This window comes from Scyliorhinus canicula, chromosome 5 (genome assembly GCF_902713615.1).
Source record: "Scyliorhinus canicula chromosome 5, sScyCan1.1, whole genome shotgun sequence".
NCBI lineage: Eukaryota > Metazoa > Chordata > Chondrichthyes > Carcharhiniformes > Scyliorhinidae > Scyliorhinus > Scyliorhinus canicula.
In genome coordinates, this window is record NC_052150.1 from 48,329,765 (window position 1) to 48,473,943 (window position 144,179).

At 48.4% G+C, this 144,179-nt stretch overlaps 1 protein-coding gene across 1 annotated transcript; it reads right to left on the bottom strand.

Annotated features, from left to right (window-relative positions):
- Positions 1-23,204: 23,204 nt before the first annotated feature.
- On the bottom strand, positions 23,205-118,968 carry scgn (secretagogin, EF-hand calcium binding protein). The gene is made up of 11 exons (XM_038797015.1): positions 118,678-118,968; positions 116,827-116,897; positions 89,993-90,085; positions 73,050-73,139; positions 52,834-52,890; positions 49,920-49,997; positions 47,186-47,241; positions 40,120-40,165; positions 30,733-30,792; positions 26,689-26,757; positions 23,205-24,203 (listed from the first exon to the last, which is right to left on the bottom strand). Exons 1-11 carry the CDS (start codon positions 118,748-118,750, stop codon positions 24,075-24,077), a joined length of 822 nt encoding a protein of 273 aa, XP_038652943.1. The 5' UTR covers positions 118,751-118,968; the 3' UTR covers positions 23,205-24,074.
- Between the last annotated feature and the right edge of the window lie 25,211 nt (positions 118,969-144,179).

The following is a 144,179-nucleotide window of genomic DNA, read 5'->3' on the forward strand; positions in this document are numbered from 1 at the left end:
CTCACTCCCAGTCAACATACAAGCATGGCAGCGCGCAGACCTGCTCTGCGCTATGGCGATGTCGACCTGGCTAGGCTTCCCGATGCCGGTGATGAGAGACGGGGCATCCTGTTTCCCCAGGTGGGTAGGAGGGTCACCAGCAGAGCCACTAATACTGCCTGGGAGGCATCGGCAGCGGCTGTCAGTGCGGGCAAGATGACAAGGAGGGCCAGCATCCAATATCGGAAGAGGACCAATGCCCTCCACGGAGCTGCAAGAGTAAGTTACCATCTGTCTCCTGGCATCAGTTCCGTCTGTCACTGGGCGGCAGCTCCAGGGCCTGTGAGCTACATGCTACGTGCAGCCAGTGTACCGGCTTCACATTTTTGAAAAGGAGAGCTAAACCACGCAGTGTGATTTCTTGCTGGGGAGCCAGTTAATTCCTGGGAGGCCATTACATTCAAAGTGAATCTCGCTAATGAGATTGAAATTATGCAAATTGGACTTACTTTAATTGTTGCCATATTTGGGCGAGATCTGGAACTCGCCATCAGGAGCATGCTGGTTAGATGGCAAACCGAATCACGTGCAAATCTCCATTTTGGCATTTCCCGCTATTTAACTGGCGTGCCCAGATCCGCACCGGGCATAACGCAGTGATTAAATTGCGCCCACGGGCTTTGGAAGTTTAATGACCAGCAACATCACTTCCAACGTGTCTCCAGTTAGAGTATTTGTCAATGAATGCTCATTTCCCATTACTAGGGTTAGGGATTAATTTTCAAACAGAACAGTAGACTGCTTTAGAGGTTTCCGAAAAAGTAAATCAATTTCTAATTTCCGTCATGCCATTTCTCTTCACCCTCAGAAAATGGGACTTATGAAGACTTCTAACCTGCCTTCAGCCTGAAACTCTTTTCTCGAATTTTCTATATTATCCATTTTTATTTAATAGGAAATATTCAATCATACCCAGTGGAACAGATTTTGTCTGTAAGGCACTGTCTTCAGGGTAGGTTGCTTCCCTCACTTCAACAGAAGAATGATCTTGTTGTCCATTCCCATTTCAGATTCCACTTCTCGTTCAACTTGTTCATGCAATTTGGTTTCTCTGGAAATCTGCACGTCTAAGTCATCAGATAACTCACTCAAACTTTTGGTGGATGAGGGTGAATGTGCACTTTGTGCACTGTTCAATATTTCCAACTTTTTAAAGTAAAATGACAAACAATTCCTTTGCATAGCTTCATATTCTTGCCTCGCCTTCAATTTTTCTGTGTTTTTGACTGCCAGATTGTCAGTGTCGCTTCATCTTAACAATCTTTCCTGATTTAATGAATATGAATTTTCTGAAAGTAGGCTTTTTTTGCCCTCCTAAGCCCTGGGGTCCAGTTGCTCTACTGCTCCCCATGACGACCAGCGATTCACACCTCACCTCGCTTAACAACCTCGCCTCGCTGCTGGCAATGGCCTTTCCTCCTCAGCCCTAGATCCAGGTTGAGATACCTACTGATTTGCTGCAAAAACACAGGAGATCTTCACCTGGACTGCTGCCTCTCTCTCCCTCCTAGTCACCTCAACAGCTTTCGATCAGTTTTGTCCTACTCTAAAGGGACTCGCCCAATCAGAGTCTGCTGTCGCTCTGGATTTCTTGCTGATAGGCTCAACAATGAACGTATCAGCAAATGCAGAGCTATCAGGCTCTGATTGGTGCACAAGAGTTTCCCACAGACACTGGGCAGCATCACCCTGCACCCCCCCAACACCCCACCTCCATTGGTTGTGCCCCTGTATCGAGGCACGGTGTGTTTCACAGCTAAATAATGACTTCCCGTCCACAAGCGTGAGGAATTCATCGACTTCTTTGCCACTAAGATTGAGATAAACCGATCAGCTGCTGAATCACTCTCTTCCACTAGCCCACAGGGCCAAACCTCCTTTACTGCTCCTCCATGCCCCAGCTCAGAACTCAAATCTTTCTCCAGCTTCTCTCCGGTCTCCCTTGAAGTCTTCTGTGGGCTCCGCTGCTCCATGAGAACCCCCTTCCGGTCCCCCAATCCTATTCCCAATCAACTGCTGATTACCCAACTTTCCTTCCTGGCCCCCATGTTAACAGATATTGGAAATAGCTTTCTCTCCCAGCTGTCGCCCCTCTCTCCTTTTAGTCTGCCTTCATCACTCTACGCTTCGAAAAAGCAAACCTTGACCCCCTCCGTCTTAACAAAATTAATGTCCCACTTCCAACTTCCCTTTCCTCTCCAAAGTTTTCGAAGATGTTGTCGCCTCCCAAATCTCTTCCGATCTTTCCCGGAACTCCGTGTTTGAATTCCCCCATTCAGGTTTCCAGTCCTACCACAGGATCAAACCGCAGCTCTTGTCAAAGTCCCAAATGACGTCCTATAATCATAGAATTTACAGTGTACAAGGAGGCCATTCGGCCCATTGAGTCTGCACTGGCCCTTACAAAGAGCACCCTACTCAAGCCCACGTCTCCACCCTCTCCCTGTAACCTAGTAACCCCCACTTAACCTTTTTTTTGGACACTAAGGGCAATTTAGAATGGCCAATCCACCTAACCCGCACATCTTTGGACTTTGGGAGGAAACCCATGCAGACACGGGGAGAACGTGCAGACTCTACACAGACAGTGACCCAAGCCGGGAATCGAACCTGGAACCCTGGAGCAGTGAGGCAACTGTGCTAACTACTATGTAACCATGCTGTCCTTCAGGATCCGTCTGCAGCCTTTGACACAAGTGACCTGCACCTCTCCATTGTTCTCCAGCTGGATGTGACTACTCTCATGTGGTTACATTCTTGTCTGTCCAAGCATAGCCAAACAATCACTTGCAATAGCGTCTCTTCCTGTATGCATCGTTACCTCTGGTGCACCCCAAGAGTTTATTCATGCCCCCCTCTTACTTCCCATCAACCCGATCCCTGATATTATCGCCCATAAGCAGAATGCTAATGGCATCCGACTTTACTGCCCCACCACCTCGCTCAACTTCTTACTGGTGCTTAATTTTCAGACTGTTAACCCGATATCCAGCACCATATGAACAGAAATTTTCTCCAATCAAATATTGGGAAAACTGAAGATATTGGCTAGGATTTTGTTAGGCCAACGGCGGTCTTGGCCAGTGGTCAGAGAAGCAGCGGGGAATCCCGGTCCATTTTGCAGGGGAGACTAGGTGGAATCAAGTGCCCTTCGAACATTCTGTCTCCCCTTCCCCGTGATTGAAGTCCCGAGCAGCAGAGGTCCCACCTGCCAAGAGCTGCTGGCCAATCAGGAACCGTGGCGACTAGCGGCACTGTACCCACCCAAGGCCCAGGATTGTGAAGCGACGCCTAGGCCATAGGCGAGTGAAAGCAGGAGGGGGATTGCTGGGTGGGGATTGTGGGAAGGGGAGGGAGTCTGGAGACAAGCACGTGGGTGCATTTTAGTGGCCTGATGCTGGATCCTGCAATTGGGCACAGAGTAGCCGATTGGGAGAGACCCTCCCTAACAGGCCACTGGCAAACCTGACAAATTTTACTGGACAGACTTCTGAAGGTGCGGGGGCAGCCATGTTGCCTCAATTTAATCCCTCAGTCACCAATAAATTGTAATGGGCTCAGGATTATTGGATGTCAATTGGCTGATTAATGAACCTAATTAACATCCTGCCACCAACCTCTGGGAATCCCGTGTCACTGTTACCCAAATGAATCAGGAATTAACTCCTTGCCCTGGAAGTGTGATGTGTCCTTATCCATAATTAAGTAAAATGGCCACCATGGTTCCCACCGTGATTATCTGCATAAAATCTAGTCCATTGTCTTCAGTCCCTGCTCCTAAACCCATTCCCTAACTATAGAATCCTTTCCCCTCCCTAAAAACAGCACGAGATTAAGCCAGTCTATTTGCAATTTTATGATGACGTTTTGTGGCAGTGATGTGGTTTTGGGCACCAGCTGGAGAGGAAGCAATATCCTTGCATTGTCTCTTTTCGAGAATTTAACAGGCCAGTGGTGGGTCTTTCCCTGGGATCAAAGATCCTGTGGGACGGTAATGCTGCACGCCAAGAGTTGCTGACTAAACAGAGGGAGGGGATTCCACCCCAGTTTTCACATTTAATCTCGAGATAAGCTTCTGACTTTACATTTGTGCTATCCCTAAGACCACCTATTTCCACCTCTGTAACACCGCTTGGCTTTGTCCCAGTCTCAGCTCTGCTGCTACTGACACCCTCCCCATCCTTATTTTCCATATCTCTCGATGCGGCTATTCCAATCGTCTCCTGGCTGGTCTCCCACATTCTGCCCTCTATAAACTTGGAGCTCATCCAAAACCCTGCTGCGTGTGTCTTAACTTGCAATAAGTCCCATTCCCCTATCAACCCTGTTCTCCTGAAGCTACCATGTCTCTCGGTCAAGCGTCACCTTAATTTTATAATTTGATACCATGTTATCAAATCTCTCCATGGCCTTGCCCCTCTCTATCTCTGTAATCGCCTCTAACCCCACAAAATATTTGTGCTCTTCTAATTCTGATCTCTTGTGCATTCCCATTTATAATTGCTCCATTGTTGGTGGCTGTGCCTTCGGATGCCTAGGCCCCAAGCTCTGGAATAATCACTACCCTTCTCTTTTTTTAAAAATAATTTTTATTGAAAAATTTTGTATTTATACAACAACATCGAACCATAATAAAATACCAACAATAGTCACTCCCCTTCTCAACCACACTTTACTCCTTCTTAAAATCTACCTCTTTGACCAAACTTTGGACATCTGATCCAATGTCTCCTTATGAGGCTCAGTGATAGACCTTGTTGTAAAGTACTCATGTGAAGCTCCTCGGGAGTTTCAATTTCAATAAAGCTCATTATATGCTGTCCTTGAGCTTGGAGATCATCCTTTCTGGTGTAGAACTGGTGGCCTGCTCCAGGGCAGCAATTGAGGAACCCACCTAGATGCAGTGTCTGATAGCATCAGCTCCCATCGAAGCACAAGTGGAAGTCACCGAGGTTTCAGTGCTGCAGTGGAAGCTCAGACCGAGGTCCAGACCCATGTTTCTTGCCATGCCAGCTCAGACCTCCACCATCATTTAAAAAAATAAATAAATTTAGAGTACCCAATTAATTTTTTCCAATTAGGGGCAATTTAGCATGGCCAATCCACCTACCCTGCACATCTTTAGGTTGTGGGGGTAAAACCCATGCAGACACGGGGAGAATGTGCAAACTCCACACGGACAGTGATCCAGAGCCAGGATCGAACCTGGGACCTCGGCGCCGTGAGGCAGCAGGGCTAACCCACTGCGCCACCGTGCTGCCCCAACCTCCACCATCATGGCAGAGATCTGCACGGTCAAGGGCAGCATGGTAGCACAAGTGGATAGCACTGTGGCCTCACAGCGCCAGGGTCCCAGGTTCGATTCCTCGCTGTGTCACTGTCTGTACGGAGTCTGCACATTCTCCCCGTGTCTGCGTGGGTTTCCTCCGGGTGCTCCGGTTTCCACCCACAGTCCAAAGACATGCAGGTTAGGTGGATTGGCCATGATAAATTGCCCTTAGTGACCAAAAAAGGGTAGGAGGGGTTATTGGGTTACGGGGATAGGGTGGAAGTGGGTGCTTAGGTGGGTCGGTGCAGACTCGATGGGCCGAATCGCCTCCTTCTGCACTGTATGTTCTATGTTCTAAGTTTCCAAAGGCTCTCCTGGTAGTCCAGCAATTTCTCCTCCGACTGATTACCACGAATGTTGAAGCACCAGCCTGAGGAGGTGCCAGTGGATCCAGAGTGAATTAGCCTGTTGTATTCTCTCAGAATGACAGTATTCACACTCCCAGCACAGCAACTGTGCCAGTCCCCTCGGTGCAACTCAGCCAGCCAGACCTCTGCCAACCATTGCAAAATTGATGCCATCTGAAGCTTCCATGCGACGTCAGCTACAGATATCCCATTGAGCAGCCTTCCGCCAGCCTTGCTGCAGTCACTATGGTAACACTGAATAGGAGCAACTGGACAGGTAAAACTCCCATAAGACAGGCACTAAGGGGCACAAGAATGAATCATTCAGGTTTGCGTGGAATGTTGGACAAATTTGATGTAAAATGTCTATTTTTGTTGGTGGCTTTCATTTTCGGAAATTGTGATGGTTCGTCGCAGATGGTGAAAGGTGGGAAGTTGTGGGGCAATTGTGATGTGGGAACTGTGATCTTCGGGGAACAAGAGACTTATTAGCTGCTCATGGGCTGTGAAAAGGTCCCCGATGCTTCCTCCCAACCTCTTCTTGCTCCTCCCCTTTATCCTCCGCCCCACTTCCCCGAGGAGGCCTATGTGATGCCTGGTGGTAAGGGCTGCCCCCTCACAACAGCGAGCTGATCAAGGATGCAGTGGACCAGCATGGACCTGGACCACCTGTTCTGATGAGAACTTTTCCCCCGGAGGGTCCAGGCAGCAGAACCGTTGCTTCAGGATGTAAATGGCTTTCTCCACAAGGTTCACTATGGCAGACTGACTCTCCTTGTGTGGTCAGGTAGCAGGTGAGACAAGGTGTACAGATGGAATCTCTTGTTGTCAAGCTGCCAGCTTCTAGTTTCTGCTGGTGGGCCAAAGTTGGTGGGAATGGCTGACTGCCTAATGGTGAGGGCCTAGTGACTACTGCCAGGAGGGCATTTACTGACATTAGATTCTGCACATGGTCACTCACCAACTGCATATTGATGGAGTGGTAGCTCTTGTGGTTCTAGTACACCTCCCATTTACAGATGGGCCTTACAGGGCAATTCACATGATATCAATGTCTCCCATAACCATTGGAAATCTTTGCTATGACCTCTTACCTGGAAGGATCCACTTGTGTCAAAGTTAAGAGTGATGATTACTTTGGCGACCACTGGCAGCACCGTTCTTATCCAGCTGCGTGGCTGTAGGTCCTGTTGAAGGAGGCGATACAATTCCATGACCACCAACTTGGTGAATTGGTGTCTCACACAATGTTCCTGGCTGGTGTGGAGGCAGAAGAAGCTGGGACCTTCTATTAGGAGCATCCTCCACCTCCCCTTTGCACTGCCTTCATTCTGTGGCCTACGCTCCATTGTTCTGACATGTTTTGAACCAGGAGAACCTGCAAACATAGCCCCTATAACTCGAGAGAGTTTGTGTTGACAGTGTAGAACATTCCTCTGACCTCCGTCAGGATGCAGCAATACTGCCTTGAAGATCCAACAAGTTACCAAAGCTCCTCCAAGAACACGCCACAGCACTTCTCTAAACTTTGCAAGAGCAAAAATTAAGTCTAAATCACCTCACAAACAGGGCAGCAAGGTGGTGCAGTGGTTAGCACTGCTGCCTCACGGTGCCGAGGTCCCAGGTTTGATCCCGGCTCTGGGTCACTGTCCGTGTGGAGTTTGCGCATTCTCCCCGTATTTACGTGGGTTTCACCCCCACAACCCAAAGATGTGCAGGATAGGTGGATTGGTCACGCTTAATTGCCCCTTAATCGGACAAAATGAATTGAAAAATTGACTTCACGAGCAAATTGGATGGCTGGCCCTTTTAAAATGTAGCTGGTGATGGGGTGGGGGGGAGGGTGCCTCGTCCAACTGACTGCAAGGTCATCTCTGCGTGAACAGGAAACGGTGACAATTGGACCTGCAGAGTCCAAAATGGCAGATTGTGTATCCAATGAATCATGAAGATGGGTCGGTGGCTGATCCACCCATTCCGCATCCTACTGCTGCACACACAGCATATCCACAATAGAGCCTTGTCAGTTCAAGCACACCAAGCACAAGCTGTGTCACAGGTAGCTGGAAGTGTGCCAACCATCAACATTTCCCCATGGGGAAAAATTCCAATAAAAATTATATTTAAACAAAAAACATTTCCCCATGGGGATTCTGTCAAACCAACACCAGCAATTCTCGTGTCCAATTTCACAGCGAAAAGTTCTTGTCACAATGTGCATTGATTATGTTTATGAAAAATGCATCAACGTTAGTATTTATAGCAGCCAAGGCCATTTTTGCCTCATTCCCTATAATGCATGCAAAAATTAGCGCAGCATTGTTATTAAGGTTATTTAAATCTGGCCTTTAATCATTAGTTAAAGATATTTTTAACTTGATAAACTGAAAGAGGTAATTTTACACCATGAAGTGAGGATATTGGTGAAGAGCCTCACTGAACGGGAATGTTCGTGAGAGACTCACCAATAACACCATAAGGTCAATTCTTTACCGTGAGCTCCCCCCTAGTGAGGCTTCAGATTAGGGGTCGTTCCTTGGAGAATTATCCATTAACTGTTTACCTCTACAGGAAACGGTGGTAAAATGGCAGCGGAATACCCATATCACCTGAAGTGCACTTCTCCTCTCGATACTAATTAGAGGTGCAAATTATTATTGCTGTGAATAGAGAGCTTCAATAATTTATGTAGGATCATCTATGTCCTCAGGACAGCTCTACGTGCTACATCATCAATTAAACAATTTTGAAGTACAGGAGGTTCGGTAGCACGGGGGTAGCACTGTTGCTTCACAGCACCAGGGTCCCAGGTTTGATTCCCGGCTTGGGTCACTGCCTGGGCAGAGTCTGCATGTTCCCCCCCCCCGTGTCTGGGTGGGTTTCCTCCGGGTGCTCCGTTTTCCTCCCACAAGTCCCGGACGATGTGCTGTTAGGTGAATTGGACATTCTGAATTCTCCCTGTGTGTGCCTGAAAAGGTGCCGGAGTGTGGTGACTAGGGGATTTTCACAGTAACTTCATTGCAGTGTTAATGTAAGCCTGCCTGTAACAATAATACAGATTATTATTGTATAGTTACAGTTATTTGCAGGTAGGAATGGCAGCCAACCTATGTGCACCAAGGGGAGTTATCGTGGGACGCCCCCAATGGTGTGTTTGGTGGTGGGGCAGCATTTAGTCGGGCTCGAGGGTGGTAGCTGGGGACCAGGGGACTATGCCACTTGCCCTCCTCCACCCCAATTAAGTTTGTAGTGGGAAGGCCCCTAGATGGTCTTCCTCCTCCATTGCCAATTAATATCCATAAGTGGAAAATTAATTCCCACTTAAGGTCCTCATCCTGCTCCCACTAGAGGCCCACCATACAGGGAACACATCAAGCAAATCCTGGCGTGTTTTCCTGCTGTCTCCCGGGGGTCCCTCGTTCAAAGGCTAATCCCAAAGGAGGGTCTGCTGAAAACCCAATCCCCTGCCAATCCCCCTCATCGCCATTCTCTCACAGGATCACCCCACCCTTGGGGAAGTTATGGTGGAGTAATATTGTTGCTGGACTAGAAATCCAGAAGCTCAATGTAATGTTCTGGGGGCCCGTGTTAGAATCCCACCACCGAGGAGGGTAGAATTTGTAAAAACTACACATTCTCCCTGTGTTTGCGTGGGTTTCTCCGCCACAACCCAAAAGATGTGCAAGCTGGGTGGATTGGCCACGCTAAATTGCCCCTGAATTGGAAAAAAATGAATTGGGTACTCTAAATTTAAAAAGAAACAATTTGTAAAAACAAATCTGCATTTAACAGTCGAATGACTGTTGTAAAATCCCATCTGATTCATAAATGTCTTTTTAAGGAAGGATATCTGCCATCCTTACTTGGTCTAGGTGGGATTCCAGACCAACAGCACTGTGGTTGACACTTAAATGCTCTCTGAAATGACCTAGCAAGCCACTCAGTTGTATCAAACCACCACAAGGAATGAATCCAGAAACACAGCATTGACTTCGGCATTGACTTAGCAATAAACTCAACTCTGTCGGCCCTGCAAAGTCCTCCTTACTAACAGTGGCTTGTGTCAAAATTGGGAGAGCTGTCTCACAGACTAGTCAAGCAACAGCCTGACGTAGTCATGCACACAGAATCATACCTTACAGACAATTTCCCAGACACCACTATCACCATCCAAGGGTATGTTCTGCCCCACCGGCAAAGCAGACCCAGCAGAAGTGGTGCCACAGTTGTACACAATCGGGAGTTGCCCTGGAAGTCCTCAACATCGATTTTGGACCTGTTAAATTCTCACATCATCAGATCAAACATGGGCAAGTAAACATCATGCTGATTACCATGTACTGTCCCCAGCCTCTCGGGCTAAAGAATCAGTATCGCTCAATTCTCAACGCCACTTGGAGGAAGCACTGAGGGTGCAAGGATGTCGAATGCACTCTGGGTGGGGGTCCGCAATGTTGATCACCAAGAGTGGCTCAGGAGCACCGCTACTAAACTAGTTGGCCGGGTCCTAAAGGGCATAACTTCTAGACTGAGTCAGTGGCAGGTGATGAGGGAGCCATCAAGAGGGGAATAAAATACTGGACCTCATCCTCACCAACCTGCCTGCTGCAGGTGCATCTAGTCCATGACAGTACCAATAGAAGTGACCACGGCACAATCCTTGCGGATGCCTCCATTGTGTTGTGTGGTGCTACTATTATGCAAAATTGGATAGACTTCAAACAGATCGAGCAACTCAAGAGTGGGCATCCATGAGGCACTGTGGGTCATCAGCAGCAGCAGAATTGTATTCAACCACAATCTGTAAGCACACACCCTGGCATATCCCCCACGCTAATGTTGCCTCCAAGCCAGGGGGTCAAACTTGGTTCAATTAAGAGTGCAGGAGTAGCACCTAAAAATGAGATGGCAACCTAGTAAAGTTACAACACTTGGGTCTCAAACAGCATAAGCAGCAAGTAATAGAAAAAGCTGAGTGTTTCCACAACCAATGGATCAGATCGAAATTCTGCAATCCTGCCACATTCAGCCATGAATGAAGGTGGACAATTAAACTCACTGGAGGAGGACGCGACACAAATATCCCCATCCTCAATAATGAGGGAACCCAGAACATCAAGTGAAAAAGATAAAGCTGAAGCATTTGCTAAACTCTTTAATTACGTGTCAAGCGGATGATCCATCTCGGCCTCCATCTGAGATTCCCAGCATCACAGATGCCAGTTTTCAGTGAATGCGACTCACTCCATGTGATACGAAGAAATGGTTGAAGGCACTGGACACTGACAATATTTCGGCAATAGTACTTAAGACTTGTTCTCCAGACCGTGTCATGGTACTAACCAAGCTGTTTACGTACAGTTACGACACTGGCATTGACCCAGCAATGTGGAAAATTGTCCAGGTATGTCCTGTACACAGAAAGCAGGGCAGATCCAACCTGACCAATCACCACTTCATCAGTCTACTCGCGATCAGCAACAAGGTGATGGAAGGTGTCATTAACAATGCTATCAAGTGGCAATTATTTAGCAATAACCTGCTCACTGATATTTGGTATCAGTTCTGCCATGGCCACTCAGCTCCTGATCTCATTACAGCCTTGGGTCAATCATGAACAAAAATGTTGGACTCCAGAGGTGAGGCGAGAGTGACTGCCCTTGACATCAAAGCTTCATTCGACCAACTGGAGTCAATGGGAATCAGGATGGAAACTCTGCTGATTGCTGTCATACGTAGCACAAAGTAAGATGGTTGTGATTGTTGGAGGTCAGTCATCTCAACCTCAGGACATCACTGTAGGAGTTGCTGAGGGTAGTGTCCTAGGTCCAACCATCTTCAGCTGCTTCATCAATGACCTTCTTTCCATCATAAGGTCAGAAATGCAGATGTTCCCTGATGATTGCACAATGTTCAGCACCATTCGCAACTCCTCAGACATTGAAGCAGTCTATGTGCAAATGCAGCGAGACCTGGACAATATCTTTTAAAAAAATTAATTTACGGGATATGGGCGTCGCTGCTTAGGCCAGCATTTATTGCCCATCCCTAGTTGCCCTTCAGAGGTGGTGGAGAATGGACTCCCGATGGCGGCCCTGGAGAAGTAGGTCGCACATTTGATAGCTCCCGCCTGTGACGGACTTTTGGACCTTTTTCCCCTGTTTTTTTCCAGATTTTATGGGATAAATCGGTGAAGAGTGAGACAGTGAGGAGAAATCCCCCTCTGGTGTATGGAGAATTGGACCAGAAGTGGCCGTGTGAGAAGACAAAGTCCTGCAAGGAAGATGCGAGTGGAGCCGGCAACGCGGGAAAGCATGGCGGAGAGCAAGGGCCGTGGGGAGCTGGCACAGTGGTCGACGGAGCAGCTGGTGAAGTTTTTTGAAGATTGCTTCGCCAAGCTGAAGAAGGGAATGCTGGACCCCATTAAGGCTTCGATTGATCAAGTTGTGCAGAATCAAGAAACCCACGAAAGAGCAATCCAGGAGGTGGAGAAAAAAGTGTCCGAGCACGAGGAATACATAACCGTGCTGGAGACCAAGGTGGAGATGATGAACGACCGCCAGAAAAGAATGCAGGAGAAGCTGGAGGACCTGGAGAACAGGTCCAGCAGGCAGAATCTTAGAATTGTCGGCCTCCCTGAAGGCAGTGAGGGATCGGATGTGAGGGCTTATGTGACGGACATGCTGGATAGGTTGATGGGGGCTGAGGCGTTCCCTCGGCCCCCGGAAGTGGATAGAGCGTGCAGAGCCCTTGCAAAGAAGCCCCGATTGAACGAGCCGCCGAGGGCCATGGTGGTACCCTCTCACCGATTCCTGGACAAGGAACACATTCTGCGGTGGGCCAAGAAGGAACGGAGCAGCAAATGGGAGCATTGTGAGCTGCGCATTTATCAGGACCTGGGCACGGATTTGGCCAAGAGGCAAGCTCGGTTTAATCGGGCAAAAGCAGCCCTCTTTGAGAAGGGGGTGAAGTTTGGGATGCTGTACCCAGCCCGTCTGTGGGTCACAGATGAGGAACAGGTCTTCTACTTCGAAACACCAGACGAAGTATGGACTTTTATTAAAGAGGCTGGAGGCGAACTAAAAGACACTGTAGCCTTGGAGAGTACTGTGGTGGCAATTTGTTGTGCTGAGCTGTATAAGTATAAGTAGTGTTATGTGCAATAAGGGGCTGTTTGGACGGCTTAAGGTAACTTTGGCTTGCAGGGAGCTGGTTAGAGGGGGGTGGTCTTTGGGGCTGGTTATGTTTTTGGGTGTTTTTTTTGCTAAAGTGGCTGTTTCTTCACTGTTTTTTCTGATGTTTGTTACTGGGGAATGTGATGTTCTTAATATGTTTGTTCAAGTGGGGGGGCGTGAGCGGAGGGAGGGAACAATGGGGAGACAGACAGCTTGGTGCCAGGGGCGGGCACTATCAAGTCAGCATGGGTCAGCTGACTCACGGAAGCACAGTGGGGGGGGGGGGGGGGAGCAAGTGTTAACCTGGAGCTTGACTTGGGGATTTGGGTTTCTAGTGTTGTTGCTAAGAGGGGGGGGACGGGGGGGAGCTGCTTTGCTGACAGGGGAGGAACTGTTACTAGGGGACAAATGGGAGGTCGGGAATGGCGAATGCCCGAGGGGGGGGGGGGGGGGGGGGGGGGGGGGGGGGGGGGGGGGGGCTCGAGGAGGCAGAGGGTGCGAGCCAGAGGCTGGCCTAAAAAGTGGGATGGCTAGTCGGCGGGGGGGGGGGGGGGGGGGGGGGGGGGGGGGGTGTTAGAAGCCCCCTGACCAGGCTGATTACATGAAACGTTAGAAGGTTGAATGGGCCGGTCAAGTGGACTCACGTGTTTGCGCATTTGAGGGGGCTGAAGGCAGATGTGGCAATGCTACAAGAGACAGACCTAAAGCTTACAAACCAGAGAAGATTGAGAAATGGGTGGGTTAGCCAAGTATTCCACTCAGGGCTGGATTCAAAGACCAGGGGGGTAGTGATCTTAAAAAATTTTTTTTAGGGTACCCAATTATTTTTTCCAATTAAGGGGCAATTTAGCATGGCCAATCCACCTATCCTGCACATCTTTGGGTTGTGGGGGTGAAACTCACGCAGACACGGGGAGAATGTGCAAACTCCTCACGGACAGTGACCCAGAGCCGGGATTCGAACCCGGGTCCTCAGTGCCGTAGGCAGCAATGCTAACCACGGGGGGTAGTGATCTTGATCAACAAACGAGTGGCGTTCGAGGCAGGAAGAATTGTGTCAGACAAGGAGGGGGGGGGGGGGGGGTACAAAGAACAAAGAAAATTACAGCACAGGAACAGGCCCTTTGGCCCTCCCAGCCTGTGCCGATCCAGATCCTTTATCTAAACCTGTCGATTATTTTCCAAGGATCGACTTCCCTCTGTTCCGCCCGTTCATATATCTGTCCAGATGCATCTTAAATGATGCTATCGTGCCTGCCTCTACCACCTCCGCTGGCAAAGCGTTCCAGGCACCCACCACCCTCTGCATAAAAAACTTTCCTCGCACATCTCCCTTAAACTTTCCCCCGCTCACCTTGAAATCGTGACCTCTTGAAATTGACACCCCCACTCTTGGAAAAAGCTTGTTGCTATCCACCCTGTCCATACCTCTCATAATTTTGAAGACCTCAATCAGGTCCCCCCTCAACCTCCATCTTTCCAACGAAAACAATCCTAATCTACTCAACCTTTCTTCATAGCTAGCACCCTCCATACCAGGCAACATCCCGGTGAACCTCCTCTGCACCCTCTCTAAAGCATCCACATCCTTCTGGTAATGTGGCGACTAGAACTGCACGCAGTATTCCAAATGTGGCCTAACCAAAGTCCGATACATCTGTAACATGACCTGCCGACTCTTGTACTCAATACCCTGTCCGATGAAGGCAAGCATGCTGTATGCCTACTTGACCACTCTATCGACCTGCATTGCCACCTTCAGGGTATAATGGACCTGAACTCCCAGATCTCTCTGGACATCAATTTTCCCAGGACCCTTCCATTGACCGTATAGTCCGCTCTTGAATTGGATCTTCCAAAATGCATCACCTTGCATTTGCCTGGATTGAACTCCATCTGCCAATCTATCTATATTTTGCTGTATTCTCTGACAGTCCCCCTTGCTACCTGCAACTCCACCAATCTTAGTATCATCTGCAAACTTGCTAATCAGACCACCTATACCTTGGTCCAGATCTTTTATGTATATCACAAACAACAGTGGTCCGAACACGGATCCCTGTGGAACACCACTAGTCACCCTTCTCCATTTTGAGACACTCCCTTCCACCACTACTCTTTGTCTCCTGTTGCCCAGCCAGTTCTTTATCCATCTAGCTAGTACACCCTGAACCCCATACGACTTCACTTCTTCCATCAACCTGCCATGGGAAACTTTATCAAACGCCTTATATAAACGTCCATTTATATGACATCTACAGCCCTTCCCTCATCAATTAACTTTGTCACTTTCTCAAAGAATTCTATTAGGTTTCTATCATGACCTTCCCTGCACAAAACCATGCTGCATATCACTGATAAGTCTATTTTCTTCCTAATGTGAATAGATCCTATCCCTCAGTACCTTCTCCAACAGTTTGACTACCACTGCCGTCAATCTCACAGGTTTATAATTCCCTGGATTATCTCTGCTACCCTTCTTAAACAAAGGGACAACATTAGCAATTCTCCAGTCCTCCGGGACCTCACCCGTGCTCAAGGATGCTGCAAAGATATCTGTTAAGGCCCCAGCTATTTCGTCCCTCACTTCCCTCAGTAACCTGGGATAGATCCCATCTGGACCTGGAGACTTGTCCAACTTAATGCCTTGTAGAATACCCAAACTTTCCCCCTTCCTTACGCCAACTTGACCTAGAGTATTTAAACATCCATCCCTAGCCTTAACATCCGTCATGTCCCTCTCCTCGGTGAATACCGATGCAAAGTACTCATTAAGAATCTCACCCATTTCCTCTGACTCCACGCATAAATTCCCTCTTTTGTCTTTAAGTGGGCCAATCCTTTCTCTAGTTACCCTCTTGCTCCTTATATACGAATAAAAGGCTTTGGGATTTTCCTGAACCCTGTCAGGCAAAGATATTTCATGACCCCTTTTAGCCCTCTTTATTGCGCGTTTGAGATTTGTCCTACTTTCTCGATATTCCTCCAAAGCTTCATCAGTTTTAAGTCGCCTAGATCTTATGTATGCTTCCTTTTTCATCTTAGCTAGTCTCACAATTCCACCTGTCATCCATGGTTCCCTAATCTTGCCATTTCTATCCCTCATTTTCACAGGGACATGTCTGTCCTGCGCTCTAATCAACCTTTCCTTAAAAGACTCCCACATTTCAAATGTGGATTTACCCTTAAACAGCTGCTCCCAATCCACATTCCCTAGCTCCTGCCGAATTTTGTTATACTTCGCCTTTTTCCAATTTAGGACTCTTCCTTCAGGACCACTCTCGTCTTTGTCCATGAGTATTCTAAAACTTACGGAATTGTGATCGCTATTCCCAAAGTAATCACCGACTGAAACTTCAACCAGCTGGATAGGTACATAATGGTAAGTGGGAAGCTGGAGGAGGAGTGGGTGGTACTCGTGAACATATATGCTCCGAATTGGGACGATGTGGAATTTATGAGGTGGCTGTTAGGTAAAATCCCAGACTTAGCGTCATATAACCTGATTATGGGAGATTTTAACACAGTCATTGATCCGGAATTGGACAGGTCAAAATCCAGGACAGGGAGGAAGCCAGCCATGGCAAAGGAATTGAAGGGATTTATGGAACAGATGGGGGGAGTAGACCCATGGAGGTTTGCACAGCCAAGGGCGAAGGAGTTTCCTTTTTTCTCACATGTCCACAAGCTATACTCTCGCATCGACTTTTATGTTCTGAGCAGGGCGCTAATACCGGGGGTGATGGTTACTGAGTACTCGGCAATCACAGTGTCAGATCATGCCCCACATTGGGTGGATCTACGGGTTAGTGTGGAGAGAGGGCAATGCCCGCTGTGGAGACTGAATGTGGGGTTGCTAGCAGACAAAGCGATCTGTGGGCGGGTTAACAAGCCCATCCAGAACTACCTGGAAACAAATGATACGGGGGAGATCTCTGCAGCGACGGTTTGGGAAGCTTTGAAGGCAGTGCCCAGAGGGGAATTGATCTCGATACGGGCCCACAGAAAAAAGGCTGAATGGGCTGAGAGGGATAGGTTAGTTGAGGAGATACTCCAGGTGAACAGGAGATACTCGGAGGCCCCGACGCAGAGCTACTGAGGGAGCAGCAGAGGTTAGAGGTGGAGTTTGGACTGTTGACCACAGGGAAAGCGGTGGAACGGTTGAAGAAGGCAAGGGGAGGCGATTTATGAGTACAGGGAAAAGGCAAGCAGAATGTTAGCGCACCAGCTCAGGAAAAGAGAGGCGGCCAGGCAGATAGGGAAAGTAAGAGTAGAGGCGGGAATACTGTCCTGGACCCAGTGGGGGTGAATGAGGTGTTTAAGTACTTTTATAATAAACTATATGAGTCGGAAGCCCCAGCTGGGCTGGAGGGGATGAGGCAGTTTTTGGATCAGTTGAGGTTTCCGAGGGTAGATGAGGATCTGGTGGAAGGGCTGGGAGCCACAATTGAGATTGAGGAAATAATCCAGGGACTGGAGGGCATGCAGTCGGGCAAGGCCCCGGGGCCTGACAGCTATCCGGTGGAATTCTATAAGATGTTTTCAGAGATATTGAGCCCACTGCTGGTGAGGACATTTAATGAAGCAGGAGAGAAGGGAGTCCTCCCCCCAACAATGTCACAGGCCTTGATTTCATTGATCTGGAAACGGGAGAAGGATCCAGAGCAATTTCTCTACTGAATGTGGATGCCAAACCGCTGGGGATGATGGGGAAGACCAGGCGGGAGATGTAAAGGGCAGGCAACTCAAGGCCAATATTTGAAAGCTTTTGAATGTTATTGTGATGCCCTCAGAAGGAGAGGAGGTGGAGGTGGTGGTAGCGATGGATGCGGAGAAGACTTTTGATCGGCTGGAGTGGAATTACCTGTGGGAGGCGCAGGGAAGGTTTGGTGAGGGCTTTATTGTGTGCGGTTACCCTATCAGGCACCAGTAGCGAGTGTGCATACGAACAGGCTGAGATCGGCATATTTTAAACTACACAGAGGGATGAGGCAAGGGTGCCCCCTCTCCCCATTACTGTTTGATCTGGCCATAGAGCCATTGGCCATGGCGTTAAGAGCCTCTAGGAACTGGAAAGGGCTGGTTTTGGTGGAGCACCAGGCCTCGCTTTACGCAGGTGACCTGCTCTTGTAAATTTCAGACCAGTTGGAGGGGATGGGGGAAGGAATGCGAATCTTGGGGGAATTTGGCAATTTTTCAGGGTAAAAGTTGAACATGGGGAAAAGTGAGATGTTCACGATCCAGGTAAGAGGACAGGAGAAGAGACTGGGAGAACTTCCGCTTAGAATGGCAGGAAAGAGCTTTCGGTATCTGGGAATCCAGGTGGCCCGGGGATGGGAGGCACTGCACAAGTTAAACCTATCCTGGTTGGTAGAGCAAATGGAAGGGGACTCAAGAGATGGGACATGCTCCCGCTATCACTGGCGGGGAGGGTACAGACCGTGAAAATGACGGTCCTCCCCAGATTTCTATTTGTCTTTCAGTGCCTCCCCATCTTCATCCCGAGGGCCTTTTTCAAGCGGGTGAATAAGGTTATTTTGGGCTTTTTGTGGGCGGGTAAAACTCCGCGAGTGAAGAAAGTGTTGCTGGAGCGCAGTCAGGGGGAGGGTGGGTTGGCGCTGCCGAACTTCTGCAATTACTACTGGGCGGCTAATATATCCATGATTAGGAAGTGGGTAATGGGGGAGGGGTCGGCATAGGAGCGGATGGAGGCGGCGTCATGTAAAGACACCAGTTTGGGAGCACTGATAACGGCACCTCTTCCATTCTCGCCGGCCCGATACTCCACAAGTCCGATGGTGGTGGCGGCTCTGAGAATCTGGGGTAATGGAGGAGATATAAGAGATTGGAGGGAGCATCGGTTTGGACCCCGATTTGTAATAATAATAGGTTTGTACCGGGTAGGCTGGGTGGTGGGTTCCGGAGCTGGCAAAGGGAAGGAATTAGAAGGATGGGGGGATCTATTTATCGATGGGAGTTTTCCCAGCTTGAAAGCCTTTGAAAATAAATTTGAATTGCCAGCAAGGAATGGTTTTAGGTATTTGCAGGTGCGAGACTTCCTGAGAAAACAGGTGCCGGCCTTTCCGCTGCGGCCGCCTCGGGGGATACAGGATAGAGTCGTCTCCGGTACCTGGGTGGGAGAGGGGAAGGTATCGGATATTTACCAGGAGCTTTCGGAGGAGGAGGAAACTCCGGTGGAGGAGCTTAAGGGCAAGTGGGAGGACGAGCTAGGAGGAGAGATAGAGGCGGGTCTATGGGCGAATGCCCTAAGTAGGATTAATACCTCCTCATCATGTGCCAGGCTTAGCCTTATACAATTTAAGGTAGTCCACCGGGCACACAGGACAGCTGCTAGGATGAGCAGTTTTTTCGGGGTAGAGGACAGGTGCGCGAGGTGCGCGGGAAGCCCAGCAAATCATGTCCACATGTTTTGGGCATGCCCGAAGCTTGGAGGATTTTGGCAGGGTTTTGCTAAGGCAATGTCCACGGTGCTAAAAACACAGGTGGTGCTAAGTACGGAGGTAGCGATCTTTGGGGTGTCGGAAGTGCCGGGAGTTCAGAGGGCGAAAGAGGCCGACGTCTTGGCCTTTGCTTCACTGGTAGCCCAGAGACGGATGTTGTCAATGTGGAGGGACACGAAGCCCCCGAGTGTAGAGACCTGGGTTAGTGACATGGCTGGGTTTCTCAGTCTAGAGAAAATAAAGTTCACCTTAAGAGGATTAATAGTCGGTTTCACCCGAAGGTGGCAAGCGTTCGTCGACTTTCTTAGGGAAAATTAAAATGTCAGCAGAAGCAGTATTCCAAGGGGGTGGGGGAGGGCCGGATTGTTGTTTCATGGTTGGGGTGTGTGAAGATTGGGTTGGGGGTGGTAATGTTTATTATATCATGTTTATGTCCTTGTTATTATTATAAAAAATTTCAAATATCTGAATAAAAATATTTTTAAAAAGGTGGTGGAGAGTTGCCTTCTTGATCCTCTGCAGTCCTTGAGATGAAGGTACACCAACTGTGCTTTTAGGGAGGGAGTTCCAACGTTTTGCGACAGTGAAGAAGCGGCGATATATTTCCAAGTCAGGGTGGTGAGTGACTTGCAGGGGAACCTCCAGGTGGTAGAGTTCCCAGGTATCTGCTGCTCAGGCTTTCTCTAGATGGTAGTGATTGTGGGTTTGAAAGTATTGTCTAAGGAAGCTTGGTGAGTTACTGCAGTGCCTCTGGTAGATAGTATACAGGACTGCCATTGTTCGTCGGTTGTGGAGGGTTTGAATGTTTGTGGAAGGGGGAGCAGTCAAGCAGGGATCTACGTCCTGGGTGGTGTCGAGTTTCTTGAGTGTTGTTGGAGCTGCACTCATCCAGGCAAGTGGAGAGTATTCCATTACACTCCTGACTTGGGTCTTGTAGATGGTGGACATGCTTTGGGGGTCAAGTAGTGAGTTACTCGCCATAGGATTCCTCGCATTTGACCTGCCTTGGTAGCCACAGTATTAATATGGCTAGTCCAGTTCAGTTTATGATCAATGGTAACCCCCTGGATGTTAATGTCATTAAGTGATGGTATAGAACATAGAACAGTACAGCACAGAACAGGCCCTTCAGCCCTCGATGTTGTGCCGAGCAATGATCACCCTACTCAAACCCACGTATCCACCCTATACCCGTAACCCAACAACCCCCCCCCCCCCCCCCCCTTAACCTTACTTTTTAGGACACTATGGGCAATTTAGCATGGCCAATCCACCTAACCCGCACATCTTTGGACTGTGGGAGGAAACCGGAGCACCCGGAGGAAACCCACGCACGCACGGGGAGGACGTGCAGACTCCGCACAGACAGTGACCCAGCCGGGAACCGAACCTGGGACCCTGGAGCTGTGAAGCATTTATGCTAACCACCATGCTACCGTGCTGCCCTTATTGTCATTGAATGTCAAGGGACGGTGGTTAGATTGCCTCTTGGCGGAGATGGTCATTGCCTGGCACTTGTGTGGTGCAAATGTAACTTGCCACTTGTCAGCCCAAGCCTGGATATTGCCCAAATGCATTTTTGGGCATGGACTGACATTATCTGAGTCGCGAATGATGCTGAACATTGTGCAGTCATTCGCAAACATCCCTACTTCTGACCTTATGATGGAAGGGAGGTCATTGATGAAGCAGCTGAAGATGGTTGGGCCTAGGACACGGCCCTGAGGAACTCCTGCTGTGATATCCTGCAGCTGAGATGATTGCCCTCCAACCACCACAATCATCTTCCTTTGTGCTAGGTATGACTAACCAGCAGAGAATTTTCTGCCTGATTCCCATCGACTCGTTTAGCTAGGGCTCCTTGATGCCATACTCCGTCAAATGTTGCCTTGAAGTCATGGGCAGTCACTCCCATCTACAAGGCACAAGTTAGGATTGTGATGGAATGCTCTCTCCTTGTCTGGATAAGTGCAGGAAGCTTGACACCATCCAGGACAAACTAGCCCCCTTGATTTGCACCTCATTCAGCTACATTCACTCCCTTTGTCACTGGTGCACAGTAGCAGCAGTATGTACCGTCGCACTGCAGGAACTTACGAAGAATCCTTAGGCAGAACCGTCTAATCCCACATCCACTCCAGAAGGGCATCAGAAGCACGGGGATATCACCAAGCCACTCACTATCCTGACTTGGCAATATATCGCTGTTCCTTCACAGCCACTGGGTCAAATTCCTGGAACACACTCCCTAACAACAGTGAGGGTGATGGACATGATGGGCTCTCTGCTGTCCTCTGAAGTAACCTGACAAGTCTTTCAGTTGTATCTGTCATGTGAGTGTCCCTTTAAGAAAAGTGTGTTTTATCAAATGGCTGCAGTGATGTCATTGTGTGGGTGGAGCTGGAATGTCATTTTGCTTTTTACTTTTGTTTTGAGCTGGAAGCTCTTTTTGGCTGTGTTTCAGTTTCACTTTCAGTTGGAGAGCTGCATTCAAACCAAGCAAACGTACACTGGTGTCTCTGTATGTTAAACAAGGTGTTTAGATCACTTGATAATTTAAAAGTGATAACTGTTCTCTGTAGAGTATTCAAACTTACTTCCTTTGTTAAAAAGTATTTGGGCTTATGGATGTTGTGAGGAAAGTTACTAAGAGTTAGTTATAGAGCACTGTATCTTTTTGGGGGGTTATCAGTGTTGGTCGTTGGTAAGATGTTTACTGTAGGTTTATAAAATGTTAACTGGATTCATAGAATAAACATTGTTTTGTTTAAAAAAATACTTTAGATCTCTGTTGCATCACACCTGTACAGTGGGCCCTTATGCTCACGAAAACCCAAAATCTATTAAAGTTGTAGGTCAGGTGAACTCCATGATATACTTTGGTGTTCTCTAAACTCTGGCCCATGACATATCAGACCCAGGGCAGCTGTTCAAGAACCACCACTTTCTCAGGGAACGAGAGATAGTCAGTAAATATGGGCTTTGCCAGTAACATTTGCATGTTGAGAATTCATTAGAAGATTGAAAACATTTATCAGACTGTGATATGTGTGGCTTAGACTGGAATTAATCAGCTTTCATTAATGATTGCATTAAAGGAGATACTAATGGCTGCCTTCAAAAATAATTTCTGCCTCACTTCCTTTTTGAACAAACAAGTGCTAAGGTAGTAGAAAGCTCTGATGGTTAAATTTGAAAGGAAAGTCTGGAGTATTGGCCGAAGTTGAAACTTTTCCTATTTTAATGCATCATGTGTTCCTGATCTCGCTGCTGTTTTCACCTGACTCACCTGATGAAGGAGTTGCGTTCCGAAAGCTAGTGATTCCAAATAAACCTCTTGGACTTTAACCTGGTGTTGCAAGACTTCTTACTGTGCCCATCCCAGTCCAACACCAGCATCTCCACAACATCACTGTTGTTTGTGTGACCTTGGGCAGAATCTTACGGAAGCAAGGGGATTCCCGGTAACCGGAAAGTCGACGCAATTCCCACTTTGTCTCTTTTCCAAAAGACCCTCCCAATTAAGTGTCACTCAGATACTTAACAGGCCTGCGGCAGGCCTTACCCCAGGATCAAGGACCCCAGGCACAGAAGCCTGCCAAGAGCCGCCAGCCGATCAGAGGTCAGCAGCGCCACAGGGAGGATGTGGCTGCTGCCAGTACAACACCCATTCAAGGTCTCGGATTGAAGAGGGACCCGGGTACGAGTGAGTTTTAAAAATTCTTTGTTTAGAGCTTTAAGGGTATTTGTGGAGGCCAAAAAAGGGCATTAATAAGCCCGATTTCTCACCTCTAGAATCAGCCTTTTTCTACAAATAAAGGCAAAAAAAATGTTTTATGTTCCCAAGCACCAATTCGATTTGACTAGCAATACCATGCTTTATTATTCTCCAGAAAAACAGTTATAGATTTCACAACAAACATCTGTGCTCAACATGATGGGGTAGTTTAAACATAGCAATATAGCACGCAAAATTGCAATCACCAATTACTTGGCAAAAACAAAACATTATTTTCTAATTTTTCTATACACTGCAACAGATTTATTGCAGAGCAAATGAGCAGAAATTAAACAGATACAACCGCTATGCCACTCGTCAAATATACAGACTTCTCTGGTAGCTTATCCAATGCGTCTTAATTAATTTACCACTCGATGCTACGCTAGCAGCAGGGTAACTAATGTTCAGATTGGCACTGATGGATATTGCTACCTGATCACATTTTCTTAAAATGCGCTTAATATTTCACAAAGAATTCTTATTTTTGGGAGTGTACACTTATTTCTATTCTTAGTCTCACAAGTATTAATACAGCTGAATTCACATAACCATTCTGTCAAATGCATAGACGGTGTTTTATATCTATGGTGTGAAAATGCTTGGGTGGAATTAGATCCCTGCATATCAATATTTCTATTAAAGTCTGCTGCATCATTCTACTTACATCAGTATTGAAATGAAAACCCAATGGTGAACCTCTGCATGCAAATTATAAAGCTTTTGACCCATTAGCGTATTTTCAATGCAAGTTTTGAATTGATAGATTGGATAATTAGATTTCCCCCACCCACTTCCTTCCTCCAGCTTTTAAACAAGTCGCAGTGCGGTGCTTCAAAGACCCTGGGTAATGCTACCAGTGTAACTGTATTATTAAAGTTTTGACAGTAAAGATTGCACCCTGTTATGTGGTGACAGTGTAGAATGGTCCATTTCGTGGTTGGCTCAATGGTGTATTTTCAGTCCAAGACACAGGGCCAGCTCAGACTTCTGGATTTTCCCATCTTTGTTCACATCACAGTGGCGCAAGAGAACTTCACGGAACTTGTCCAGGTCAACTCCAGTAATACTCGACTGAACAAAACAAGCAAAACAAAGTTACTGAGACAGTAATGGTGCAACGTTGTATTGTAAATTTCACTTACACTACAAAGGAGCCAACTATCTTGTCTTTAATGACCCATGCATACTGGTTGCTGCATATCTCTAACCCTTTTACACATGACACAGACTTCCCTACACACTTGCTTAGGAAGCTCCCATCCAAAATAGGGAGCTTCATAAAATTATCATAGTGATACAGGAAATGCATATTTCGCATATTTTATGTTCGTTGATACATGTTAGTGATAGGTGCAAATTTCACCCATATAGAATGGCTGTCCAACAGTAAGTGATAATGACATAATGATGGTTTCCATCCAAGGGTATTAAAGGAAGGGAGCACATTGTAGGTGCCCCAACTGTAATCATTCCGAGTTCCCTAGATTCAGGTGTAGACCCTCTGGATTGGAAAATGAACATATCACTCCACTTTTTAAGAAGAGTGAAAGGGGGAAACCAGGGAATTACAGACTAGTTAGTCTAACATCTGTGGTGGGGAAATTTATGGAGTCTATAGTCAGGGAAAGGGTAAATGAACACCTCAAAAAATTTAGGTTGATCAGGGAGAGCCAGCATGGGTTTGTGAAGGTAAGGTCAGGTCTGACAAATCTACTGAATTTTTTGAAGAGGAAACTAAGGTAGCGGGCAGGGAATGTCTATGAATGTTAGTGATATGGACTTCCAGAAGGCATTTGATAAAGTCCCACATAAGCGACTGTTAACTATGTTGGAGTGGAGGGCAAATTATTGACATGTTTAGGAAATTGGTAGCCGACAGAGAGATCCACAGGAATCTGTGTCGGGGCCTCAATTATTCACACTATTCATTAATGACTTTGATGATGGCACAGAAAATTATATATCCAAGTTTGTGGATGATACAAAGTTCGGTGGCATTGTGGACAGCCTGGATAATAGCACAGAATTAATTGCAAGGAGATATTAACAGACTAGGTGAATGGGTAACATTATGGCAGATGGAATTCAATGTAAGCAAGCGTGAGGTTATCCATTTTGGACCTAAAAGGATAGAGCAGGGTACTTTTCCAAATGGTAAGCGGTTAGGTACAGTGGATATCCGAAGAGACCTGGGGGTTCAGGTGCATAGATCCTTAAAATGCCATGAACAATTGCAGAAAATAATCAGAAAGGTTAATGGAATGCTTGCCTTTATATCTAGAGGATTGGAATACAAAGACATTGGAGTTATGCTGCAGCTATACAAAACCCTGGTTAGGCCCCACTTGGAGTACTACACCTCAGGAAGGATATATTGGCCTTGGAGGAAGTTCTGGGCACCACACCTTAGGAAGGATACTTTGGCCTTGGAGGGAGTGCAACATAGGTTTACAAAAATGATACCTGGACTACAGGGGTTAAATTATGAGGTGGGATTACACAAATAAGACCTGTTTTCACTGCCTTTTCCTGAATTTAGAAGGTTATGGGGTGATCTGATCAAAGTCCTCAAGATATTAACAGGGAAAGGCTGGATAGATAAAAATAATCTATTTCCACTGGTTGGTGATTCTAAAACTGGGGGGCATAGTCAATTGGGGACAGACCATTCAGGAGAGATGTTGGGAAGAACGTCTTCACTCAAAGGGTGGCAGAGGTTTGGAACTCTCCCACAAACAGCAGTTGAAGTTGGATCAGTTGTTAATTTTAAATCTGAGGTAGATCGATTTCTGTTCAGCAAAGATATTAAGGCACTTGGGCCAAAGGCAGGATGTGGAGTTAGGCCACAGATCAACCATGATCTCAGTGAATGGCGGAACAGGCTCAAGGGGCTGAATGGCCTACACCTGTTCCTATGTAACAAAGGACAGCTCTGTCTGAAAGCAAACACATGAAAACAAGATACAGACTCACACTTGGCCAACAAAAATATAAGTCAAAATGAGGACAGAGTTCATAGTCTGAAGTTGTTGAGCTCAATGTTGAGTCCAGGGGGCTGTAAAGTGTCAATGCTGGGCCAATGGTTTGTTTCTTTATTACCATCATTACCACTCCTTTTGTTCCATGGCAGCTCTGTCATTTAATCTTGCTCACCCTCTAACCTAAACCTGACCTCCCCTTTTGTTCTATGTGACCCCCTCAACGAATGGTTCAAGAGGGCCCTCCACCAACTTAGCGAAGTATGGGTATTAAATGTTGGCCGTGCCAATTTCTCAAGAACAAATCAAAAAGCTCTTACTTAAATATCAGTTTTTAATGCCTCTTTTGAATAATCTTAGCCAAATAATCTTCAAGAATATGCCTTTCTTGCTTTATCTGAATCATCTAGGCAGCAAATCCTGCTTTCTATTTATATTGGTGCCATTATTGTTAATACTTATGGAATACTTGTAGAGGAAACATAAATTCAATTGAAATTCGGTTGCTGTGAACTGGTGTATGATTTAAACATCATTTTTATTAATTGAAATGTTAATTCACTTTTGTTTAATCTCACCTTCACCAACTCCATCATATCCTTGACAAATCCATCCACTTCAGGACCTTCCAGAGCTCCTGTTTCACTCTGCAATGTAACAAACAGTTGGGGTTCAACAAAAGATTTGGTGATAATTTATTCTTCCTGCATCACAAGTTCAAATGAGGGCGGCCTAGCAATTTGTTTGATCACTTGCTTCCAGAACACCAACTCTATTGTCTACCATCTTTACAGAATGCAGCTGTTTGTAAATAAACTCCAACGCACTCTGCCCCAGCTGTATTATCATGTTACAGTTGAAAAACAGGAGCCTTGCTTATTCATTGCTCTGGCTGTCAATCCCATTGTACAAATTGCAATCAGAAACCAGATGTGTGTGTGTGTGGGGGGGGGGGGGGGGGGGGGGGGATTCATCCAAAATCCAGCACCTACTCTCAACAATGGTGTCAGTTTTAATGAACAATTGCAATTAGTGGGCGGCATGGTAGCACAGTGGTTAGCATTGTTGCTTCACAGCGGCAGGGTCCCAGGTTCGATTCCCGGCTTGGGTTACAGTCTGTGCGGAATCTGCACGTTCTCTCTGTGTCTGCGTGGGTTTCCTCCGGGTGCTCTGGTTTCCTCCCGCAAGTCCCAAAAGACGTGCTGTTAGGTGAATTGGACATTCTAAATTCTCCCTCTATGTACCCGAACAGGCGCCGGAATGTGGCGACTAGGGGATTTTCACAGTAACTTCACTGCAGTGTTAATGTAAGCTTACTTGTGACAATAAAGATTATTCTATTCAGTGCTGTGGTATTTCAGTTTGATGACAAGAGCTCAACCATAGACATAGAACAGTACAGCACAGAACAGGCCCTCCGGCCCTCGATGTTGTGCCGAGCAATGATCACCCTACCTAAACCCACGTAACCCGTATACCCGTAACCCAACAATCCCCCCATTAACCTTACACTACGGGCAATTTAGCATGGCCAATCCACCTAACCCGCACATCTTTGGACTGTGGGAGGAAACCGGAGCACCCGGAGGAAACCCACGCACACACGGGGAGGACGTGCAGACTCCACACAGACAGTGACCCAGCCGGGAATCGAACCTGGGACCCTGGAGCTGTGAAGCATTGATGCTAACCACCATGCTACCGTGAGGCCCATGCTACCGTGAGGCCCACATCTGTCTACCTTAGCGTTATTTAATTACCAGACAGTTTAGTCCTGTTTCCCTTTTTTGCTGATCCATTGGGCAGAATTTTAACATATGCACACGCAGCGAGGGTGGGGTAGGGTATGATGGTGGAGGGTGGAGGCCAGGAAGCAGATCATTAGAGAGATGGGTTTTGTTGTGCCTGGTTAACTGGGCATTAGCACCCCACTTCCAGGTTTCCCAGTCAGTCGTTGAGTGCAGGGATGGTGCCGTGCCCGTCACTGGAAAGACTTCTAAAGGGACCCTGGCAGGAGTCAGACTGGCTACATTCGAGTCATTCCTGAGGTTTAGCAAACACAAAAGTGGTAGCACGATGTGGGAAGGCTATGTCCCTCTCCACCCCCTGCTCTCTGACTCTTCCATGGAGATCCTACTGTGGGATGTGGAGGCCAGCCACGGTGTATTTTTCCTACAGATTGGAGGAAGAGGCCAGTTTCTCAAACCAACCAGGCATGGCTGGGATTGGTGGCGCAGTCAGCAATAGGTGTGCGGCTCCTCGAATATTGACTCGGTGTCAAAAGAAGTTCAATGAAATCAAGCGGGCAGGAAAGGTGAGTGGCATCTCACTTTCAGATGTCAACCTCCAAATTCTGACTGTCCCATCATTGTCCTGTACAACACCCCTCAAGCCAATCATTCCTCTCTTTCTCTCTCTCTCTCTCTCTCTCAGGTTTCCAGAAGCACTTGAGAGTGGAGGGGTCCATCTCATATGAGTGCTGTGAAATCACAGGTATTTGCACTGACAATCACCCCCATTGTGAATCAGACACGGCAGGCAACCAAATGCATGTTTGACCTGACCCATGGCCTATACACTCTGTCAGTTTAAATAGGAGGGAGGCAAGCCTCGCCTTGGCTGTTCAACACCTCAATGAAGTGCTCTTGGCTACCTGGCATGTGATGGATCATGAGAGGTTTGCGGCTGTAATACTTCAGTGAAGTGACCAAATACCATTGTAAGAGTGAATTAAAAGGTTTAGTAAAAGGGGAAATAGATCTAAACACCCGTGCATTAGAGTAAAATCATATGCTAGTCAAATGCTTATACCTCAAGGTTCTCATATCAGCAGAACCTGCCAGCAAGGTTGTTTACTTGTTTCGAAGAACAAGCAGTTTCTAGATTACAAATAAGCTTTCTGGTGAAGGTTTAATAATAAACCTTCATAGGCAAGATCAGAATTTTAAAACAATGTTGTGTACTGGCTAACTGTAAACAGTCTGTATCTGTGACTTGAAGCAGGAAGGCCCACCCCAAACTGAGCCTGCAGCCAGGCAGCCAATGTTAACCTGGTGGCCTTAATTGCCACCAACTGGCCACTGAAGGAGCTTAATTGGCCCAAAAACCGACCCACCACTGGTATAGTCCAAGTGGAGGCAAGCAGGCAGGAGACAGCCATGGTTCCCGCCCCCCTGTCAGCCACCCAATTTTAGGTGCCCCTCCCTCCCTGCCTGACCACTCCCCGGGAAGAGATGGGGGCATAACATTCTGGCCAAGCAGAGAGAGATAGAAACATTAGATTGATTAAGAGACAGGAAAAGAAGCACAAAGGAAAAGTAACAAAACAAAATTAATTTTAAAAATCAGCAGCAACAATTTACTGCATTGACATAAGACTTAGTGAGAGCACAAAGGTGGCATGGGTGTTTTACAATTTTAAATTTCACATTACATTGGTTTCACATTATTCATGTGTGTATCAGTTATTTGTTGAGACTTCCTTAGCTGAGAGGTACATTAACAGGTTTTTAAAAAACATGAACCAGGCAAAGGGAACCTGCTGGAGGTTCATAGGTACGTTCAGCCACTGGGGAGAGGGGAAACATGCCTGGGCAATACCCTGGCAGGTTTGCAGGACCAGTGGCAGTGCCCGTTCATGCCGGCCCTGTAAAATCCCTCCTGTTGGTAGTATTATTGTGTATTGATGCATAAACATGTGTAGGTGCTTGTTGATACATACAAATGGCCCATCTCCATAATCCAGCCCAAATGTGCGAAAGTGTGAACTTGTCCAATTTGGCAGGAGGAATGGACAGCACGGTGGCACAGTCATTAGCACTGCTGCCTCATAGCTCCAGGGACCAGGGTTCAATTCCAGACTCGGGTGACTGTGTGGAGTTTGCACTTCCTCCCCCTGTCTGTGTGGTTTCTTCCCACAGTCCAAAGATGTGCAGGTTAGGTGGATTGGCCATGCTAAATTGCCCCTTAGTGTCCAAAAGGTTAGGTGGGGTTACTGGGTTACACTTATAGGGTGGAGGCGTGGGCTTATGTAGGGTGCTCTTTCCAAGAATTGGTGCAGACTCAATGGGCCGAATGGCCTCTTTCCGCACTGTAAATTCTATGATAAAAGCAGAATCCTCTTTAACTGGAGAGAAAGTGCAGTAATCTGTGATGCAGAGGAATCTGGGAGTCCTGGTAAATGAATCACCAGACATTAGTGTGAAGGTACAGTAAATGATGAGACGGGTAAATGGAGTGTTGGCCATTACTGCAAGGAGGATGGAGTATAATAGTACGGGGAGTCCAGGGTTATGGGAAGACAGTTAGGGAAGTGGAACTAAGGCCGCAGTCAGATCGGCCATGATCTCATTGAATGGTGGAATAGGCGAATGGTCGATTCCTGCTCCTATTTCTTGTGATCTTACGATCTAAGTGGGGCAACCAATTGACACAGCAAATTCAGAGCAGCAACATGATCACAATGAGACTGTCTGCTTTAGGTACTGGTTACATTTAGTTCATTTGTGCGATTCTGTATCAAATTACACCGGACTTCCCATTTTGTTGGAAATCTGAATGCACACGTACACAAAATACAAACACTTTGGAGTAAAATATTCGAGTAAAAAGATAAAACCCACCACATCATAATGTGAGAAAATCTTCTCAAAGTCTTTCTGTCTGTCCTTCAGGCTACAGGCCTATATACAAAAAAGAAAAAAAATAATGTCAAACATCAGTGGTTTTCTTTGAAAAGTTGCTTGATATGTCAAAACTCTGATGCACAGGGCAGCACGGTGGCGCAGTGGTAGCACTGCAGTCTCACGGCACCGAGGTCCCAGGTTCGATCCCGGCTCTGGGTCACTGTCGGTGTGGAGTTTGCACATTCTCCCCGTGTTTGCATGGGTTTCGCCCCCACAACCCAAAGATGTGCAAGCTAGGTGGATTCAACACGCTAAATTGCCTCTTAATTGGAAAAAATTAATTGGGTACTCTAATTTTATTTTTTTTTTAAATTCTGGTGCACCAAAATAAAGTTGATGATCTTGAAAATTAAATACATAATAGTTGTACAATTGCACTAACTGGGTTTCATTTAGAACAATTCTAAATGTGTTTTTTTTTTAAATGGGTAAAAACATTTTCCCAAAAGCAAGAAGAATATGAAAGCAGGCCAACTCAAACATGTAATCCCATTTGTATCCCGCTGTGTGATCCATTTCAATGTATTTTTGATGCAGAGAGCATTATTGCAGCCTTTCCCAAGCAATCCCGGCTGCAGAAAGTCCCAGCCTTTGTAGCCAATTCAAGAGTGACGTTGGGAATTGCTTGGGATGCTGTCAGAATGCTGTCTGCATCAGGTAATTGTACGGGCCGTGAAGGAGAAAAATACATTGAAATGGGTCACACAGCGGGATACAAATGGGATTACATGTTTGCAACACATTAAAAGCAAAATACTACAGATGCTGACTCTGAAGTGAAAACAGGAAGTGCTGGAAATATTCAGCAGGACCGGCAGCATGTGAGGAGAGGGAAACACAATTAACATTTCAAGTCAAATATGAGTCTTCTTCAGGATTGAAGGAGGGTAGAAATGTGATGGGTTTTATGCCATCAAAAGGGCAAGGGGGAAGACAGGGAATGTCTGGGATAGTGCAGGGGATGTCTGGGATGGTGCAGGGGATGTCTGGGATGGTGCAGGGGGTAGGAGAGATTGAATGTCAATGACGGTAAGGGAGAAAAAGGAATCCCCATCTCAACTGATTCATACGCCCTCCTGGAGATTACTGAGCTGAATCTTCTGTGTGAGAGGAAATGTGCAGCCGAGAGTCCCTGACATTGTAAAGGGTGTAACCTTTTAAAGAGGCTGTACAGAATTCGTAAGACGGAAACTAGAAAATGCTCATAATCTGACAATTCAACCAATGGTCTGAAAGAATTTCATTACTGAATCTGATGACTGCATGGGTTTATTAAATGGCATTTCCAGAGTCTCACTAGTTTATCTTTGGATCACAGTCTACAATTTGAGGAAAGCTATCATTCTTGCCTGTGATGTGAAAATAGATAGTTCTGCTGAGAGTGCAGTGGGATGGGGGCTTGTACCAATCAACATGCAGGAAATGAAAACTTAAAAGAATAACAAATTTAGTGTATGAATACATAGCCATAGCAGCAACAATGCGTTGATGAGAAGCAAGCAAAAGTCTCCACAATTTTTGTTATGTGATGCTCCAACTGCTGTAGCTTGTACTCAATAAACATTCAAGGCAACTACACCAAAGGCTTCATGCAATCTGGTACAATAGCCTTAAAAATGTCAAACTAGGAATAGGCAAGCCGAGATCATTGATTAGCAAAATATCTGGTGAAATACTTTCCAAAGGGTCAAAATCAGGACTTTCTGGCCCAGACACCGGCTCTCCAAGTTTTCCTGTCCCGCCTGCAACAATGCTCACTGTTGTTGGGACTGGAAAATCCCACCCAATGGGTGGAATCTTCTGCTCGTCCCCCAACGGAATTCTCCCATCCCACCCACGGCGGGTTTTGTGACAGGCAGGAGGAGCAGAGAATCTAGCAGCTGGCAAAAAACCAGAGTCCGCCAGCTTACAATTCTCCTGATGGCGGGTAGGTTATTCTGCTGCCAGGTGTCGTGAATGCCATTTGCATTCATTAACATCTCATGAATACTCATTAAAACGGCTGCTCGCCGGAATCTCGTCACGCCTTCCTATCTTTCGATCACGTCAGCGGGAAATGATGTCGGTCGCAAACCTGCTCCAAAATGAGTGCTGTGCACATGCCGGACCTCAGTTCACACATGACTTTGAGGTGAGTGCAACATACATAACCCTAACCTTTCACAGCACTGCGCTGGCCCTGTTGTGATGAATGACACAGTGCTGGGACTGTAGGTCTGGTCTGCTCCTGCTCTTTCCAGAAGGACAGCACTGTGCTGGGTGCTCATGCAGGCCTCCAACCCCAGACACTGACCACTACTGTCACCAGAATTGGTGAGTGCTTCTGCTCCTGGCAGCTGACACCACTGTCTATAAGGACACCACTGTGCTGCAGTGCTCAGGCAGAACTCCACTTTCAGAATGAGCATTTTGACCGGGGTCGGGGTGAGAGGGGAGAGTGGGGGTGATGAACATAATGGGGGCAAAGGAGAAGGAAGGCTGTGAAAGAGCAGTGAGTGGGGGAAAGCAGCATGAGGGGTGGGAAGCTGGAGCCTGACAATGGTACCTAAAACACTGACAAACAAGGGGATGCTTGCAGACTCTGAATTTTGGGGTGGCTCTTAGTGGAGCACATGAGGGATGGATCGCACACAGACTCAGAAGGTAGGAACGGGGTTTGAGAGAGTCCAGCTCCTTGGTCTGAGGCTTGCAGTCAGGGGTCACAGAGTAATGTAAGGGCCTTTCCTGATGATTTCCTTATTTCCCCTTTCTTTCTTTTGACATTATCATTTTAATCCATGGATGCTTAATGGACATATACTTTTAAGTCAAGCAAGGGAAGAAAGGAATTCAAAAATTACAAAAAAGAACGTTCTGCCAGTTTTCAAGCAGCGAAACTCAGATTCTGTGGCACCCGAGAGCTGGGGTGAGACTTGGTTCAATTGGTTGGGCCTCTTGGCCCAGCGATTCCGTGGCCGACAGGGGGGGCCAGCACGGTGCCGGAGTGCTCCGTGCTGCTCCAGCTGCTTTACGCCGCCCTGCACTGCTGGCTGCGGGTCCGCGCATGTGCGTTTCCGCGCCGGCCCCACGCAACATGGCGGAGCCACACAGCGGGCCGGCTTGGAAGAAGGTAGCCCCCCCCCACCCCCAATCGCGCACGCCCGCCAATCGGTGGCTCCCGATTGCGGGCCTGCTGTCGTGGAGGCCTCCCCCAGAGACTGATTGCCCCCCCCCCCCAACCAGGACGGACGGCCACCGCAGTTGCGGCACCGAGCTCCCGCCGGGTGGAACCACACTTGAACCATGCCGGTGGGAACTCGGCCGGTTGACCACAGAGAATCACTGCGGGGGCCTCTTTCAACGACCCCTGACCAGCGCGCGAGCGGCTGGCCCTGAGTCTCCGGTCGTCGGAGAATCGCATCCCAGTGTCGGACCCAATCAGGGGTCTGAGGTCCCATTCTCTGCAACCGCGCCGACCGCCATTTCGGCACGGAGAATCCCGGCCCATAATCTGCCCGTTAACAGGTGGTGATTGGATCTTGCCTGAGTGGGGTGATTTCCAGAGACATAAGGAAAGGAGAGTTGGGTCTCTGGACACTCTGGGGATAGGACCTGCTCTCTCTCTCGCTCTTGTTTTCTCCACAAAAGCTGCTGTATTTTTGAAACTGCAGAGACTTGAAAACCATTGCAGACTAGAAAGCCTGGTTTGAAAGAAAGTGTGCTTGAAACAACCATCTGAAACAAAGAGTCTTATCTTTTACTTTTACTTATTATTTGTACTCCTCTCTTGTCTATCATGTGAGTGAATATAGAGGATGAAGGGCAAATTATAGTGGGGGTTAAGGAATTAAAGAACAGTTAACTAATTCTATTTGTTGCTGATTTCATTCGAGCTCTTGTTATAAATAAAAACTAATTGTGTTTAAATTTACAAACCTGGTGACTGTAATTATTGGGCAGCCAAGGGCCACAGACTTTGGATATTGTTTAAGATTTATTGGTTAATCCAATGGCGACTTTGTGCCGTGGGGTGGGGGGGGGGGGGGGGGGGGGGATGTGTGTGCTGGAACTGACTGCGCCATAGCCCAGGATGTCGTAACAGTACAGACACTCCTATGGCGATGTGGAAACAACACTCAGATCACAGGCAGCCCAGGGGCTATGTGGAGCTCATAGTCGGAAGTCAGAGATAGGAGAGAGAGGGATTACAGCAGGAGGAATCATTTGGCGACATGGTGTATACCAGTTGCAGGGAGGGGTAGGGTCTGTGTCCTCCCACAGGAAGAAAAGCACAGGTTGACAGGCATTCGCCGGCCGACACGGGGGCTAGTAGGGGCGTGGTGGGAAGCGCGGGGGCACGGCCTCGGAGATCCGGCGCCACGTAAACGACGCAGCGCAGCGGTGTCCGTGCATGCGCAGTTCGGCCGGCGCCAACTAGTGCATGCGCACTGGCCGTCATCCCCGCGCCTGCCCAGAGGCCAAACGGCGCAGGGATCCAGGAGCCCGCGTGGAAGAAAAGAGGTCCGCAGCCAGAGAGGCCGGCTCGCCAATCGGATGGCCCCGATCGCGGGCCAGGACACCACAGAGGGCATCCCCGGGGTTGGACCCCTCCTCCCTCCCACCCCCACCCCACAGGCCGCCCCTGGACCCTTCAACCCTGAGGGGGGGGGGGGGGGGGCGGGAACAGACAATGGGACACTCCATCGCGGGCAGCAGAGGGGGCCCGTGACTGGTGGTGTGTGTGTGCAGGGCACCTTGCCATGCCGGGCAGTATGGGCATTGGCATGTGGTGCAGGGTGGGGTGCATACGGACAGATGGCATTCAATTGCCCCCGAAGAGGGAGGGGTGGTGGGCTACGAGTGTGTGGGATGGGGGTTGGTGCCATGGGCATGTTGGAGGAGATGGCTCACCCTGGCTGGCCTGGGGGGTTACTCACCCTCACCCAGTGTTGCCTGCCAGTCGGCCTGGCGAGGGCCTCATGGGATGGGTGGGCGTTATGGGTTTGGGAGGTGTGGGATGTTGCAGAGTTGGCGGCTCACGCTGGCCAACCTGAGGAGGTTGTGCAGCTTCTTCTGACACTGCTTTCTGGTCCTGGTGGTGGGGCCCACAGGGCTCACGACCTTTGCCACCTCTGCCCAAGCTACCTCCGTGGGTGGAAGCCTCCATCCCACCGGGGAACAGGGTGTCCCGCCTCTCCTCCACACCATCCGGCAATGTCTCCAGCTCCACATCTGCGAATCCGGGGGCTGCTCTTCGGGATGGCTGGAATGTGTGTGTGCGGGGAGTGGGGGGCTTAAATGCAACTGCAGCCTGTCAGGCTCTCCAGTGTCAATCACGACCCCGGCAAATCAGACGCCGGCGTTGGCTGGAATTGCACTACTTCCATGTGGCACCGGTGTCCTAATCGCTCCGGGACCGACACCGATTTTGCCAATGTAGAACTCTCGCGATTCAATCTCAGTGTCTCCATCGGAGAATCCTGCTCACAGCGTTTTGGTCTCAACTGCTTTCTGTGGTAGAAAAATCCACAGGTTCACCACTCCCTGGGTGAAGAAATCTCTCCTCATCCCAGTCCTAAATGATAAATTTTGTTCCCTTAGACTGTGACCCCTCATTCTGGACTCCCCCACCATCGGGAACATTCTTACTGCATCCACTCGGTCTAGTCCTGTTAGAATTTTATAGGTTTCTGTGAGATTTCCCCTCATTATTTTAAACTCGTGAGTTTATTCCTTATTGAATCACTCTTTCTGCATACGTCAGTGTGATCAATGTAGAAATTTCATATATGCATCATATTATATATACCTGGTCGGGTAATGGTTAAAAGCCTGGGTTAGTTTGTGAATGTATCTGCTGCAGTAAGACTTTAAAATTTTTTTAAAAGACAGGCAGACACTGTGGCTACAGAAGGGGTAAATAAATGTTGTAAATAAATTAGATCATCCTTGTTTAAAATCATGCTTATGTTTAAAAGGTCAAACCTAATGGGCTTTTGTTATGTTTTCTGGGGAATAGATAATTAGAGACATTGAGCAACATTCTCCATTTGGGAGACTAAGTGTTGAGGCCGCGATGGGGCTATGTGCGGTTTGCATTCCGGTTGGGGGCACTATTTGTGGAGCAATTCAGGACATGTTATTGGGCCAGCACTCTGCTCGTGTGAATTCTGAGCAATTCCGGACCCAGCTGGGGCTGCCAAAGAGCCTGGCAGCCGAAGCGGTTTTTAAGCGCTTTCCTTACCACATACTCACTGTAGCCACCAAGGTGTCTCACAGGAGACCTTCCCTCTGAGGTCAGGAGTCCGAGGTGGACCCACAGTTTTATGCCAGTGAGTAGCGGAGAGACACCTTCTTCCCCCTCTTCGAGCCTACCCTCTTGAATGCTGTTTGGGTAGTGGTGGCAGAGGCAGTCAGCACTGCCAGTCGTACCAGGAGAAGACTGCTGGTGATCCGGAGGGGTGGGGGTCAATGATGAGGTCTCTGCCCTGAGAGGGGCAGAGAACCAGAGAGGGTTCCAAAGGCCATGGTGCAGGTGCCCTCTGGTTGGGGTGAGCTCTGCTGATCCCCTGTTTCCTTCTGAGCAGTGCCAACATCTGGTGGGATCCCGATTGAGCTTGGCCCTTGATGTACAGCTGGGGTATGAGGGTGTCAAAGAACAATACAGCACAGGAACAGGCCCTTCGGCCCTCTATGCCTGTACCGATCATGATGCCAACCTTGCCCAAAACCCTCAGCACTTCCTTGTTGCATATCCCTCCATACCCATCCTATCCATGTATTTGTCACGATGCCTTTTCAATGCCGTTAATGTATCTGCTTCCACAACCTCCTCTGACAACGCATTCCAGGCACTCACCACCCTCTGCGTAAAAACCTGCCTTGCACATCCTGCTCTACCCCCATAGCCATGGTGCCCAGTCCACATTTATGAATACTTGTAGTAATACACACCTGCGAGATATACGCCCGAGAGGAGGAGCATCGCGGAAGGGTGGAGCATAGGGTGTTCAAGCCACTCATCACAATTAAATACATTCAAATGCCGGTTTTGCATGCTGCCACCAGACACTAACCTCGGTATCACCACCAGGGAGGGACTGGACCATGACGCCCGAATTGGCGCTGGGCATGTACCTCAATTTCAGCCATACGCCCGATTCTCCGCCCGATTGCTGTTTGCGGTGTCACGAAGCGTAGAATTTCACGCATTGTATTTAAATTTAAGTAATTAGATCATGGGATTTGAGTGGGATAAGGCTAATGTAACTAATGGGAGGAGCTAGGTCTGTACCAGGTTTCTCGCATTGAGTCAGTGAGTTTCGATTTGGCTGCGAACAGAACAGCAGCTTCTGGAAAGAGTTGTCAAGTTAAACAGTAATAGGGCACAGACAAGAACCTAAAGGCTGTTTCCGGAAGGATCTCTCTCTCCCACATATCCCTATACAGCAAGTATTCCTGTTTTTACAAATTGTATTTGAAAGTGGGTTTTGACCTGAGGTGGGTTTTGCATGATTGGAGATAAAGAAGATAGCAGTAAAGTGTGAAAGCGTTCCATGTTATTGTTAAGCATTGTTTAACTGGTACTTGTAAGCTATCTATTTTACGATGTTAATGTTAGTTTAATGCTATTTGAATAATGAAGTTGCTTTTAATATACCATATCCCTATTTGTGCGTGGAGTCACCCCTGGTGTGAAGTATAATTTTCTCACAGCTTTACAAATTAAAAATATATTGGGATTTCTGTCCGGAATCTGAGCAAACGTTGGTGTCTAGTCCGGGATCACAATATCATCCCACCGTCCCAGGAATTAGTCTGGTAAACCATCAGTGCACTCCCTCTATAGTAAGGACATCCTTCTGCAGATAAGGCCAAAACTGCATATAATATTCCAGCTGTGGCCTTACGAAGGCCATGTATAACTGCAGGAAGGCACTCTGCTCCTGTACTCGAATCCTGTTGCAATGAAGGCCAACATGCCATTTGTCTTCTTTACCACCTGCTGCACCTGCATGCTTCCTTCAGCGACTTTTGTGCCAGGACACCCAGGTCTTGTTTCACATTTCCCTCTCTCAATCTATAAGCATTTAGATAATAATCTGCCTTCCAGCTTTTGCTATGAAAAAGTGGGTAACCTTACATTTATCCAGATTATACTGCATCTGCCATGCATTTTCCCATTCACTCAATTTGTTCAAATCACACTGAAGCATGTCTGCATCCTTCTCATAGCTCACCCTCTCACCCAGCTTTGTGTCATCTGCAAATTTGAAGATATTACATTTAGTTCTCTTATCTAAATCATTAATATATTTTGTGAATAGCTGGGGTCTTAGCTCTGATCCCCATGATTTCCCACTAGACACTGCCTGCCATTCGGAAACAGACCCGTTTATTCCTACTCTTTGTTTCCTGTCTGCCAACTAGTTTTCTATCCATCCCATGCACTTTAATTTTGCACGCTAATCTCTTGTGGGACTTTGGTAAAAGCCTTCTGAAAGTCCAAATACACCATATCCTCTGGCTCCCCCTCGTCAACTCTACTAGTTAAACCTTTGAAGAACTCCAGTAGATTTGTCAAGCATGAGTTCCCTTTTGCAAATCCATGATGATTGTCCGATCCTGCCACTATTTTCCAAGTGCTCTGCTATTAAATCTTTTATAACTTTTAAAAAAAAATTTAGATTAGCCAATTATTTTTTCCAATTAAGGGGCAATTTAGCGTGGCCAATCCACCTACTCTGCACATTTTTGGGTTGTGGGGGCGAAACCCACGCAGACACGGGGAGAATGTGCGAACTCCACACGGACAGTGACCCAGAGCCGGGATCGAACCTGGGACCTCAGCGCCGTGAGGTGGTTGTGCTAACCACTAGGCCACCGTGCTGCCCTTATTAAATCTTTTATAATGGACTCCAGCATTTTCCCCACGATCAACGTCAGGCTGACTGGTCTATAATCCCCTGGTTCCTCTCTACCTCCCTTTTTAAATAGTGGGGTTACATTAGCTACCCTCCAATCTGTAGGAGCTGTTCCAGAGTCTACTAGAATCTTGAAAGATGACCACCAATACATTCACCATTTCTAAGGCCACTTCCTTAAGTACCCTGGGATGTAGATTATCAGGCCCTGGGGCTTTATCGGCCTTCTATCCCATCAATATCCTCAACACCATTTCCCTACTCATTCTAATTTCCTTCAGTACCTCCTTCTCACTAAACCCTGTGTTACCCAACATTTCTGGTATGTTATTTGTGTACTCCTTTGAGAGGACCGAACCAAATATGTATTTAGTTGGTCAGCCATTGTGCTGGTCATCAAGCATATTTTAGTTGAACTTACGTCCATTTTGAACTGTAAAAGGAAATTTTCTTCCAGCGACAGAATCCTTCAAAAGAGAGAAAATACATCAATGGTTAATCCAAATCGTAAAATAATTATGAAGAACATTTAGCAACAAATCTCTTGGTTGAAGACCACTGTATTCCAACACTTAGACTGGGGCGGGCATCTGAGTATGGGACTGCTGTGAAAGAGTTAGAACAGAGCTGTGCATGCTGTCTAATATTCATTGAATTATGACCACTGGATTTTATAAGATGGTCATATTTTAAACTGTCTCCTTTCATTCAATGTAAAACAGAGCAGTTTGAGGGGGGATTGGGACCTCCAATGGGATTTGTCCGGAGACAAGCCTGTGTGACTTCATATTAAATCAACTCAGAGATTAACCAATGTGATGTGCTTGTTATGGACATTGAAGAAGTTTCAAGTTGAATTTCTGAGTCAGGTCCAAATGTTAACACCTTGACACAGAGTGGGAGATAGCTGGTCATGTTGCTGCCCAGATTCAGCGATTCAGAGGGATTTTGTCGGGGAAATGATAACGAGGAAAGTAATGGGACTTCAGGAAGACAACTCTCCTGGACGTAAAGGTTTTCACTGTATGATGTTGAAAGGACATGAGAGGTGATTGCAGAATCAGGGTGAGAGCCACTGAATCACAGAGTTGTTACAGTGCAGCAGGAAGTCACTTGGACCACTGGCCGGGATTCTCCGACACGGCGCCGGGTCGGAGAATCCCCGGGTCGGATGAGACAATCCGCCGCGTCAGTCAGGGGCTGTTGACAGCGGCCTCCCTGGCAATTCTCCGGGCCCCGACGGGCCAAGAAGGTGAGTCTGCGGGGGCCGTCCTGGAAGGAGCGGGGGTTGGTGGATCTGACCCCCGGGGGGGGGGGGGGGGGGGGGGGGGGGCACTGCGGCCTACCAATCGGCTGGCGGGCTGGTTCTGTGGGGGCCTATTTTACTCCGCGCCCCACGGGCCCCTGCAGGGCACCGCCACGTTGCCAGGGGGACGGCGCAGAGAAGGGAACCCCCGCACATGCGCGGAAATACACTGGCCGTAGCGCGCATGTGCGGAATCACGCCGGCCGTTCCGCACTGGCTGGAGCTGCGGGGACCACTCCGCCGCCAATCTAGCGCCCTAGGAAGGGGAGAATTCCCCATCATCGGGGATCGTTCATGCCGGAGTGGTTGGCGCCGCTTTTCACATGCATGGCGTGGGGCCATAGCCCCATTATTGGAGAATCCCGCCCACTGTGTCTGCCCGCTCTCCCAATGAGCAGCTCACCTAGTGCCATTCTCCTGTCTTCTCCACTAATCCCACATATTCTTACTCTTCAGGTAATTATCAATTTTTCTACCGAATGCTTAAGTGAAAGCTCTTTCCGGCACACTCTCAAGCAGTGCATTCTTAACCACTGTCACTTTTGCTTATTGCTTTAAATCTGTGCCCTCTCCTCCTGAATCCTTTCACGAGTGGGAACAGTTTCTCCCTATCAACTCTGTCTTGACCTCCCGTCGTTTTGAACACTCTGCCAAATCTCTCTCAGCCCTGTCTGCTCTGATCTATCTTCATAACTGAAGTTTGTCTTCCGCGGAACCATTCTCATGAATCATTCCTGCACTCTCTCCAAAGCCTTCGCATCTTTCCTAAAGTGCAATGCCCAGAACCAGACGTAATAAGGCCAAACAAGTGTCTTACACAAGTTCAATATAAACTCCATGCTCCTGTACTCTATGCCCATATTAATAAAGCCCAGCGTACCGTATGCTATATCAACTATTCTCTAGAGCTGTCCTGCTACCTTCACTGACTAATGCACAAATATGCCCATGACCCTCTGCTCCCTATACCCCTACCTCAATTAAGCACCCCAATCCCAACAGTATTCCCACCTTCATCCGATTCCCACTCCATTTCAATCTGATCCCGGACCCGACTGGACACAACCCCTACCATCTCCCCGACCCCCCCCCCTCCCTTCAACCACCGATGCCCCCACCCTGAACTGACTCCCAACCCCCTCACTGAACTCTTCCCTGACCTGTCCCGACCCCCATCCCAACACCAACTCGACCCTGCCTCATGTTTGCCCCTCAAGCTCCCCATGTTGACCCAAATGCTCCACCCCCCCCCCCCCCGTATCTGATCGCCACGCTGCCCCCGCCCCCCCATGTCCGAACCCCACACTCCCCCATGTCTGATTTCTCACATGCCCCCTGATGTGTTATGTACCCTGGGATAACACAGGCTGCAAATGGATGCAGCTTTAACCAAAACGTACTCCAGACTTTGAAGCTAGTTCAATCTGATTTATTGAACCAGTAGCACAGTTAGCACAGTTCTCTATGAGTTCGACTCTCTGCTAACCCAAGTGTGGTCACTCTGTCTGGTGAGTTCCTCCCACTTCGGGATGGGGTAGTGTTCACGCATTATATTCTTATTGAGATCCTTGGGATCAATGCAGATGCGCAGGTCTCCCGAAGGCTTTCTAATACATACCGTTGAGCTGACCAGTCAGCTGACCTTGGAAATGATGCCCTGTTGCTGAAGATCCTTGACCTGTGCCTTCAGGCGCTCCCTAAGCGGAGCTGGGACCCGGTGTGGTGCGTGGACCATTGGCTTGGCATCAGTCGTAGCAGAATCTTGTATCAATATGGCAGTGTGCTCAGCCCGTCGAACACAATTTGATACTGAGCGAGGATGAAAATTCACATTGGAGGATGTCGTTGTGTAAACCCACTGCACGAGGTTCAGCTGCTTGCAGGCATGCGCGCCAAGTAGGGATGCCCTGTCTGGCTTGACAATTTCAAAACGTAACCGTGCATGGGTGCTCCGGTTGGAGACGAGTAGATGGCAGGATCCCAGTGTCGTGATGGCATTTCCATTGTAGTCCAGGAGCCTGCAGGCTGCTGGAAGGACGTTGGGGGGCTTTGTGAAGCGTTTGAAATCTGCCTGTGAGAGGAGGTTGGCAGAAGCACCTGTGTCCAGCTTAAACTGGATGAAGCAGTGGTTGACCTGCATCGCCGCACGCCATTCGTCCGCAGAATCCACAGCGAGGATGGATTGAATTTGTGATGAGTTGGATGTGGCATATTCTCATTTGGTAATGATGCCCACACAGTAGGCGGAGTCTCTGGATCCATTGTGCTGCCAGGAACAGAATCCTGTAATCGTTGTTGCAGACTCTGAATGTGCTGTCGTCGGAATTGGGAGCGCTGGCCCTTGACTGATGGTGCAGACCTGCACAAAGTTGCATAGTGTCCAGGCTTCCCGCAGTGTAAACATGGCCTGCTTCTTGCAGGGCAGTGTTTCTTTAAGTGGGCGTTGTCGCAGTTCAAGCACGTCATGACGTCGGCGTCCTGACGCTCCGCGCGTCATCGCACATGCGCAGTGCGGGTGTCGGCCGCTTCGTTATCCCGTTCGCATTGCATGAAATGGCCGCTTTCATCAATGCGGAGGTGCTGCATCCGGGCGATGGCCTGCACTCTCTGCCTCGTGGGAGGCATGTTTCTCACTTTCAGCCGCTTTGTACTGGGTATAGCGATTTTTGGCTTGCTCATGCATTGTGCATGTTTCAATCGCGACTGGCAGGGTCATATGCTTGATTTTCAGTAGCTGCTCTCAGAGGATCAGAGTGACCTCCAAAAACGATTTGGTCTCTGATCATGGAGTCAGCAATATCACCAAAGTTGCAGGACAGCACGAGCAGGCGGAGGTTAGTTAAGAAGGAGTTGAAAGATTCAGCTTTACCTTGTAGACGTTGTTTGAATATGTAGCGCTCGAAGATTTCATTGGTGTCCACTTCACAGTGACTGTCAAACGTCTCCAGGATGATCTGAAATTTTGTCTTGCCCTGGCCTTCAGTGAAGTAAAAAGAGTTGAAGAGTTCGATGGCTTGATCACCCGCTGTTGAGAGGAGAAGCGTGATCTACCTTGCATCAGACGCACCCACGAGGTCTGGAGCTTCGATGTATAGCAGAAACTTTTGCTTAAATGTCCGCCAGTTGGCACTGAGATTGCCGGAGGTCCTGAACTGGTGAGGAGCCTGAATATTCTCCATGGTGCCGGGATACATTCGCTGGTCGTCACGGAATGGATTGAGGTAAACCACCTAGATTAAGCAGTCTTCTGGTAGCATGATGTGTTATGTGCCCTGGGATAACACGGGCTGCAACTGGATGCAGCTTTAACCAAAAGATACTCCAGACCTTGAAGTTAGTTCAATCTGATTTATTGAACAAGTAGCACAGTTCTCTATGAGTTCGACTCTCTGCTAACCCAAGCGTGGTTACTCTGTCTGACTGAACCAGACTATCTCTTAGCCACGTGCCGGAGGTGTGATACTGTACATACACCCTGACCTACTCTGTAGATTTTCATCAGTGGAAAGAGGCAGAGTGTGAGGGCCTCGTGACTTTTATAATGAGATACCACCCGAGTGCCCTGCCTGCTCATTGGTCATGTCCTGTTCTGTGTTTATTAGCTGCCCGTCTGTATATCATTATCTGCATGTCTGCATATCATGACACCCCGATGTCTGACCACCATGATCCTCCTGTGCCTGACCTCCACACTCCCCCGTGACTGAACCCCACCCTTCCCTGTCCCGTGTCCGACTTCCACGCTCCCTCCATGACCGAAGCCCCCTCATGTCCGAAGCCCTAATGACTGAAACCCTCAAGACTGAACCCTCACAGAACGGCCCCAGCAGGGTCGGAGAATCGCCTGGGGCCGCCTAAAATCCCGCCCCCGCCGTGGCAGAGATTATCCGCCACCCGGGAAGTGGCTGGGGCAGGAATCTCGCCACCCCGATCGGAGAGGCCCCTGCGGTGATTCTCCGGCCCGCATGGGCCGAAGTCCCGCCGCTGGGAGGCCTCTCCCGCCGCCGAGGTTTGAACCGCCTCTGGAACGGCGGAATCAGCGGCGCGAGCAGGGCCCCGGGGGGGACGGGGGGCGATCGAACGCACCCCCCGGCGGCCTGGCCCGCGATCATGGCCCCCCGCTCAGACTCCGGGCCAGTGCCCTGGCTGCACTATTTTCTTCCGCGTCCGCTACGGCCTCCGCCATGGCGGAAGCGGAAGAGAATCCCACATCACGCTGCCGCTGACGTCACTGCCGACGCAAGCGCGGACCGGCGAAAGCCTTTCGGCCAGCCCCGCTGCCGGGGGCGCCGGTTTTTTGCGCCGGTCTTCTGGTGGCAACCACTCCGGCGTGGGGCTGGCCCCCAAAGGTGGGGAGAATTCCCCACCTTTGGGGAGGCGTGACCCCCGGGTGGTTGGCGCCACTCCCCTACTCCGGGACCCTCCGTCACTCCGAGTAGGAGGGAAAATGCCGCCCCTGTTGTGTAGCTCTGTATCAAATGCCTTTTGCAAGTCCATGTACACCACATCAACAGCATCCCCTCATTAACCCTCTCTATTACCTCTGCAAAAAAACTCCATCAAGTTGTCCTTTTAGAAATTCATACTGGGTTTCTTTAATCAATCCATATTTGTCATGTGACTATTAATTTTGTCCCAAATTATTGTTTCTAGATATTTACCCACTGCCGGAGTTAAGCTGACTGGCCTGTGGTTATAGGATGTAACGTTTGCTAATCTCCAATCCTCTGCAAACACTCCCGAGTTCAGGATGGCAAAATGATGGCCTTGCATTAATTATTATTTTCAAAGCGAAGGAAGGAAGGAAAGGAAAGGAATGGAATGGAAGAAAGGCAAGAAGGAAAGGAAGGAAAGGGAAGAAGGGAAGGAAGGAAGGAAAGGAAGGAAAGGAAGAGGAAACTACAAACATATCAGTTTCATAGAATTTACTGGAATCTATTACCAGTAACAGAGTGACTGACTACTTGAACAGCTGTGTGCAGATAGGGTGGCACAATGGTTAGCACTGCTGCTCACTGCACCAATGTCCCAGGTTCGATCCGGCCCCGGATCACTGCCTGCGTGGAATTTGCACATTCTCCCCATGTCTGTGTGTGTCTCAGCCCCACACCTCAAAAGATGTGCAGGGTAGGTGGATTGGCCACGCTAAATTGCCCCTTAACTGGAGAAAAATAATTAGATACTCTAAATTTTTTAAAACCGTCAGCTGATTAAAAAGTCAACATAGATTTAGGAATGAATATGCTCATTGAATTTTCTGAAAGGTCCTAAATATGGTATAAAGGGGAGTGTCTTTGGATTTTGTCAGAATACTTTTAAAAGGTTCCTTTATCACAACATAAATGTTCACAGAAGTGGAGGTAATCCTGTGACATGAGTTGATAGTTTATTGGGAGACAGGAGGGATAGATCGGGGATAAAGAGGAAGGAATCTGTTTCTCTTACTGGCTTGGAGTAGTTACCATAAATTGTCAAAGACTGCTGCCTGCAAAGCACGCTGGATTGGATTTTCCATCCCTTTCCGCCAGCGGGAACTTCTGGTCCGGTCAAAGGTGCCCCTGTGGTGGTGGCTTCCACAGCGGCCCAGCGGCGAGTAATCCAAATGGCCATTACCTGTCGGAGGACTGGGAGTTCCTGCTGTTGGTGAATGATGAGCCCACTCCTTCACCGGATATCCCATATTAATTAACATTTTTATGATTCAGATTGCCAGAATTTTATTTGGTCAGGATATTGGGGATGTGGATTAATGATGGGTAAATGAATTGAGGCACTGATAAGGCACGATCACATTCAAGGGGCTGAATGGTCTGCTCATGTTTCTAAGGCCACGATATTACTGACATTCCATGAGGGCTCGGCAGGTTTACCAAGGCTAAAACATTTTTTTAAAAAGTGTCTAAGACCATAATCTGCTGCACAAGAACCTTTTGAGAATGGTTCAAAGTCATAAAAACATGAATCGATTTAGTTTGCACTGCAATAGAGCTTTTTTTTTTTTACCCCTTTGGACTTGTATATTAGAACCAGATTAAGACCATCCAGGTTTACTTTACATTGAACACAAAAGCAGCATAAAGAGGAAACTTTACTCAACCCATTTATAAGGCTTTCAATCATTAACTCAATGAAAAACAATCTCCTGGAAATGATTTTGGTCCGAGTATGGTAAGTATCTAACCTTGCCAAGTCATTGAGGTCCAGGCGGCCATCTTTGTTTTTATCAAAGAATTTCATCTGAAATAAACAATGGTAGGTTTTAGCAAGTGATCAGTCGATAGGATGTTGTTCCAGATGTAAGCAGTGCATACTGTTACATTATTTTAATATCTCACCAAAACAAGATAAAATGGTCAAAAAGGAGCATTATAGTAAGAATTTAAATGTTATATCCTGGAGTCCTGAAAGCATGAAATAACATAAGCTGTACAATTGCCTAGCTCTAACCTGAAACAGCCCGCCCAGTCTATTTTCATTTCAGGGAGGCAGGAATAGGTTGGAGAGTGGCCTGCTTCTCAGTGGCAGGTCCAGGCGGCAATGGAGGCAGGACGATAGCAAGTAGGTCAGTCTCCATTTATTGGGACATAGGCCCACCCAATTGTAATCATTTCTTCTAAGCCCTCCAGCCGACCCTCCCACCCAGCCACTGCCCCTCCTTGTCCCCTCATATCTCCCATGCATCCTCGTAGTCCAATACCACTTTGTAGTCCCATCCCTCATATTTTCCATTCCACTTCTATGCCCTTATGTTCTCCATGCTCACTCCATACTGACTCACTCAGAATACACTAGATAACATACTAACGAGTCATTTGATCACAGTGCAAGTCTTTGATATGCTCATGAGAGAAGCAAAAAGCTAATCAACATTCCCTGTGAAAAACATTGACAACTTTGAGACAATAACATGAACAATCAAACACAGGCAGTAGAAGTCCCATTGAGGAGACATTAAATCCACATCACACCTCTTAATATTATCCAAATAAACACATGGCCATTGAAAAATCTCTTCAAAGAGAGATCAGTTTATTACAAGGTAATAAAGATGTCAGTCATATAAAGCTAGCACTCCCCTTTGCAAATGAGCAACCAGGCCCAATTAGACATTCTTGGAACTCAGCTGAGCATTCATAATGAGGCCATCTGGCAATTGCATCAATAAAAGCTGGTTGAGCAGATGGTCTGACATCTGTTTTTCCAGATGGCCTTAACATGAATGTATGGCTGAACTCTTGGAATGGCTAAATCATTCAGTTCAATAGGGGTCTGTTTACTCTGTCACACAGGGGAGTTCTAGTTTTGAGTGACTGACCAATTTATTTACTTGTAATAACCTGAGCTTTCTTTAAAGAGGGTTCTCAATGCCTGTGTGTTTAGAAAGATATGTGATGAGATGCAAAGTAGATTGATCAACAGCCTTATAAGGTAAGAGGGTCATTGTTTTTCAAAAAGAACGGCGAGTGCATAATTGATTTTCTTTGGTTTTGACTCAAGAATGGGAATCCCCTATAGCTCATGACTCCTCTCAGGCACGGTGAAATAAAACAGTCCTGACTTGTTCAAATTTGTTGGTGGGGTGGGGGTTTTGAAATGCCCACCCCCACAATGGAGCCTGCAAGGGTGGAAGAGTTGTGTGCAGGCTTGCTACCCAAACTCCCATCCCGTACTGACACAACATTGCTGGAAATGGTAACAGGGGCAACAATCCCGGACACAGGACCATGCAGGTTTCCACAAGGTGTAAAAGTGCTGTTAGGTAATTTGAATTCTGTCTCTGTGTACCCAAACAGGCGCCGGAGTGTGGTGACTCGGGGATTTTCACAGTAACTTCATTGCAGTGTTAATGTAAGCCTACTTGTGACAATAAAGATTATTACTATTATTAAATTATGCTCAGATTAAACTTTCTAAAACTAATCCTGTTACAGACCTTTAACCCTTTCATAAACGTTTTGCAAATGCTTTGATAGCAATGTCAATTATAACCATGATTAAAGGTATTAATAAAGCGATATTGTAAATGGCAAAATGTGACTGAATTATCTGCTGTAGATGTTATTGTGCAATGCATGATTATCGCTTGGCTAGCAATCGCTGCTAAAACGACCCATCTAACTGTAGAAAGGGTCACTTAGACTTGAAATGTTAATTATGTTACACACAGATGCTGCCAGGCCTGCTGAGTTTATCCAGCAGTTTTTGTTTTTATTTCAGACTCTCAATATTCTGCTCCAAAATGGAATTTCTAGAGGAAGCGACCTGTCTTCCCTCTCTCTTGGAGCATCGAGCACCATAAAAGGGATTAAGTTTGGTGAGAATTAGGGAATAATTATTAAATTGGATGAAATGGAAACTGGCAATAACCAGTTCCCTTATAAATGATGTCTGTTTATGGCTCCAATAACAAGGAAAACCGGGCAGACTGTATAACAGGCAGTGATCAGTTATTATACTGCCATTGTACACCCACACCAAACTTGGAAATATTATCACAAAGTATTTAAAGCTGGTGCAAAAATTGAAGAATTGTATTTGATTTTAGTTGGCAGCATCCCCCAACGTGCCACTGCAGGTGGACATCTTTTCCACTCTAAAAACCTGCACTGACATTCATTACCAGTTGAGTGCGAATCTATAGGTGATCTTCAAATCCATCCCAGCATACCCACTATATCAAATGAAAATAATCAATAATGTCCAACCTGGTTAGAATTACACCAAATTGAACAGTCAAGACACATCCAGGAAATTGGCTGCAGATAAAACGTTTGGGTCGAGGCGTAGGCAGTAACTATGGAGTAAGTGGGTTGTGAATTGTGCTGCTCACATTTAAGTGAAGACACGTTTTAAAAAATAACAAATGGCCTTATGTAGAATAAGTGGAGTTTGTAAGAGGTCACAAAGATGCTCACCATAGTGTCAGTATACTCATCCAGCTTGTCGTCTGAAATAACTCTTTTATGTTGAAGGAACAGGTCTCTCAAGAAGTTCTGTTTATTACAAAAGGGATCAAACAAAAGTTAATTTTCTAACTCCCAGTTAACATGATTCTTTATGCCCTGAAATATTGTCTTTCAATAACCAATGGAGCAAAGAAAAGCAATTTCCACTCTGGTAGATGCAAAATGTTGTTTAAATTCCCAATTCCTGCAGTTGGTCGCCAGGTAGTATCACTTACAAGCCAGTGCATCCTTTGTCTTGTCAATGCGTCTGTTAAATTGTCAATGCAGTTTATGGTTGAATTAACAAATGATCGCAGGTTTAATTTAATCTTGTTGATAACAAAAGCCTAAAAGATATAATTCAGTTGTTTAATAATCAGCAAATTAAAAATGTATAGTGAATTCTGTTGTAGGTTGGGCTAAAATATCACTCCTGTTAGATTAAATTACCATGTGCTGCAAGTTCTGGACATGAGCCCAACTGAGGAAGTCTGTTAAATAGGAAGTCAAAGATAAGATTAATTGGTTCATTACTTAATAAAAAAGAATATTTTCAAAACCCATTAAAAAAACAGAGACTATTCTGCTCATGTTACTCTTTGGGTTTTGTATAATGTAGCTGTGTTGCTTTATAAATAAACCACATGCACTGACTAACACATCTGCCCTGATCTTAAACCTTGCACACTGACTTGTAGCAATTCTGCACTGACTGCATACCCCATGGACTGGCTATGAACCCCAAGTCATAGTCTTGGGATTGATAGGAAATATTATGCATTGATCATGAACCTTACAAATTGAATATGGATGGGATTTTCTGACCCCCCCCCCCCCCCCCCCCCCCCCCCATGGCGTGTTTCCTGGCAGGGGAGGCGGCACACCATTGGACGCTACCGGGATCTTCCGGTGCCGTCGTTGTCCACAGCTTTTTTTGCGGCTCACCCGTCCCGCCATTGGGGGAGGGGTGGGTGGGTTACCTTTGGCAGGACCAGAAGATCCCACTGCAGTGAAGGGTTGGAAAATTCTGCCCTATAAACCCTACTCGTTGAATATAAATCCTACACATTGACTATAAAGATGATGGCTCGTTGGTGTAGGGGGTACAATTCTCGCTTTGGGTATTTGAGTCCAGGAGCTTGCGAGATGCCCCAGGTTCAAATCCCTGGATGAGCCCTTGACTGTTGTTTCTTATTGCTTCACAGCTCCAGGTTTCCAGGTTCCATTTCCAGCTTGGGTCACTGTCTGTGCAGAGTCTGCACGTTCTCCCCATGTCTGCGTGGGTTTCCTCCGGGTGCTCCGGTTTCCTCCCACAGTCCAAAGATGTGCAGGTTAGGTGGATTGGCCATGTTAAATTGCCTTTAGTGTTCAAAAAGGTTAAGTGGGGTTACTGGGTTACGGGGATAGGGTGGAGGTGCGGGCTTGAGTATGGTGCTCTTTCCAAGGGCCGGTGCAGACCCAAGGAGCGGAATGACCTCCTTCTGCACTCTAAACTCTATGATAAATTCTGTGATTCTATGATAAATGTAACGCGTTGACTGATTTCAGAGTCCTAGTGGATGCGTATGCACAAACAGAAGGGTTGAACTCTATTAGGTTCTAACTTTTCAACATTTTGTAAAAGAATCGCAGGAATTTGGGAAGTGTAATTAGCACTCAAATAATTTTAAATCAAATATTTGGAAGTGCGTTGGTGCTGAAACTAATTAATTTTAAACTCTAACTCAAACAACTGAGTTACTTTTCTACTTTTTGAAATAGGAATCAAATATTGATTATTGCTGAGAAAAGACATGTGCTGTTGAAGCTTTTCTTCTTGCAATCATCATGACAGACTCAACAATGCCAAATTTCAATGGGACAACAATCTATACTGCTCAAGAAATGGGGTTAGCAAGTTGGTTCTGATTGGTTGAGATATTACCATGGCAAATGCACCAGGAAACTATTGTCCCCGATGCATTTGGTTATGTAAAAAAGATGCAAAGTCTGGACATATCCCTTTTGTGTGTCAAGGATAGGTCCCTGCATATGACTAGCAAAGGTAAGCAAGCTACACTGCGAGTTAGGTGGTTAAGGTAATTCGGGGTTGTTCAGCAAATGCTGCCCAATTACAGAATCTCATCTAAATGGGCAGCACGGTAGCATTGTGGATAGCGCAATCGCTTCACAGCTCCAGGGTGCCAGGTTCGATTCCCGGCTTAGGTCACTGTCTGTGCGGAGTCTGCACATCCTCCCCGTGTGTGCGTGGGTTTCCTCCGGGTGCTCCGGTTTCCTCCCACAGTCCAAAGATGTGCAGGTTAGGTGGATTGGCCATGCTAAATTGCCCTTAGTGTCCAAAATTGCCCTTAGTGTTGGGTTGGGTTATGGGGATAGGGTGGAGGTGTTAACCTTGGGTAGGGTGCTCTTTCCAGGAGCCGGTGCAGACTCGATGGGCCAAATGGCCTCCTTCTGCACTGTAAATTCTATGTAATCTATGTAAATGGATGGCCTGCAGACCTTCGAACACGTCAGAAACTAGGGGAGTTGTCTGGAAGGTGCCTCCCGGCCGCAGACAGAGCACTCTTGGCAGGTTCTGAGGTCTTCTCTATTTTCTGCCCAGCCACCGTCTCTCCCCACAATGGTAACCCAGCTGCCGAGGTCATCTTTCCATTTTTAATTTGAAATTTTTCGAATGTGCAGAGAGGGTATCTCACTCTCTCTTACTTTAAGTGCAGATGTCCACTCCTTGGAAAGCTTCCTATTAGTCCTCCAGTTTCAAACGCCCTCCCTCCTGCCTCTAATTAGTCAATTCAGGGAAAATGACTGCCAGAGGGAAGAACTTCCCAGATATTATGACTATTATTTGAATAAGCCTCGTGTTTTCTCTTGACATGTGACTTACTCGGAGTTCAGTGGCTGAAATGTATCCACTGCTATCTGCATCATATTTACGCCAGATCTGAAAAAGAAGGAGAGAGGAATTAAGCATGTGGAAATTCCAGCACTATCCAGATTTATAAGACTACTGGACACATTATCATCCATAAAACACTGGCTTCCACTGTGATTGTATCTTAAGTGATTCCCCATCTGCCAGCGCAACTATCCATGGTTTCAAGACTCATCATAAATATGACTGAAATCATATGGCCAACTCCTGACAACATGAAATAATTCAGTGCTAAAATTTAATAACTTGAGCCAAGAAAAATAATGAGAACAACAAAGTGATTCTTCACTGTCAAAACAAATTGAATGAACAGAGAAATTTAAACTGAGTAACTTTGAATAAGGTTCGGCAGAGCACTCTTGAAAATAATTTCAGTTGGTTTGGATTTTTTTCAATTAGGCAGAAATCAGAATTTGTGTTCAGTGACTTTGCTTTGCCCTCCTATATTTCTCCGGTACAATTTCAGGTACCATAGTGAAAAAAAGAAAATCGCTTATTGTCACGAGTAGGCTTCAATGAAGTTACTGTGAAAAGCTCCTAGTCGCCACATTCCGGCGCCTGTCCGGGGAGGCTGGTACGGGAATTGAACCATGCTGCTGGCCTGCCTTGGTCTGCTTTAAAAGCCAGCGATTTAGTCCAGTGAGCTAACCCAGCCCCAGGCTAGTGCAGTTTGTGCTATTCCTGGTAGGATAGTGAAAGAAAACATTTGCCTTTATATATCGCCTTTTGTGACCTCAGGACATCACAAATCTAATAAAGTATTGCTTACTGTTGTAATGTAACAAAACGGCAGCCAGGTTGTGCACAGCAATTTTCCATCAAGAGTAATGTCATAATAATCACGTGATGGTGCTTGAGGATTAATATTGGAGGCCCCCTCCTCTTCTTTGAAGACTGCCATGAGACTTGATTTAAAAAAATAATTCATGGGATCCAGGCATCCGTGGCAAAGCCAGCATTTAACGGGCACCCTTAACAATCCTGAAGATGGCGGTGAACTGCCTTCACCGGGGGGGGGGGGGGGCATCCTCCGATGGGGTCTGGCCCACGATTGGGGCCCACTGATCGGCAGGCCGACCTCTCTCTCCCCTCTCCCCTCCCCCCCCCCCCGGGCCTACCTCCTTCCGCGGCTGGCCCCAGAACATCGGCGCCATGATGGTGAGGGGCCGGCGCGCGCAAGAAGTTTCCCGCGCATGCGCAGGATGGCTAGGCCCAACTGCGCATGCGTAGGAATGAGCTGCTCCAACTGCGCATGCGCGGGTTGGTGCGGCGCCCATTTGGCGCGGTGGAGGGACACTGGAGTGGCATGAACCACTCCAGCGCCGTGCTGACCCCTGTGGAGGCCAGAATAGGTTGTGCCCGGTACCTGTTCGCACCATCGTGAAACGCGACGGCATTCATGATGGCGCGGGCACTTAGTCCCGGGAGCGGAGAATACCGCCCCTTTTCCTGGTCCAGCAAATATAGTTACGCTGCCTTTATGAAGCTTTATGCACGGTTTTAAGATTTAGATGAATGCCTTGCTTCTTGACTGTGAGTTGTGGATAGTTTCTCAGGATGTTAGGTGCAAACTGGCCTCCCTGCTTCTGAGGGTGCTGGCAATTATACCATTTCCCCCCCCTTTGAGTCTTCATTCTGGGCATTTGGCTGTCTGCCTCTCTCAAATTACATGACTCTAGAAACTAGCATGTGTATATCTCCACTGATCTCTCAGTCATCTAAGTTAGCTGTTTCCACTAATCGGAAGATTAACCTGATTCTGTCTAGATGCCTGTAAATTTCATTACTAAGAAAGTTGCACCTTATCATGCCTTTTGAATGCTACCTACTGCTGTCGTCAGGCAGATTTCTACCATTTGCTGGGCAGATCACATCATATCATGCCTTGTTAAATTTGTTTTACTGTTATTACTAGGCAAATCCATGACACATACCTCCCCTTTTAAGAAATGAAATGTCTTAATTTGAAAGACGTTTAATTTCTCATTTCTTATTAATTCTATCTTATAAAACATTACAAACAGCATGCATTAAGATAGAAGATACTCCAGAGAACTTACACCCACTGTTCCTAAAAGTTTATTTTATTTGGCTGGATAAAACGTCGGCAATTATGTTTTCTCGCTTGGCCACATGAAAGTTTTTTCAGTTAAATGGTTGCAATAGTACCAATCTCTCCTGAAATTTCAAAATGTTGTGGTCCAAACATATATGATTGTCTCTGCTGGGTTGCTGGCAACATGACTGTTAAAATGTTGTACCAGGCTAAAGTCTTTTTCTCAATGGTCGAATACTTCTGCTGGTAACAATTTAATTTCCTTGAGAAATATACAAACGGCTTCGCAAGGCCAAGTTCTTCTTCTTGCAGTAGCATGGCTCCTCCACCAATGTCACTAGTGTCCGCCGCCATTTTGTCGCCGCTTGTCATTATTGGGTGCTGCTAACATCGAGTTCGTCATCAACATGGTTTTTCAATGGTTGAATGCTGTTTGGCAGTTCTACATCAAGTGCTTCTTCTTCTTTAAAAGCTCCGAGAGTGGTGTTACCACACTACTAAAGTCTGGCACAAACCTACGGTAGAATCTGCACATGCCCAGAAATCTTGGGTCCTGGGAAGTCTCAAATGGCCTGTGTTTTAGCATCTCATGGGCCATTTAACCATATCTCACTGTGTGTCCCACGTATGAACTTTGGCCCTTAGCAAATTCATTTTTCGCGAGATACATTCACAATTGGCTTCTTCTAAGCGGTCAAACAGTTCCTTTAGCTGGTGTAGATGCTTTTCCCAACTCTGGCTCAACACCACTAAGTCATCAATGTATATAGCACGGTGACTCAGTCCTCGAATCATTCTGTTTGAGAGCCTCTGAGAAATTGTGGGGTGTTCTTCACCCTGAACAGCATAACTTTGAATTAATAAAGTCCTTGTGGTGTCTGAAAAGCGGAGATCTCCTTTGCCCCGTCAGTCAAAGGTATTTGCCAATAAAGGTAAAGGCAAAGTCGCCAAAGTCCCAGGTGACGATAGGAGAGCCCAGCTGACTGGCGGTGATTTAACCTGAGGATCACCACACCTCAGGAGAGGGGTAAGGTTGAAAAGGCGTCTATTTCGGTGGTGCATTTTGACTGTTCAATGCAGTCTTCCAAATGTGGAGTTGAAAATAAATCCCTCTTAGCTACGACATTTACCCGCCTGTAGTCCATGCACAAACTCTGGATTCCATTCAGTTTTGGCGCCATGATGATAAAGAAGCTCCAATCACTAGAACTCAATTCAATAATGTCATTCTGTGGCACGTAATCAACTCCCTTCTGTACTTGTGACAACTCAGCTGGACTTAACCTATATGGATGTTGTTTAATTGGAACGGTGACGCCATATCGATGTCATGCGTTATGAACCTGGTTCTCCCTAGTTTATTCCCACAAATACATTTAAAGTACTGCAGTAACTCTGGCAGTTCATTCCGGCTCTTACCTGGGAGATGACTTAACCACCGGTTTAAAATTTCCAGTACTTCCTCATTGTACAAATGAATTATAGGGTGACTATAACTCGCTATAAGGATTTTACCCCTTATCTTGCCCTGCATCTTTACTCAGTGTTGAATGATTCTATGACTGACCATCTATTGTGAGACTATAAACTTTGGCCAGAAATTGCTACTGACGATATTTATTGATAATAATAATAATAATAATAATAAAGACGTGCTGTTAGGTGAATTGGACATTCCGAATTCTCCTTCCGCGTACCCGAACAGGCGCTGGAATGTGGTGACTAGGGGCTTTTCACAGTAACTTCATTGCAGTGTTAATGTAAGCCTACTTGCGACAATAAAGATTATTAAAGAAAACAAGGCCTCATGCTTTTTAAAATGTTCACATGGCACACTGTGCGATTTGTGTCTATCTTGGATGCGTACCAGGTAGTTTACCTCGTTCAGTTTCCTTTCAATGTGATAAGGCCCACTGAATCTAGCTTTCAAGGGATCGTCTGACACAGGCAATGACATGAGCACTCTCTCTTCTATTGTAAAACTACAAGTCTGGGCCTTCCTATCAGCCTTTGCTTTTATTCCCTGTTGTGCTATCTTTAAATGTTTTCTCGCCACCTCACAGGCCGATTCAGTCGTTTCCTGAAATTTGAGATGTAGCCTGTGGTAAACACCACTAGTGATATATTGTATGTATTACGGTACTGCCCGTATATTACAGGTACGACGGTAAATCCCTGCCTGCTGGCTCCGCCCTGCAGGCGGCGTATAAAAGTGTATGCTTTCCTGCGCTGCTTCCATTCTGGTTCCAGCTGCAGGAAGCACAACGTCTTGCGTAATAAAGCCTAGATTGTTTCACCATTCTCATCTCGTGGTAATTGACGGTACATCAATTTATTGCACAAGATTTTAAAAGATGGACTTCCTAATCAAGCTTGATCGCCTGGAGCTGAACCCTCACGCAACCAACGCCACGACGACCTTCGACCACTGGCTAGCCTGCTTCGAAGGCTACCTCAGAGCAGCCACTGAAGAACACTCGGGCCCACAGAAGCTCCAAGTCCTCTACTCACGGGTGAGCCCTGAAATTTTTCCCCTCATCTGGGATGCGCCCACCTACACAGAAGCGATGACGCTCCTAAAGGGACATTACGTTAAACCGGTGAATCAAGTGTACACCAGGCACCTCTTGGCCACGAGACGGCAACTCCCGGGGGAGACTCTGGATGATTTCATGCGGGCCCTACAGATCCTCGGTAGGAACTGTGACTGCCGGGCAGTTTCGGCAGTCCAACACATCGAACTATTAATCAGAGACGCTTATGTCACGGGCATGAGGTCTACGCACGTCCGCCAGTAACTATTGGAAGGGGGTACGCACGATCCTGCGGAGACTAGGCAGCTTACTAATTCACTAGAAGTGGCCTCCCGTAATTTGGAGTCCTACATCCCAAACCGCCTGGGGAAGCTCAATGAGCCCCTGATGCCCTATCCCGCGGTACATGTGCCAGCGCACAAGTGCACCCACTCCGGGCTCTCCACTCTGACCTTTGCCACCCGGGGGTCACCCGGTTCTTACATTTTGTCAAGGCCCTACTCCATTGAGGAGGTAGGGCCGTCACCAGAGACTGCAAAGTCTGCGCAGAGTGCAAGCCGCACTTCTACCAACCAGATAGAGTGCACCTGGTGAAGCCTCAGCATGGACTTCAAAGGGCCCCTCCCCTCCACCGACCGCAATGTGTACTTCCTCAACGTAATTGATGAGTACTCCCGGTTCCGTTTCGCCATCCCGTTCCCCGACATGACTTCTGTCATGGTAAACAAAGCCCTGCACAGCATCTTCACTTTGTTTGGTTTCACCACCTACATCCACAGCGATCGGGGATCCTCTTTCATGAGCGATAAACTGCGTCAGTTCCTGCTCAGCAAGGGCATCGCCTCGAGCAGGACGACCAGCTACCGGGGAAACAGGCAGGTGGAGAGGGAGAACGGGACGGTCTGGAAGGCCGTCCTGTTGGCCCTGCAGTCTAAAAACCTCCCGGTCTCCCGCTGGCAGGAGGTCCTCCCCGATGCACTCCACTCCATCCGGTCGCTCCTCTGCACTGCCACTAATGAGCCTCCTCACGGACGTGTGTTTGCCTTCCCCAGGAAGTCCACCGCTGGGGTCTCGCTCCCAACATGGCTGATAGTTCCTGGACCCGTCCTCCTCCGGAAGACTGTGCTGAGCCATAAATTGGATCCCTTAGTCGTGAAAGTCCACCTCCTACATGCAAACCCGCAGTACGCCTACATGGAACACCCCAACGGGCGCCAAGGTACAGTCTCCCTTTGGGACGGACCTGGCACCTGCTGGGTCCCCAACCACGACCCCCGACCAGACACCGCTCCTTCACCCCCAGTTTCTCATTCACCCCTGCGCCACCCACCCTCCCTCCAGCGAACCTCAGCGCAGACCCCACCCCAGCAGGATCCGTCCTCCCACTGGATCCACTCGGGTGACAAAGACGAGGACAACACGCTCACTGAGTCACAGGTGACCACGACGGCGCCCACATTACCACCAGGACTGAGGCGATCGCAGCGGAGGGTCAAAGCCCCCGACCAACTTAATTTGTAATGTTGTCACCCCCCCCGGACTCTTTTTAACAGGGGGTGAATGTGGTAAACACCACTAGTGATATATTGTATGTATTACGGCACTGCCCGTATATTACAGGTACCACAGTAAATCCCTGCCTGCTGGCTCCGCCCAGCAGGTGGCGTATAAAAGTGTATGCTCTCCTGCGCTGCTTCCATTCTGGTTCCAGCTGCAGGAGGCACAACATCTTGTGCAATAATGCCTCGCTTTTTTCACCATTCTCGTCTCGTGGTAATTGACGGTACATCAAAGTCTAAAAAAGTAATCTCTGACTTTCTATTTGGTAACTTTACATTAATTAATTTCAATGGTCCTCTGATCTCATGCCTGCAGACCAGTTCAAAAGGACTAAACCTGATACTCATTTGGTGAATCCCTAATTACAAATAATAAAATGGAATCCCTTTGTCCCAATCATGAGGGTAGTCTTAGCTGTAAGCTCTCATTAGATTTTTCAGTTCGGGGCAGCATGGTGGCGCAGTGGGTTAGACCTGTTGCCTCACGGCGCCATGGTTCCAGGTTCAATTCCGGCTCTGGGTCACTGTCCGTCTGGAGTTTGCACATTCTCCCCGTGTTTGCGTGGGTTTCTCCCTCACATCCCAAGGATGTGCAGGCTAGGTGGATTGGCCAAGCTAAATTGCCCCTTAATTGGAAAATTAATTGGGTACTCTAAATTTTAAATATTTTTCAGAATTTGGTGCCACTGCTCTAGTGCTCCCTGGGATTCTGGGTGATAGGCTGATGATCTGAACTTTTTGATCTCCAGGCTATTCAATACCTCTTTGAATAGTCCTGACATGAAATTTGACTCTTGGTCTGACTGCATCTCCTTTGGTAAGCCACATCTAGCAAAGAAGTTGGTTAACTCCTCTACTACTCTCCCACAGTAATCGTTCTTATGGGTTCAGAGAATCAGCTGGATATATCCACGATAGGTAGCACATATTGGTTCCCACTTTGTGTTCTCGGGAACTGCCCTACGTAGTCGATTAAAGTAAAGTCACCATAGTCCCAGATGATAAGAGGCTGCTTTCCCCTTGAGGGGAAGAGCTGACTGGTGGTGATTTAACCTGAGGAACACCACTCCTCAGGAGAGGGGTAAGGTTGAAAAGGCGTCTATTTCGGTGGTGCATTTCGACTGTTCAATGCAGTCTTCCAAATGTGGAGTAGAAAATAAATCCCTCTTGGCTACGGCTGTAGTCCATGCATAGAATCTGGGTTCCATTCAGTTTTGGCGCCATGATGATAGACAAGCTCCAATCACTAGAACTCAATTCAATAATGTCATTCTGTAGCACGTAATCAACTCCCTTCTGTACTTGTGATAACTCAGTTGGACTTAACTTATATGGATGTTGTTTAATTGGAACGGTGACCCCATATCAACGTCATGCGTTGTGAACCCGGTTCTCCCTAGTTTATCCCCACAAATACATTTAAACTACTGCAGTTCATTCCGGCTCTTACCTGGGAGATGACTTCATAGATCATAGAATTTACAGTGCAGAAGGAGGCCATTCGGCCCATCGAGTTTGCACCGGCTCTTGGAAAGAGCACCCTACCCATGTTCAACACTTCCACCCTATCCCAATATCCCAGTAACTCCACCCAACACTAAGGGCAATTTTGGACACTAAGGGCAATTTATCATGGCCAATCTACCTAACCTGCACATCTTTGGACTGTGGGAGGAAACCGGAGCACCCAGAGGAAACCCACGCACACACGGGGAGGATGTGCAGACTGCGCACAGACAGTGACCCAACCCGGAATCGAACCTGGGACTTAACCACCAGTTTAAAATTTCCAGTACTTTCTCATTGTCCAAATGAATTATAGGGTGACTATAACTCACTAGCAGGATTTTACCCCTTATCTTGCCCTGCATGTTTACTCAGTGTTGAATGATTCTTTGACTGACCATCTATTCATAGATTCATAGAATTTACAGTGCAGAAGGAGGCCTTTCGGCCCATTGAGTCTGCACCGGCTCTTGGAAAGAGCACCCTATCCAAGCCTACCCCCATAACCCAGTAACCCCACCTAACACTAAGGTCAATTTAGCATGGCCAATCCACCTAACCTGCACATCTTTGGACTATGTGAGGAAACTGGAGCACCCGGAGGAAACCCATGCAGACACAGGGAGAATGTGCAGACTCCGCACAGACAGTGACCCAAGCCAGGAATTGAACCTGGGACCCTGGAGCTGTGAAGCAATTGTGCTAACCACCATGCTACCCCATTGTGAGACTAAAAACTTTAGGCCTGAAATTGCTATTGACGATCTTTATTGATAATAATAATAATGATGTGTTGTTAGGTGAATTGGACATTCTGAATTCTCCTTCCGTGTACCCGAACAGGCGCTGGAATGTGGTGACTAGGGGCTTTTCACAGTAACTTCATTGCAGTGTTAATGTAAGCCTACTTGTAATAAAGATGGAAGAAAACACGGCCTCATGCTTTTTTAACATGTTCACATGGCACACTGTGCGATTTGTGTCCATCTTGGATGCATACCAGGTAGTTTATCTCGTTCAGTTTCCTTTCAATGTGATAAGGCCCACTGAATCTAGCTTTCAAGGGATCGCCTGACACAGGCAATAATACGAGCACTCTCTCTTCTGCTGTAAAACTACAAGTCTGAGCCTTCCTATCAGCCTTTGTTTTTATTCCCTGCTGAGTTGCCTTTAAATGTTTTCTCGCCACCTCACAGGCCGATTCAGTCGTTTCCTGAAATTTGAGATATAGTCTAAAACAGTAATCTCCGACTTTGTATTTGGTAACTTTTCATTAATTAATTTCAATGGTCCTCTGATCTCATGCCTGTAGACCAGTTCAAAAGGACTAAATCTAATACTCATTTGGTGAATCCCTAATTGAAAATAATAAAATGGAATCCCTTTGTCCCAATCATGAGGGTAGTCTTAGCTGTAAGCTCTCATTAGATTTTTCAGAGTTTGGAGCCACCGCTCTAGTGCTCCCTGGGATTCTGGGCGATAGGCTGATGATCTGAACTGTTTGATCTCCAGGCTATTCAATACCTCTTTGAATAGTCCTGACATGAAATTTGACTCTTGGTCTGACTGCATCGCGTTTGGTAAGCCACATCTAGCAAAGAATTTGGTTAACTCCTCTACTACTCTCCCACAGTAATCGTTCTTATGGGTTCAGAGAATCAGCTGGATATATCCACGATAGGTAGCACATATTGGTTTCCACTTTGTGTTCTCGGGAACTGCCCTACGTAGTCGATTAAAGTAAAGTCACCATAGTCCCAGATGATAAGAGGCTGCTTTCCCCTTGAGGGGAAGAGCTGACTGGTGGTGATTTAACCTGTGGATCACTACACCTCAGACAAGCGGCAAAGTTGAGAAGGTTAGCATGGATAACCTCTGCTGGTATGGGAATTGAACCCACGCTGTTGGCATTGGCATTGCTCTGCATCACAAATCAGCTGTCTAGCCAATTAAGCTAAATTGACCACCAGTCGATTTTGCTGTCAATTGGGACCCTGGTAAAAAAGTTTTTCAAACGCTGGGATAGGAATCAAAGTTGCTGGCCTGATTGCAGTTTCCCTATTACCTGATAGAGGCAACAGGTTCGACAAAAGGTGACTACGCCCTTGTGTAATCTGGACTAATAAAACTGTCTTTGTATTTTGGCTTAGTGTTTCTTTATTCTGAGATGTCCCCCTAATGGAATCTCGTGAGTTACCCTCAAGCTCTCTTTCCTATACTCAAAAGGGTTGGTGCACTTCTGCCCATTTATCCTCTGCACTCACATGTGGTGGCCGCCACTTTCTCATTAATATGTTATCCTCTAGGTAGCTAGGATAAGGAAGGTGGTGCTCCAAAGGGAGCGGCAGTCTGGGAGTTGGCCCTTCTGAACTTGTTGCACTATTACTGGGTGGTGAATATGGAGAAGGTGCGGGGCTGGGGTAGGGAGATAGAGGCTTTGTGGGTGTGGATGGAGGTAGGTCTTCCTGAGCTTTCCAGTGGCACTGTCTTCCTCGCTGTTGGAGGTGGTGCTGTCGGTGGGGGGGGGGGGGGGGGGGGGGGGGGGGGGGGGGGGGGGGTGCTGGGGATCGGTGGGGGGGTGCTGGGGATCGGTGGGGGGGAGCGGGGTAATTTTAGCAATCTATTGCAGGATTACGGGGGAGGACAAGGAGTCCATGGAAGGGATTATGGCCAAGATAAAGGAAGAGTTGGGGATTGGGTTGGAAAAAGGATTATAGTGGGAAGTGTCAATACCTCGACCTCGTTTCTACCATGCCTACCACTACTTCACCTCTCTTCAAGCTACTCGTTGATTCAGTTAAAAGTGGTCTATAGGGGCCAGTTAATGAAGGAAAGGATGAGCCGGCTGGTTGAGGGGGTGGAAGATAGTTGTGAGTGGTGTGGGAGTGGCCCACAAAACCATTCCCATATGTTCGGATCCTGCGCGAAGTCGGAGAAATATTGGGGGTCGTTTCTCAGCACCATATACGAGGTTTTGCATGTGGATTTGAAGCTGGGTCCCAGGAGGCCATATTCGGGGTGTCAGATCTGCCGGAGCTGCAGACGGGAGCCGGGACAAACCCTTTAACGTTTACCTCGTTGATTACTCACAGGCGGGTCCTGTTGGGGTGGAGGTCAGCTCTCTCCCCTGGGCCTCAGTGTAGCTAGGAGAGGGGCAGAGGAGGGGTTCCACCAGAGATAGGGGCTTGTTTGTCTTACATTGGATCTAATTGCCGTTAAGTGGTGGTTGGGGGGGGGGGGGGGGGGGGGGGGGACGTTGTGGTTTGTTGTAAAAATTTTAAATGTTGAAAATCTGAATAAAATTATATATTTTTAAAAAAGTTCTCCTGCATATACCAACACTCGGGAATGCATTAAGCTTCCAATGCTGAATAAGCTGTCTGGTGGAGGTTGTTTTAACTTTGAGTCACTCCTCCAATTCAATCAACCTCTTGGAAGTGAACACAGCGGGCTGGATTTTCCACGGAGAATCCAATCTCATGCCGAAATTGGGCCCAGCAATTCTCCTGGACCCAGGAATCGGCGTGATCATGGAGTACGCCGCGTGGCTGGGGGCCCATTGCCAGAGGTCAGCCCAGCGATTCTCCGCTCCCGACCGGCCGAGTTCCAGACGGCGTGGAACTAACCTGCTACTGCCGGTCGGGATGCTCGCGTGGCAGCTACGGACTCAATCCGTGGGGGGCGGGGGGAATCAGACACCGGGGGGGGGGGGTGCGCCGCCGCGAGCATGCGCGGATTCAAAACTGGAAGTGCGGGGGCCCGTATCCGCAGCTAAAGCTGTGTTAATTACTCTGGGTCCCTGCTAGCCCCCTGCAGGGCATTGAATCAGCTCCAATTTTTCCCAGGAATCTCCAGAGTAAAACACCAGCGTTTTTATGCCAGCGTGGGGACATAAGTCCCATTTTGGGGAGAATCCAGCCCATTGGGTGTTTCATTATCTCTCATACAACTTGCTCAGGGGCTGGTTTAGCACAGTGGGCTAAACATCTGGCTTGTGACACAGAAGGCGGCCAGCAGCGTGGGTTCAATTCCCGTACCGGCCTCCACAAAGGCACCGGAATGTGGCGACTAGGGGCTTGGGGCTTTTCACAGTAACTTCATTGAAGCCTACTTGTGACAATAAGTGATTATTATTATTATTATTAAAAAATGGCATCAGATAACCTGATCTTACCGGCCTCACCCTGGGCCCACAACTCCTCCCTCTTTTGCCTTAGCTTATGAGCCTGTGATTGCATCACCGCGCAATCCGGAAATACTCTAGGGTTGTCGGTTTGTAATTTCTCTGAGCCGTGATTCTCTATTGGCTGTTCGACTACAGAAGGCATCACTACTATTTGGGATCTTGCTATATCATTCCCTGGAATAAATTGAATGCCTGCAATGGGCATGGTTTCTACCATGCCTACCACTACTTGACCTCTCTTCAAGCTACTCTGTTAGCTTGTTTTTACTAAAGAAAAAGATTCCATTTCACCGTGAATGCTGTTGACTAGAACCTTTTCTTTCAATATTCCGTCTGGACAACAAATATCCTTAACCCACAACAGTAGAAATTGACTCACACTTGTAGCTCATAACATGTTAATATTTTATCTCATTCTATCCTGCCCACATGGAAATACTTCACCATTGCACGTCTTTAAACACACCTGCCACCTGCGGATCACTCTGCCCTGTACAAGCTGCGCACACATTTTCATCCCTGGTGTCTACCCTTTCTCTTGGTGGACCAATCCAATTGCCTTCTCTTGTTCTCCACTGTCTTAAATTCATTTTTCCCTGTTTAAGATTGATAACCGCAACCAGCCAACCGTTTAATCTCCAGCAGAGTGATTTTGTGTGGTCCAGTTTATTGCAGTGAACACATTTAAAATTTTCATATCTCTCACCCTTCCACCAGGTTCTGTTTATTTTGAGGCAAAGCCTCCTTGGAATTCCCAATCACTCCCTCTCTTGCTGGTCTGTCCTCTCACACTTTCCCAGTTTCTGTATTTCTCTGATTTACAAGTGTTTCTCAAGAAAGGCTTTGGCCTATGAATCAGCTCCTAGTCGTCCGCCAGCTCCGCCAATTGTCTGGCAGTTTTAACCTTTTGTTCCACAACTTGAGTTCTAATCATTGTGGGCAACAAATCTTTAAATTCCTCCAATAGAATTATCTCTCTAAGGGGGCATAGATTTTTTTCTATTTTTAATGCTCGTACCCACCTATTAAAATTACTTTATTTAATCCTTTCAAATTCAATGCGAGTCTGTCCAGACTGTTTTCTTTCAGCTTGAAACTTTTGTCTATAAGCCCCCAATACCAGCTCATATGCACCCAATATAGCTTGCATTACTGTTTCATAGTCCCCAGGTCTTTCCTCTGACAAAGTTGCATAGACTTCACTAGCCCTGCCGACAAGTTTAGTCTGTAAGAAAGGGTAGGGTCTAAATGTCTTGTGGCCATTTCATCTATTCAGCTTTTTCCCCAAAAGCACAAAAAATCTTGCCATCCATTTCATTGGATTTTGGGAGAGCTTGTACGTATCTGAACATCCCCACTGGTTTCCCGTCTAGAAACACCTTCCTCTGCCATCTGATCTAACCTTTCGGTTTCTGCTGCCTGTGTACGCAGTTGGAAGTCTCTCTCTTTTTGTCCCTTTCTTACCTTGTAGATTGCTCCATTTATCTTTTAAACTCCCTCCCTCTTTCCTCTCATTCCAATTAGAAATTTCTCTTGTGCTCCCTTTCCTGCATCTCTAACTTCTTGATTTCCATGTCTATTTGTAATTGAAGCCTAGCTAATTCAATTTCCTCACTTCTCGAAATATCGGGTTTGGCTAACCCCCCATGTATTTTTAAATGCGTTGCTATGCTTTCAATTATCAAAGCCTTCTCAGTCTCTGTGGATAAGACTATTTCCAATTGACCTGCCAGTTCCATCAATTTGGTTTGAGGCACACTTGCTAAGGTTATATTGTCTACTTGCAGGTAAGATCGAGCTGGATCAAGATTCATTTTTGCAGCCTTCTTACTTTAAATAGCATTCTCACTTGGTCCTCACTCTTATTACGTTTAAAAAGTCAAAAATCCTCTACACCCAGGAATGGAGCTTTTTAACATCATGGACTCAAGCCCCTAACTTTCCGTCACAAACTGCTGATGTTATCTGCGAGGGTAACCTAACGTGAAACACCAGTTTGTGGGGGTGTATAGTTTTGTTTTTGGAATGGTGTGAGGAGTCACATGAAACCCCAGGTGAGAATAACCAGCCCAGTCATTGTGTAACAATTATTAAAGACTATTTATTAAACTAAAAAGACAAATACCCATGAACGGGACTGCAATACTCTAAGACAATTAAGTATATGAACCACTAAACACATACAGTTTGTGTAGAATGTACGCCTTGTTCCAAAATATACCTACAAGCCCAGAATCCCTCAAGACTTCCCCCTCTCCCCAAACTCCCAAATTAAATAAATCTGTAACTCAAATCCAGATTATAGTTACCAGACTAAAAAGGGCTGATAATCAAGTCTGGGAGATGTCTTTTTGTGGTCCAGCAAAGATATTTAAAGTGCGTTTTCTGCACGACCTTGCCTCTGAGGCTTAGATGCGGGCCTAGCGTCCTGGCTTTGAGTTGCAGACTGGCCTCCCTGCTTCTGAGGGTGCTGACAATTATACCATTTCCACCCATTTAATTCTTAATTCTGTGTATTTGGCTGTCTGCCTTGCTCAAATTTCTTGATTCAGGAAATTAGCATGTGAATACCTCCAGTGAGTTGTCTATATAAAAAACAGTACAGCACAGAACAGGCCCTTCGGCCCTCAATGTTGTGCTGAGCAATGATCACCCTACTCAAACCCATGTATCCACCCTACACCCGTAACCCAACAACCCCACCCCCCTCTTAACCTTACTTTTTAGGACACTACGGGCAATTTAGCATGGCCAATCCACCTAACCCGCACATCTTTGGACTGTGGGAGGAAACCGGAGCACCCGGAGGAAACCCACGCACTCACGGGGAGGACGTGCAGACTCCGCACAGACAGTGACCCAGCCGGGAATTGAACCTGGGACCCTGGAGCTGTGAAGCATTTATGCTAACCACCATGCTACCGTGCTGCCCACTAGTTAAGCTGTTTCTAGTAATAGGGTGCCTTATACCTGATTCTGTCTAGATCCCTGCCAATCGCTGTCACTGTGCAGGTTTCTACCTGCTGCTGGACAGATCACATCCTATCATGCCTTGTTAAATTTGTTTTACCAGTGTTATTCAACAGATCCATGACATAATGCACTTGCATGCCAATTGTGGGTTCCGCAACGGGAAGTCTGACTTCTGGGCCTACCATTGTTGTGCGACTGATAATACATTAATTGTCACCAATTAGTGACTATTGAGTGCTGCAGGCTGGGATGCCGGAACAAGGTCACGTCCAGCATTTTAAAGGGCTCCCGGGCATCGAACCATGTCAGATGACCTATCAGATGAGCACTCCAAAGCAGAAACTGTACATTGTGAAGATTTGGGAATTTTTTAGTCGAGCTAATCTTTGTCACCTGGGAAAACAAGGATGAGATTTTACGAAACCTCTTCTGTAGCTGCAGCAAGAAGTTCCATTGAAACCTTTACCATATTGAGGCACCCCTGGTGTCACGGTCATCCACTCAATCACGGCCAGGGTCATCTACAGGAACATCGCTATGGTCCCTCAAACCATCATCGCCATTGACCTCAGAAGATATCCCACGATTTGCTCTGTCTTCATTCCTCAGGGCATAATCACTTTGAATGGAGTGCACAGCAAACCATGTCCATGAGGGCTATGTAATGGGCAGCACTGCAATATGCCTCCAAATCTGTCCACGCATCAGAAGCACATTTTTAGGAGTCCAATGGTTTGTTCCACTTTGGGCCGGGTGCTGGCTTGGCTCTCATTGTATTCCCTCTCTCCCATAAATCCCGAGACTCTCGCATGCACCGGGAGTGAACTCTTGAGGGGATAGCCCTTATCGCCTAGAAACCATCCCACAATTGCATCTGGACCAGTGAAAGGATCTGGAATTTGAGAATTCCTGAGAATATGGGCAATGTGGTTGCTGCCCAGATTTCTGACGCACACCTGCATGACCTGCCGCTGTTTGTGGTCGCAGACCAGCTGCACACTGATTGAGTGGAATCCTTTTGAGTTAATGAATGTGCAGGACTGTCGCCTAGTGCCTTGTTGGCTACATATCTGCAATCATTGGCTCCCCTGCACCCTGGGAAACCAGTAATGGCAGAAAATCCTCCAGCTCTCTCAGCTGGCTTTGGACATTATGGGCAAAAGCTATGTGGTTGGGCAGCACGGTGGCCTAGTGGTTAGCACAACCGCCTCACGGCGCTGAGGTCCCAGGTTCGATCCCGGCTCTGGGTCACTGTCTGTGTGGAGTTTGCACATTCTCCCCGTGTCTGCGTGGGTTTTGCCCCCACAACCCAAAAATGTACAGAGTAGGTGGATTGGCCACGCTAAATTGCCCCTTAATTGGAAAAAATAATTGGGTAATCTAAATTTAGAAAAAAAAAGCTATGTGGTTACCAGTCCTCCGGAGCATTACATCCGTGAACACCTTGAGGTAATGATGTGCAGTCAACTGGTCAGGTCACTGCAGGCTGCCTGAAAACAACCTGTCTCAAAAAATGTCTTCTGCAACTTCTATGAAGGTCTTGAGGTTTCTCCCGACCATCAGGGTGTGGTGCTGCTCTGTCCCCAACCCAAGGACCCACAGCATCCTGGGCCTACCTCTGATCTCTTCGTCCTCTCGCCCACAACACCCCCCTCTCCTCCCCCAATGCTCCTCTTCTCCACACTGGAGGTTGTGTCTCCTACTGGACACCCCTCAGCCCTGGGTTACGGACAGTACAGCACCAAATAATGTTTCCAGAGACCCCTCTCACGAGGGGGGAATCCTTCTGAAGAGAAAATATCCGAAATCACCTCTGCCCAGCAGTGAAATGAATGGTTCCTGCAGTCAAACAGTTTGGAACTGCAAAGCGGAGACTCTGTTCCTCAGCTGCAGTTTAAAAACCCACCCAAAACAAACTCACTCTTAAAAAATGGGTTACCCACCTGACATGAATTGCACCTTGAAGTTGTATGATTGCATTCTGACCACATTAGCTCAGTCAGATTGTTTGTCAATTGCCTCAGTTGGCATTTTAATTGAGGTGTGCATAATATGGCAGGTGCCTGAATTTTGTTACCCACCCACTTATGGTATGATCTAAAACTGGCAAGAGGAGGTTGGGAACGTCGCCCAGCGTCATCAGACTACACAATACGAAATGCTCCTGATCACAGAGCAACCTATTCAGCCCATGGTGGTGAGGGTTCTCCCACGGTGTTATCTGGTAGACAGTTCCAGGATCTTGACCAACAATGATAAAGGAATTAAGATATATTTCTGTGATGAATGATTACTGCACCTTTAATGTAATGATCCCTTTCAGACCGGGTTTGGAACCCTGGGGGAATCCGCCTCCGGCTCCACCCCCCAGGGAGCCATATACAAGGTAATGTTCAGTGGGCCGTGTGCAGTGAGCACACTTCTCAGTAGCTGTCTGGTTCTCTGCTAATTAAAGCCTTTGTATTACCAATCATCTCTCGCGAGTTGTAATTGAGGGTATCTCAATTTCTAAGTTAGGATGACGCGTGACTTGGAAGGGAACTTAAGAGTGGTGGTGTTCCAATTGGCCTGCTGCCCTTGTTCTTCTTGGTCGTTGAGTTTGCAACTTTGGAAGGTGTTGTCAAAGAACCTTCGGCAAGTTGCTGCACTGCATCTTTGTGAACGAATATTCTCGGTGGTAACTGGGGTGCTATGAAAGTGGGCTGCTTTGTCCTAGATGGCATTGAGCTTCTTGAGTGTTGTTAGAACTACACTCATCCTGGCAAATGGAAGTCATTCTATCTCACTCCTGACTTGTGCCTTATAGATGGTGGGAGGGCACTGTGGAAGCAGGAGGTGGGTCACAAATGAAAGAATGCCAAGCCTCTGGCCTGCTCACAGGCTGTTGATGGTGGGGACATATCCTATAATCGTGTCTACTGTCATCTATTACTTCTAACTACCAAAATATCTCGAGGTGAATTCGAAACTTCTGAAGACTTCTTTTGTCCTTTCTTAGCAGACGACCTAAGTAAATTAAAATAATTTTCTTCCTGCATGTTCATGCTTTTTTTCTTCTATCGATCCTTAGCCACTTATCCAAATTGCCTCCCCCGTTATCGTCACTCCATGGTAGCGAAGTAATGTTCCCATTTGAAATGTCATCAATCTTCCTGTCAATACTTGTAGGTATATAAAATTAAGTGACTGATTTAATGCTGATATATTGCCAGTCAGGAGCCTCGTCCAAACTTTGTACAGTTGATTAAATTGGGGCCAATGGACAAACCTCCCAACTGCTACTATGCACTCAGAAATTAACATCCTGCCTCATTTGGAAACCTTAGGAAGGAATCATAGATTCATAACATTTACAGCGCAGAAGGAGGCTATCCGGCCTATCGGGTCTGCACCGACCCTTGGAAAGAGCACCCAAATTAAACACACGCCTCTAACCTACCCCTGTAACCCAGCAACCCCACCTAATCTTTTGGACATGAAGGGGCAATTTAGCATGGCCAACCCACCTAACCTGCACATCTTTGGACTGTGGGAGGAAACCGGAGCATCCGGAGGAAACCCATGCACACACGGGGAGAACGTACAAACTCCACACAGTCACCCGAGGCCGGAATTGAACCCGGGTCCCTGGAGCTGTGAGGCAGCAGTGCCAACCACTGTGCCACCCCCAGACTTATCTGATTGTCATGGGGAGCAGCAGGAGCATTCCTCAGGAGCTCACATAAATGTTCGCTGAGTGCACGCACTCTAACCCTGCACATGCGCACTTCGTGACAAAATGCAAGACGGACGTAAGCCGATCTGAGCATGCGCAAAGAAGTGTTGTGCGTAATGACATCAACGTTCAAGGTGCAGAAACTCCCACTTTCAAAAACTAAATGCCCTGCCAGAGGAAAAAAATGCTCACAATGTGGCAAATTAAACCATTTTGCTGCACAGTACAGGTCCTCACTCGCAGTTAAATCTGCTAACAGTCTTCAAGACAGATTAATGTACATAGTATCGAATCCAAGGAAGAAGATTTAGAAGAGAATTTTTCAACAGACACAGATAGTTACTTTCTGGAAAACACATTCTTTGCAGGAATAATAGAGAAATTTGAAGACTCCACTGAAGTAACAACACCTCCTAAATTAATTAACTCCATAAATTCGGACACTGAATGGAATGCTGTTTAAAAAGTAAACAACTGTCCAATTAAATTCAAGTTGGATACAAGCGCTTCAGCTAACTTGCTCTCAAAGCTGGATGTCAACAAGCTTAAGCAAACATCTGAGATACTTCCAGGAGCCTGTAGATTAAAAGACTACAATGGCAATTCAATTTCATCAATTGGATCATGCAGGATACTTTGGCTTATTTATTCTCCCCGATTGGCAATGCTCATGTTATTAGTTAATGTCAGTGTCACAGTGCCACAGACAAATTAATTATACAAAGTTCATCAGTTGTCTGGACATGAGCATCACCAATTGGAAATTATTTTAGTGCCTGATTTGACAAGTCATCCAAGATTGGACTAAACTCATTCCAAGCCAAGTAACATCAATACAAATTTGAAACATTTTGTTCAGAATTAACTCCAATCCAATCCTGCAAACAAAAAGCTGTAGGTAACAGCTTGGAGACATGTTACTGCTGGTGTTGCCAGGTATCGATCTTCGAATCTCTCCTCTCCACTGTCATGAATAAAGAGGTGAATAGGGTTGTTGCAGGTGTGCTTAATTTGCAGGTGACACCAAAATCTGTCCAAGATTTTAAGTGGGAGAGGACTGCAATCAAATTCAAAAATATTTTGCTTTTTATTGGCCACACTTTGGCAAAGACATTTAATTAAGATAAATGTAGCATCAGGCACGTTGGTTGGACCAACACAGAATATATGTATAATTTGGAGGGTACATTACCGAAAGAGTATTGTAACATCTTGGTGTTATTGTGCACAGATCAATGAAGGTTCAGGATCAATGTAGAGAAGCTGTAGCTAAACCTAACAAGGTGTTGGATATACAAATAGAACCATAGAATATAAAGGACATGATTTTGACATTGATCATACCACAGCTACGTACTGTGTCAAGCTTTGACAGTGATATGGTGACCTTGCCAAAGGTCCAGAGAGGAGCTATAAGAGTGCTTCATACCATAAAAAACAAATCTTATATTAACCATGGTCCCAAGCCCGTTGAAAAGAAAATTAGTCTCTACTCCAATGTAATAAATTAGTGAAGAGCCTTGCAGTAATTGCCAACTTAAAACCTGAATAAATTATGCATTGGAGTTCAGTCCCATGGTTTAATATGAAATATGTATAAACTAGCCACCATGTCTAGACCCAGAGGCTGGTTACCTACCCGCATGAAATCCACACTATTGTCCAATGGAGTCTCACGTCGGAATAGCAGGAGGAAGTTCTCATCTTCAGGGAGGATCATGTTTGCCAACTGGATAATTGAAAGATACAATGTCAGACCACAACCACTTTAGATATTTTTACACACAGCAATCTAGGAATTTGATTCTGTGGTGGGGCTTCACACTGGAGCCACTGGTAAACATAGAGATTGACCTCGGGAAACTAGCGCCCGACAATTTTTCTTTGTACTCAGAACAGGCTTGTAATCTTTATTAGTGTCACAAGTAGGCTTACATTAACATTGCAATAAAGTTACTGTGAAAACCCCTAGTCGCCACATTAAGGCACCTGTTTGGGTACACTGAGGAGAATTCAGAATGTCCAATTCACCTATCAGCACACCTTTCGGGACTTGAGGGAGGAAGCCGGAGGAAACCCATGCAGACACGGGGAGAACATGCATACTCTGCACATAGTGACCCAAGCACTGTGAAGCAACAGTGTTAACCACTGTGCTACCGTTCCGCCCACAAGATGGTCCAAGCTGCCTTTTCCTGGCTGCAAGATGTTGATCAGCCACATATGTCAGGTGGATGTACCTTTAAGAAATAGGTGTTAAGCAAATAGCTGCAGTGATGTCAGTGTGTGGGTGGAGCTGGGTTGTCTGTTTTCACTTTCATTTTGAGATGGGAACTGCAGTGTGTTTTTGGTTTCGTTTTCAGAGTTGGGGAGCTGCATTCAAAGCAAGCAGCTGTGTAATGATCTTTCTCTCTGCAAGCTAAAGAATGTCTTCAGCTCATTGATGATTTCAAAGCAATACCTGTTTCTGTAGAGAATTTAAACCTGCTGTCTTTATTTTAAAAGGGTTCAACTTATGGATGTTGTTTGGGAAGTTATTAAGGGTTATCTATAGAGTACTGTATCTTTTGGGGGGGGTTGGTATTTGATAAACTGTTTACTGTGTGTTTACAAAATGTTAACTGAATTCATAGAATAAAAATTGCTTTTGTTTAAAAATACTTTTAGTTCTCTGTTGCATCACACCTGTAAAGTGGGCTCTTGTGCTCCCCATAACCAAAATCTATTTAAAGTTGTGGGTCAGGTGAACACCATACTTTGGGGTGCTCTAAATCCTGGCCCATAATATATATGTGAACTCCAAGCTTAATGTGGACCAGAATCATTTGAAATGCTTTTCCAATGTTTCGATATTCAGGTAGTCTATAGTACAGCTTTTGATTATTCAGCTGGCCCTGATCCAATATCTCCATCACTTAAAAATGTTGTCTACTGAGGAGAGTGGTGCACTTGGTATCCCGGAGCTCTGCATTTGTGATACAATTTTACAATGATAAAGCTGATAGCTGGGATAGTGCTGGAATTCCCAAATTAATCTTCTCTCTTAGGTACATTTTACACACGTCTGTAGCATTGATGGGAAGTACAGGTTGAAAATCCTTTATCTGAAATGCTTGGGGCCACGTGTGTATTGGATTTTGAAAATTTTCAGATACTAGAATATATTGCACACGTGCGTTGCGCATTGGGAACTGCGCATGTGTGGCACACATTGGGAACTGCACATCACCCAGCAGCCTTGTGGGATTTCCCACTCGTGACGTCACGTTGGTGCTCGAAAAAAAGTGCGGTTTTGGAATTTCGGATAAGGATGCTCAACATTTAGTTTAGATCTTTAAATGCAGCCTGACTCCAAAGTCAGCTCCTGCCATGACGCCACGATGGAGCAGTGGGACGTGCTGCGTTTAAACTGTTTAAAGTGAGCGACAACCTAGTCATTTGCCTATAGTAAAAAGAGAAGAGCCTGACCTGAGTTGGTTGGAAATTTTGCTTTGCATACGGATTAAGGCTCTATGATCGAGTCTTCTATAGCTGAGTAAATTGCAGTCTGCCTCTAATCACAATGCTCCCCATGAACATTTTAGTTCCTGTTTTGTCGGTGTAAGAAAACATACTCAAGTTCCGCCTTTGCCTTTGACAAAAATCCCAGTGAATTTCAGCCAATGGTCTTCCCACCTTAAAAAAAAATCCATAATAACAACCTTCCTTGAATTAATGTCAAATACAAAATCCCACAAGTTGATAATATAAAATGTACTGATGGGGTCAATGGTTATACACACTAGGGATGGGGGGGCACCGAACTCCCTTTAAAATTTAATTTAACCGGTACTTGACCTATATGAACATAATCAGTGGAAAAGTGGAACTTAAGAAGGAAGTGCATTCACAATGGGTTGTCCCTTTAATTCTAATCTATCCGAAGACAGCTGAAAAGGGTGGAAGTTTTGCCTTGCCAGCAGGGAATTACAGCTGTCGTAGGCCGGGGAATTTAGTGTTTAATTCTCAGTCATGCTGCCTTTTGAGTTTTACTTCTCAATGGGAGCAGGGTATCAATGAATTTAAAGTAATCAGTGCTCCCTGCAGTTTAACATTCTTGATACTGGTAAATTCTAATAATTATCACTGTCCCTTGTTTTCCTGAGTGTGTCCAAAAACAAACCAAGGCCAAATTCAATCGAAGTGTAGCTCAACAACCTCTTCCTTTTCCACTTCTTGTCATTGTTTGAACATGTTTAGTCTCCTGGTTCCTGACTGCCGCTGATCACAGAGTTGGCAAGTGTTTGGAGATAAGCACTATCCTAATAGAGAGGCTGTTTACTTTGGAGTGGAGAATTCAAACAGTTACTTTGCCAACTTGTAACACCATCTAAAACCATAATGAAAATATCTTGTGCATATTTTTTCCAGATGCCCTGGGTCATGTTTTATACTTCGAGACAATCAAGGAGAAGAGTTTATTGTTGAGCTCCCAGCATTGTGACATGGAGTGGTCAATTAGTGGTGTAAAGCCTCATACGCCGGCAACATTTTCGCCTCCAAAAATTTCCGATCGTGGCACCATTTTCTGGTTCTCAGCCCAAGTGGGTCTGGGGTATGCCAACGGGGAGAATTCTATTGAGAAGCAGTCATTTAAGGAGCCGCCTCTGCATTCACCTTCCAATTAAGGATAGCGGGCGGGACTTCCGGGTGCGGCTATGACCAGCTAAGCCGCACATTTGGAAGCTCCTGCAACAAAGGTGTTTTTGGGCCAATTGGAGGGCCCCAACGGCGCTGAAAAAACGAATCCCGGTGGGGGAAGGTCCCCTGAGGAGAACTAGACCGATTTTATGGTCGGTACCCGGAGTGGAGCGGCAAGAAAAACGGCAGCAGCTCCCCAAAAAAAGCGGGGGAAGAAAATCAAAATGGCGGCCGGCGGTGCACCGGAGGAGTGGAAGAAATGGGCGGAGGAGCAGCAGGCCGCTCTCCTCCGTTTTTTCACGGAGATGAAAGTGGAACTCTTAGAGTCCATGAACGCGACGGCCACCAGGTTGGTGGGAGCCCAGGCGATCCAAGAGGCGTCGATTAAAGATCTGCAGCAGGAGATGGCCGCGAGGGAGGAGGAGGCCACAGTCATCGGGGCAAAGGTGGAGGTGCACGAGGCACTCCACACGAAGTGGCAGAGCCGCTTCGAGGAGCTGGACACTCGGATGAGGAGGAAAAATTTGAGGATCCTGGGCCTGGAAGAAGGCCTGGAGGGGTCGGATCTCCCGGGATATGTGGCGGAGATGTTGAGCTCCCTGATGGGGGAAGGGGCCGGTCCGGCGCCCCTGGAATTGGAAGAGGCATACCGGGTCATGGCCAGGAGGCCTAGGGCAAACGAGCCCCCGAGGGCGGTGCTGGTGCGGTTCCAGCGGCTAAGTGATCGAGAGAAAGTCCTGAGGTGGGCTAAAAGGGAGAAAAGCAGCAAGTGGCAGAACTCGACGGTAAGGGTGTACCAGGACTGGAGTGCGGAGGTGGCAAAGCGGCGGGCCCGGTACAACCGGACAAAGGCGGTGCTACACGCGAAAAAGATCAAATTTGGAATGTTGCAACCGGCGCGCTTGTGGGTCACCTACAAGGACCAACATCATTATTTCGAGTCCCCAGAGGAGGCCTGGACCTTTGTACAAGAGGAAAAGTTGGACACGAACTAAAACCTGGGAGCACCGGCGGTCGTAGCCGCCGGGGGACTCTTGATTGTGCAAGTGGCCCTTTTCTTTTTCAGGCCAGGTCGGAGCTGGGTAACAGTTTCGTGGAGTGTTTGGGGTGTTTTTTCTCGAACGGTTGACTTTTCTGAATATTTTGAAGGTTTCGAGTTGTTGGGTGTTTCTGTATATTTGTACTGTTGAAATCTCTATTGTGGGTCGTTGGCTTCTTATGGGGTGTTTTTTCCCGTTTCCAATTTCCCTTAGTTATTTACCCCTCTTACCCTTTTTCTTTGGGTGCTTGGGGGGGTTTTTTGGTTCTTTTTTTTTCTTTTCGGGTTATGGTTATCTGCGGTTATTTATACTGTTTGATGGAGGGTGATGGTTGGGCACGCGGTTAGTTGATAGTCAGTTAATTATTTTGTTATTTAAGTATGTAGTTAAGTATTTATGTATTTAGTTGCCATTGGGTATTTGTATTTATATCGTTAAGTTGGGGAGACGGGACGGGGGGGAGCGGGTTGATTATGCGGGTCTTTCTCGGGGGTTTTAAGGGGATCTTTCACGGGCGCAGATGGGGTGAACCGGGAGGAGTCGGAATGTGGCAGGAGCAGCCGGGTCAGCGGAGACCAGCTGACTCTCGGGAGTACGATGTGGGGTACATCGCGGCTAGGAGGGGTCCTAGCCAGGGGGGGGGGGGGGGGGGGGGGGAAGGGGGGGGGACTGGGGGGGGACACGGGTTGCTGCTAGAAAGACCAGGGACGAGAAGGGGAGAGCCGGGGGGGGGGGTGGGGGGGGGGGGGGCATCGCTATGGGAAGCGGGTCAGAAAAGAAGGGATGACCCGGGGCGAGCAAGGGACAAGACATGGCTAATCGACAGGGAGTAGGGACGGGTCGCTCTGCGACCCGATTGATCACGTGGAACGTAAGGGGGCTGAATGGGCCGGTCAAAAGATCAAGGGTCTTCTCACACCTGAAGGGACTGAAGGCTGATGTAGCAATGCTGCAGGAGACTCATTTGAGGGTAGCAGATCAGGTCCGCCTGAGAAGGGGGTGGGTGGGACAGGTGTTCCACTCAGGCTTGGATATCAAGAACCGGGGGGTGGCGATTTTGGTGGGAAAGAGAGTGTCGTTTGTGGCGGCAGAGGTGGTGGCAGACAAGGAGGGCAGGTACGTGATGGTGAGGGGTAGGCTGCAGGGAGAGAGTGTGGTACTGGTAAATGTGTATGCCCCGAACTGGGACGACGCGGGTTTTATGAGGCGCCTGCTGGGCCTCATCCCGGGACTGGAGGCAGGGGGCCTGATCATGGGAGGGGACTTTAATACGGTGTTAGACCCTGGGCTGGATAGATCGAGTTCCAGGACGAATAGGAGGCCGGCAGCGGCAGAGGTGTTAAGGGGGTTCATGGAGCAGATGGGAGGGGTAGACCCATGGAGATTTGGTAGGCCTAGGGCGAGGGAGTATTCTTTTTTCTCCCACGTCCACAGAGTGTACTCTAGGATCGATTTTTTCGTATTGAACAGGGGGCTGATACCGAGAGTGCAGGACACGGAGTACTCAGCCATTGCGATATCGGACCATGCACCACATTGGGTGGACGTGGACATGGGGGAGGCGCGGGACCAACGCCCGTTGTGGCGCCTGGATGTAGGGCTGTTGGCGGACGAAGAGGTGTGCAGAAGGGTGAGAACGGGCATTGAGAACTATCTGGGTACGAATGACACAGGTGAGGTGCAGGTGGGGACGGTCTGGGAGGCCTTGAAAGCAGTGATTAGAGGAGAGCTGATCTCCATAAGGGCACACAGAGAGAGGAAGGAGAGGCAGGAAAGGGAGAGGCTGGTGGGGGAGCTCCTAGAAGTAGATAGGAAATATGCGGCGGCGCCAGAGGAGGGGCTATTAAGGGAGCGGCGTAGCTTGCAGGCCAGGTTCGACCTACTGACCACTAGGAAGGCGGAAATGCAGTGGAGAAGGGCGCAGGGTGCGGCGTATGAGTACGGGGAAAAGGCGAGCAGGATGCTGGCACACCAGCTGCGTAAGCGAGATGCAGCCAGAGAGATTGGGGGAGTGAGAGAGAGGGGTGGGGATGTAGTGCAGAAGGGGCAAGAGGTGAATAGGGTCTTTAGGGACTTCTATAGGGAATTGTATAGGTCTGAACCGCCGAAGAGGAGAGGGGGAATGAAGAACTTTCTCGACAAATTGGGGTTCCCAAAGGTACAGGAGGAGCTGGTGGAAGGGTTGGGGGCGCCGATAGAGCTGCAGGAGCTAATTAAAGGGATAGGCCAGATGCAGGCGGGGAAGGCGCCGGGGCCGGATGGGTTCCCGGTGGAGTTTTACAGGAAATTTGTGGACTTGGTGGGTCCAGTGCTGGTGCGAGCCTTCAATGAGGCGCGCGAGGGGGGGGGTTCTGCCTCCAACAATGTCGCAGGCCCTGATCTCCTTGATTTTGAAGCGGGACAAGGACCCGGTCCAGTGCGGGTCCTACAGGCCTATCTCCCTCTTAAATGTAGATGCCAAGCTGTTAGCAAAGGTCCTGGCAACCAGGATAGAGGACTGTGTGCCAGGGGTAGTCCATGAAGACCAGACGGGGTTCGTGAAGGGACGCCAACTTAACACAAATGTTCGGAGATTGTTAAATGTGATTATGATGCCAGCAGTGGAAGGGGAGGCGGAGATAGTGGTAGCGCTGGACGCGGAGAAGGCATTTGACAGGGTGGAGTGGGAATACTTGTGGGAGACGTTGGAAAGGTTTGGGTTTGGGGAGGGATTTATCAAGTGGGTAAAACTGCTCTATTCAGCTCCGATGGCAAGTGTGGTAACAAACGGGAGGAGGTCAGAATATTTTGGGCTCCATCGAGGTACTAGGCAGGGATGTCCCCTATCTCCCTTACTCTTTGCATTAGCGATTGAGCCGTTGGCGATGGCACTGAGGGGTTCAGGGGGGTGGAGAGGACTGACAAGGGGAGGGGAGGAACATCGGGTCTCGCTCTATGCGGATGATTTGTTGTTGTATGTGGCAGACCCGGAGGGGGGAATGCCGGAGGTAATGGGGATACTAGCGGAGTTCGGGGACTTTTCGGGATATAAATTAAATCTGGGGAAAAGTGAGGTCTTTGTAATACACCCGGGAGACCAAGGGGAGGGAATTGGGAGGCTCCCCTTCAAAAGAGCAGTTAAAAGTTTTAGGTATTTGGGGGTGCAGGTGGCAAAGAACTGGGGGACCCTACACAAGTTGAACTTTTCCAGACTGGTGGAGCAGATGGAGGAGGAGTTTAAGAGGTGGGACATGGTGCCGCTGTCGCTAGCAGGGAGGGTGCAGTCAGTTAAAATGACGGTCCTCCCGAGGTTCTTGTTTTTGTTCCAGTGTCTGCCCATCTTCCTCCCCAGGGCCTTTTTCAAGAAGGTAACGAGTAGTATCATGGGGTATGTGTGGGCACATGGCACCCCGAGAGTTAGAAGGGTCTTTTTGGAGCGGAGTAGGGATAGTGGAGGGCTGGCGTTACCCAACCTTTCCGGATATTACTGGGCGGCAAATACATCGATGGTACGAAAGTGGATGATGGAAGGGGAGGGGGCAGCCTGGAAGCGCATGGAGAGGGCGTCCTGCGGCAACATAAGCTTAGGGGCACTGGTAACGGCACCATGGCCGCTCCCTCCCACGAGGTATACCACGAGCCCGGTGGTGGCGGCCACCCTCAAGATCTGGGGGCAGTGGAGGCGACACAGGGGGGAAGTGGGAGGTCTGATAGGGGCACCACTAAGAGGGAACCACAGATTTGCGCCGGGAAACACAGGAGGGGGATTCCAGAGCTGGCAGAGGGCGGGTATTAGACAACTGAGGGACTTGTTTATAGAGGGGAGGTTTGCGAGCCTGGGAGAGCTGGAGGAGAAATTTGGGCTCCCCCCGGGGAACACGTTCAGGTACCTCCAAGTGAAGGCATTTGCCAGACGACAGGTAGCGGGGTTCCCCGCGCTCCCCGACAGGGGGGTGAGTGATAGGGTGCTATCAGGGGTCTGGGTCGGGGAGGGGAAGATCTCGGACATCTATAAGATTATGCAGGAGGTGGAGGAGGTACCAGTAGAGGAGCTGAAAGATAAGTGGGAGTTAGAGCTGGGGGAACAGATAGAGGACGGGACATGGGCAGACGCCCTGGAGAGGGTTAACTCGTCGTCGTCATGTGCGCGACTAAGTCTCATTCAATTTAAGGTACTGCATAGAGCCCACATGACGGGGACAAGGATGAGTCGGTTTTTCGGGGGTGAAGACAGGTGTATTAGATGTTCGGGAAGCCCTGCGAATCATGCACATATGTTTTGGGCATGTCCGGCACTGGAGGAGTTCTGGAAGGGGGTGGCAGGGACGGTGTCGAGAGTGGTGGGGTCCAGGGTCAAGCCAGGATGGGGACTTGCGATCTTCGGGGTTGGGGTGGAACCGGGGGTACAGGAGGCGAGGGAGGCTGGAATATTAGCCTTTGCGTCCTTGGTGGCTCGGAGGAGGATCCTGATTCAGTGGAGGGACGAAAGGCCTCCGAGTGTTAACACCTGGTTAAACGACATGGCAAACTTTATCCAATTGGAAAGGATCAAATTCGCCCTGAGAGGGTCGGTGCAGGGGTTTTCCAGGCGATGGCAACCCTTCCTAGACCTCTTGGATCAGAGATAGAAACTGAGGCCATGACAGCAGCAACCCGGGAGGGGAGGGGAGGGCGGGAGGGGGGGAGGGGGGGGGGGGGGGGGGGAGGGGGGAAAACGACGAAGGAAGTACGGTAGCGGCGGTGGCACGGGCAAGGCCTGCCCGAGGACGCTGCTAGAAATGATAAGTTGGTCTGACTGTCGGTTCGCCGGCGGGGGGGGGGGGGGGGGGATGCGCGGGTAGGGGGGAGGGGGGGATTCTTTTTCTTTTCCTTGTTAAGTAGGGGGGTTTGACTTTGTTTTGTTATAATTTAAATGTAAATGTAGGGGGGGTTAAAATGTTTGTATTTTGAAAAATTCAATAAAAATTATTTAATAAAGGATAGCGGGCGGGTTCCTGAGGCAGAAGTGCAGAACATTGCGGCCCACTCCATTGGAGCCACATTCCGGTGCCTGTTCAGGTACACGGAGGCAGAATGTCCAAATTACCTAACAGTACGTCTTTCGGGACTTGTGGGAGGAAACTGGAGCACCCGGAAGAAACCCACGCAGACACGGGGGCAACGTCCAGATCTGCACAGCCAGTGACCCAAGCCGGGAATCGAACCTGGGACCCTGGCGCTGTGAAGCAAGAGTGCTAACCACTGTGGCAGAATGGTACCGAAGCCACCATTAGCATCTGAGGAATGTTTGAAAGGTGAATATGGCCAGTGGAGATATCCATCTCCACTGTTTCGGGGCAAGGCTGCAATATAAGTAGAAAGCAGCCTTGTTATTTGCTGCTGCTGAACTCCTCTACAGCCTGAAGGATAAAAATGTTCCGGCCTTTTGCTGTGAGCCTCTTCTCAGGTGCCAGGGGAGTTTGACACAGTGTGAGACTGGTGTGCTGCTAGCAAGATTCCAGCTCTACTCTGGGTTAATTGTCAATTTAAGTGGAAACCTGCTGTTATCCTAGCTGCTGCTGCAGCAGACCTACCTCTGGCAAGATCTCCTGGAAGCACAAACACATTGGGGTGCCAAACTGACGTGCGGCATTGCAAATTTCCATGCCTTCCCCACCTGCAAGTCCATCTCTGTGAGGATAGCATGATTCTGCCCATCGTGCCTATTCCCAGCTTTCCACTCAGAATTTTCTAAGCATATAAGACGATCACAATGCACCAGAAAATCTGAAAACAAGTAAGCTAGTTATGGCCAACTTCCGTTTATATTCAATGAGAATTAAGGGCATTTTAATGTAATGTCACCCTTTATGATGTGAAGAATGAAACATCTGCTATCTGTTTTGGCTACATACAGTGACAGTGGAATGATACTGGGTGTCACCCCACTGCACTGTGCAAATCCCATTCGTGACCCATTTTGAAAGAAGCTAAAGATACGAAAGCAGAAGCGCTATTACACATACTTAATAATTTGTGAGAAAATGGTATAGCACCAGAGGAACAGCAAATTGCTAACATTATATCTAAAGGGAGAAAGAACACACCCAGGGAACTACAGACTAATCAGCTTAACATTGGCATTCGGAGAAATAATGGAATCTCTACTGAGAAAACAGGAAGGCATTCAGAAACCAAAAAATATAATAATGAACAGTTAGCATGGATTTCATGTGGAGGAAGAGACCGGCCGCTGGGCCTCTATCGTGGGACGGGCCCCATCGCAGGCCCCCCCCCCCGGGTGAAGGAGACCCCCCCCCCCCCCCCCCCCCCCCCCGGGTGAAGGAGACCCCCCCCCCCCCCCCCCCCCCAGCGTTCCTGCACAGTTCCTGCCGGCAGCGATCAGGGGTGGGCGGCGGCGGTGGGAACCTGTCGTGTCGGAGCGGTCGCTCGGCATTCGGGCCGGAGAATCACCGCCCGCCGTTTGCGGTGATTCTCCAAGCGGCCCGGCCCGTGTCGCTGGTTTCGGGGGGGGGCGATTCTCCCACCCGGCTTTTGGGGGGATACCACCCATGATATCTAGAGATTTGCAAAAGGCCTTTGAAAAGTTGTCAAGGAACAGACTAATGAATCAGTCAAAAGGAATGTGGAGCCACTTCCAAGTAGCAGAAAGGATATCGGGCTGTAAGACAGAAAGATAAGAGTATAGGTAAAGGTAGTTATTTAGAATAACAGAAGGTGGAAAAATGGGACCCTACAAGGATCAGTGCTGTGATCATTGCTGTTCATAATTTGTTTTGGAAGTTGAGACTTTGGAATCAAAAACACAATTTCGAAACTTATGGACAATGTCAAATTGGGGGCAATGTCAGTCCTGAATAGCCATGATGTGGAGATGCCGGCGTTGGACTGGGGTGAGCACAGTAAGAAGTCTTACAACACCAGGTTAAAGTCCAACAGGTTTGTTTCAAACACGAGCTTTCGGAGCACGGCTCCTTCTTCACCTGAAGAAGGAGCCGTGCTCCGAAAGCTCGTGTTTGAAACAAACCTGTTGGACTTTAACCTGGTGTTGTAAGACTTCTTACAGTCCTGAATAGAGCAGCACAAAATGCAAGAAGATATTAAAACGTTTCAGAATGGGCACATAATTGGCAAATTAATTTCAAGAAAGATAAGTGTGAGATATTACACAGTTGAATGAAAAATAGGGTGATCAGACCCTGGCTCAGACCGCCAATGCTGCAGCCTGCGTCTTAAACACACCCTTTTGGTGCTCCTCACCGGCCCCTGGATTTTCACTCTGCTGAGTGTTGCCTGTGTCCTTTGGATGTTCTGGGAGCCCACCCAGGCTGCCTCTCTGGACACCCTCATACCCCAGCTGCTTCATCAAGGGGAAGGGCGTAGCCAAGCTCAATCAGGGACTCACTAGATTCTGGCATGTTGGCACTCCTCAGAAGCGCTGCCTTACTGCAGAGGGAGCAGGGGTCAGCAGAGCTCACCCCAACCAGAGGACCAACACTGTGGCCTTTGGAGCCCTCCCAAGTTAGCTGCCCCTCTCAGGGCAAAGGCCTCACCAGTGACTCCCACCAATCCAGATCACCAGCTGTCTCCTCCTGGTGAGGCTGGCATTGCTGCCTGCCTCTGCTACTACCTCCGAGGCAGTGATCACGAGGGCTTGAGTCTGTGGCCCACCCTGGGGAAGAAGGTGTCCCTCCTCCCCTCACTGGCAAGGAGCTGTGGGTCCACCTTGCACTCCCAAGGTGAGCCCAGAAATCTACACGCTTATCGAAGAAGTGGACGGTTTTGAGGACGCAATGACTTTGTTTAAAGAGCACTACGTCCGCACAGTGAATCAGGTATACGCTCGGCATCTTTTAGCTACCAGACAGCAGATCCCAGGGGAATCACTGGACAATTTTTACCGCGCATTGTTAGTGTTAGGTAGAAACTGTAACTGTCCACAAGTCTAAAAAAAGATGCTATTTTTGCGGGCATAACAAACACCCCCGGCAATGCTGCCCGGCCCGATCCGCAATCTGCAAGGGCTGCGGGAAGAAGGGGCACCTCGTGGCAGTATGCCAGGCCCGATCTGCCATCGCTGTCTCCACAGGCAAACTGGGCCCACTGCCATTCCTCTCCTCACAGGCCATGTGCGATTCATGGGGGCAGCCATCTTGGATAACATCTCAGGACCCCGGCTCGGCTGGCCATGTATCGCCTGATGAGATCTCCCAGCTTCTGCCACAACTTGCCTCAGTGACACTGGACCAGTCTCGGCCCCAAACGCTTTCAACCTCTACGACGTCGGTACTCATCAACGGGTACAAGTCATCCTGCTTGATCGACTCTGGGAGCACGGAGAGCTTCATCCACCCAACACGGTAAGACACTGCTCCCTCGCTGCACACCCAATTTAAACAAAAGATCTCCCTGGCCTCTGGGTCCCACTCTGTGGAGATCCGGGGGTACTGCATAGCCAACCTCACTGTCCAGGCTTGTAGCTCAATAACTTCCGACTCTACGTCCTCCCCCATCTCTGCGATGCTACACTCCTAGGACTGGACTTCCAGTGTAACCTGCAAAGTTTAACGTTCAAATTCGGCAGTCCCATACTCCCCCTCACTGTCTGTGGCCTCGCAACCCTCAAGGTCGACCCGCCTTCCCTGTTTGCAAACCTTACCTCCGATTGCAAACCCGTCGCCACTAGGAGCAGACGGTACAGTGCCCAGGACCGGACCTTCATTAGGTCGGAGGTCCAACGGTTACTAAAGGAAGGCATTATCGAGGCTAGCAACAGCCCCTGGAGAGCTCAAGTGGTGGTTATAAGGACCGGGGACAAACATAGGATGGTCATAGACTACAGTCAGACCATCAACAGGTATACGCAGCTCGATGCGTACCCTCTCCCCCGCATATCTGAAATGGTCAACCAGATAGCGCAATACAAGGTTTTCTCCACAGTGGACCTTAAATCAGCCTACCACCAGCTCCCTATTCGCCTGGACGACCGCAGATGGGCGGCTCTACCACTTTCTAAAGGTTCCCTTTTGTGTCACAAATGGGGTCTCGGTCTTCTAACGGGAGATGGACCGAATGGTTGATCGGTACAGTCTGCGGGCCACGTTCCCGTACCTCAACAATGTCACCATCTGCGGCCACGACCAGCAGGACCATGACACCAACCTCCGCAAATTCCTCCATACCGCAAAAATCCTTAACTTAACCTATAACAAGGACAAATGCATGTTTAGAACCAATCGCCTAGCCATCCTCGGCTACGTAGTGCATGATGGAGTCATAGGCCCAGATCACGAACGCATGCGCCCCCTAATGGGAGTTTCCCTTCCCACACTGCTCCAAGGCCCTGAAACGTTGCCTGGGCTTCTTTTCTTATTACGCCCAGTGGGTCCCCAATTATGCGGACAAGGTTTTTCCCCTATCGGCAGAGGCCCGCCAGGCTTTCAGTCGCATCAAAGCAGACATCGCTGGGCGACGATGCACGCAATCGATGTGTCCCTCCCTTTCCAGGTCGAGAGCGACATATCAGACGTAGCTCTGGCTGCCACCCTCAATCAGGCGGGCAGACCCGTGGCCTTCTTTTCACGCACCCTCCACACCTCAGAAATCCACTATTGTCGAAGCTGTGTGGCATTGGAGGCATTACCTGGCCGGCAGCAGATTCACTCTCCTCACTGACCAACGGTCGGTAGCCTTCAAGTTTGACAATGCACAGCGGGGAAAAATTAAGAATGATAAGCTCTTACGGTGGAGGATCGAGCTCGCCACCTATAATTACGAGATCTTGTATCGTCCCGGGAAGTTCAACGAGCCTCCTGATGCCCTGTCCCGCGGCACTTGTGCCAGTGTACAAGTAGACCGACTCCGGACCCTCCACGACAACCTCTGCCACCCGGGGGTCACCCGGTTCTTCCACTTTGTTAAAACCCGCAATCTGCCCTACTCCATCGAGGTGGTCAGGGCCGTAACCAGAAACTGCAAAATCTGCGCGGAGTGCAAACCGCACTTCTACCGGCCAGAGAAAGCGCACCTGGTGAAGGCTTCCCGCTCCTTTAAATGCCTCAGTGTGGATTTCAAAGGGCCCTTCCCTCCACCAACCGCAACACGTATTTCTTAAATGTGATTGATGAGTACTCCCGGTTCCCTTTCGCCATCCCCTGTCCTGACATGATGGCTGCCACCGTCATTAAAGCCCTCCACAGCATCTTTACCCTGTTCGGTTTACCCGCCTACATCCATAGCGATAGGGAGTCCTCCTTCATGAGTGACGAGCTGTGTCAATTCCTGCTCAGCAAGGGCATTGCCTCCAGCAGGATGACCAATTACAATCCCCAGGGAAACGGGCAGGTAGAGAGGGAGAACGGGACAGTCTGGAAGGCCGTCCAGCTGGCCCTACGGTCCAAGAATCTCCCAGTGACCCGATGGCAGGAGGTGCTCCCCGATGCACTTCACTCCATCCGATCACTACTGTGCACCAACGAAACACCTCATGAACGTCTCCTTGCCTTCCCTAGGAAGTCCTCCTTGGGGACCTGGCTCCCAACATGGCTGACAGCCCCCGGACCCATCCTACTCCACAAACACGTACGGGCCCACAAGTCGGACCCATTGATCGAGAGGGTACATCTCCTCCATGCTAACCCCCAGTACGCCTATGTGGCGCACCCCGACGGCCGACAAGACACGGTCTCCGTCCGGGATCTGGTCCCAGCTGGACCCCCACCCTCACCCACCCCCCCCCAACCAACCCCAACCATTTTTTCACCGGTGCACACCCCTCCCCAGGAGGATCCGTCCTCCCACTGGCCCCATCCGGATGCGATGAAGCTGAAGATGACACACTCCCAGTGCCACGAATGCCCGAGCCGACACCAGCATCACCGCCGGGACTGCGACGATCGCAGAGGGCGACCAGGGCCCCCGACCAGCTGATAGTTTCATTGTAAAATGAATAATTATCTGTGTATTGTGTATTGCATGTAAAGGCACCAAAGGGTACCACTATAACCTCTACCACTGTAACAGCAAGGTCACCACGCCCGCCGGACTATTTTTTAAACCGGGGGTGAATGTGGTCGGCTATATTAGGGGTACCTAGGTGGAAAGTACCTTATAGTGTAGTATGAGTGGTCGAACCTGCCTGCTGGTTTCGCCCAGCAGGCGGAGCATAAGAGTCTGTGTTTCACCCACAGCAGTCATTCTGTAGCAGAGCTGCTGGGGTAACTACTTGTTTATTAAAGCCTTCAATTGGACTACAATCGCTCTTCAGTAGTGATTGATCGTGCATCACTGACCTGATTTCTGAATTGCGGCCTCAACGGGAATGCAAATCAAATACAATTCAGTCCTGGCATCAACACCTAGAGCGCGATTCTCCCCTCCGCAAAAAATTCACTTCTGGCGGGTTTTTCAGGGAGTTTCCCGTCGGCTTTGCCGGTGAGTTCCCCACCGCTATTCAATGACACCTAGTCACTGTTTTGGACCCTGGGGAATTTCTCACCAGTTTAGCCCACACTTAGAATTTTTGTTCGCACTGGGCAGCTGAACTCGGAGATCGGGTCGCCATTTTGAATGGGTGCCCCGAACGCGAAGTGAGCTTGTGGGTCCCCCACCCATTGGACAATGTCACCCCACATACATATGGACACTACTCCACATCCCCAATTGAGGCCACCCCGTTATGGGGTCCCTGGGAGCTCCCCCTTTTCAGGCCCCCCAAGCTCCCTTACAGCACTCTGTCCCTTCCAGGATCCCCAACCCTCCAAACTCCCGGAGGCCCCTATTTACCTGCCCTGCACACCCCCACCCTTCGAACCCCCCTCCACCGTCGTTTCATGGTCATGTCGCACCTCACTCCCTGGCCCCTGGCAGTGCCACCCTGGCACTCTTGCACTGGCACCCTGGCAGTGGTCCTGCTGGCTGGCAGTGCCATTCGGGCACCTTGGCAGTGCCAGGCTGGCAATGCCAAGATGCCAGCTGAGGAGTGCCACAGTATCCATGTGCCAGGCGGAGGGTAAGGGGGTCACCCTGCACTTGCCCTGACCACCCATGGGTCTCCAATGGCCCGGGAGACCCCACGTGTGCCATTCTGTCTGGTCCACATTCATGTAGACCAGTGCTGAACGGTGTGTTGCTGCGGCCTCGCTGGGGAGGCCAGTGGATCCCACGTTGCTGGTGGATACCAGGTAAGTTCGCCTAAGCCTGAGCACTGGTCCACACAAACGTGGACCAGGTGGAATAGCACCAGAGGAGTCCCCCGGGCTATTGGAGACCTCTAGGTGGTCAGGGTAAATGCAGGGTGGCTCCCTGGCCCTCCCCCTGACACCTTGGTGGGTACCTTGGCACTGCCCAACTGGCATTTTGGCATTGCTGGTTTAAAACCAGCTTTGGCACATGCTGTTTGGTCACACCCTGTGCTCCAGATTCGGACAACTCGTGGGACTGAAGTGAATCTCGTGAGGCGCTAAGACTGTCAGGAAGACCGCAAAAGAGGGCTTTCCCGGCTGCACCTCGCTCAAGGGGTGAGCGCAACACGACTGGTGGATCGCGCCCTTAGTCTCCAAAATGGAGAGCCCTACCCCTTCTCTTTCTGAAATTTGTACGTCAGCCCCAAGTGAGAAAATAATTTTCCTACTCCATCACCAGCCTTCGTGCCACATCTCTACTACCATTGTGTGATGCTTCGTGGCATCACCCGACGGGTATGCCCTTTCTGTTGTCCCCACCACCAGAGGAAACGGTTTCTCGCTACATTTACCCTATCAACTTTGTTACCCATCTTAAACACCTAAACTGTATCACCCCATACAGAGTGCTCGCAACCTGTCCTCATAACTTAGCTGAGTGACTTGCGTTGTAAAGACACAGAGCCTGAGAAAGTGATTACCTCCTGGATTTGCAGCCTCCCATCAGCAGTGACGTCGTACGCTGACATAAATCGTTCTTTCATTTTCTGAACCTTTCCAGCACTCAGGTCACCCTGCGAAAGCCATGTGGAATAAAGACACGGTGTTAGAATTCAATCGATATCTCGAAGGCCAATTATGCATTGATTTGCCAACTGGCTGCTAATTGATTAAGGTTTTGCAGGCATCACTTCTTTTGCTATCACTTCTTAAGCCATGCACTTCAGTGCCAGTGTAACAAGTGCGTCTAATTCTTCAGAAAGCTATTTATCCCAACACATTAACATCAACCTCCTTCACCCTGATACATTGTGACATATTCCAAAGTAAACAATTCTAATCGTCACACATGACTGAAATCCCTGTGATTTTCGCTATGAACGGGTCACAACTGTTTTGCTGTCATACAGTGAATTCTCTTTGGTGATTCTGCGCGTTGGCCCGTGCAGGTAATTGTTCAGATTTTTGAGATTTACAGTATCTGGGGTCAGTCCACTGTCCTACCCCCACCACTTCAATGATTGAAAAACTAGTCATCAGTCTCCTGCTGAGCCTGTGTCTGGTTACTGGTTCGACTGAATTTTCGAGTTGTCTGTCTGTCCACCACAGATCAAACACGCACCCACATATGAACGTGCACAGACTGTGCTAATGCCTCACAGCAGAACATGACCTGCCAATGTCTTTTGCCAATGGACCAACTCTCATTCTGTCAAGACTGTGTAGGGGTTGTTATGCAATGACCAGCCCATGGTAGAAAGAAATCGTGCAAAGGCATCTTCCAACTGTCAGGATCATCTGGAACGTCAAGACCTGCATGGACCACCCAAACAGTGACAGATCCGAGCGCCACACCACCATCACAACTCGAGGAACTTAGGCCTCTCAACATTGCTGCCCTAAATGAATCACAACGTGCAGAAGTGCAACTTAAGGAACGGGGCAGCGGGCACTCCTTTTTACAAGTCCATGTGTGTTATATGCAGGCAAGTTCTGGCAAATGAGAGTTTAGAACCTTCAAAACTGCAAAGCCATTTGAAGACTAAGCACGGCGAGATCGAGGACAAACCTTTTGCTTTTTTTCAAAGGATGCAGCTCGATCTTTTTTTAAAATAAATTTAGAGAACCCAATAATTTTTTTACAATTAAGGGGCAATTTTGCGTGGCCAATCCAGCTACACTGCACATCTTTGGGTTGTGGGGGTGAAACCCAGGCAGACACGGGGACAATGTGCAAACTCCACATGGACAGTGACCCAGGGCCGTGATTTGAACCCATGTCCTCAGCACCGTAGTCCCAGAGCTAACCACTGCGCCACCGTGCTGCCCTGATGCAGCGAGATCTTAAATCATCAGCGAAAGTCCTTAGCAGAAACATAATATTGAATCACAAAGCAAGTGAGATCATGAGGACCAAGCAGGCTCACCTGACACATTAAAGGTAAGCAAAAATGGTGCGTCACAAAGGTCGGCCGGCATGGGTCGCAAACGTGGCCAGCGTGGGTCGGGAAGGTCGGCCGGCGTGGGTCGTGAAGGTCAGCCGCCAAGAGTAATGAAGGTCAGCCGCCGATGGTCGAGAAGATCGTGCGGCGTGGGTCGTGAAGGTTGGCTGGTATGGGTCGCGAAGGTCAGCTGGTATGGGTCGCGAAGGTCGGTCGGCGTGGGTCACCAAGGTCGGATGGCGTGGGTCGTGAAGGTCAGCTGGCATGGGTCGTGATAGTCGGCCGGAGTGGGTCACGAAGGTCAGCCATCTTGGCTCAGAAAGGTCTGCCAGAGTGGGTCGCGAAGGTCTGCCAGCGTGGATCAAGAGGGCTGGCTGTCGTGGGTCATGATGGTCGGGTGGCATGGGTCACGAATTCAGCCTACATGGGTCAAGGATGGCCAGCACGGGTCATGAAGGACGGCTGCCGTGGGTCGCGAACGTTGGCCAGCGTGGGACATGAAGGTCGGCCGACGTGGGTCGCAACGGTCGACTGGTTGGTAAACGTGAGCCCCGGGAAACAAAGCTTGAAGATTTACAGCGATGGAGCCGTTCACGTGACATCCTTAACAAACACAACAGTGCAGAGCTCATCCGTGGTTCACCTCAAGAAATTGTCTTGTGAGACATTCCAATGAGGAAGAAGGCAGATACTGTGCTGAGTTAGCAGATCGGGGTCAAGTTTGCAATATAAGCATTACAATTGACCTCAATATTCCAGAGATAGGCAGAAGTAAAAATCAATTTCTCCTTGGTTGCCGTCGCCTGCTGGAAAGCCTCGTTGTTGATGTCAGGTGCAAGAGAGTGGGTTTGCTACAAGATCTCACTTTTACCAAGCAGGATGAAATATTTTCTGATGCAGCAGTCGTGTTATTTATTGCCTGTGGGTGCTCACAAAATATCGCCCTCATCATTCATCAATGTACTCACTTCAAAAACGGAGACACTATTCTGGCTGTGTTCTTCGAAACCGAAGGTTGAACAAATCAATGACATTTGATGCTTTGAAACGAAAGCGATCATAAAGTTGTCTCAGTTTGTTGTGAAAAGCCAAGTGGTTCACTAATGCTCTTTAAGGCAGTAAAATGTGCTTGCCAAAATAACGCAGCCACTGAAGTGGGCAGGCTGAAGCTGGCAGTTATGTAACATCCAAATTCAAAATGGTTATGGTGACCTGCTGGGATCAGTCATGCATTGTAAACACAGAGAGATTTATCCACTTCCCTGTGCGACTTGGAACCTAAATAGGGCTTTCATAATCTCAGTTGAGAAATAGATTTTGGGTGAGATCATCCGGCTGTTCGCACCAGAGGAATGTTCCCGATACGCCACATCCCGCCGTGGGTTCCCGGCAACGGGAGGTGGATTTAATGGGAAAACCCATCGACAGCGGCGGACCAAATGACCCCACCGCTGGCTGACTCACGCACCAAGAAACACACCGCAGAGAGGCCAGAGAATCTCGCCCTTTACTGTAATTCTATCACTATTAGAACCAAATCAGTTACTCTAATCCTACTGAACATAAAGCACTTCCTCAAATTCTTGTGAATAAAATACACATCTACTGAAGTTCACATTGTACTTCACAGGTTATACGGAGAGATACAGATTCTGAAAGTCAAATTTTTATGCATTTACAATCCTGGTAAAAAGTTTTATTGAGGGCAGCACAGTGGTGAGCACTGCTGCCTCACTGCGCTGAGGACCCCGGTTCGATCCTGGCCCTGGGCCACTGTCTGTGTCGAGTTTGCACATTCTCCCCGTGACTGCATTCACCTCACTCCCACAACCCAAAGATGTGGAGCAGGCAGATAGGCCTCACAAAATTGCCTCTTAATTGGAAAAAAAAAAAGAATTGTGCACTCTAAATTTATTTAATTTAAAAAAAAAGTTTTATCAGCTGGGAATGTAGGTTATTCACTGTGGGGGTGGGAGTGGTGTTGTGGTGTTGTCACTGGACTAGCAATCCCGACCCTGGTTCACTGATGTATTACAATCTTGAACCAGACCCGAACAGTTGCAAGGCTACTGGACAGAAAACTCAATATTTTATTTTAATTTTGTAAGCCTGAAAGGAAAAGATACCTCGCTTCAGGAGTGATTGCACACACAAAATGGGGATATGGCATTTTAAAACAAACTAACACACGATTAAAATATCTTTGACATCACACAAAAAAATATCTTACAATTACCCAATAAACAATACTTAACAATGGCAATGGAACACTAATTCCCAGCTGCCACCCTTTATCTCCACTCAAGAAAAGCCCATCTCAGGTCACAATCCACTTTGAAATAGAGTTAGCAGACTCAGAAATACTTGCTGTGGGGCAGCACGGTGGCGCAGTGTGTTAGACCTGCTGCCTCACGGTCCTGAGGTCCCAGGTTCGATCCTGGCTCTGGGTCACTGTCTGTGTGGAGTTTGCACATTCTCCCCATGTTTGCATGGGTTTCACCCCCACAACCCAAAGATGTGCTGGGTAGGTGGACTGAACACGCTAAATTGCCCCTTAATTGGAAAAAAATGAATTGGGTACACTAAATGTATATTTAAAAAAAAGAAATGCTTGCTGTAAAGAGATGTCTTGGACAAACCACTTTGAGAATGAAATCCTCCAGGAAACAGCTTGCTGAGTCTTGGCTATTCAAAAAGGTCTGTTCTGTTCACAGGCAAAAAATCTTTAAAACTATATTGCTGGGTAATGTCATAATATACATCTATGTATATAATGGAGTGCAGACAGGCAGTGATTGGCACAGTGAGCCAATCAGGATGACCAGTGAGCACACAGAACACAACAGCCAAATCACCAGACAGGACGCGACCACTATAAAGCCAGAGGGCACCAGTTTTCCCTCTCTCTCGGGATCCAGCCTCTGAGACAGTCAGAGCTCGTGAGCAGCAGCTAGAACAAACACCATGAGGTAGTCAGTGAGTCTGGTCAGGTTAGCTTCAGGTCTCCAGTCAAGTCAGCATAGTGTCAACCCACAGTTAAAGCATGCAGATGTTCAATAAAATCGTGTTCCATCTCATCAAGTGTTGGAAGTCTGTCTCTCTCTACACTGCATCAAACACAGTCCACATAGACCCAGCTTACCCAACACATCAGGTAGGAAGAAGCTAGTCTGTTCACGGACAGATGCAAAACTGAACTGAACCTCCAGGAACTGCTCAAGCCCGTGGCTCCTCCCTTTAACTACATTCGGCAAATGTATACTGCTGGGTAGTGTCATAATATACATCTATGTATATAACGGAGTGCAGACAGGCAGTGACTGACACACAGGATGACCAGTCAGCACACAGAACACAACAGCCAATCACCAGACAGGACACAACCACTATAAACCACAACCACGACAAATGGAAAAGTTTCTCAGTGTCACTTGTGGTGGGTTTTGCTGGGAATTTCCGCCCGGCTCTGCCGGTGAGTTATCCACCCGCTATCTAACCACACTTGGCCACTTTTTTGGGCCTGGTGAGTTTCTCACCGGTTTAGCCCACACTTCAAATTATTTTCATCACTGGGGAGCTGAATTTGTCGGCCAGACCGGTTCCTCAGAGATCGGGCCACCACTTTGAAAGGGTGCCCCAATCTTTAAGTGAGCTTGTGGGTCCTCCACACCCTCCACCCATAGGCAATGCCACCCCCTGCTCGCAAAGTGATGACACTCTGCTATGGGATCCCTGGACCCCCACTCTACAGGCTCCCCCACACCCCCCTTCCAACCACCCTCCCCACCTTCCAGGACCCCACCCTTCAACTTCCCAGAAGATCCTTCATAGCTGGCCTGCACACCTCACCAAACCCCTTTGGCATTTGACTTTACCAGCCCTGACAGGTCCCCAGTGTCTGCACCATGGTGTCGACACCGTCAGAGATGCTCCTCAGTGAGCAGTGTTATGGGCCAGGATTTAGAGAACCCCAAAGTGTATCGTGGAGTTTACCTGACAGGTACAATAATATAGTTCATTTTTGTTCTTTCTCCAACTGAAATCCTTCCTGATTGACAGTCTCTTTGAACAAGAAGGTCTCTGCACAATCCGTCCATTTCTCTACGCCTTGGTATTTCTCTTTAAAGTCAGATACTTTAGTTCAATTTGATCAGAGAGTCGCTTGTAATTCTCCAACACAGGAGCATTGGTTATCACAGCTTCCAGGCAGTCAAATACCTGTTGAAAGTCCGCTGTCCATTGGAATTTGTTACGCTTCTTGAGCAAGTCCGTCAGTGGAGCAATCACGCTACAAACTTTTTCACCAGTGTTCGAACAAATCCACTCATGCCAAAAAATCACATTATTTCCCTTTGTCTTGAGAGTATCAGAAACTCCTCAATAACCGCTGGTTTCACATCCCGTGTGGCCATTCGACCCGGTCAGATTGTGTGGCCAAGGAAAGTGACTTGGGCTCTTCCAAATTCACTTTTGGCTAGGTTTATCATCAAACCCGCCTCCTGAAGTCGATCGAATAACTCCATCAAATGTTTCAAACGTTCTTTCCATGTCTGACTGAAAATTACCAGATTGTCGATGTACACCCCACAATTGGGTAATTCTGAAACAACTTTGTTAGTTAACCGTTGAAATGTGGCTGGGGCATTTTTCATACCAAATGGCATAACTTTGCATTGGTATATACCATCTGGAGTCACAACAGCTGAAATCGCCTTTGCCCTTTCGGATAAAGGTACCTGCCAGTAACCTTTAAGTAAATCCAGTTTGGAAATAAAAGCTGATTGTCCGACTTTCTCAATGCAATCCTCCAAACGTGGGATAGAATAAGAGTCTGTTCTTGTAACTGCATTAACCTTTCGATAGTCCACACACAACCATTGGGTACGGTCTGGTTTAAGTACCATCACTATGGGTGAGCTCCGTTGGCTGCAACCTACTTCAATTATGCCATTTTCAATACACATCTACATCATGTATAGCCATTTTAGTACTTCCCAATTTATCTCTACAAACTTGCCCATATGATATCAATAACTCTTTCAGGTCAATTTTTTTTCCTCTGGAAGGTAACTCAACAATTTATCCCAATTTTTAAGAACATCCCGTTTTCCAATTCAATTTGAGGTATGTCAAATTCCAAGTCATCTGGATTTGGTTTGTCACTTTGAGTTAGAATCATTAAAACCTCCTCCTTTTTCTCTCCTTCCCTTTCAAAGTACCTTTTAAGCATATTCACATGACACACTCGGTGAGTCTTCCTTCCATCTGGCATTTTTGCCGCATAATTTACCTCACTTAATTTCCTTCCAATCTGATAAGGTCCACAAAACCTTGCTTTTAAAGGTTCACCTCCCACTGGTAACAATACTAAAACTTTATCTCCAATCGCAAAACTATGAACTTTGGATTTCTTGTCCACTACCCGTTTCATCACATTTTTTGCACCTTTTAAATGCTGTCTAGCCAATTCACCTGCTCTATTTAATTGTTCTCTAAAATTTGACACGTAATCCAATTTCCAATTTCTCACTCACCTATTTTTCCTTAATCAATTTAAGTGGTCCTCTTAGCTCATGACCAAAAATTAGTTCAAAAGGACTAAATTTGGTTGATTCATTAGGTGCATCGCTAATTGCAAACAGTATGAATGGAATTCATTTATCCCAATCCTCTGGATAATTGTGACAATACGCCTTCAACATTGTCTTTAATGTCTGATGCCACCTTTCTAACGCTCCCTGTAATTCTGGATGGTATGCAGTTGATATAAATTGTTTTATTACTAAGCTATCCATAACTTCTTTGAATAACCTTGAGGTAAAATTTGATCCTTGATCCGATTGCATTTCTGTGGGTAGTCCACATCTAGTAACGAATTTAAGTAACTGCTCCACAATCTTTTTAGCTATAATATTATGTACTGGAATGGCCTCTGGAAACCTAGTAGACGCATCCATTATTGTCAAAAGATATTGATTCCCACTTTTAATTTTAGGAAGCGGTCTTACGCAATCAATTAGGACACTTGTAAAAGGTTCCTCAAATGCTGGAATGGGTATTAAGGGTGCTGGTTTTATCACTGCGGGGTTTCCCTATCACTTGACATGTGTGACATGATTGACAACATTTAACTACATCTTTATGTAGTCCAGGCCAATAAAAATGTTTTTGGATTTAGCTCGCGTTTTCCTTATTCCCAAATGACCTCCCACTGGTACCTTGTGTGCAACTTGCTACACCTCCTTTCTATACCCTACCGGCAATACTACTTGATGAACGTCTGCCCACTTTTCATCCGCCTACATATGTAAAGGTCTCCATTTTCTCATCAACACATCACTTTTACAGTAATAACACTCTGGTATACACTCAGATTCCTCTTCCGTGTATGATTTCTGATACATCCATTTATTTTCTACATCTTTCTGTTGTACCTCCGCCAATTTTCCTGAACTAAAAGTATCCACCTCATCCTCCACCTGTTGTTCTTTTTCAACCATCTGATCAAAAATCGTTTCTGATAATTGCACTTCAATTTCATCTTCACTATTTGATTTATCCTGTTGTCTTATCATGTGACTTTGCGACCTTGTTACTACACAATCTGGAAAAATCCCAGGATATTCGTCCTTCAACACTTCAGTTGTCTGATTTTCCACTGGCTTATCAACCACAGTAGGCATCACTCCCACCTGCGATCCAGCTTTATCATTACCCAAGATAAAACTGTATTCCTGGAGAACATAGTTTCTCTATTACTCCTACTATCACTTCACCACTCTTCACTGGACTTTCCAATCTTACCTTATATAATGGAACACTACTCCTCTCACCCGGAATTCCACATATTACCACCTTTTCTGGCAATATTCTTCCCAAACTACATAATTCCTCATCTCTTACCATTAAAGATTGACTAGCCCCCGTATCTCTTAAAATTGTGACTTCTTTACCTGCTCCTCCTGATACGCATGAGTAAACTTTACCCACACAAGTAAATTCTTTAAATTGATCTGGCACCTTCTTATCAATCACCTCTTGATCAGGCTGTACAATATTTTGCACCTCCTTCGCTTTACTTGGGCTTTCCTTTCCCACTTTCACAAACCCCACTGTCTTATCCTGTTTTACCACATCAGCCTTCCCAGTGCTTTTCTTCAACTACCAACACTGTGACCTCACATGGCCTAATTTATTACAGTGAAACATTTGAAACTTTTCATGTCTCATCCACCCTCCTAGATTTCTTTTTTCATCTGAGGTACACTCTCCTTATTATCTCCCATCAGATCATCTTTACTAGAGTATTTCTCATGTCCCCAGTTTCTATCCCTCACAGGCTGAAATGATGTCGGAAACCAAGCTTTGATTTATGAACTAATTCATAATCATCTGCCATTTGTGCTGCTAATCTCACAGTTTTAACCCTGTGCTCTTCCACACGAGTTCTCAAAACATTAGGAATTAAATTTTTAAACTCCTCCAAAAGTATAATTTCTCCGAGAGCTTCATACATTTGGTCTACTTTCAAAGCCCTTATCCACCTATCAAAATTACTCTGTTTGATCCTTTCAAACTCTGTGTATGTTTGACCAAATTCTTTCCTTCAATTTCTAAATCTTTGTCTGTAGGCTTCAGGCACTAGTTCACATGCACCGAAGATGGATTTTTTTCACCTCCTCATACGTCCCACATACCTCCTCCGGTGGTGATGCAAACACTTCACTAGCCCTACCTACCAGCTTTTTTTGAATCAGTAATACCCACATGTCCTGTGGCCATTTCATTTGTTTAGCTATCTTCTCAAATGAAATGGAAAAGGCTTCTCCCTCCTTCTCGTCAAACCTTGGCAATGCTTGGACATATTTAAATAGATTCCCACCAAGCCTTCGACTTTGACGCTCTTTCTCACTATCCTCATCACTATCATCCAACAGTCCTTTACACCTGGCAATTTTAACTGACTGTTGTGTTTCATGGCCATTTTCTGAAGTTCAAACTCTCTCTCTTTTTCCCTTTCCTCTCTATCTCTTTCCTTTTGTTCTGCTAAGGCTATTCTTTCTTTGTTTCTTTCTTCTCTCTCCTTTTCATTTTCCCCGATCTTTATTTCCCTTTCTCTTTCTTTTTCTCTCATTGCATATTCAAGCTGCTTTAATTCTTTTTCATGTTCAAGTTGCTTAATCTGCAACTGGATCTTTGCCATTTCTAATGAGTCAGACTGTATCTCAGGCACCTTTAAATGCTTAGCCACGCCATAATTACCTCATCTTTTCACATTTTGTCAGGTAATGTTAACTGCAATGTTTTTGCCAAATCTAGCCAAACCTCTGACCGTCTCCACCCCCAAAAACTTCAGAGGCTCTGAAAGAGCCATTGTCCACAACACACTCCCTACTTAATCTAAAATACCACACCTGAAAATCACCCACAATATACTCCCCCTCACTGTCTTTAAGTTCACTGAGCCAATCCAATAGATAGACTTTTATCCCGGACAAACCCCCAATGTGTTATGGGCCAGGGTTTAGAGAACCCCAAAGTGTATCATGGAGTTCACCTGACCCACAACTTTTAATAAATTGTGGTATGGGGAGCACACGACCCACTCGACAGGTGTGGTACAGCAAAAATAGAAAAGTATTTTTTAAAAGCAAAACAATGTTTATTCTATGAACTCAAGTTAACCTTTTTAAAATATACAGTGAACATCTTAGCACCCATTAATTCAAATACAACTCCCAAAGAATACAACACTAAGTAACCCTTTAAGCTTTCCTTTTAACATCCATAAGACTTAAAACACCTTTTACCAGAAGCACATCAGGTTAAAGTCACTACTGTTATTAGTTTTAATTGACCAGGACCGATTTACAGTCTTTAGATTACAGAGAGAGATTCATACACCTTCTGGTTGTGACTGCAGCGCCAACACTGAAAATGAAACTAAAACACACCCTGCAGCCTGCTTAAAAATAAAAGTAAAAAGCTGACAGACAGCCCAGCTCCACCCACTCTCCAATATCACTGCAGTAGTAAACACTCATTTCTGAAAAGGAAGGATGTGATGGTCTTGGAAGGGGTCCAGAGGAGTTTCACAAGAATGATCCCTGGAATTGAAGAGCTTGTCATATGAGAAGTAGTTGTACTCTTTGGATCTGTACTCTTTGGAGTTCAGAAGGATGAGGCGTGAATCTTATTGAAACTTGAGAGGCCTAGAAAGCATGGATGTGGAGTGGATGTTTCCACTAGTAGGAAAAACAAGAACCCAAGGCCACAGCCTCAGACTTGAGGGATGATCCGTTAAAACAGAGATGAAGAGGAATTTCTTCAGCCAGAGGGTGGTGAATCTGTGGAACTCTTTGCCACAGAAGGCTGTGGAGTACAAGTCACTTTAAGACAGAGCTAGACAGTTCTTTATTGATATGGGGATCAGGGGTTACGGGAGAAGGCAGGAGAATGGGGATGAGAAACATATCAGCCATGGTTTAATGGTGGAGACCCAATGGGCCGAATGACTTAATTCTGCACCTATGTCTTATGGGCTTGTGGTCTAGCTTTGTTCTAAATGCTTCTAATTACACATATACCTACATGTACATACTCAGAGATACATAGCATAGTGGCACAGTGGTTAGTACTACTGCCTTACAGCACCAGTGACCCGGGTTCAATTCTAGTCTTGGATTACTGTCTGCGTGGAGTTTGTATGTTCTTCCTATGTCTGCGTGGGTCTCCTTCGGATGCTCCGGTTTCCTCCCACGGTCCAAAGATGTAGAGGGTAGATGGATTGGCCTGATGGCGTGTCCAGAGATATGCAGGTTAGGCTATGGAGTTGCAGGGATAGGGCGGGGTGAGAGAGAATGCTCATTTGAAGGGTCGGTACCGACTCGATGAGCCGAATGGCCTCCTCCTGCACTGTGGGGATTCTATCCTATGATCCTTAATACCCTTACCTAGATATAAAACATGCCAAGTCAGTGCCATTGTTTAAAACAAGGAACTGAGGTTGGTGCACTTAAACTGATTAAAAAGCTGGTGGAGAGGACTCAGATAGATGGCATTTTAAAACAAAAATTAAGTTATAAAGCAAGTGCAACCAGATGGAAATATAATTATAGTTTAATTGATGGTTCTTATAGAATTAATATGGTCCGGGTTGAAGATAAATTGCAGCTGAAGTAACAGTAAAATCTCATTTCAACAATAGTGCAGCAGAAGATTTCAAGATAATTCAATTGGAACCTGAAGCCACATTATATCTTATGCTTGATGCATTTGTATTGAGTTAAATTTCTGTTTCTCCTGAAAGCACAGACCCTTTCTGTGGTCGGGTCTGCAGTTGCCAACAGATGTAGCACTTTGAGCATGTCAGCCGGTGAACCGTTCTGCTGGAAATTAGCATCCACCCTATCATTGAAAAGCTATGAATGTGTCTTCTATGCACCAAGTTACGTGTAATGGTGTCAGTATTGAGAATTCAGGCACCCTGATGAGGTTGGATCCAAATTACCAGCAAAGCCCTTCAGGTTGTGTGAAACCCGGAGCCCTGAGCATTAACCCAGACAGCTACTCACACACACATTGTTTAAATTGACAGTGGTGGGGTCGAAGCACGTGTGGATCAGGCACCAACCTCTGAAGCTCTGGCTTTCCTGAAAACATGGCACGGATTAGAATTGGTACAAAATGAATGGCTTTTTGGCATGAAATATGATGTTATCACACAAGCATTTCAAATCTATTCCAGACTCTCTTTCAAGCAATTGCACACTTCACTGAAGAGAATGTACAGGACGCAGCATGACAGCAGTTAGTCAGGATTCATTTCGCTTATAATAATAATCTTTATTACTGTCACAAGTAGGCTTACATTACATTAACACTGCAATGAAGTTACTGTGAAAATCCCCCAGTGGCCACACTCCATCGCCTGTTCGGAACGCTAAGGGAGAATTCAGAATGTTCAATTCACCTGACAAGCATGTCTTTCGGGTCTTATGGGAAGAAACCGGAGCGCCTGGAGGAAACCCGCGCAGACACTGGGAGAATGTGCAGACTCCGCACAGACAGTGACCCAAGGCGGGAATTGAACCCGGGTCTCTGGTGCTGTGAAGCAACAGTGCCAGTGTGGTACCCTGCCGATTCAAGTCTTGTAAAATGAGGTTGCATCTCACTCTGTAAACTACCGTAGGGACCGTATATCATACGCTCTAGTATTTTCATCCAAGAAAGTCAAGCATCTCCGACGGGACGCCATGCTTAGAGAGTGGAGATTACAGAATTGGAACTACACTGCTCCACTTGTACCTCTGACTTATGCTCCCTTTGGGGTTAGCTCCCAGTTCAATGTGAGATCAGCGGAGTTAACCATTATCCTTTTGATCATGTTTTTCTTGAAGGTGTGCCTCGCCAGACTGAAGGTCTACAGAAATTAGCCTGGCAGCTATTTTCTTTTTTTTTTTAAATCTTTTTATTCTCCTCATTTTCCACCTTTTCATCAAATACACCACAAAAAACACAATAGCAAATAGAATACCAATCCTCCAAACAGCAACCCTTCAATATACAAACCCAACCATCACCCGTATATTCCAAGTAAAAAAACAAAAGCAAATTAACTATCATCCCGTAAACAATGTGCTCAAGGGGCAGCACGGCGGCGCAGTGGGTTAGCCCTGCAGCCTCATGGCGCCATGGTCCCAGGTTCGATCCCGGCTCTGGGTCACTGTCTGTGTGGAGTTTGCACATTCTCCCCGTGTTTGCGTGGGTTTCGCCCCCACAACCCAAAAATGTGCAGGCTAGGTGGATTGGCCACGCTAAATTGCCCCTTAATTGGAAAAAATTAATTGGGTACTCTAAATTTATTTTTTAAAAACCAACGTGCTCAAAACTGACAATAACCCCCATCTGTCCCCCCCCCCCTCCCCCCCACACAATGTTCGATGGCAACCAATTCTTGAAAGTGCAAGGTAAACAATCCCAATGAATTGTCAAACCCTTCTATCTTCCCCCTCAGCTCAAACTTCACCTTCCCGAGAGTCACAAATTCCAGCAGGTTCCCCTGCCAAGCCGAGGCACAGGGCAGAGAAGCTGACCTCCACCCCAACAGGACCTGCCTCAGGGCAATCAGCGAGGCAAAGACTAAAACATCTGCCCCTGCACCCGCCTACAGCCCAGGCTGGTCCGACACCCTGAAAATGGCTTCTCGGGGGCTCTGGCTCCAAGATTACCTGTACAGCCCCTGAGATGACATTGAAAACCTCCCTCCAATACCTCTCCAGCTTTGGACAGGACCAAAACATATGTACATGGTTTTATGGACTCCTCCACAGCACTCACACATATCCTCCACTCCCTCAAAGAATCAGTTCATCCTCGCCCTCTTGAGGTGCGCCATAAACATGAGCTACAGCTGTATCAGCCCCAACTGATACAGAGGCATCACCCTCTGGAGCACCTCACACCACAGACTGTCTTCCAGATCCTCCTCAAACTCCTCCTCCTATTTGGCTTTAATCCCTTCCAAGGATACACTGTCCTCTCCCAGAATCCTCCCGTAGGTCGCTGACATCCTCCCCCTTCCCCCGCTGTCAGTACCTCTTCCAACAACGAGCGGCGGCGCTACCGGGAACCCTGAACCTCCTTCCTGGCAAAGTCCCGGAGCTGCAAGTACCTAAACCCTTCCCCCGCCCCATATTTCTCCCCGACTCCTCCAGCCTCGCAATACAACCTCTCCTGGATTTTGTTTTTTGTAGGACCTTCTTTGGGATAGGGAGCAACTGTTCCCTTTAGTTGAAGGGTCAGTCACATGGGGACACAAGTTCAAGGTGAGGTACAGGAGGTTTAAAGGAGATGCGAGGGGAAATCTTTTTACACTGAGGGTGGTGATGGCCTGGAATACACTGCTCCCTATCCACCCTGTCCATGCCCCTCATAATCTTGTACACCTCGATCAGGTCACTCCTCAATCTGCCCTGCTCCAGTGAACACCAACCCAAGCCTATCCAACCTCTCTTCACAACTTAAACATTCCATGCCACATAATATCCCGGTGAATCTCCTCTGCATCCCCTCCAGTGCAATCACATCCTTCCTATAATGTGGCGACCAGAACTACACACAGCTATGGCCTCACCAAAGTTCCATACAACTCCAAAATGACCTCCCTGCTTTTGTAATCTATGCTTCAATTTCCTCCTCATCTCGGTCTTAAATGGGCGACCCCTTACTCTGAGGTTATGATCTCAGGTCCTCGGCTCTTCCACATGGAGAAACAAGCTCTCAGCATCTACCCGGTCAAGCACTATACGAATCCTATGTGACTCTAATTGTATTGTATACTTCAGGTTGTCTCTTTCAGTACAAAACTATTTTTGAAAGGTAGTGATCATACTACCTTTCAAAACACTGCCAATTTGAACACAACAGGGTCCCACAAACAGTCAGAGTAATGACCAATTCATGTATTTTTGGTAACATCAGCTGAGGGGTAAACCACTGGACAAATCTCTGTACTTTCAATAAGGCTATGGATCTATTATCGTCACCTGTGATGCTGACCAATGCTTTTTAAATAACAAATATTAACTGTATTTTGCTTTTTGCATCAAACAAAGACAGACTTGCCTGATAATTTATGCTGAAATTTTAAAGTGCTGTCTTTTGAATGGGACATTGTGAATGCAGGATTCTAGATATATTGGATTATAAACATTTGGCAATTTACGGGTTAAAAGTCTGGGTTAGAGTATGTTTCACTGCATTAGTCATATGTTTTACAATCTTCTTTTAGAAGACCAGAAAGCTTTTTGGAGCCAGAGATGAAATTGACCCGGTTAAAAAGCCTGGGCTAATGCACTGTTGATTGACTAGGAGGAGTCTCTGGGGAGTTAATGTGCGTTCAGCCTGAGGAGTTGATTTGTTTGCAGTTTGGGGAGATGATTTATTTGCTGGATGGAGCTCAGGCACACAGATATTTTTGAGAAAGCTTTTGAGTTGAGTTCTGATCTAGCTACCTGTTAGACCAGAAATAAAATCTCTTGCTCTCACAGTAGGATAGGTAAAAAAAGATTAATAGTATTTAAAGCAGTGCAGACTTGTATGAGGACAAGGGGGAAGCTGAAACAAACCAGTTGAAACACCTTTTTGAGGACATCAAGACAGAGGCTGCGGGAGTTCTAGCAGGAGCCAAATCTGTTCTGGAAAGCAAATATTAATCTGTGCCATTGCAATGTAGGATAGATTGCGGGCTGTATGTTTTTCTTTCTTTTGTTTAATTGGGAATAGAGATAGTAATAAGGGGTAATTGTAAGCTATTTTTAAAAGATGTTTTAAAGAATTTAGTATTGTGTTAATAATAAAGTATTGTTTTAAAATACCAAATCCCTATTTCTCCCTGCAATCACTCCTGAAATGAATCATTCTTTCTGCACAGTCTTATAAAATAAACTAAAATACTGAAGGTTCGGGCCAGTATCCTAGCCCCTGTTGGGGTCTGGTCTGGAATCATAGTACCTGCCTGTGGTCCCCCCACTTTCCTTATCGCACATTGAAATAGTCCGACAGCAACTCACCATTCAGACATATGAACACGCAAAAAATAGCCACTTTGGTGAGGTATTTATCAGCCACTACTGTATCACCTACAGAAAGCCCTTCAGAAGAATCTTGCAGCTTCCAGTGCACACAGGAGAGATGTAGGCAAAATACAATCCACTTTAAACCTTTGTGAAAACATTGAGGATGTAGTTGCACAAGATAACTTTATTTAATTACATTTTGCCTGAAGCAGTTCAGTTAATCAAGTGGAAGAAAACATAGTGGATGCATTGACACAAGTCAGATGTGACATGAGCAGAGGTGGCTCAATTGCGGAGCATCTGGCATGCCTCCTCTTTAATTTTGAACTGTCTGCCTAACAGAAGCCAGACACATGAAAGGGAACTTAGATTGTAAATAGTAGCTGCAGGGAAACTAATATTTGACAGCTGAAGCTCATGGACTGGTAGTTGTATATAAATATATATGCTGTCAATACTGTGCCATGGCTTGTACATATTTGCTTTATCGCAAACTGAGCCAATTTTATTCAAATATTTTATTGGTATTTTCCAGTTTTTACAGAATAACGGATCAAGTCTGTCCGATATTTACAAATAAAGTAATTTCTCATTCACACAGCTTTTTACATGTGGTGTCCCCTATCTGTCTGCCCCCCCCCCCCCCCCCCCCCACCCCTACTTCCCTTTCCTTCGTTGGTAGCTTGGTATCCCTCTTAGTGTTGCCTGATGCCCTGGGGCGGCACATAATAATCGCTTATTGTCACAAGTAGGCTTCAAAAGAAGTTACTGGGGAAAACCCCTAGTCGCCACATTCCGGCACCTGTTCGGGGAGGCTGCTCCTGGACCTTATTCTCCCCTGTTAGGGTTCATCGGGAATGCCTTGCTCTGGCCCAGGTTGAGCTTATAGCCCGAGAAGGCTCCAAACTCTTCCAGCATATGATTGCTTTCAGACCGTTCTGTGGGTCCGAGATGTAGAGGAGCAGGCCATCCACATAGAGTCAGACTCTGTGCTCTATTCCACCTCTTTGGATGCCCTTCCAGCTTTTCGCGTCTCACAGGGCGATTGCTGGTGTTCAATTGGCAGGGCTAACACAAGTGAGGTTAGTGGACATCCCTGCCTTGTGTCCCATGTGTAGCTGGAAATATTCAGAGCTGATGTTGTTGGTCCGAACGCCTTGGGTGCGTTGCACAAGAGTTTCACCGAGGAGGTGAACCCTGCTCCTATCCCAAACCGCTCCTGGGTACAGAAAAGATTTCCCAGGATGTTGCCTGGTATGGAAGGCACTAGCTATGAGGAGAGTTTGGATAAACTCGGTTTGTTCTCACTGGAACAACATAGATTTGAGGGGTACCTGATAGAAGTCTACAAGAGGCATTGACAGAGTATATAGTCAGAAGCTTTTTCCCAGGGTGGAAGAGTCAATTACTAGGGGGCATAGGTTTAAGGTGCAAGGGACAAGGTTTAAAGCAGATGTACGAGGCAAGTTTTTTTTTTTACACAGAGGGAGCCTGGAACTCGCTGCCGCGGGAGGTAGTGGAAGCGGATACGATGGTGACTTTTAAAGGGCAGCTTGACAAATACATGAATAGTATGGGATTAGAGGGATATCATAGAATTTACAGTGCAGAAGGCGGCCATTCGGCCCATCGAGTCGACACCGACCCTTGGAAAGAGCACCCTACCTAAGCCCCACCCAATCCCAGTAACCCCACCCAATCCAACCCAACCCAAACGTTTTGGACACCAAGGGCAATTTAGCATGGCCAATCCACCTAACCTGCACATCTTTGGACGTGGGAGGAAATCGGAGCACCCAGATTAAACCCTCTCCAAAGTCTCCATATCCTTCTGGTAGTGTGGCGACCAGAATTGAAGACTATATTCCAAGTGCGGCGTTACTAAGATTGTATAAAGCGGAAACATGACTTGCCAATTTTAAAACTCAATGCCTTCTTGACAACCTCCACGTGGGGCACTGGGCACAGCCCATCTCCAACTTAATTTCCACGTAATGTGGAGCCTGGTCGCAGATCACTATTGCGGACTATTCCATCTTTACTATTCCTGGAAGCACCGCTTTCCCCACTGCAAAGAAGTCTATTCTGGAATATGTTTTGTGAACTGGTAAAAACAACAAGAATTCCTTCTCACTGGTGTGCAGGAACCGCCAAGAGTCCATCGCCCCATCTGCTCCCAGCTCCCTAGCCATGCCTATCTGGGATTCGATTGATCCATTAGCAGGCCCTGTACATAGTTGAAGTCGCCCCCAAGATCAGTCGATGTGTGTCAATGTCGGGTATTTCCGCCACGGTCTTTTTTTAATGAAATCTGTCTCGACCCAGTTGGGCGCGTAAACATTTACCAGGACTACTGCTGCCCTGTCCAAGACACCGCTGACCATGATGTACTGCTCCCCTTGGTCCGTAACTGTCCTTGTAGCCTTGAATCTCGTCCTCTTGTTGCTCAGTATGGCTACGCCCATAGCCCTCATCCCGTAACATGAATGGTACGTCTGTCCCACCCAGCTTTTTCTTATCCGCTATCGGTCCTTCTGCCTAAAGTGTGTCTCCAGCAGGAAAACTATGTAGGCCTTCAAACTTCTTAGGTGGGTGAAGACACTGGATCTTTTCACTGGGCCATTGAGTCCCCTGACATTCCAGGTGATAATCCTGGTGGGGGAGTTTTTTGTTCCCGCTTTCCTGTGGGATCAACCATACTTAACTGGTGGATGCGCCCCTGCACTCCAGGGTTTCCCTTTGTTAGGCAGCCGTCCAAAATGGCCACGGTCATTGTTTTCACCATGAAGTCGGGCCCCTGCGCTCTGGGGTTTCCCTTTATCCAGGGGGCATCCAACATGGCCGCCAACTGTGTGTATGCCACGTGGGTACGCCGGGGTCTCCCTTTGCCCAGGGACCCTCCCGAGTGGCTGCTTGCGGTGCCATCTTGTTTCCTCAGCCTGTTCCTCACCCGTCGAAGCCTCTACAAAAACCAACTAATTTTCCCTGCTCTGTTTCTTTTGCGCTCTTTCTCCCTCCACACCCCCCCCCCCCCCCCCCCCGTTCTCCCCCTTCCCTGTCCATTTGTCCCTCCCCCCCAACCACGCGCTCCCTCTATGTTGGGAGCTGCACAGCGGCCACCCCCCCCCCCCCCCTCCCTCCCCCCTTGCTGTCTGCCATCCCATGCTAGCTATCCCTGCTAGTGTGGTGGCTCCCCTCCCAGGCTGGTCTAGCCCCTGCCATATGCCCGCTGACTGCCTGTTTTCCCTGTCTAATCTCTCACCTGCCTTCGCTTCCTTCTGTGACCCGGTCTTCCCTTTATGGGTGGAATGAGGCAGCACAGTCCCACGCAAAGATGCTCACAGTCCAATGAGTCTTTAATTTTCCCTTTCACAGTCTTTCACTGCACAACCCTCGCTGCTGCCTTACCTGTCCCTTGTCCAGGCCGTTGTCTTTTACAAATTCATTTGCTTTCTTCGAGGTTTTACAGTACAGTTCTGGTATGTGACCCAGAACCTGGCCGGGAAAAGCATACCAAACGTACCCAGTTCTTATACAGGGCCGACTTCGCCTGGTTGAGCTCGGCCCTGCATTTTACTGGGTCTGCCCCAATGTCCTGATAGATTTGGATATTGTGTCCTTCCCAGATGCTCGCTTTTGTCTGACGCGCCCACCGCAGGATCCTCTCACGATCCTGGTATCGGGGCAGCTTTCCAATAATTGCCCTCGGCTGCGGGTTTCGGCCTGAGTGACCTGTGTGCCCTGTTGTGCTCTACGGTGTTGGGGAGGTTGTCTCTCCCAACTGAGTTACCCAGCATTTGGACGACGTAGCCCGTCTGATCCTTGGCAACCAGGGTCCCATTGCCTCGTGAGTCTGCCGCCTCGCCCGCCTGCTGCTCATGGCTTTTTCCACCGTCTCTTTGGCTTCTCGTGCTCCCGTTAGCTGACAGACTCTGGTGGTTATTCTCTTCTTGCTGGTGAGATAGTTTTGCCTTTGGTTTTTGGGCACAATTCGACTAAAAGAGCCTTTTTTTGGTTCTGGTTTGGAGGAGAGCAATCCGATGTTGTCTGCTCAGCACACCACCATCACCGGAAGGCCCAAGTTTATTTTTAATAGTTGCTTTCAGCTTGTATTTGTGTTCAGTGGTATGACGATAATCCTAGACTTGACACTAACCTGTGGTATTTGACAAATAAAAAGATGGTATTATAATGAAAGGATAGTGCTTTCTGGCTGAAATTCTGCTTTTCACTTTCTCCGTGAAGGCATTAAATCATTTTAAAAACTGTTGACTCAACCCACTAAATTAAGGGAGAAAAAATGTTAACAAACCATTAAATTCAAGGTAGTGTGGCATCTGGAACTGTTTTCCACCAGGTAAATGCACCTTGGAGCTAACGTAATCTCACTGTCACCTGGATTTGACTCTAGTTGTGACCAATGTGACCCGAGGAAAATGATGTGCAGGAAACAAAACATGCTGGTCCCATCAGGCCTGTCCGACACTCACAATGGGTGGAGCACATTGACTAGATATTTCCTATGGCACCACACCGCTTTCACCACCATCCCCACAGCACCACCCCCCCCCCCCTCCCCTCCCCTCCCTCCCTCCGCCCCCACAATCCTCACTGAAATTCCCCCCCCTCCTTCACTGCTTTACTATTTCCTAGAGCAGAATTTTACAAACTGTTTTTCCTGGAGCCCACTGTTACCAACTGGCCTTCCTTTGGGACCCATGCCAGCTGACCTTCGGGGACCCACGCCAGCCGACCTTTGCGACCCACCATTTTCGTTTGCTTTTAATGTGGCAGGTGAGCCTGCTTGGTCCTCACGATCTCACCTGCCTTGTCATTCAATGTTACATTTCTGCTGAGGGCTTCAGTTGATGATTTAAATTCTCGCTGCATCCTTTGAAAAAATCTTTGTCCTCAAACTCGGCATGCTTATTCTTCAATTACCTTTAAAGTTTTGAAGGTTTTAATCTTTTCTTCGCCAGTACATCCTTCATATAACACACATGGGCTTTGCATCCTGATAAGCATTGGCACAATTAATGAATCCATACCACAAGATATCATCTTTTATACTGCTTTGTTCCTGATTTCAGCTTCTTCTTCATGGGTTGTCCACCAGATGCCCTGGAACTCAAAGCAGCACTGCTTGCAGCTACAAAATGGAGGAATCTCTCACATACCCAGAGCACATGATCTGCTCTCAGCTGCCGCTTCTGGAGAGAAGGCTCCATTGACTTCCTTACTCGCTCAGTCCATGAAATTATTCTCCTGCATAGTAAAGCTTCTGGTCTAAAAGCCAAATGAATTGGACTTGACAGCAGTACAAATTCAGCAGAAAGATTCAGCAGTAATGATGCACAGACTGTTGTTTTTATACAATGGTACCTTCCTAGTTGGCAGCACTTATTTTTTCAAACCCCAAGCTTAATTTTTTACTGAATTTCAGCATGCCTCACAGATGAACCGTTTCAGCATTTATTGCTCCCAGTTTCATGAAACTTTTATCTTTGAGTTGCCAGAATTTACTTGCACCACTCGAAGCTCAAAGTTGAAACTCTGTCCCACATCAGATGTTTTGCACTGTTGTCATGGGAATGTCTCTTTAAGAACGGTTTGTCTTCTGAAATGGCTGCAGTGATGTCATTGTGTGGGTGGAGCTGGGCGGTGGCTCTGGTTTTTACTTTCGGGCAGTACGGTAGCACAAGTGGATAGCACTGTGGCTTCACAGCGCCAGGGTTCCAGGTTCAATTCCCGGCTGGGTCACTGTCTGCACGTTCTCCGTGTCTGCGTGGGTTTCCTCCGGGTGCTCCGGTTTCCTCCCACAGTCCAAAGACGTGCAGGTTAGGTGGATTGGCTATGCTAAATTGCCCTTAGTGACCAAAATAAAATGTAAGAAGGGGTTATTGGGTTACGGGGATAGGGTGAAAGTGAGGACTTAAGTGGGTCGGTGCAGACTCAATGGGCCGAATGGCCTTCTTCTGCACTGTATGTTCTATGTTTTGAGCTGGAAGTTGTTTGTGGCTCTGAGTTTTAAGTTGTATTCAGACTACAAGGATCTTGGAGTCTTTCTCTCTCTCTGCATGCTAAAAAGGTGCCTCCAGATCACTTGATAACTTCAAAGTAATAACTGTGTTCTGGAAGGAATTCCAACCTACTGTTTTGTGGTAAAAGGGATTGTCTGATTTATGGATGTTGTTACTTGAGTGAAAGAGTAAAGGGAAGTTATTAAGGGTTAAATATAGAGTACTGTAGCAGGGTATTTAGGTTTGTAGTTGATAAAATGCTTACTGTGTGTGGTTATAAAATGTTAACTGAATTCGTAGGATAAACTTTGTTTTTGATTTAAAGCGCTTAAGGCCTCTGTTGCATAACACCTGAAGAGTAGGCCCTTGTGCTCCTCATAACCAAAATCTATAAACAGTTGTAGGTCAGGTGAACTACATGATATACTTTGGTGTTCTCTGAACCCTGGCCCATACACTGAATAAACTTGCAAATGTTTCCCACGCTCAGCCACATATGTATTCATCTAGTCCTCCTGCACCTGTGGCTAAATGGTGACACTGAATTTCTGCCACATTTCTGGATTGATTTCCAAGTTTTGCTTCTGTTCGATAAATCGACCAATAAAAATCTTTTTGTTCAGTAAAATATTGAAAAGTGTTTTTAAAAACTGCTAATTTTCAACAAATTGCTTAATTTAGTTATTTCACTTGGGTGGTACCATGTTGTTATTATGATATAAAGGCCGCAATCATTCATAAGCCATTGGTTGGACACGTTGTGGATTCATTTACTGAGAGTAGGCACATGGATACAAAGGTAGATCATTTGAAAACCGATCAACAGCGAGCTGTCTGCGTTTGTGCGCTCTGCTTAAAAGCAAAAGTGCAACAAAAAAACAGATCGCGTGACACACTTCCTTCTAATGATTTTATGCTTCAATCCCTTAAAGGCACATTGCAACAGGTATAATCTGGAAAGAAAATACATGCATTCTTATAGTACCTTTACAACCTTAGAGTTCCCTAAAACACACCTCAGCCACAAATTACTTCAGAAGCGTGGTAACTGTTGTCATGTAGGGAAGTGAAGCACCCGATTTGCACACAAGGTCCCACAAACAGCAATGAGAAGAAATAAACAATTAACCTGTCTTAATGGTGTTGGTTAAGGGACGAAAACATTGGACATGACATCAGGAGAGCGCCCTTGCTCTTCTTGGGTTAGTTCCTGGGATCTTTTACACCCATCAGAGAGGATAGGTGGGATAAAAACAGAAAATGCTGGAAAAACTCAGCAGGTCTGGTTGTAAGACTTCTTACCAGAAATGGAGACAGAGAAATCAAGGAAGGGAAGCATCAGAGATCGACAATGTGAAGATGAGAGAGGGATGGAAATTGGAAGCAATATTGAGAAATCTTCCAGGACCAGGCAAGAACGTGAAGCTGCATCAATACAGTTACGGATGCACCAGAAAAATAATTGAGAGAGGGTGCCCAAGTAGGACTGGAACAAGGAATGTTCCACATAACACACAAAAAGACAGGCATAACTGGGGCCCATACACGGCAGCACAGTAGCATTGTGGATAGCAAAATTGCTTCACTGCTCCAGGGTCCCAGGTTCGATTCCGGATCACTGTCTGTGCGGAGTTTGCACATCCTCCCCGTGTGTGCGTGGGTTTCCTCCGGGTGCTCCGGTTTCCTCCCACAATCCAAAGATGTGCAGGTTAGGTGAATTCGCCATGCTAAATTGCCCTTAGTGTCCAAAATTGCCCTTGGTGTTGGGTGGGGTTACTGGGTTATGGGGATAGGGTGGAGGTGTTGACCTTGGGTAGACCTTCCAAGAGCCGGTGCAGACTCGATGGGCCGAATGGCCTCCTTCTGCACTGTAAATTCTATGATACACATAGCTGCACCTTTTATTTGGAGGAAGTGAGACAAGTTAAAAGAGAAATTGTTCCGTGAGAGAACATGTCCAGCCAGGCAGAGGAGAGTACTGGTGGATGGCGATTTTAATTCAAGGAAGAGGCAGGTATCCCTCACATCATGCTGCTGGGTTATAGAGGTGTAGAGGAATTGGGCAACCATGACGAAGAGGTGGCGTTTAGGGCCTGGAAGCTGGAAATTGTTGATACGACATAGGGTATCAGAGGAACCGCGCATGTTGGTGGGAAGAGAGTGGACAAGAGGTGAGAGAATGCAGTTAAGATAGGAAGAAATTAGTTCCATGGAGCAGAAATAGGCTGATACAATGGATCTACCAGGGCAGTCCTGTTGGTGGATTTGGGAAGGAGGTAGAAGCGGGCTGTGTGGGACTATGAGGTTAGAAGCTGTGGAAAGAAGATTTCCAGAGGTGATGAGGTCAGTGACAGTCTTGGAAACAATGGCTTGTTGCTCGGTGGTAGGGACATGGTCCAGGGAGATGTAGGAGGAAGTGAGAGTTGGTGCTCAGCCTCTGTGAGGCAGAGGTCAATGTGCTAGACAACTTCCCCACCCGTGTCAAAAGGTTTGGTAATGATGTACGGTTTGGACCTGAGAGAACGGAGTGCAGCAAGTTCAGAAGAGACAGGTTGACAGTGGGTGAGAGGAGCAGAAAAACTAAGATGGCCAAGGTCACGTTGACAGTTCTCAATGAAAATATCAAGAGCAGGTAAGAGACCAGAGGGAAGGGTCCAGGTAGAGATAATTGGAGGTGGGTGAAAGGATCCAAACTTATAGAACTCAGAATTTACAGTGCAGAAGGTGGCCATTGAATCTGCAACAGCCCCTGGAAAGAGCACCCCACCCAAGCCCACGTCTCCACCCTATCCCCGTAACCCCACCTAACCTTTTTGGACACTAAGGGGCAATTTACCGTGGCCAAGCCACTTAACTTGCACATCTTTGGACTGTGGGAGGAAACCAGAGCACCCAGAAGTGAGCACAGAGTCAAAGGTGAGGGGGGAAGAGTTCAGCATCCTACAGAGCCTGAAATTCATTGGGGTGAGGATGTAAGAGGATGAAATCAAGTCCTTTGCTGAATACACAATATTTAGCATCATCCTTTTATATTCGGGCAGATGGGAGCTTTGTTTAGCATCTCATCTGAAAGATGGCACCATTCACACGACAATGCTCCCTCAATATTGCAGTGCAGTGTCAGCTAAAGATGTGTACATATGTCCTGAATGGGTCTTGAACCCATAAAACCCTCTGATTCAGAGGCAACAGTGCTTAGAACCCATAAAACCCTCTGATTCAGAGGCAACAGTGCTGCCCTAAGCAAAGGTTGATAGCTACAGAAAATTGTTGTACTAGAGTGAAGACCACCAGCGGACAACGTTTCTATTAAAACAAATGTTCACAAAAAGAACAAAGCATTTGATAATTTCTTCAATTTTCCAGTTCTCTCCTTTCTAATAATCTTTATTGTCACACGTAGGCTTACATGAACACTGCAATGAAGTTACTGTGGAAATCCCGCAGTCGCCACACTCCAGCCGTGTTCGGGTACATTCGGGAGGGAGAATTCAGAATGTCCAATTCACCTAATACATGTCTTTGGGGACCTGTGGAAGGAAACCGGAGCACCCGGAGGAAACCCACGCAGACACAGGGGAGAACGTGCAGACTCTGCACAGACAGTGACCCAAGCTGGGAATCGAGCCTGGGACCCTGGCGCTGTGAAGCAACTGTGCTAACCACTGTGCTACCTTGCTGCTATCAGGTCTGTGTGTCGGTCACTACGTCAGCTATTTTGACATTCTTTGTTTCTGTCACACTACATTCTATTGTTCGGCTGAGGTGATCCTGTGCACTATCTAACACTGCGATACGGATTCCGGTTTTTCAGAAATACCTCTTCCTCCTTGGGAGTATTTTTGTTGACATCAGCTCTGGCTGATTTTGCAGTCCAGCTCTTGGTCTGTAACGTTGTAGGTAGCAGATGAGGAACATATCAGCCATGATTGAATGGCAGAGCAGACCCAATGGGTCGAATAGACAAATTCTGCTCCTATATCTTATGAACTTATGAAGATTTATTTGTCTATTTTTGCCTGGTTTTCCCAATTTTAAGGGCTAGCCTTCCATCTTTCAATCCTGAAGGAGGATACAGCCTGACTTGGTAAGCTGTCAGTTCTCTCCACAGATACTGGCTGACCAGCTATGCCACCAATTAATCATAGAATTTACAATGCAGAAGGAGGCCATTTGGCCCATCGAGTCTGCACCAGCCCTTTTTTTCCCCAATTTCCAACAATTGCAGTTTTTAAAAAAAGAACAATTTATTGCTCCCATGTACATGTCCAATTCTACCAGAGATAGAGATTTTTTTGCAGAAGACACAAAATCGAAATTGCCTACATTTAAAAACTTTGAGAGAAACTCACTATAAAGAGTTAAGCGACTGAAGAAAATGAATTGTGGCAGAACTATTGCAGTCATGATTTGAACAATTATTATTTAAAGTCTAGAACAAACTGGCTACACAGAAGGGGAAAGATAAGAGATATTATATTCATGGAAACGATTGAATTGCCAGACCTTTAAAGGAGAGTGAATGTTGTGAAACATCATGCAATCTTGTCAAGATAATTCTCTTATGGCTTCGCAAATACAATCAGAGTTGAACAGAACATTGTTGTTCTCTGGCATGACTGACTTTATTACTCTTTTGTTTTTAATGAAAGCACTTTCCCATCTTTTTCTCCATGCATTTGGCAATCAGCTGCCAGAAGGGAACTAAATTTGTTGCCATGGAAATGCATACGGTCAGGTTTATTTAACAAGCTAAAGTAGGATGTGCACTCACTTCAGTACCAAGTTTCTTCATGAGGTGACGGAAAAAATCATCCAGTTCCTTGCCTTCAATGTAGCCATTATCTAGATAAGAGTTCAACAAACGGGTAATGAAATCATATGCAGAAGTACCGAATAAGATCAGTAACAACAGCCATTTTCTGGAAATCCTGTCTGAAGTATATTTGTTATAGAATAAACAATGGAGTAAAGTAAATAGAGCTCAATTTATTAGGAACCAATATCAAAACCATGCACGCCCAGGATCAAATCTGTACCGAGACCAACAAGCCAGAGTTTGGGACATTTTACTGTTGCGCAGATTTAACAAAGTTGCCTTTATTAGTCACATATTGTAATTTGGTTTTGCACTCAGTTTCAATTGTCTTCTAAATAGACTTACAACTCCTTGCAACACACAGAAAACGACTGGGCAAGAGGGCTGGCTGGATTGCTTTAAAAAGTAGTGGCAGTCTGCGTGACAGACATTGCTTTACCCTAACTGCCAGAGTTACTGAAGAGCCGCAATTTTAAAATGATTGTCTTCTTCAGCAGCGTAGTAATTCTGCTCAGCTGCTCCAAAAGGATGTACGGAAGTCAGAGAGAAGAAATAATGCTTTCAGTGAGTGCTCTCAAAGACCGGGTTCCACCATCTTATGTGCTGTCCTGACTGGAGTGGGCAGTGCATAAACTGGGGAAAAAAAGTGTTTATTGACTACAACAGTATAGCTTCCAGTCCCCTTGAAAAATATGAGGCAAGGTTTCTAAAAAAAAAAAATCTTTGCTTCACAAAAGGAGGAGCATGATTGAAATTACACCAAACCAGAGTCCACACTTCCTCACCAGTGATGTGATACCTGCAGTACCTTCCAGTTTACTTTAGAACACACATGTTGGGTGGACTCAAGAGGAGCAAATACTGCAAGTGCCAGAAATTTGAAATTCAAACAGAAAATGCTGGAAATACTCTGCAGGTCCGGCAGCATTTGTAAGGTCCTCCATGGTGCTGACACGGTTGGTTCTAGAATGAGAAGCATTGTCCTGATCAGCAGCATTCATTCCAAAATACAGACAACATGCAGGATAGCAGTGAATGGCCCGAAGCAAACTGGAATGGTTCCTGACCTGCAGCTCACAACCTCCCCCATTGAGATTGTTGCCTGTGAATCACAGAATTAATCCGTGTCTCAGCTCATTATCAGAGCTCTTGTGGTCAACTTCTTACAAATGGCAAAATTGAAGATTTAATCAGACTGAGCTCCATTCTTTACATTCTTAAAACAAAACTAAAAATGAAAGTGCCAAACAGCATTCAGTTTTTGACAGAGCTGGTGGCTGGTCACCGTCCATATGCCCAAATAACCAACCACTTCCCTAATCCTGCTCAAATAGTGACTGATATAAAACCAATTTGTTGGTTGGAGAGACAGGATTAACTAGGGGAGTTGGGTCCGTGTGGAAAGTGTCGAGCTGCAGCAGTGGACTAAATTGCCCGTATTCGCCCGTGGAGTAAAAGGCATAGAAGCAGATCCCAGTTTTAATACCGAACAAATTTAGTGAAAATGTCGAGAACAGGGCGGGAGTCAAAACACAGTCAAATTAAAAAAGAAATGTGTCAGCGTGTAGTGCTTTGTGCAAACCTTGTCAAATTCATTTGTTTAATCCTTCCCAAAATATTGAATATTTAAAAGCTTAATTTGGATGCAAAAAGTTTCCAAAGCATAATGGGAAAATTAATTTCTATTTTACACCCAGATGAAGAGCAATAATTTGAGTTTTTTATGCAATGGTCCCATACTTGCAGTGGACGGGTCTCACCCCACCCCACCCTTATTTAGCATTGTATGGAGTAAAATTGAATTACCATCAGCATCAAACCGCTGCCAAATCTGAAGAAACCCGACGGCATCCAGGTTGTCGAAGCCCGGGCTGTCCATGGTGCTGGGGAGTTGAAAGGAAAAGTTTCCAAACGCTGGCAAGGCTTTTTCTCTGATGGTTCTGCTGCCGCCCACGGGAGATGTCCAGGGCTTCGCAATGGCCAAGAGGGCTTCCTTCACTCCCGAGCTTTTAAAAAAAGGACAACTCCACTCAAAACACAGAGCTCACTCCCTGTGTCACCGCGCCAAACAGCCCAGTTGCCCAGCCAATCCTGGGCTCAGCCCCCTCAGCATTACTGACGAGCTCCGGCTCCACCCACCTTAGCATCCTATTGATCAGCTTCCAGTGTGCACTCACTTGTTAAGGTCATGCACAAGTCTGCATTGAAAGGCTGTTTGGAATAATAACACGACCCTGACAGATAAAGTGACATTCTTGCGAGGTCATTAAAAAAAAAACCTTTTAACAAAAACAGTGAAATTTTGCCTAACTGCCTCAGAACAAAGGTCATATTATGGGGGGGGGGGGGGTGCGATTTATGGGACAATACTTTGACGGGTTATAAACAACCGTGGTTTCTGGAATTAATGAAGTGCTCATTCTACTCTTTTTCTGCTGTTGAAGAATAATTTTCTAAGCTAGAGTAGTAATCACTGGTCCATGCCCTCACATGCATGGTTGCTCCCCTACTAATTACAATTGTGACTCTCAGCCAGCTCCCTCTAACTCCATCTTTGGCTATCAACTGAGAACACAAGTGGCCTAAGGGAATCATTTTATCACCACCACACCCACCCACCGTGGACAGGATTTAATACCCCCTTACTGTCAAGTTTAGAGGCGGGCATTTAATCAGGTGAGAGGGTATTGGCTGGGGACCCCTTCACCTTCCAAAACTCATGGATGGTCTTCCTGCTGGATGCTAATTGGGTGGGCAACTATTGGCCACTTAAGCGCCTCATCCTGTTGCCATTGGTATTCAACCAATGGTGGGCAGAGGAATGACCACTTGGGAAGACTGACAACGAAGTCTAACTCGCTTTCTTGTGGGCTTCCATTGGGGGAGCCCTCACTCAAAAGCACTCAGTGCCTGATCGAGGGACCCAACATCGGGGGAGGTGGCCCCGCTGAGATCCCTGCTCCCCTCCCCCACCCCTACCCTCACCACACATCCGGTTAGGGACACCTATTCTGCCCTCACCGGTGGCTTTGGTCTACTGTTGATCCTGGGCCTCTGGTCAGTATGATACTGTCAGCAGCCACTGGCACCAGTGGCACTGAAGCACAATGGAAAGGCTCGGGTGGTGGAAACTCCACTCCCAGGGACCTAAATCCTGGGGAAGGTCATGATTTCATGTTAATTGGCCGCCTTCCAGAAAATTGTGCATAAAGGTGGGTCTTCGACACCATCGGCTTCTGGACCCACAAATGGTGAATTTTCCCAGGCAAAGGGAAATAGATTTGGATGCATACCGAGGATTCTGATATCTTCCAGCCTTCTTTTACTTTCCCAAGCACCAATTGCCCTCTTGCCTGTGAGGCGTCCCAGCAGCATGGGAACTACATAAGCTGCAGTAGCTCGCATCTCTGAGGAGCAGCAGCAGCTTCACCCAGCTCAACAGCCACAGCAGCAGAGGAAGAAACTGCAGCAGCTACATGAAGCAGAGGAGATGAACCCAGGGCTGCACCTCGAAGGAGGCGATACCCTCAACACAGTTTCAGGTCCAGACCAAGGGTCAACCTCCTTGACATGTCTGAGCAACAGTGTCTCCAACAGCTCAGCTTCTCAGGCAGGTGCACAGGCATCCAGAACTTTCAGGAAGGTACACGACGAGCCATGTGCATGAATGTTCTCCACTGTGTCCAGCTGGCAGAATAGGAAGGTGGAGAGCGCCCAACATTCTCGGAGGAGAGGGAGCCTGATGTGCGGTTGGTGCCATGCCAGAGAGGCCCGCCATGGACTCATCCAGTGATGCTTCACTTGAATACGTGCTGACTGCAGACAATGTTTTCTACCAAAACCCCTCTGCAAATTCCATCCCCAACGTACCTTCCTGCCATCACCTAGCCATCCATCACAACCATACCCATTCCGCCACGAGGTTGGTCATTCCATTCACTAGCAGAAAGTTCGCCAGGGTGAATGGGAGATGATACCGTGAAAGTGGTGAGTTCACAGAAACTTGTGCTGTTACAGAAACTTGTGTTGTTATAGAAATGAAGTGCAGCAATGCAACAATAACATTGTTACAAGCTCCCAATTGAATCCCTTCATGCAACCAAGACACTCTTCCCTTACCCTTCCTATTTCCTGTCAGTGACCCCACCCCTTTGGCATCAGCAGTGTTAGCGAGACATTACTTTTTCCCCTGCTCTGACATGAGTGTGGCAGACATCTTCAGGTATTTTGAGCCAGTGAGGGCCAGCAAAGATTGCTGCACCTGCACCTGTGAAGGGGCAGACTCAGTCATTGGGGCTAGAGGCTGCATGCAGAGGTCTGACTGATGGATCGAGAAGTGTGTTACCTTCAAAAGAGTCCCCACTGCTATGTGTTCATTTTGCATCTTCTATCTTCAAACAAATCTCTGTGCCCTGATGGCCAAGAGCAGGAGAGCTTTTTGCTGCATGTTACTGTAATGTTCAGCCACCAAGGAAATGCTTTGCTCAATCTTTTAGAAATTGCTAACCAGAGTATGCAGATCATTCGTTTGGGCCGGCACACAAGCAATGGCCTGCCACATCCATTTCTCATGGTTGGTGGAGTGGAGGAACAACATGGTGGCACAATGGTTAGCACTGCTGCCTCATGGCACCGAGGTACCAGGTTCGATCCCGGCTCTGGGTCACTGTCCGTGTGGAGTTTGCACAATCTCCCCATGTTTGCGTGGGTTTCGCAGCCACAACCCAAAGATGTGCAGGGTAGGTGGATTGGTCATGCTAAATTGACCCTTAATTGGAAAAAATGAAATGGGTACTCTAAAATGTTTTTAAAAGGTTGGTGGAATTGTGGAGTGCAACTACCCGAGATCGATTTCTCCACGTGCATGCTGCCTATGGAAATGCTGACAGAACCTCACCCATTTCTTGTTCCTACTCTACACATTCCCTCATGTTGATGACCCCCGAAAGGCCCAGCATCTGTGTCCAGCTGACTAGAGATTGAAGTGTCCTGTGCTCTCCGACTGGGACATTCTACAGCTGTCTCAGTCTCCAATACCTGCTCTTACACATATGTGATGTCCTCCTCACCTTGTGTCACCCTATCTATCTGCTGGACCCACCGAGCCATGTGCATCTGCACTGACGCAGGGTGAAAGAATAATGTGATGGTGGATCCGCTGAGTGCTGGGCTTCCTCCGTGGGCTTCTCCCTCATCTCCTCTGTTGGTTCTCGGAAGAGATCAAAGACAGCGGTTAGTGCTGAAAGGAAGTGAATTAGGGTTCCATGTTAGCACAGTGCAGGTCATGAGACTTCATGTCTTAGTCTCAATTTAACATGAACAATTGTGACATGAGCAATTGTTCAGTGCCAAGTGCACCATCTAATGCTATCAGCAGCTCTCCAGACCACTCTGATTTCTCCCTCACCTTGTGCCACCTGACCTCCTTCGCAGTTAGGGAGGCCATGGCTGCAGATTCAACCCCCACCCCAGGTTCTCTGGCTTTCCGTGGAGTTGTCAGCATTCATCACCTTCAATGAGAGCCGGCAGAGAGTGTTGTGTGTGTGAGAAATTCAATGATTGTGGAGGGTGAATGGTGAAACTTTGAAGAAAGTGATTGTGAGGAATGGCTTAGCGAGAGGGCAATAGGATGAGGCAGGGATGGAAATTTGAGAAGGAGGTTGTAGAGGATGGAATACGTATGACAGCAAAGTGTGTTAGGCAGAGGAGTACTGCATAGGAGAACGCAAAGGAGGTGAGAACATTATGGCTGCCAGATGGGGCACCTTGTCCTACATCATGAGGTCATTAAATATGTTGAAGCATAAGATCCAGATCCTCAGCGTCACACTCCTGATGGTCATCACCTCAGTTACTTACAGCCACCCCAGCTTAGTTCTGTTGACTGGCCTCTCTCCCATCCTCAGATAAGAGGACTCTCTTCTGGCCCTGACTGCATGCAACATTATCTCCAGGGACGAAGTCGCACTTCCATCCTGCAGCAGTTTCCTCCTTCCCCCTGATATATTCAATGGTGCCATTGTGAGCTCTCCCAAGAGCACTTTAAAAAGTGATCCTCCAATGCATGTTTCAATGCACCAGCCCGCCCTGCCTTCCCTAATCAGTTGGTCTACCCGAAGTTGGGATGTTAGTGCTGTGACTCAATGAAGGAGCCTTGACAAAGCTCGCAAACTTGTTCAACGGGTTCCTGACATGCAAATAGGGTTCTGTTGTTACAGCAGGGGCTAAATCCGGATGATGCCATCCATTTTGTTATCTTGGTTTAATCAGGTCGCTCAAATCTGGACTTACTTCATGTAAAGCTTGCATTGTTAATATATAGAAATGTTAGAAATATTTTTTTTCCTCTTACAACTGTAAAGCACAGCATTGCCAACCCTAAGACCAAGAAAAATAAATCCCTCTTTGTTTTAGTTTGACTGCTTCCTCATTACTCACATTCATACAATTCAATCTTTTCTGCAGTACTGCATTGTGCGCACTAACATTCTAATTACCAAATGTACAGTGGGCAATTTGCCCACCGCAATTCAGATGTCAAGCTATCTCTAATCAAATTTATGTTGCACTTTCATTTGATTGGTTCAAATGTTATATCCATAAATCAGCAAATCCGATATCTCAGTCAGGTATAGTGCCAATCATCATGTCGTAATCAATTAAAATAACAAACATAGGAATTCACAAAAACGGTCCAATAATGAATAGTTAGTAATAGTAATCAATAATAAAAGGTGAACCAATAAGACTGCTCAAAATATTCTTTGACAATCCTTTTAACGACGTTCCATTCACCATGAAGCTGGAACAGACTAAACAGAAAAGATGGTACACATTATAAGAAAGAAAAATAAAATTCATCTTTACAACAACATTGTGTTATGTCTGAAATACCTGTAACAAGGTATTCCATTAGAGGCCTTTGCCTATTGAGGGGCCTCAGCCTGGAGTTTAAAACATTCCTGATGTTATTCCTCTCACCAGCTTTTCAACTGGGCCCACAATTTGCAGTTTGGGTTTGGTTGACAGCAAGAGGGAACAGCCATTCACAGGGTGTGTTACTTGTTTGTAAACCTTGCCGCATCCTGTATTTATTTATCGATGAAGGCGAGATGACATCTAGAATAGATAACACTGTGAGAAACAATTAAAGCAAAATTATTTTGCATAACACAGCAGAAATGCATTCAGATCCTCTTCGACACATAGCTAGTTTTCTCTTCTGTAATCAGTACTTCTACCACATTTGCCAACAGTAATTTTAAAAATGTATCCACTTACATTGGCATTGTTGGCAAGGTGAACAGTTATTGTCCATCCCAACCATCTTTGAGAAGGTGGTAATGAGCCACCTTGTTGAACTGCTGCAGTCCATGTGGTGTAGGTGTCAGGTAGGGAGTTTCACCAATGATGAAGGAATGGAGATATATTTCTCAGTCAGAATGGTGAGCGACATGGACGGGAACATGGAGATGGTGGTATTCCCATACGCCTGCTGCCCTTGTCCTTCTAGATGCTGGAGGTCACAGATTTGGGAGATTCTGCTGAAGAAGCCTTGGTGAATTGCGGCAGTGCATCGCGTATGATGGCACAAAGTATAGTGGTGGGTGGACAGGTAATGCGGGAGTGAATGGGGTGCCAGTCAATGAGATTGCTTTGTTGTGGATGTTGTTGAACCTTTGAGTGTTGTTGGAGCTGCCCTCATCCAGACAAGTGGAGAGTATTCCATCACACTCCCGACTTGCACCTTGTAGATGGTGGACAAACTTTGGAGAGTCAGGAAGTTAGTTACACACCACTGAATCTCCTATCTGTGACCTGCTCTTGTAGCCATATTTATATAGTTGATCCAATTAAGTTTTGATTCAAATGTAGACTCCAGGATGTTGATAGTGGGGCATTCAGCAATGATAATGCTGTTGAATGTTATCACGGTTCTGCCTGGCAACATTAGTAAAATGAAGTGAACAAAACATAACAGGATGCGAGATGTCCAGCACCAGATAGAAATCTGCCTAGAGAGAGCAGTAGAAAATATTGAAAAGGCCCTATTGATATGAGTCGCTCCCAATAACAAGATTAGAAGTCCATTTAGAAAAGAATCAGGGGCGAAATTCTCCGACCCCACGCAGAGTCGGAGAATCGGCCGGCGGCGGCGTTATTCCCGCTCCCGCCGGGTTTTTAAATCTCCGACCGGCCAAAAACCGGCGTTGTGCAAATCCCGCCGGCAGCCTCTGAGAACAGCTGGCGCCGGCGGGATTTCATTATATTTTTACTTTCACCAAATCTCCGGCCCGGATGGGCCGAAGTCCCGCCGACGTGGCCACGGGTCACGTCGGCGAAAAACAGAGTAGCTTTAAAACGGCGTCAACCATTGATGATGGTTGACGCCGTTCAGTGACCGAGGGCGAGTGCGGGGGGGGGGGGGGGGGGGGGGGGGGGGGGGGAAGGAGGAGGAGAGAGTCCCGGCGTTTGTGTGGGGGGCGTTTGGGGGGTTGGGGGGGGAAGAGAGAGAGAGTGTCCCGGTGTTTGGGGGGGGGGGGAGAGAGTGTCCCGGCGTTTGGGGGGGGCGGTTGCGGCATTGAGGGGGGAGGGGGTTGCGGCGTTGAGGGGGGGGGTTGCGGCGTTGAGGGGGGGGTTGTGGCGTTGAGGGGGGGTTGCGGCGTTGAGGGGGGGTGGCGGCGTTGAGGGGGTGTTGTGGCGTTGAGAGGGGGGGGGGTACCGGCGTTGAGAGAGATGGGGGGCGGCGTTGGAGGGGGGTAGGGGTGGTGGTGAGGGGGGGAGGGGTGGTGGTGAGGGGGGTAGGGGTGGTGGGGAGGGGAGTAGGGGTGGTGGTGAGGGGGTAGGGGTGGTGGTGAGGGGGGTAAGGGTGGTGGGGTAGGGATAGGGGTGGGGGTGGGTAGGGGTGGGTGTGGTAGGGGTGATGGGGTAGGGATAGGGGTGGGGCGTTGGGTGCAGCGGCGCCCCCCCTCTGCCCCCAACCCACCACCCCTACCACCCTCACCACCATCCCTACCACCCTCACCACCACCCCTACCCCCCTCACCACCACCCCTACCCCCCTCACCACCACCCCACCCCCCTCACCACCACCCCTACCCCCTCCAACGTTGCCCCCCCTCTCTCTCAACGCCGGTACACACACCCCCCTCCCCCTCCCCCTCCCTCTGAAGGCCGGTACCCACACCCCCCTCCCTCTGAAGGCCGGTACCCACACCCCCCTCCCTCTGAAGGCCGGTACCCACACCCCCCTCCCCCTCCCTCTGAAGGCCGGTACCCACACCCCCCTCCCCCTCCCTCTGAAGGCCGGTACCCACAACCCCTCCCCCTCCCTCTGAAGGCCGGTACCCACACCCCCCTCCCTCTGAAGGCCGGTATCCACAACCCCTCCCTCTGAAGGCCAGTACCCACACCCCCCTCCCTCTGAAGGCCGGTACCCACACCCACCTCCCCCTCCCTCTGAAGGCCGGTACCCACACCCCCCTCCCCCTCCCTCTGAAGGCCGGTACCCACACCCCCCTCCCTCTGAAGGCTGGTACCCACACCCCCCTCCCTCTGAAGGCCGGAACCCAAACCCCCCTCTCCCTCCCTCTGAAGGCCGGTACCCACACCCCCTCCCTCTGAAGGCCGGTACCCAAACCCCTATCCCCCTCCCTCTGAAGGCCGGTACCCACACCCCCTCCCTCTGAAGGCTGGTACCCACACCCCCCTCCCTCTGAAGGCCGGTACCCAACCCCTATCCCCCTCCCTCTGAAGGCCGGTACCCACACCCCCCTCCCTCTGAAGGCCGGTACCCACACACCCCTCCCCTCCCTCTGAAGGCCGGTACCCATACCCCCCTCCCCCTCCCTCTGAAGGCCGGTACCCATACCCCCCTCCCTCTCCCTCTGAAGGCCGGTACCCACACCCCCCTCCCCCTCCCTCTGAAGACCGGTACCCACACCCCCCTCCCTCTGAAGGCCGGTACACACACCACCCTCCTCCTCCCTCTGAAGGCCGGTACCCACACCCCCCTCCCCCTCCCTCTGAAGACCGGTGCCCACACCCCCCTCCCTCTGAAGGCCGGTACACACACACCCCCCCCTCTCTCCTCCTCTCCCCCTCCCTCCCCTCCCTCCCTCCGCTCCCTCCTTCCTCCTCCTCCTCCCTCCCTCCTCTCCCTCCTCTCCCTCCATCCTCTCCCTCCCTCCTCTCCTCTCCCTCCTCTCCCCACGCCGGTACCCGTCCTCTCTCAACGCGCCACTTCTGCAGCGCATTAAAATGACGCGTATCGCGTCGGTCCGATGCCGGCCCCTCCGGGAACGGAGATTAGCGGCCTAAAAGAAGGCCCCGACGCCGGAGTCATCTGCACCACTTTTGTTCGCCAGAAATCGGCGTTACGACGGTCCGCGGAGAACCTTTGGTTGCAGTTTTAAATATCTTCGCTGGACCAGGAAAAGACATTTCCCACACTTGAGCATGATCCCTGTATTGTGCAGTAATTATAACTTGATTAGTTAATTTACATGTTGTTTGGGGAAATGGGAAAGACTTACAGAGTTCAGGGGTGGGATTCTCTGATCCTGAGGCTAAGTGTTGACGCCATCGGAAATGCTGTCGCGTTTCTTGACGGCGTCAACACAGCCTCAGGATGAGTAATTCTGGCCCCAACAGGGGGCCAGCATGGCACTGGAGTTGCCCACGCCACTCCAGCTGCTGATCTCGCCATCAACTGGGCGCCGCGGGGTCCGCGCATGCGCAGTGGCATCGGCGTCCACGCGCGCATGCGCAGTGGCTCCCTTCTCCGCGCCGGCCCCGACACAGCATGCCGTAGGGCTAAAGGGACCGACGCGGAAGAAAGGAGGCCCCCAGCCCGAGAGGCCGGCCGCCGATCGGTGGGCCCCGATCGCGGGACAGGCCACAATGGAGACCTCCCCGGGGTCGATCCCCCCCTCACCCCTCACCGGCCACCCCCAGACCTTTCCATGCCGAGATCCCGCCGGCTGAGAGCAGATTAGAACGACGCCGGCGGGACTCGGGTTTTTTTGCTACGGTCGCTCGCCCCATCTCAGGCCGAGAATCGTCGGGGGGGGAGGGGGGGCTGCATAGAACGGGCCCCAATCGGCGGCGCGCTGACCACGCCGGCACCAAATCTCAGCTCTATAGAGAATCGCGTCCTGGCATCGGGGCGGTGTGGCGCGATTCGCGTCAGTCGTGAGGATTCTCTGGCCCAGCCCTGGGCTGAGAGAATCCAACCCCAAGTAACGTAGGTATATTTTTGGAACAAGAGGTACATTCTATAAAAAGTGTGTGTGTGTGTGTTTAGTAATTCATTCATCTTAATTGCATAAGACTAGATTAGCCTGTTTGTGTGTATTTGTCTTTACTTTAATAAATAGTCTTTGATAATTCTTCCATGAAATTGAGCTATTTATTCTCACTGTGGTTTTGCTGGTCTCCTCACACCAAAACAAAATAAAACTATACACCCCCCACAAACTGGCGTTTCAGGCTGGTACACCCTTGCAGATAACATCAGCATGAGACTTCTTGACAACGTCAAGAAGAGATGGTTACATTTTTTCTTGTTGCAGATGATTGTTGTCTGGCACTTGTATGGCACAATTATTACTTGCTGCTCATCAGCCCAAACCTGTCCAGGTCTTGCTACCTGTCGACATGGACTGCTTCAGTATATTATAAGCTACAAATGGTGCTGAACATTGTGCATTCATCAGCAAACATCACCCCTTCTGACTTTATGATGGGGGAAAGGTTATTGATGATGGTTGGGCACTACCCTGGGGTACTCCTGCAGCGATGCCCTGGGACTGGGACAGCACGGTAGCATAGTGGTTAGTACAATTGCTTCACAGCTCCAGGGTCCCAGGTTCGATTCCCGGCTTATTGGTCTCCTGAATATCCTCCTCATTGTGGTTGGGTCTTCCATAAGATGGTAGTATTTTTGTCTCTGGTGAGGAAGTGCTGTCTTGTCCCCTAATATTCTTCTTGTAAGGGCATACAAATAGTGCGAGTCTGTGTCTAATGTTCTTGGGTTTACTCAAGATATCCTGTTGCCCTCTTATGCTTGAGATGTCCCTCCTTCAAGGCACCTTTTAGGGACATCCTGAAAGGCTGAGTTTTTGATGTGCTTGAAGATCAATGGTTTATTGACTTGGTTTATTGACTCCTATGTTCACTAGGGCATGGGGTTGGCTTAGGCGCACCAGACGACCTCTAGCCACCACACGTGGGGAACCAGACAAAGGCCTTCTCTAACCTACACAGAGCCGGTCACTTGGAAGTTAAGTAAAGATCATTTAAACTGCCAGATATAGTCTAATGTGTAGTAGTGTGTAGATTATTAAATTTAGAACCAATCCTGTTTGATAATAAATCATAATTGTACTAAAATATTGGTTGTGTGGTCATTTGTCCAATACATGGAACACACTCGCATATTGTGGTTAATAGAAATACTTAAAAAAAAAATTTTTAGAGTACCCAATTAATTTTTTCCAATTAAGGGGTAATTTAGCGTGGCCAATCCACCTAGCTTGCACATTTTTTGGGTTGTGGGGCCGAAACCCACGCAAACACACGGGGAATGTGCACACAGATGGTGATCCAGAGCCGGGATCAAACCTGGGACCTCGGCGCCATGAGGCCGCAGTGCGAACCCACTGCGCCACCGTGCTGCCCTATAGATATACATTTCTAAGACGTTTAATAGAAACATACTTACAAAAACCATGATGGTTGTTGTTTGACGGAGCAGGCGGAAGAACAGAACTTTGACTGCACTCTAGCAGGAGAGAGTGAGTGACAGTTCTGCGAAACTGCTCCCCTTTTTAAACATAATTTCCTCTATTTAGTGAAGGGCTTTTCATGTATCTTATCTTTGATGCTGGGCAATATCCTACAGCCTAATGGTCAGATTTGTGGCTTATCAACAATATGTGATTTAATGATCTGCTTGATTGTCAGGTGTCTAAGATATATGGTGGGACAGGGAGTTGTTTGAGACATTTCTACTACAGTCCATTTTCAATGTGTCAAGATTCTTAAATATGGGCAGCACGGTGGCACAGTGGGTTAGCACTGAGGCCTCACGGCGCCATGGTCCCGGTTTCGATCCCGGCTCTGGGTCACTGTCCGTGTGGAGTTTGCACATTCTCCCCGTGTCTGCGTGGGTTTCGCCCCCACAACCCAAAGATGTGCAGGCTAGGTGGATTGGCCACGCTAAATTGCCCCTTAATTGGAAAAAATGAATTGGGTACTCTAAAATTTAAAGAAAAAAGATTCTTAAATATATAGATGCCCTGATAGCCACTATTCCAAATGACGTTATCTTAAGTGTCAAAGTTTATATGGCTAAGAAAGAAGTTTGTTAATTTATTCTCGCTGCAATATCTAATATACCTTCCGACGGTCTAGCTTTTGGTTATAATTGCAGGAAGGTAATTTAAAGAATTTATGGGCTGTCAATTCAAGGATCTTCCTTATCCCAAAATACGCTGGCCGGTCTGCGCATCTGCAGAATCACGCTGGCAGTTCCGCGCATGCGCGAGATCACGACGGCTGTTCCACGCATGCAGTCCCTTCGGCACCGGCTGGAGCGGCGCCAACCCCTCCGGCATCCACCTAGCCGCCGAGACAGGTGAAAATTCCTCACCTTGGGGGTCCATTGACGCCGGAGTTGTTGGCGCCGGTTTTGCCACCGGCACTGGGACTTAGTCCCCGGAAGAGAGAATCCTGGCCGTGATATTCGGTCAAATGCCCTTTTAACGTCTAAAGATCATGGCCTCAGCTCCACTACCTTGGGAATGAGTCATGATATTGAGGAGCCTGCAGAGATTGTCTCCAGAGTAATGGGCCATTATAAATCCAGTTTGGTCTGGGTGTATAATTTCAGTCATTAACCTATTTATTCTATGGGTCAGTATTAATGTTAGAATTTTCAAACCGCAATTAAGTAATGATATGGGGCAACATGATCCACACTCTGTTGGATCCCCACTCTACTTATGAATGACTGTTATCTACATCACTCCACAAAGAAGTCGATGATCCAGTTTCTAATGAGTGATAATAGGTCTGTTGAAGTAAAGGTGTAAATTCATTTATGCAGCCATTGGGGTGGGGGCTTTTATTAATTTTAAGCGCATCTCTTGCCTCATCAGTTTCCAAATCAGTGATAGACTTGTTCAATTCCTTAGCATTATTTTCTGACAACCTGATCATGTTAATACTTTGCAGAAAGTGGTTAATTTTCCCCCTCTCCCTCCAGGCATGAGAATCCTTGGACAATTAAAGTCTGCAACAGCAGAAGAGATCAGCTCCGCTTTGGCCAAAAAGTGATGGGGTGCCCGTGACTTCAGTTTTGGAACAACATTGCGCGATTGCAGTTTTCTTAATTGAAATGCCAACAAGGGCTCGCCTTGTTACCGTAATATCGCTGTTTTGCAAACCGTTAACACCCTTCAACTTGTTCTGAGAGGAAACTAGCCCGAGCTCTGGGAGCCTTTGTGAGGGAGGCCCTCGAAGCTGGTGAGTGCAGCTTTTTCAATTTCCTGTTCTAATTCAATCCACTTTAATTCATGTTTCTTCCTTTTGGCAGCAACAAATGAGATGTGCGACCTCTGAAATACGCCTTCGCACAGTCCCATAAGGTCAGGGGTGAGGTATCTGGAGCTGCACTGAGTTCCAGACAGAGTTGTAATTATTTTCTCACTAACTCAACAAATACTTTATCATTTCAGAGAGATACATTCCCACGTAAGATTTTTGTCCCAGATCCCAAGTCTGGGCCCATGATCGGCGAGAGTTATTGGTAAGATGTCGCTGTCAATTATTCTTTGGGCCTCTGGCTTAGCTGTGAAGAAATAGTCAATGTGGGAATAGGAATAGTACCTGTTGGAGTAAAATGTAAAGTCTCTGCTTCTCGGATACATGTGTCTACCAGCCCAGCTTCCATAACATAATTTCCTAATGGTTTGTTCAGCTTGGAGCAGGCTTTCAATGATGCTGAGAGCCTGTCTGCCATTTGGGTCAGAACACAATTAAAATTCCCAACCAATAAGAGCAACCCTGGACTTTCATCTAAGATAAGGGTAAAGACCGTTTTAATAAATTGTGGATCATCCTCATTCGGAGGTTATTACATTGTTAGTGATACCTCTGTCCCATCTACTGTTTCATGAGGCAATGTGAAGCTGCCTCTCTTGTCCTTATGTCGTGAGTGGATATAGAAATTCTTCGATCTGTGGAATAAGATTGATACATCTCCTTTTTTCCCTGATGCACGAGGGTAAAAAGGTTTGCCCAAGTTCTGCCCAGCTGATTATGTTCTATGCCTAACAAATGCATATCTTGTAAAAACGCAAATTTGAAGCTTAGGGGTGCGATTCAGTGACCGTGTTACGCAAGCCTAAACTGACCTCCACACTGGGTCAATGGCGAGTCAACTGATTCCCCCTCGCCCGGCGCAATCCGGATCTCGTCCTTGCTGGGCGTGATCCAGAACAGCATATTTAAATGAGTTAATAGGCTCATTTAAATACCTGGATGCCACTTTCATCCAGCGCCTGGGAGTCAACGGCCGCGCCTGCGAGACCTCGACAGGGCACCGTTTAGCACTGGCTTGCACAAACATGGACCAGGTGTGACGGCACCTCGGGGGGGGGGGGGGAGCATTAGAGACACCCAAGGTGATTGGGAACAGGGCAGGGTAGTACCTGGCCACTTTCCTGGGCACCTTTCCTGGCAGTGTCAGGGTGCCAGTGGCATTGCCAAGGTGCGCAGCTGCCAGACTGGCACAGACGGGTTGGGCACGGAGGGGAGGGCTTGCCCATTAGAGGGGGAATGAGCGGTATTCCAGGGGCCTCGAGAAGGCATGTGGGGCAAAGGGGAGGGAGGGCTCCAGGGAGACGCCAATGGGCTGAAAGAGGTGGGGTCTAGAGATCGGGGCAGCCTTCCAAAATGGCACCCTGATCTCTGAGGAGTTGCTGCAGCTGGCGGGATCAGCTCGCCAGTGCAGGGTGGCTGCCTGAGTTTGGCATCGACGGGATGTTATTGAAACTTACAGGATACTACAAGGCCTGGCTGGAGTGGATGTGGAGAGGATGTTCCCACTGGTAGGAAAAACTAGAAGCAGAGGACACAATCTCAGACTAAAGGGACGATCCTTTAAAACTGAGATGAGGAGGAATTTCTTCAGCCAGTGGGTGGTGAATCTGTGGAACTCTTTGCAGCAGAAGGCTGTGGAGGCCGAATCACTGTCTTGAAGACAGAGATAGATAGGTTCTTGATTAATAGGGGGATCAGGGGTTATGGGGGGGAAGGCAGGAGAATGAGGATGGGAAAATATCAGCCATGATTGAATGGAAACAGGGCCTGGAAGCACCACTAGCACTGAGAGAGATCATGGACAGCATAAGCTCCATGCAGGCGGGGAAGGCGCCGGGACCGGACGGATTCCCAGCGGACTTCTACAAAAAATTCACGACAGCACTGACAGCACATGTGGGAGATGTTCACAGACTCGCTGACCAAGGGCACACTGCCACCCATGCTAGCACAGGCCTCAGTCTCGCTGATACCTATGAAAGATAAAGACCCAATGGAATGTGGGTCATACAGACCCATCTCACTGCTGAATGCAGATGCCCAAATACTGGCCAAGATCCTAGCCAAAAGGCTAGAAGACTGCGCGCCAGAAAGCGTCGCAGAGGACCAGACGGGCTTTGTCAAAGGTAAACAGCTTATCTCCAACATCAGGCGCCTGCTGAACGTGATAATGACCCCCTCCGGGGACAGAACACCAGAGGTGATCGTCTCCCTAGACGCAGAGAAGGCCTTCGACAGAGTCGAATGGGAATCCCTCATAGAGGTACTGGAGCGGTTCGGGCTTGGAACAGGACACACCTCCTGGGTAAAACACTTATACAATGCTCCCATGGCGAGTGTACAGACAAACTACACCAACCCCCAGTACTTCCAGCTGCACAGGGGCACCAGACAAGGATGCCCACTGTCCCCGCTGCTGTTCACCCTAGCGATCGATCCTCTAGCAATTGCGCTCAGAACGGCAAAAAGCGAACTTCCGGTGTGCAGCATGAAGTGAGTGAGCACACAGTGGCAGCTCCTGCCCAAGGTTACAGAAAAGAGCTCTTTTTTGGGTGGCACGGGTTGGAATTTTGATGAAAAGCCGTTGGTGAATGTTCAAGGAGTACTTTCCCCCAGGAATAGTATGTTTCTGGGTTATCAGACCCTCAGAAACCATGCAAGATTGGGCGGAAGCAGCAGCAAACAAGAGCCTCTACAAGCAGGCAGGCGGGGGAAGGGCCAGCTCAGATTTCTCAAGCTGACTTGAGGGCCTTTATGAAAGCTGAATTCTAGCAGCAGTCGACGCTGTCCTGACGAATCCCAGTGGGGGAAGGTGTCTAGAGGAGCATTCCCCATAATTTATGGTGCTCACCCGGAGTGGGGCAAAGGAAAAAGCTGCAGCAGCTCCCCAAGAAAAGCAGGGGAAGAAAGACAAAATGGCGGCCGGCGGAACACCCGAGGACTGGTGGAAGTGGGTGCAGGAGCAGCAAGCTGCTCTTCTGCGCTGTTTTGCGGAGCTGAAGGCTGAGTTGCTGGACTCCCTGAATGCAACTACAAACAAGCTGCTTGGGACCCAGGCGGCACAGGAGGTGTCGATTCGGGAATTGCAGCAGCAGGCCGCTGAGAGGGAGGAGGAGGCCGTGTCCTCGTGGGGAAAGTGGAGTTGCACGAGGCACTTCACAAAAAGTGGCAAGACCGCTTGGAGGAGCTGGACGTTCGCACGAGGCGAAAGAATTTAAGGATCCTGGGCCTGGCGGAGGGGCTAGAGGGGTCGGATCTCCTGGCGTATGTGACCACGATGTTGAGCTCGTTGATGGGAGCGGGGTCCTTCCATTTTCCCCTGGAGCTTGAGGGAGCTCATCGAGTGATGGCCAGGAGGCCTAAGGCAAATGAACCCCCGCGGGCGGTGCTGGTGCGGTTCCATCGATTTAGTGACCGGGAGTGTGTGCTGCGCTGGGCCAAGAAAGAGAGGAGCAGCAAGTGGGAGAATTCGGTAGTGAGGATCTACCAGGACTGGGGTGCGGAGGTGGCAAAGCGGCGGGCCGGGTTCAACCGGACGAAGGCGGTGCTGCATGCCAAGCAGGTCAGATTTGGAATGCTGCAGCCTGCGCGTCTGTGGGTGACATATAAGGACCGGCACCACTACTTCGAGTCCCCGGAGGAGGCGTGGGCCTTTGTACAGGCGGAGAAACTGGACTCAAACTAGGGTCTGGGAACACACTATGGCCGTTGCTGTTTTCGCTGTTGCTGTTCTTCAATTTTGACAGGTGTTATTTTTATGCTGGTTTTCTTTTTGCTCTGTTTCCGGGTGGGTTTGTTTGTTGGGTATGGGTGTGGGGTATGTGGGGAACGTTGGGGGTATGTGCTTTATATGTTCTCTTCTGTACGGGGCTGAGGGTTGTGGTGAAACTGGATTTTGAGGAGCTGTGTCAGAAGGGTGGGGTGTGGCAGTGTGAAAGCGCGGGCTTTCCTCTGGTTGTCCGCGCTGCGGGGCGGGGGGGCGGAGCTGGAGGTGGGGGCGTGGCCTTCACTGGTTTTCTTTCCCCCGCTGAAGCGGTGCCAAGGAGGTGTGGCAAGAGGGGGATGACCCCATGCCGGGAGGAGATGGGTTTTGGCGGGAGCTGCCGGGTCAGCGGAAGTACCATGGAGGGTGCGTCGCGGCTAGGAGGGGTCCTAGCCTGGGGGGGTGGGGGTGGGGGGTGGGGATACCGGGTTGCTGCTGGAATGGCCAGGAAGGAGCTGGTGTGGGCTGGGAGGGTAGAGGAGAGGCGTTATCGCCATGGGGAACGGGTCAGGCGGGGCGAGCTGGCCTGGGGCGAGCAGTCGATAAGCTATGGCTAGCCGGCAGGGGAGAGGGGCGGGTTGCCCTCTGATCCGGCTGATTACCTGGAACGTGAGGGGACTGAATGGGCCGGTTAAGAGAACTAGGGTATTTTCTCATCTGAAGGGGCTGAAGGCGGACGTGGCTATGCTCCAGGAGACCCACTTGAAGGTGGCGGACCAGGTTCGTCTGAGGAAGGGGTTGGTGGGGCAGGTTTTTCACTCAGGATTGGATGCGAAGAACCGGGGGGGTGGCGATTCTGGTGGGGAAGAGGGTGGCGTTCGAGGCGGCTGAGGCGGTGTCGGACAAGGAGGGCAGATATATTATGGTGAAGGGTAGGCTGCAGGGGGAGAAGGTGGTGCTGGTAAATGTATATGCCCCGAATTGGGATGATGCCGGCTTCATGAGGCGCTTGTTGGGGTGCATTCCGGACCTGGAGGCAGGGGGCCTGATCATGGGGGGAGACTTTAACACAGTGCTGGATCCCCCACTGGACCGGTCCAGTTCAAGGACGGGTAGGAGACCGGCGGCGGCCAAAGTGCTGAGGGGGTTTATGAACCAGATGGGAGGGGTGGATCCCTGGAGGTTTGGGAGGCCGAGAGCGCGGGAGTATTCCTTTTTCTCCCATGTCCATAGGGTCTATTCCCGAATAGATTTTTTCGTCCTGAGCAGGGGATTGATCCCGAAGGTGCAGGATGCAGAGTATTCAGCCATAGCGATTTCAGACCATGCTCCGCACTGGGTTGATCTGGAGATGGGGGAGGCGCGGGACCAGCGCCCGCTCTGGCGCCTGGATGTGGGGATGCTGGCTGATGAGGAGGTGTGTAGGAGGGTCCGGGGAAGTATTGAGGGGTATCTGGATACCAACGACACGGGGGAGGTCCGGGTGGGGATGGTCTGGGAGGCTCTGAAAGCAGTGATCCGGGGGGAGCTGATCTCCATCCGGGCCCATAGGGAAAGGAGGGAGAGGAAGGAGAGGGAGAGACTGGTGAGGGAGCTCTTGGATGTGGACAGGAGATACGCGGAGGCACCGGAGGAGGGGTTGCTGGTGGAACGGCGTAGTTTGCAGGCCAAATTTGACTTGTTGACCACCAGAAAGGCGGAGACACAGTGGAGGAGGTCGCAGGGCGCGGTATATGAGTATGGGGAGAAGGCGAGCAGGATGTTGGCGCATCAGCTCCGCAGGCGAGATGCGGCTAGGGAAATTGGTGGAGTGACGGATAGGGGTGGGAATGTAGTGCAGAAGGGGACAGAAGTAAATGGGGTCTTTAGGGACTTCTACGAGGAACTGTACCGGTCAGAACCCCCGATGGGGAGAGAGGGGATGGAGAGCTTCATGAACAGGCTATGTTTCACAAAGGTTCAAGAGGAGCTGGTAGAGGGGCTGGGGGCGCCGATAGAGTTGGAGGAGCTAGTCAGGGGGATTGGACAAATGCAGTCAGGTAAGGCGCCGGGGCCGGACGGGTTCCCGGTGGAATTTTATAAAAAGTATGCGGATCTGGTGGGCCCCGTGTTGGTGCGAGCCTTCAATGAGGCATGGGAGGGGGGGGGGGGGCTTTGCCCCCGACGATGTCGCGGGCACTGATCTCTCTGATCCTAAAGCGGGATAAGGACCCCTTGCAGTGTGGATCATACAGGCCTATCTCGCTCCTCAATGTTGACGCTAAGTTGCTGGCGAAGATCCTGGCCACCAGGATAGAGGACTGTGTGCCAGGGGTGATACACGAGGATCAGACAGGATTTGTCAAGGGACGGCAGCTCAACACGAATGTGCGGAGATTGCTAAATGTTATTATGATGCCGGCAGTGGAGGGGGAGGCGGAGATAGTGGTGGCGCTGGATGCGGAGAAAGCGTTTGATAGAGTTGAGTGGGGGTACCTGTGGGAGGTGCTGGAGCGGTTCGGATTCGGGGAGGGATTCATCAAATGGGTGAGGCTGCTCTACGCGGCTCCGATGGCAAGTGTAGTTACCAATGGAAGGAGATCGGAGTACTTTAGGCTCTACCGTGGGACCAGGCAGGGGTGCCCCCTGTCCCCCTTGCTCTTTGCACTGGCGATTGAACCTTTGGCTATGGCGTTGAGGGAGTCAGGGAGATGGAGGGGTCTGGTGCGGGGTGGGGAGGAACATCGTGTATCACTGTATGCGGACGACCTGCTGTTGTATGTGGCGGATCCAGAAGGGGGAATGCCGGGGGTGATGGAGCTGTTAGCGGAATTTGGGGGCTTCTCGGGCTATAAGTTAAATTTAGGCAAGAGTGAGGTATTTGTCGTACACCCGGGTGACCAGGAGGAGGGAATTGGGAGACTCCCATTTAAGAGGGCAGTGAAGAGTTTCAGATACCTGGGGGTGCAGGTGGCCAGGAGTTGGGGGACTCTCCATAAGCTTAATTGTACCAGGCTGGTGGAGCATAAGACCATAAGACCATAAGACATTGGAGTGGAAGTAAGGCCATTCGGCCCATCGAGTCCACTCCGCCATTCAATCATGGCTGATGGGCATTTCAACTCCACCTACCAGCATTCTCCCCGTAGCCCTTAATTCCTCGCGACATCAAGAATTTATCTATCTCTGCCTTGAAGCCATTTAGCGTCCCGGCCTCCACTGCACTCCGCGGCAATGAATTCCACAGGCCCACCACTCTCTGGCTGAAGAAATGTCTCCGCATTTCTGTTCTGAATTTACCCCCTCTAATTCTAAGGCTGTGCCCACGGGTCCTCGTCTCCCCGCCTAACGGAAACAGTTTCTTTGCGTCCACCCTTTCTAAGCCATGTATTATCTTGTAAGAGTAGATGGAGGAGGAATTTAAAAGGTGGGACATGGTACCGCTATCGTTGGCGGGCAGAGTGCAGTCCGTCAAAATGACGGTTCTCCCGAGGTTCTTGTTCCTTTTTCAGTGTTTGCCCATCTTTATCCCTAGGGCCTTTTTTAGAAGGGTGACTAGCAGTATCATGAGCTTTGTTTGGGCGCATGGGACCCCAAGGGTGAAGAGGGTCTTCTTGGAGCGGGGTAGAGATGGGAGGGGCTGGCGTTACCCAATCTCTCGGGGTATTATTGGGTGGCCAATGTGTCGATGGTGCGCAAGTGGATAATGGAGGGGGAGGGGGCAGCATGGAAACGGATGGAGAGGGCGTCCTGTGGAGATACAAGCCTGGGGGCCCTGGTAACGGCGCCGTGGCCGCTCCCTCCTACGAGGTATACCACGAGTCCGGTGGTGGCGGCTACCCTCAAGATTTGGGGGCAGTGGAGGCGACATAGGGGAGAAGTGGGGGGCTCGATGGAGGCTCCGTTAAGGGGGAACCATAGGTTCGTCCCGGGGAACATTGATGGGGGATTTCAGGGTTGGCACAGAGCGGGCATCAGACAGCTGAGGGACCTGTTTATTGATGGGAGGTTTGCGAGCCTGGGGGAGTTGGAGGAGAAATTTGGGCTCCCCCCGGGGAACATGTTCAGGTATCTGCAGGTAAAGGCATTTGCTAGGCAGCAGGTGGAGGGATTCCCTTCGCTTCCCACGAGGGGGGTGAGCGACAGGGTGCTTTCGGGGGTTTGGGTCGGAGAGGGGAAGATATCTGATATCTACAAGGTTATGCAGGAGGCGGAGGAGGCATCAGTAGAGGAGCTGAAAGCTAAGTGGGAGAGGGAACTGGGGGAACAGATCGAAGACGGGACATGGGCTGATGCCCTGGAGAGGGTTAATTCTTCCTCCTCGTGTGCGCGGCTTAGCCTCATCCAATTCAAGGTGCTGCACCGGGCCCACATGACTGGGACGAGGATGAGTAGGTTCTTTGGGGGTGAAGACAGGTGTGTCAGGTGCTCGGGGAGTCCAGCGAACCATGCCCATATGTTCTGGGCATGCCCGGCGCTGGAGGAGTTCTGGAAGGGGGTGGCGAGGACAGTGTCGAGGGTGATGGGATTCCAGGGTTAAGCCAGGATGGGGACTCGCGATTTTTGTGGTTTGGGTGGAGCCGGGAGTGCAGGAGGCGAAAGAGGCCGGTGTGCTGGCCTTTGCGTCCCTAGTAGCCCGGCGAAGGATCTTGCTCCAATGGAAGGATGCGAGGCCCCCAAGCGTGGAGACCTGGATCAATGACATGGCGGGTTTCATTAAGCTCGAGAAGATCAAATTCGCCCTGAGAGGGTCGGTACAAGGGTTCTTTAGGCGGTGGCAACCTTTTCTCGACTTTCTGGCTCAACGATAGGGTACGGGGACAGTAGCAGCAGCAACCCGGGGGGGAGAGGGGGAAGGGGGTTGGGGGGGGTGGGGGGATGGGATACATACGGTCTGGGGGTGTTACAGTTATTATGGGTTATTTTGTTGCATTTCATTGTTTGTCGTTATGTTTTATATTTTCTGTAAAAAATTCCAATAAAAATTATATTTAAAAAAAAAAGAACGGCAAAAAGATGGAGGGGGACTCCCGGCCTAGGCCACTGCCTGTGCGGAGTCCGCACGCTCCCCCCGCGTCCGCGTGGGCGCCCCCTCAGGGGAGATGTCAGTGATGGCGGGAAAGGTGTCACAGGGTGGGGATAGTGAGGGAGGGGGACACTGAACGGGACGGTGATGCAGAGGGAGGAGCAGGCTAGGGAGGGGCAGAGGATCGGGAGGGGTGTAAGGAGGGAGGGGAGGGGGTTGAGGAGGGAGGGGGGAGGAAGGGGGATAGGGTTTGTGAGAGAGTGGGATGGGAAGAGAGGAGGAGAGGAATGGGATGGGAAAAAGGAGGGGAATAGATGGAGGGGAGAGGGAGAGGCAGGTGGACTGCGAGGGGGAAGAGGGGGAGGTGGAAAGGGGAAGGGGCAGACGGTGTGGGAGGAGGAGGGAGGGGTTTGGGACTGAGAGGGAGAGGGTTTGGGAGGGGGGAGAGGGGGTGACAGAGAGGGAGAGGGATTGGGAGGAGGGGGAGGGATTGGGGACAGAGAAGGAGAGGGTTTGGGAGGAGGGGGAGGGATTGAGGACAGAGAGGGAGAGGGTTTGGGAGGAGGGGGAGGGGATGGGGACAGAGAGGGAGGGGGTTTGGGAGGAGGGAGGGGGGGACAGAGAGGGAGGGGGTTTGGGAGGGGGAGGGGGACAGGGAGGGAGAGGGTTTGGGAGGAGGGGGAGGGATTGGGGACAGAGAGGGAGAGGGTTTGGGAGGAGGGGGGGGGGGATTGGGGACAGAGAGGGAGAGGGTTTGGGAGGAGGGGGGGGATTGGGGACAGAGAGGGAGAGGGTTTGGGAGGAGGGGGAGGGATTGGGGACAGAGAGGGAGAGGGTTTGGGAGGAGGGGGAGGGATTGGGGACAGAGAGGGAGAGGGTTTAGGAGGAGGGGGAGGGATTGGGGACAGAGAGGGAGAGGGTTTGGGAGGAGGGGGAGGGGATTGGGGACAGAGAGGGAGAGGGTTTGGGAGGAGGGGGGGGATTGGGGACAGAGAGGGAGAGGGTTTGGGAGGAGGGGGAGGGATTGGGGACAGAGAGGGAGAGGGTTTGGGAGGAGGGGGAGGGATTGGGGACAGAGAGGGAGAGGGTTTAGGAGGAGGGGGAGGGATTGGGGACAGAGAGGGAGAGGGTTTGGGAGGAGGGGGAGGGGATTGGGGACAGAGAGGGAGAGGGTTTGGGAGGAGGGGATGGGGACAGAGAGGGAGGGGGTTTGGGAGGGGGGAGGGGGGACAGAGAGGGAGGGGGTTTGGGAGGGGGGAGGGGGGACAGGGAGAGAGAGGGTTTGGGAGGAGGGGGAGGGATTTGGGACAGAGATGGAGAGGGTTTGGGGGGAGGGGGCAGAGAGGGAGAGGGTTTGGGAGGAGGGGGAAGGATTGGGGACAGAGGGAGAGGGTTTGGGAGGAGGGGGAGGGGATGGGGACAGAGAGGGAGATGGTTTGGGAGGGGGGGGGGGGGGGGGGGCAGAGATGGAGAGGGATTGGGAGGAGGGGGTGGGATTGGGGACAGAGAGGGAGAGGGTTTGGGAGGAGGGGGAGGGATTGGGGACAGAGAGGGAGAGGGTTTGGGAGGAGGGGGAGGGGATTGGGGACAGAGGGAGAGGGTTTGGGAGGAGGGGGAGGGGATGGGGACAGAGAGGGAGATGGTTTGGGAGGGGGGGGGAGGGGGGGGGCAGAGATGGAGAGGGATTGGGAGGAGGGGGTGGGATTGGGGACAGAGAGGGAGAGGGTTTGGGAGGAGGGGGAGGGATTGGGGACAGAGAGGGAGAGGGTTTGGGAGGAGGGGGAGGGGATTGGGACAGAGAGGGAGAGGGTTTGGGAGGAGGGGGAGGGATTGGGGACAGAGAGGGAGAGGGTTTGGGAGAGGGGGGACAGAGAGGGAGAGGGTTTGGGAGGAGGGGGGGATTGGGGACAGAGAGGGAGAGGGTTTGGGAGGAGGGGGAGGGGATTGGGGACAGAGTGGGAGAGGGTTTGGGAGGAGGGGGAGGGATTGGGGACAGAGAGGGAGAGGGTTTGGGAGAGGGGGGGGACAGAGAGGGAGAGGGTTTGGGAGGAGGGGGGGATTGGGGACAGAGAGGGAGAGGGTTTGGGAGGAGGGGGAGGGGATTGGGTACAGAGAGGGAGAGGGTTTGGGAGGAGGGGGAGGGGATGGGGACAGAGAGGGAGGGGGTTTGGGAGGGGGGAGTAGGGACAGAGAGGGAGGGGGTTTGGGAGGGGGGAGGGGGGACAGGGAGGGAGAGGGTTTGGGAGGAGGGGGAGGGATTGGGGACAGAGAGGGAGAGGGTTTGGTGGGAGGGGGACAGAGAGGGAGAGGGTTTGGGAGGAGGGGGAGGGATTGGGGACAGAGAGGGAGAGGGTTTGGGAGGAGGGGGAGGGGATGGGGACAGAGAGGGAGATGGTTTGGGAGGGGGGAGGGGGGGGGGACAGAGATGGAGAGGGATTGGGAGGAGGGGGTGGGATTGGGGACAGAGAGGGAGAGGGTTTGGGAGGAGGGAGAGGGATTGGGGACAGAGAGGGAGAGGGTTTGGGAGGAGGGGGAGGGATTGGGGACAGAGAGGGAGAGGGTTTAGGAGGAGGGGGAGGGATTGGGGACAGAGAGGGAGAGGGTTTGGGAGGAGGGGGAGGGGATTGGGGACAGAGAGGGAGAGGGTTTGGGAGGAGGGGGAGGGGATGGGGACAGAGAGGGAGGGGGTTTGGGAGGGGGGAGGGGGGACAGGGAGGGAGAGGGTTTGGGAGGAGGGGGAGGGATTGGGGACAGAGAGGGAGAGGGTTTGGGGGGAGGGGGCAGAGAGGGAGAGGGTTTGGGAGGAGGGGGAAGGATTGGGGACAGAGGGAGAGGGTTTGGGAGGAGGGGGAGGGGATGGGGACAGAGAGGGAGATGGTTTGGGGGGGGGAGGGGGGGGGGGGCAGAGATGGAGAGGGATTGGGAGGAGGGGGTGGGATTGGGGACAGAGAGGGAGAGGGTTTGGGAGGAGGGGGAGGGATTGGGGACAGAGAGGGAGAGGGTTTGGGAGGAGGGGGAGGGGATTGGGGACAGAGTGGGAGAGGGTTTGGGAGGAGGGGGAGGGATTGGGGACAGAGAGGGAGAGGGTTTGGGAGAGGGGGGGACAGAGAGGGAGAGGGTTTGGGAGGAGGGGGGGATTGGGGACAGAGAGGGAGAGGGTTTGGGAGGAGGGGGAGGGGATTGGGGACAGAGAGGGAGAGGGTTTGGGAGGAGGGGGAGGGGATGGGGACAGAGAGGGAGGGGGTTTGGGAGGGGGGAGTAGGGACAGAGAGGGAGGGGGTTTGGGAGGGGGGAGGGGGGACAGGGAGGGAGAGGGTTTGGGAGGAGGGGGAGGGATTGGGGACAGAGAGGGAGAGGGTTTGGTGGGAGGGGGACAGAGAGGGAGAGGGTTTGGGAGGAGGGGGAGGGATTGGGGACAGAGAGGGAGAGGGTTTGGGAGGAGGGGGAGGGATTGGGGACAGTGTAAGGGAGGGTTGACAGCAAGGGCAGGAGGTAGCTTTTTGCAGCCTCCTTTCCCAAAGCTGAGTTCCTCAGTCAGACACTGTATCTGTAACCAAGGCTACCATCCCGTATCTTTTTAACTCTCCAAATAACTGTTGAAGATTTTCCTCCTTCATATACGTTAGTTTGCCTGTGTTAACGATTCACAACACACAAAAGATATCAAGACATATTTGCCCCAAATCCCTTGAAAATTGCTTAATTACAACAACAGTCAGAGTTGTTGATTTGAAAGGTACTTCTCTCAAATAAGAATCTTGACTTAAATGTTTTTGAATCTTTGGAGAGGTTTATTAACCATTATCTTTCTGTACTATGGTTATTGAATTCCCCCACATTTGCTTACAGAACTAGCCACTAAATATTATACATTAATCATTCTTGGTTGATATCATTGCTGTTCCTTATTTACTTTCCCAATAGTTTCCTGTAATTAACACTCATAGACATTAAAAGTCGGAGATAAGCCGTGTTTTCCTCTCATGTCACATT

Bases quoted from the DNA above. Each gene is read 5' to 3' on its own strand.
- scgn (XM_038797015.1), bottom strand. From the start codon at position 118,750: ATGGACAGCCCGGGCTTCGACAACCTGGATGCCGTCGGGTTTCTTCAG. The intron at 116,898-118,677 runs GTAATTCAATTT...ACTCTTATCTAG, and splicing joins GCAGCGGTTTGATGCTGATG to ATAATGGCTACATTGAAGGC. The intron at 90,086-116,826 runs GTGAGTGCACAT...TGGCTTTCGCAG, and splicing joins TGAAGAAACTTGGTACTGAA to GGTGACCTGAGTGCTGGAAA.